We start from the raw sequence: 143,093 nt of genomic DNA on the forward strand, positions 1-143,093 counted from the left end.
GTAGATCCAACTAAAAATAGGATATGGTCCGAATAATAATTTAAGAAACCGGTAAAAACAAGTTCTGGTTCCGATTGCACTTTACATGGTATCCAAAACCTTAATTGGAATCTATACATGGACCTCTCTTTTTTATTATTTTATATGTTATAGTAAATTTTTATTTCATATTTAATAAATATAATAAAGTGAGAATTAAAAAAAAAATCCAAGTCAAATCCTATGTCTAAACCATGAGTCTCTAATCGTTGGCTTGGTTCTTCTTCCTCCTCTCTTGCTCTTCCCATTTGGCCTTCTCCACTCATCTAGACTAGTTTTATTGTAGATGTTTAGTTTTATTTTGTTTTTGTGGATAATGTGGATGAGATTTTTATTATTTTATGTTAGTTATTATATATATATATATATATCTATATTTTTATATATGTGTATGTATAAGTTCTTACATGGTATCCTAAGCCTGTGATAATATACATGTTTCGGATAGCGTCCGATTTCAGGTCTTAATAGTTCAGTTTCAAAATTTTGAAACCAGTTAACCATAAAGTAGAATCCGAGTACCATGAAAAATACATGGTATCCGGACCCATACATTCTTACCTTAATCCTAATTAAATTCTATTTTGGGTTCCGTTTCAAGGCCGTAAGAGGTTGTTTAAAGTATGTTAGGATGTGACATTAAAGAACTAGAAACATAAGGATGACAAGTGCACACATCAATGCATTAACATTAATGAGACAAAGCCTTTCTATTAAGCAGACCACGTAAGTACATCGTTTTTGTATATGTCGATGGAAGTACCAGACAATATACCCTCGAACATGAACGTATATGTTCTTTCTTGAAAACACGGAATACTCATTCTTGTAACTTCTTATTGTAGAATGTTCGCACACCCGATGTTATCGAAGTAGGGATATATATATATATATATAATCAATGTCATGGATGCCACTAAGGGAAGTCGATCTTATTCTTGAATATTGGATATCCTCAACGGGTACATAATTTGGATAAGGCCTAGCCGATTCAAAGGATGAACAAGTTTCGGCGTGTATAGCTAAGTGACTTGTACCGATGAGATGTAAGTAATCAAGATATTCAAGGTCTTTGGCGAAAATCCTCTGTACATTATAGGTATTGCGGTTGACGGAGTGTACGCAAGAAACTGCCTAATAACTACAAGTGGACTCAAACTAGCTACTCCAACGGCAGGAAAAACACGATATATAGTAACTTATAAAATTCCTCGTAACAGTATGCCGTACCATGGTCACCCCATGAGTCCATTTTATCTTGCAAAAATATTCGTCATTTACGAATCGATTGCTAGGAAGGGACAAAGTGCAGAAACACGAAAACATGGGATGCCCGGTTGATATTGATGCCTATCTCGACAACTCGACAAAATGATTCCTTTGTTGGGTGGTGAAAATGAGGCAAAAGATCTTCTTGAGTGGGTCTATTGCCAGCCAAAAAGTGCAGCATTATACGTATTGTAATACATTCCTCTCAAACTCTTCCACCTCAAATCGACCGCGTATATGCTCTTGTGATCCGATCGAGCGATCTTCCGTGTAAACTTACACGTTTAAGTCAAAGGTGGTGTGAACATCGGATAACATATTTATCAAAACAACATACTTTTCTACCATCCTTGTGTTTATCCAAAATCAGCAAGCGATCAAGTAGAACACGATTTATAATTTGGCCATGACTATGGCTTGGAATCAGTTAAGAATTGATCGATATAGTTCGGCTTGTAATGTCATTATGTATTTCTTTTCTCCCTTTTTTAGTGGTCAAATTGTGATCGTTTTTCTTCATATAACACAATGATTAGCACTTTTTTTTTCGTTTTTTGAGAATTCAAATATTATAGCACATTATTTGATACATAATCCATGGATTTTGCTTGAGTTTCCCGAAGACTTCTGACCTCCACTTTACGAGTGGATGCACATTGCGAAGTAAAATGAGAGCTGTAGGGACAAGTGCAAAGACTAGTTAATTGGACGGCTTGTCTTCGCTCTTTTTTCTTACTTTTTCGGTTATAGGTCGGGAGACCGATAAGTCTAATAAATAAAATAGAAACTCTTAAATAATCCATAAAAGGGGCACGAGTAGTCCCGTAAAGAGTGACAAATTTAGAATCTCTTGATTACCAAGTGAAGGCGTGCACGCAGCAATGTGTTACCTCTCCCTTTCTTTGATCTTTTTCTCTTTTTCCTATTATAAGAAAGATTTGTGCCTATACCGATGAAATAAAAAGCTAAATAAATCAACATGGATTAGTTTAAACAGTTCGACGCTTGTTTCTCTTAAGTAATGTCTCGAATTCGAGTCATGTGAATGGAGAAAATCCACGCTGTAAGAGCTTTATCCCTTCGACTAGACTGGATTAGTCAGGGTCCAATTGGGTTTTCGAATCATGGTTCACACTCAAAATAAATAAATAAATGGATATAGATAATCTCAATGATGAGATTCAAGTCCAAAACTTCTTGATTGATAAATAAAAACTTGTTCCACCATACTATAATCTCTTTCCTGATTGGTTCGTTTTCTCATTAACGTCATGTCTTACTATGTTTCAAGCCTAAGTTGACGACAAGAGAAGGTAACATGAGAGGCCATGCATTCCAAGGATATATCCAGTCAAATTTCAAAAAGAAAAAAGAAAGGGAAAAGGGAATAATAAAGACAAGGGCAGATCCGATGTCGTCTTTACATGATTTTACAATTGGGCGATAATGGTCGGGAAAGAATCAATCCATCGTGGGAAAGCACATGGAATCGCCCATCTACCGAACGTGGACGGGAAAATCAATTATTATATCAAAGATGATATAGCACACCGACACACATTTTTGTCTATCAAAATATCTATGTTTTAATACTCATTGTGAGACTACACGAACCCCTTTATTATTTATTACGATTTTTATTCAATTATATTAGATTCATGGACCTTTTTTAGAACTGAAAAATTAACGAATGAATTAATGGGATAAGATTTATTATGAGAGGGCAGCAGCACCATAATTTCCACCACACATGGGAGACCTCCCTCCAAAGTCCCTTTTATTTTTATCTTCTTCCTTTTGAAAACTTATTAATAAGTTTCTCATGATCTCCTGTCACTCCCAACAGGATGAAAAAGATCATTTATATGTGTTAGAATCAATAGATATAAAATCATATCTAGAACCATCACCACATGCGTATACGTACATTTCGTGTATAGCTTGATTTGTCGGATACCTTCTACATGCTACATGGTTGAACACCCAATTATTTTTGGTAAGTGATCCGACCATATCCATGAGAAGGACTTGTGCAAGTAGTGCTATAGTTTGCTAGTTTGTGCGTGTATATATATAACACAGGAATATATGCATGCCATCGCATAGAAACTTTTGGTGACGTTGTCTCCAAACGGAAACAAAATTCCAAAGAAAAATGATGCGCTTTCGGTTCAAGAGAGAGACAAGAATAAAATGTAATGCATTGCTGGGAAATTTATACTGTGTTTGATTTTAGAGTTAAGTTGAATTGAGTTTTGATTTTAATTTGATTGTAATGATTGTGTTGTTGAATTATGAGAAAAAGTGAGAAAAAAATAATAATAGTTGAAAAATAATAATAATTGTATTGTTGAATTGTAGAAAATGTAATGATAGTTAAGAAAATTTAATATTAAAAATTGAATTGAATGGTAAAAAAATTGAAGAAAAAGGGAATTGTAATAATTGTGTTATTAATTTTTGTTGTGCAGTGAGTAAAGTTAAAATTAGAGTTAAAATTTTAAAATTATAATTGCGAAACCAAACGGAGTAACTTTTTATTGCCCTAGTGAAAGATTCGCGAATCATATATGTACTATGACTCAGTCATCATTACAATAGAGTACTACGTAGTATGTACAATGAAATAGCTAGCGAAAATCTGTCGCAAGTTAGCGTCGTGGTAAACTTATTTAGCAATAATTGCGGACGAAATATCCTACGATTGGAAATACCTCTAACTGTCTAATGTGAGATACATCGTACAGCTATCATACATGTATAGTACAGTCTGTTATATGCTGACAAGCAGAGTGAATTATATAACTGTAAAATTTAAAATGAGTCCACAAGTGATTTGTCTTGTATTTAACCCAAAATCTCGAGGTAATTAATAAGTGCCGGCACTCTCTCCTTTTATATTCCCCTAATATTTTGTTTTTATTTTATGATGATGTAAGACATTGAATCGTTAATATTAATTAATTATATACAAGAAAAATATTTATTTAATACTTTATTTGATGAGAACCATAGTCGACATGACTACATTTACAAAGAAAAAATTATTCATGTTGCGTTAGGAAGGTCGTACATCATATAGTTTTTATTTTCTCGTCCTCATAGTGAGGAAGGATCATGTAAGGACTCCACTTGGTTAACCGGGAACGCCCGTTTTTAATTAGACAAGGTTATTGATGATTTTTACGCTTTTTCAAAGACCATGTCTCATATTTTTCTCTAGCGGGGTGTAGAAAGTAAACACGATTAACATACTAGATTCAATGTTTGTAATCTAGGTCTAGATTAAAAAAAATTGTGAATTCACAACTATAGTTAATACCCATACATGCCGTAGCATTTTATCAAACCTTTCAAAATTAAAAGTAGATAATCAATACCTATGATGCCAATAAATAAATAAAAAGAGTTTATGTCAATTAAGAATTAAATTCTCAAGCAGTCCAAGAGGCGACAATTATAAACTAAGGGTTTTAGAAAAATGACGCCTCACAAGAGGGTGAATTTGATCGAATGGAATGACCACCATCATTCACTGTCTAGAAGGGCCGAAGGTCGACATGCTGGAGAATTCCATCTCCGCACCAAATGGGGAGACTGCAGTGACTGAGTTGGTGAATCTGACATGGTGTGCGAAGAAACCACAAAGAGAGGAGAAGAAAGCGAGTCCGACAAGAGCAGAGAGCGTATGGGAATTATCGCCGAAGACTGTAAAGGGCATAACGAGGGGAATGACAAGGAAAGACATCGTTTTAAGTTTTCACTACCGAAAAAAAGATGGCATTTGGAAGCACGAAGGAATCGTTGCTCGGCGGAATGGTTTCTATTAGTGAATAGGGGCAATATTGGCATATTAAAATTAATGTGAGGGTATCTTTGGAATTGACATGTCGAGAAGCAAATCAATGAGTTTCACACTTCCAAATATATATATATATATATAGTTGAATACAAGACAATAAATCGGGGCATTATATCAAAAGACGGTGTAACGGAGTGGCGCACGCCCCCGTCTATTAACTTAGAGATTACAGGTTCGATACATAGTGAGACTATTCATGTCCATTTATTAATTATTTATGATTTGTCTTTCATTGTACTAGGCGTCAAGCTTTTCTTATAACCGAAAAAAAATAAATGGGGGCATTATTGTAATGGATATACAATTAATTCATGTCAACAATTTTTTTATAAAAAAACAAATAAGTTCATCAACATATACGTATATAGTTGTGAATAAGCTAACTAAGGTGAGATTAAATTCATTTAAATTAAGGTCAGGAATATTAGTGCAGAAGTTTGTAGCTCTGACTGCAAAATTTGCTCTTATTTTTTCATTATTTACTCGTCAAATTCAGTTTTCTATGCTAAATAAATAATAAGTCTTGTGCAGTTGAAAAATTATTTATTATTTATATGTGCTAAATGTAGTCCTAAAAACCATTATTCTTTTATAATTAAAGATTTTTACAATTAGAAGATAAAATTTACTATTTCTTAAATTAAAAAAGTTCAGTTATTTTTTTTGCTTCAGACTAAATAAAACTGAATAAATAGTATTAAAGATAATTTTTTAAATATATATATATATATTAAATTGAATAAATTTTGTCTCTTGGTAACAAGAGCGATTTGTTTTCTTTATTTGCTTCTCTATTTTTAATACTATATATTTAACTTTTCACTCTATTTTTGTCGATGCTTACAAATTACAGATTCTGGAGGTGAGGTTTATTTACTTTATTTATGTATGTATACATATATAATATCTAAGCATGTTTTAGTTTGATTTTTCTTTTGCTATTGGTGCACTTCTATTACTGAAAAATTTACTATCGATTTCTACTTGTCAATTTGGTTAAAAAGAACTCTATCTGTCAATATTCTCATAATTCTTTTTATAGCATGCACTTTTATAATTTCCTATTATAAGGATTACAAAAATATACTCTAAAGAGTTCACTTTCATTCGCGTAATATGTTAATATTAATTTATTCTCTTACTCTTAGTCCTTCCCAAACAAAACTACTAAAATCTGAGATTAAATTTTTGGTAAAATAATTTCTTAATTCAAAAAATATTGGAAGAAACCTCCTAACAACATTATCATTGTTTCATCTACAATTATGCTATAGATGGAGTGTCTTTATTGTTATTTGCTAATGATTTACATAATTTGAAATATATAGAATTTCAAATAGTTATCTATTTAATTAATTTTATCTAAAATATTTCAATCTAATTATTTATATAGAATAACATGTGCATCACACGTGGTCGAAAACTAGTTGATCTATGTTCTCTCTGTTTTTTATTTTTTTGATAAGCGTTGATACATGTTCTCGAGCATGACATCTCTGTTTTATTATTTTCCATTTAATTTCTTAGATGCAAGATGTGAAACAGACCTTTTCGGAGTGAAATGGAAAAGAAAATTTTAAATGATCCAACCTCATAATAATGTAGTAAGAAAAAATCAATAAGCTTATTTTAATTAAGAAAACTTAGTACAATAAATCGAATGATTGGCACTTATTATTTAATTTGTTACAATTTAATTGGTACTTCATCATGTTATGTGACAAGGTAGGATCACCGAATAATCTCTCGAAATAGAGTATAAGCATTTCGTGATTAAAGTCAAGTCAACGTGTGAGGGAGAATCGGTCTCAAGTTCTTGAAAACATACTTCCATATATTTTTTGGTAAATTGCACTGGTGGTCTAAAAAGTTTTACAAATGTTTCAATATGGTATAAAATGTTTTTTTTACTACTTGATGGTACAAAATGTTTCAAAGTAGTTTTAGTATAGTACAAACCGTCATCTCACTATTGACGCTGTCAAACCGACGTTGATGGTGCAAAATTAGTTTTTTGGGGACGTTACATGATTATGCAAAATGTTTTGAAGTTGTAACTTAATAGTACAAAATGTTTTACGCAAGTTATATGATGGTGCAAAATTTACACATCTTGTAAAGGACGGCATGATTGCATCAATAGCGAGATGACGGTTTGTACAATACTGAAACAATTTCGAAATATTTTGTACCATCAAGTAGCAAAAAAAACTTTTTGTACCATATTGAAATATTTGTAAAATTTTTTGAGCCACCAATACAATTTATCCTATATTTTCACTGAAATGTCAAAACACGAGGAAGAAAAATGTGACAATAAAATTTTTTGTACCACCAATACCATGGGAGAAAAACATGACAATAAAAACAAGAAAACACGAGGCCCCTCTTTCGAGGAAACCACCTCTGCCAGTACGAAATAAGAACTTTCGACGGGAAGATGGCCAACCGACCATTGGTGGTCACACATTGCACCGACCGTTCTTTTGCTAATTAATTTTCCTTATATATGTATATATAATAAAGAAATAAAAGTTGATAGCTGTATAATATTCTCCTTTAATTCCTTGTCTGCAATTGACGGAACTAAGATTTTGGTTCGAAGAAAAGACTTTCAAAAGGATCTCTTTTTTTCTATTCATCAAAAAAAAAAATCCCTATTGCCAAAGGGTGATGCTACGCGATTTGTTGGAAAAACAATCACTGTGGTCATTTTCTTTTTTAATAGTTAGATTAATTTGGTAAGAATTAGGCCATACATATGTCCTAATTTTATTTAATTAAAGATTCAACCCTCTATCTTTAAATTGCATATTTTCGATCATGCGTCTTCTCGATGACGCCCACTCATTTTCGTGAACGAGTCGAAACCGATTCAATATTAAACCGAATCAAAATCCACCGGTTCAATCAAATAAATATTAATTTAATTAATTAAAAAAAGAAAAGAAAAATAAAATAAAATATAAAAAACACTATTGTTGACACCAGAATGTTTATTCCCCTCTCCGGTTTACATCAAAACACAGTTGCCTTCAAAGACCTACTGAAAATAATCAATTTCTCAGTTCAAATTCAGAATTAATATCAATTCCAATTGCAAGCTATAAATTACAATCTAAATTGCCCGCCAACGGAGAGAACCCAACAAGATCATGGGAACCCAGAAAGACATTCAGTGCAAGTTGTAATTTTTAGGCGACAGCATCAGAGACAATAATAACAGGGCTTACTGAGTGGAACGGTCGAACCCAAGAAAATGGGCATCCCAAGATAGATTAACATTCGTCATTTTCAAGCTAAGGATTATATGACTCTTGGAGATTCCTGAGGATTTAACTGCTCCAGCGGTTTCATGCAAGGAAGGAAGGCCGATGGAAGAGCCGGCCAGGAAAAGGGAAGGAAGGGGTTGCTGGGCTGCTGATATTCTAGTGTGGTTGCAACAGCCGGGAGGGAAGGGTAATCCGCCTATTCTTTCCTTAGGTCCGTTTACTTTATGAAGAAAATATTGCAGCATGTTCTCTTTTTTTTCCGATGAGATCACAGGATATCTCGAATAAAATATAAATTAATTTCATTTTCAACCGTTTTCCTTTGTGCTTATTTCATTAATCGTGTCATGCTATTATTGCTCGGAACTACTTGTAATGCATAATTATCTAAAATATTGAGAAAGTCTTGTATGCAACAGAATTCACGTGACAACATCACAAGCCTCTAGGTAACCCCATTTCTATTGGTTTTTAAAAATATCATAAAAATAGAAATTTTTACATATTTTGTGATGTTGCCATGTGGATTCCGTTACATACAAGATATTCTCATAAAATCTCCACTTCCAATCGTAGCATAATTGTTGTGAGTTCAATATGTTAAGAGTATTTATTGCGTTCATTTATCATCGTTTACACCTATATTTGTATTAGTAGGAGAAAATGATGAATAAATAAATAAAAGATATAATTCTTTTTTTATTACAAGAGAGGCTCAAAGTCTAATACAATAAAATGAAATTCTTAATATCTAATAAATGGGTATGGATAGTCTTTTATATCTTTTTTGCCTAAGATAGATATATATATATATATATATTGTGGAATGGAATATCATATATGATTTACTTACGTGGAATATCAAGTGCGCAGTGATTTTATGGAAAAAAAAAACTTGATGCCTAAGATCTTTTCTTTGGGTAAGAAAATTTCGATTATATAGATTCCCTATCACTCATTAATGTAGGGTTGTTTTTCTTTTTTGGGTGAATAATGCAGGGTTTTTTTCTGGTAAACATTAATTAATGCAGCATTAATATTTACCAATTTAGTCTGTATCTAGTGATCACGCATTTACATATAACATTAATGCCTGGTTAAATACTTTAGTTCGTTATATTAATGTGAGTTGATTCAAATGATTAGCCACTTATTACTCTTAAATAAAATTTACCTTTTAGTGGGCCGACCGGACTCTACTAAATTAATCGGTACCCAATTGAGATTCTGGATACCAGAGTTCACATCGAAAATGAAATTTCAAATTCGAGTCTTGAATGTAGAAAATTCACATCTTTTCGATTTTCGGATATGCCAGGGAGCACATTGGGGAAAAGAAAAAAAAGTTTATCCGTTATAAGAATAGGCTTACACAGGGTTTGGTACAAAGAAAAAAGAACTTGATATAAGGAGAAGTCATCACGAGAATCAAATCTGAAATCTCTGAATAATCAGGCATATACCACTTTACTACACTCTTTTTTTTTTCAGTTACAAAGGAAGCTTAAGGTTTAGTACAATGAAAGGAAATCCTAAATAACTAATAAAGGGGCATGGGTAGTCCCACAAAATATCGAACCTACAATTTCTAAGTCAACATGCGAGAATATGCGCCACCGGCTACAATCTCTTTTGACGCAATCGATAGTAGGAAAATTTACCCCAACATGCGACTATATAAACCTGTTGCATCTCGACTGTGGTCTCCCATGTTCTGGTCCCTCTCCCTCTCTGTCATTCGCCTCAATGGCTGCTCCCAACATACCTCCGAGCTCTAGTTGTTTCCGAACACGACAGACTCATCTCTCGAGCATCACACGTTTTGTTTCTCATTCTTCTTCGGTCCTTCACTTCCCGAAACAGTCCGCAAAAGAGGAAGAAGGTGATTTGTGTTTCGTCCAAAGCCCGAAAACTCACCAACTGCCTCACTGGAACTTCCTCCAGAAGGCCGCATCCTCCGTCCTTGACAAGGTGGAGTCGGTCCTGCTGACCACGGAGCGGAAACACCCGCTCCCCAAGACCACCGATCCTCATGTCCAAATCTCCGGGAACTTTGCTCCGGTGTCGGAGCAGCCTGTGTGTCACAACCTCTCGGTCATCGGGGCAATCCCAGAGGGCATCCAAGGCGTCTATGTCCGGAATGGGGCCAACCCGCTGTTCGAGCCGGTGGGCGGGCACCATTTGTTTGACGGGGATGGGATGGTTCATGCGGTCACTATTAAAGGGGGTTCTGCCAGCTATGCCTGCCGGTTCACGGAGACGCAGCGCCTGGTCCAGGAGAGGGAACTGGGCCGCCCAATTTTCCCTAAGGCCATTGGTGAACTGCACGGACATGCAGGTGCGGGTAGTCGTTATGAATTAGAATATTTAGTGACTGCTTTATGATAATCTTCGATTTCATTAATTCATAATTGTCATTACCTTATGCAGGTATTGCTCGGCTGCTTCTTTTCTACACCAGAGGACTCTTCGGCCTTGTCGACCATAGCCATGGCACCGGAGTGGCCAACGCGGGCTTGGTATATTTTAACAATCGACTTCTCGCCATGTCAGAGGATGACCTCCCTTACCAAGTAAGAATCACGCCTTCTGGAGACTTAGAAACTGTCCGTCAATATGACTTTGACAATCAGCTCAAGTCCTCGATGATCGCTCACCCGAAGGTGGACCCCGTCACCAAGGAGCTCTTTGCCTTAAGCTACGATTTGGTTCGAAAGCCATATCTCAAGTACTTCCGGTTCTCTCCTGAAGGAAAAAAGTCGCAAGACATGGAAATTCCTTTGCGTGAACCGACCATGATGCATGACTTTGCAATCACTGAGAACTACATAGTAATCCCCGACCAACAAGTCGTATTCAAGCTCCAAGAAATGATCGGAGGTGGCTCTCCGGTGATCTACGACAGTAACAAGATGTCTCGGTTTGGGATTCTAAGAAAAAATGCTGATAGTGCCTCCGGTATCATATGGGTTGAATCACCAGGTATTATTTGCTTTTATACATATGTCAACACTGACAATCTCTCAAAATTTTACTACGAACAAAATGTTTACGCCGATGTTTTTATGCAGATACATTTTGCTTCCATCTATGGAATGCATGGGAGGAGCCTGAGACCGATGAACTCGTAGTGATTGGGTCATGCATGACACCTCCGGACTCAATCTTCAATGAAAAGGATGAGAGCTTAAAGAGCGTGTTATCTGAAATAAGACTGAACTTAAAGGACGGGAGATCCACATGCCGTCCGATAATAACAGCCCCCGATCACGTAAACTTGGAGGTTGGCATGGTAAACCGGAATCTTCTGGGGAGAAAGACGCGTTACGCTTACCTTGCAATTACTGAGCCATGGCCTAGGGTGTCGGGTTTCGCTAAAGTCGATCTCCGCTCTGGTGAAGTGAGGAAGTACATCTACGGCCATGGAAAATATGGAGGCGAGCCATTCTTCTTGCCTCAGGCGGACTCCGATTCTGAATCCAGAGAAGATGATGGTTATGTTCTTGGTTTTGTCCACAACGAGAAAACAAGGAAATCCGAGCTTCAGATCGTAAACGCTTCGAACTTGAAGATGGAAGCTTCTATCAAGTTGCCTTCTAGGGTTCCTTATGGCTTTCACGGCACGTTTATCGACTTGAAGGATTTGGCAAACCAAGATTAAATCGTTCTTTGGATCACATTACCATTTAGTTAGTTAATTAGTAGTTGCATCGAGACCATAACACAATATGGTTAGACAATATGTTGATGTCTTTGTGCTTATTCAGATAGGTTTGAGAAATAACTTGAAGGCCATCTTCCTTTCGAACACCAAGTATATATACACATATATGTAGATGTATATGTATATTATAGATATACTATACATTTTCTTTTTGTCAAGACTTTGGCATAGCATGTAGAGTTACAAGCTCAGCTGTTTTTTGTTTTTCCGTCCCAATATTTAGGGTTAATTACCTAAAAAAAAGTATAAACTTTTCACATTTTATCAATTTTAGCACGAAATTTTTTTCTTAACCTAAAAATATACAAACTATCCAATTAATGTCAATATTAACAACATCATCTTTTTTTATCGGTGAGGCCTCAATGGCGATCATCGCCCCTCAATCGAGGTAGCCTGTGATGACATATGTCCCCGTTGACCCAATTGTGGGGTGGTGTCTGTAGATGAAGCTCCCGCTAACGACCCCTCTTCCTTTCTTTCTCGATTTTTTTTTTAAATTCGGGCAGTAAGGGCCTCATCGGAGGCCACCACTGTCATTGTAAAGTACTACTAAGGTCACTGACTACCCCAATCAGGGATGGTGGCCAACAATTCATGTTTAAATTAATGAAAAAGTTGACATGTGCTAATATTGATATCAAATTGATTGTTTGTGTGTTATTAAGTCAAGAAAAAAAAGGTTATTGCTAGAATTAATAATATGTGAAAAGTTTGTATTTGTAAATAATTAACCCCAATATTTAAGTATAATTTATCAGATTTATAAGATTAGTATTATTATATAATGATTAATTGTCTGCCATATCTAGCTACATACATCTCTCTTCTGCTCTCTTTTTTTTTAAGTAATTAGCTCTTGCTGCTCATTCTGATTCTGTATATAATTAGTCCAATCTAATCATCGAAATAAGTTCAGATCCTCGACCAATTGGGATTGGTTCAAGTCAATATTTACTCTCTACCTATAAATAAGGTCTCCGTTTAACTATCTGGCCAACTTGAGTCGAATCCAAATTAATCAAAACTCATTAAATTTTCATATGCCATGTGGTATCTATCGAGAAAGATCTTTGAGTCTTTGATATACGTATGGGCGGGATAAAACTGAAAAGCGCTAGGCATATAAATAAAATAACGGAAAAAAATCAAGTGACTCTTCCACTCTTCCAATCAACTTTGGGTCAAATATTTGTCAAACATCATGTCTGCAACATTCCACATTTAATGAAGACATAACCGACTTACACTTTATGAATTGATTTCATCGATTTAACGCTTATTATCTTTAAATAAAATTTTAAATTCAAATCTTATAAATGAAGATAATTTATATTGTGAGAGCTTTATCTCTTAATAAATCGATTTAATTCAACTAAATTAGTTAGAATTCAATTAATTTTTAAATATTGGCGTTCACACTTGAAAAAAATATTTATTTTTCCTATGTGGAAAATATAAACTCGACAGAACATTTATGGCATGTCACATCCCATGATAATCGATATATAGTAAATATCATGCCTTGTCCTCATTGCAAACATTACGTAAGAATATTTATTGCGGGCTGCACGGCCACAATATTTATTTCTATAAAAATGTATATTTTTGGGTAACATATATAAATACGTCTTAATAATTACTGAATATATATGGGGCCCAATTTGACATCTAAATTTGTTCCCATATATATGGGGCCCAATTAATAATTACTTGAGATCACCTGTTTATAAATTGTAATAGGTGGAGGTATATATATATGTCATCATTCACCACGTGAAGAAATTCAAAAGCTGACACTGATGCTGCAACTGCCACCGGAAAAAGGGGAAATGGAATTTTGCATTGTTGCTCGTGCTACTAAAATTCCACCATTTTATATGTAGACCACAGAAATTCCAATTTTTATATAATTATTAAAGGCTCATTACCTTTCTGAATCACTGATTTGGCATGGCTACTTGTAGATTATTCCACTTTTAAAACAACAAAGCAACCATATAAATAAAATTTGGTACAATAGCACGCGTTTTTACGAAAAACAAAAACTTGAAATGGAGAGTTTTCAAGTTTGAACTCTCTTCAATGTATTGCTCATGCTTCCTCTCTCTCTCTCTCTCTCTTTTCCAGTTGAACCAGTGATATTCAACTAATGAAAAATGGAACCTTTTATTCCAAGTTTAAATTTGGATCTCTTTACTCCGAGAAATTATTAGGTAATCCTATCTTACCATGTGACGTGAAAAAACACCAATTAAATTGCATAAAACTAGGAACGTAGTGCTAATCACTCGGATAATTACAATAATTATTTTTCATTAAATAATTTTTATTGATTATTTCTCATCACGTCATTTGAGATAGGATCATCTAAATTTTTTTCCTTTACTCCACATAACCGGAATTGCATCCTCCACTGTGTTGGCCTTCAAAATCACAGGGGAAAAAAATCTAAAAATTGAATATCTTCCTGAAATGCTCAGGAAAAAAAATGTATTTTCGAGTTTTCAGAAGTGAAAAATCTTATCTTATTATATATGAACTGGCAACAACGGAAGATCCACATGCGTATTTGCCTACCCGGAAAGTCGGATGTGTGTTTTAATTCCCAGGGAAATTGTAGTCAACATTTTCTATAATACATGAAGAAAATTTCATTTTGAACTCTTTCAGATGAATTGTCCCATTTGATTGTCCGAAATAAATGTGGCCTTTCCTTTTAGTTTCCAGTCTATGTTGGAAAATTATAAGAACGGACTAGAAGTCGTACCATAATAATCATAATAATACTTTTAATAATAATAATCAGTTATGGTTCTCATCGAATTTGCCAATCAAATTCTTCGAATTTGTCTTCTACGTCTGATGCAATAGCCAGTCAAAACTAATTATCAATATTTGAATATCTTTTATTGTTGATTTGTAAGGGCAAAGAAAAGTCCAACCAATTAGTTGATAAATCGGTGGCATATGTTAATTTATTTTCTTCCCCAATAGAGGCCAGGATTGGTCTTCACTCTTAGGAAAAAGAAGGGCCAGACGACGTAGACTAATTAAAGGGCAAAAAGCAATCCTTTTCATTTTCAAAACTTTCCTGCTCATGTAATCAAAAAGAAAGGAATAATCGTCACCAATCTGTTAAACTATGCAGAACATTCAGAATTCTGGAATAAGTATATTTTACGTGAATTAATATTGGATTTTTAATCACATCACTACCGATTCTTTTTAAGCGACACAATGCTTTTACTAATAAATATGATCATATCAGAGCTCGTCAAGCATCCTTGGTACGAAGATATATTAGAGGAACAATTCGATTGCACGTTTTATCAGGGTCTTCTCAATTTAAGCTCTGTCATGCCCCTCTTCGGACAGGTCTAAGTGGATGATAGTGTGTGCAATAAAATTGCCAAAAAGAGGACCGCATGAGCCAACGTTTCGGTTGATATAGAAAATTTGATCTACGATATTCTTTCACATGGCGAAGAAGTAGTATCTTTATGAGTCTTGATTAAACCATTTCTTATATGCAACGGAGAATAATCTGAGTGATGCTTTGGTCTAAATATATTATGTATATAGATAGACTTATAAGGTAATAATATTTTTTTCGGTGAAATATGGGGTCGAAGTCCATGTTTCGATCGGAAAATATATTGAATGAGTGGGGTCCGAGAAGTAATTGTTCATGCAACATGGGCCTTACAGCTTATTACCAGCCGGGACCTAAAGAGGGGCCCTCAGATATTAAATGTTGTCTCTGTTACAGATGTTTGATCAAGTGCCTCATCGACCAACTGAAACGAGCATACATGTGTTCTCTTCGTGAAGTAGTTAATGGCCGCAATCCCTGTTGCATGCAAGCCAGTAGACACGACCTGGTGCCCTCCATCGCTTATCGGGGCCCGCCTGCACCCTCATGTCCATCGATTGCGTTAAGAAGTTAACGACATAGAAATGACATTCGAGTGATTATAACGCTGTGTTTTTATCAGTATTTACAAAAAATTTCTTAATCTATTCGCGTTATATCTTTTACTAATAAAAACGATGATTGTACATGACTCAAAATTTTTAAAAATTCCCATAGAGCGTTTCTTCTCTTTCTTTCCCTTCTTTTTCGTTTTTCTCGATCCAAACGGAAGGCTGAAGAGAGGACCTTATAGAATCGAAGTATGAATGGGCTTGCATATTCACGAGGGGCAGCTATAGTCACGACGGCGGACGAAAGGGCATCAAAAGGTCTGCAATGGACATGAAAGTGGGTTTCCCTTCTTATCTTAATTCGGGTTAACAAATGCAGGTCGGTTTCTTTCCTTTCGCGCAGAGCAGACGCATTTTTCGTCGTATGTAAACTTAATTTATTTTATTATCGCAATTGCATTCAATCCCCCGTAATAAGGACACATATTTCATGAGTATTTTAACTCTTTTGTCCGATGGGATAAACAGAAATAAGGGGCATGTCCCGTTCGTGATAATAGATTCCAAAGTTTATTGATTTCGGACTCTTTTTTCAGTTAATATAAAAGATATTCATACACTCAGTGTAATTAAAGAAATAGAAATCTAGATTAAGGGATACAGATAGTTCTATTAGTAAAGCTCGAAATCAAAATCTCTGCATTTCTAAGTACAGACGTATGCCGTTGCACTATATTCTCTTTCTTTGATTCTCTACTCTTTCTCTGATTCTATACTAACGGATGTTAGTGTTGTTACATCCCATTTCTTTTCTTCTGTTATTAGTTGATCGAGAACCGACTACTTATGCAAAAGTGAGTTTAAAATGAGCATAAGTTTTTCTCCACAAAGCAATTGTTCATTTTATTCATCAACCATAAGAGTTCCTAGCTCACAAGTACATCAATATCTAGATCTTCATCTCTACATGGCAAAATGTACGAAGAATGTGATGGTATATATCAAATCCGCCCATTAGAGCCTATTTCTTTCAGCAAATTAGCTATAGCCAGCACGAAAGATGACCATAATGACTTGTACAATTGATTCCTCTCTTTCAGGGATATTTTAGTCATCCGATCTAACCAATTACATTACAGTGAAAAAGAAAATAAGTGTTAAATATTAAACACTCAAATAATTACAATAATTATTCTTAATTACAGCAATCTAATTAGTTATTCCTCGTTATATTATTCTAAAATAAGATGATTTTTTCCTTGGAAAAGTCAATTCCTCGGAACCCACTCTGCATTGGATAATACCCACGATGTTTGGGATATTTGCAAAAATGCCACTAGTGAGAGTTAGAGGGCTTTTCCTTTCTTATGGTCCTTTCATGTCTGACACCATATGTATATTATATATATATATATATCTCATATATACTATATTTTTAGACAGGTTAAAGGGGGGCGACCACCATAACAACTCCCACTAGAAGTAACTATATGGGCACGAATCGTATCGTGAAATATTCGATTTGAATCTTAACTACATTAGGATCCGAGAGTTTAGACTAGTCACCGCGATCCTAATGAAGTATCATAAGGAATACCATCCATTTAAAAGTCTATTATCGAAATACTATTACCGCAAGCGAGTTCAACAATCCACCTCTTATTTGTTCCCGAATCTCCAAGAAGACTTGAACCCCCGAAAGAGTACTTGAAATACTAATGCGCTACCAATTGAGTTACACATCGTGGTAACGCTATCATATATATACCAATTAGTGCGTTCCTTGGTGCTTGAAATACTATCGCATATATTCGATATACTTTCTCTTTTTTTTTTAAGTAAGGTTTTCTTATTTCTTCAACGTGATGAAACTACTTAACTCTCCTGCGTGTTAACCCCTAAATTTCAGCAGCTAAATGTGATGAATTGATCAGAAACTTCACCCTCTCTAACTGTTTAGATTTAACATGATCAATAAAAGAGCAGCGGTTCACACGAATCGTCCTCGCAACTCGCAGCTCAATTCAACTGAGAGCCGCACTGAGTCGGACAAAGTCGAAAAACTATCGTACCATATATAAAAAATTATTAAATTTACTTTATTTCATTAAAAAGTATCAGTCAAAGTTGGTCAAAAAAGGAGAGAAATTGTTTGCAGAGTGGGGGAGAGGAGGGAGGATACGGTCGTGTATGACACCGACAACGGCGGTTATTGGTTCACGGTCGACATCTCTGTCGCTCTCTCTCTCTGTATTAAATTCTATGTTCCTTCTGACAAGAATATAAAAAGCCGTAATTATTTCCTGAAACTATAAGAAATCTTTATTTCTCCTTATTTTATTATTTTATTTTTATTAAAAAAACTCATAAATTTAACACATTAAAATAAAATACCAATATCTAATAAAAAGTTACGAATACTCTAAGGACGCGTATATCGAACCTCAAATCGTTTTTGTTATAAGCATATATCGTTGTATTATGTACACACTCTTTGATATTATACTTTCCTTAAATAAATAATTCAAATGTGTCCCTCGTGTTGTGTACGCAACAAATAGAGATAAAGGGTGAACTTCCTATTTATGGACCAATGTATTCCTATTCTAATCGATCAATATATATATATATAAACGAGAATCCACGTATCCACCCCAATAGTAATAAAATTTTGCTTATTTTCTTGTGGCTTTGATTAAGATCTTATTGAAGGCTACCAATAATTCTGGTGAATATCGGGTCCATATAGATGATTCGTTTGGACTAAATAAATTAGGCTAAACTTTTAGCTGTAAAAACTTTGATCGTTGCACCTAAAAATTATATATATACAAGATATAACTCAATTGACAATTGATATTTTAAGTGATTTTCGAATTTACAAAAGGTGCATAAACTTCTATAATACACTTATTATAGCTAGTATATAAGTGGAACAAAAGAATTAAGAATTGTTACGCCACTTTAACCTTAATATAAGAAAATCATTTGACTTATAAAAAAAAAATAAGAAAATCATTTGCAAATTCCAGCCAATAAAGATGCTCAAAGAATACTTATGGAAATCCAATCAAGGATGCTCAAAGAACCTACAACTTGAAGTTGAGAGAAGTTAAAAAAAACAAGAATAAAAAAGAAGCTTCACATCAGTGCCAAGCATATAAGAAGCACACGTTCGGTTTGGCCGATTCATCGTACATTAAAAACTGTCTCCGACTATATGTTAGATAACGCGACAGTTTTCCAAGACACGACGTTAGCATCAACTACCGTAAATACTAAAATCCCACTTGACACTTGACAAGTTAGGAGGCAACTAAGGCCCCATAGGTATCAACAAGAGTATCAAATCAAGGAAGTGCATGATTATAAGTCCAATCACATGCACAGCAACATGTTCCATAGGAACATGTCTGGGCATGTTCGGGGCAAGTGCCTTTTCATTTAGTATACTAGCTCTAAAAGGGGTCAAAACTCAAAAGATCTAATTATGCCATTTTCTTTATGTATTTTGAGCAGATCTTATCATACACTTGCCCTAAAAATCCAACCAGACCGATCTACCCCAACCCTTTGAAGCCTATTGTGTCTCTTTTTTTTTCTTTTTTTTTCCACTCATAATAAGATCACAAGGTACATTCAACTTACTTGCCGAAATTAATCTAGACTTGAGCATCAACTTTTCTATAGCTCAAAAAGTACCTAACATGCTCTATTAACTCTTAGTAATTCCTTGTTAAGGCAAGTAGGTGAAGAGCAAAGGTTCATGAGTTTCTTTTCCACATTTAAGTTATTTTTTTATTAAACTTTTTATCTTTTTGTTTTTATGAGATCACGATGTGTTCTCAGTCAATTAGTTGAAACTAATTCATATTCAGACATCCGCTTGGCGTGAGCCACCAAAATTTGACATTTATTTCCAGTCTTCCTTCCATGATTAAGCTCTCTTGATTACTTAACTTTTTATTTTCCCTTTCTAATCAACATTTTAAATTTCTAAACCAAGGAAGTGCCATTTAGATATGAGAAGAAGCCAAGCGGGGAAAAAAAACAGAGAGAGAGAGAGAATTAAAAAACAAAAAAGACATCCTATAATATATAAGGCCGATCTTTGGGCCTAGTTCACATAGAATAGCCCAGAGACGGCCCAGGAGGGTGTAGGATTGGGCTTTAGAAACCCGTCCGGGCTAACAAATCCCGGTCCATTTCATATATAACAATGTTATGGGCTTCTACTGGGCCCATGATACTCCCGGTTGACCCACGTTCAGAGCATTAGAAAGGCGCTCGGCTTTTGTGGCCCATATGTATCTTTTCTAAGGGTAAAACTGCAAAATTTTAATTTTTTTGTTTGGGTGAAATACACCGGTAAAAGTTTAATTTGCAACACTTAACCAACTAAAGTTTAGGCCAACTTGCAATATTACCCCTCTCAAATGGGCAGTTGGCCCCCTTACACAGCGTGACTTTGCGGTCATCACCTTGTGTCTTCGATTCATTTAGATTTTCATGATAGCGCAACAACCTCGATGGAAAATTATATGTGAATATTAGTGATTGTCTTCCATCTTTCTTGTATTTGTCAGTACATGTACCTACAGATATTGGTATTTTATTTAGATATAATGTAAATTTGTGTAAGAACTCATATTTCAATAGCTTTAGCATGTATCTAGCAAATTATGGTTCACAACAAGAAAATAACCTTTTCGCAAAGTCATTAAGGAATGAAAATCAAGATTCGAATGTTTATATATGTATATATTTTGTGTGTGAGAAAGAGAACTAGTGGCACTATACTCGATTAAAGTGGGCGTATGACACCGATATGAGTTTGTTGAATTGGTTCGATTATTTTTTTAATCAAAATTTTGGGTTATATTCTTGTAAACGAACGAGGTTTATAATTAGGAGAACTTTCACTTAGCGGGCCGGGCCGATCCTACTCCAACTACATATGCGAGACCTGTTAAGTTTCTGAAGATTAAAATATACCCAAAAAAAAAAAAGGTGGGCATTCATGTTGAGCATAAATAATGAAAATACTAAACACTTCAATTGAAATGCTAATCACCTGAATTGATGTATCAATATATCACCATAATTCGAAATCACGTTAGAATTCCCCTCCCGATTAAATAAACTGAGCTAGTTGCTATCATTAGTGCGTTGGGTCATTTCAAACTTTTTCTTTAATAACTATCTAATGTACCGATTCACCATTACCAACTTATGTTAAAACCGAATACAATATGAATAAAAACTTTTTTAAGTTCAAACCCCGACCAGTGGTGCGGATCATCTTGTGTGTTTGCATCACGGAATGATTGTCCACCAAAAATTCATAATGATCGCGGCGGGTTTGGTTACCTTTTCTTTTGAAGCGACACGATGAGTTGTGGCCCGAAAAAGACTTGTGTACTTACATAAATATTAAAAGAAGGCAAGCTTAAAAGGAAGGCCTTTCGGTGGTTGAATAAGTGAGTTCTCAACCAGGAAATAAGAAATGGGCACCACTTAGGAATAATGAATACAAAACATCAATGGAGCTTGAGGGTACTAAATAATATGCATGGGCCAAATGTTAAAATATTGAATAAGAAATGGAATGATTTATTTTATTTGGATGGAACTAGCGTTGCTCATCTTACATATAAAACCATCATTGAAAAGTACAGAAAGAACCCAAAATACAGAAATCCCAATAGCCTACCATTACAAAATAATTCCAAAGGAAACAAACTATCCCTAACTGACAGTTACTCCCCAGCTCTTTCTTCAGCTGCCCTTAAACCCATATACTGCTTATTTAAATCTCCTAAGAGCACCCCTTAAGATCTTCATTTTCTTATCAAGAACAAACATAGGCGTACCTTGCACCTCAGCTCCCCAGCATTCTTCTCACTTGCCTCCTCAAATTCTGGATGGGCTGCCAGTAGTTGAAGAACTTGAAATTCCCACAAACATATAATATATATTCCCACAAATTCTGTATTGCTTTGGCTCCAAATACGGCTTTTGGGGGGATTCCGCAATGATGGGAACATATTTCATTATCCAAATGCAGTGAACAGGATGAAGCAGATGCCCTCGGCAACCCAATCCAAAGATTATCAATGTGGTGTAATTTAACTGAAAATACATGTTAACATTCCAAGCATTAAGTCAGAGATTCAGGTTTTTTTTTTTGTTTTTGGGAGAATTGGGAACAAATAAGGGGAAAGTCCCCTCCTTTGTTGTCGAACCGCTTGTAGATAGGTCGTGTTTTTCTTGAAAATTCATTTGGTCGCGATGGCAAGTCCATGCCCCTGTCTTCTGGTGTAGCTATAATTCAAATCGGACATTCTACGACATGATTTGTGTCCATATATTTACGCTCCGTGGAAATTGTTCCGCCGAATCGCCCTTTTACCTCTTTTATTCATTTAATTTAAAAAAAAAAAAAGCAAATCAAAGATTTGGCCCGCTGGTTAAGTGCAAAAAGATCTAGAAAATCTATGAAACCCAATTCGTTAGGGCGCAAGTTGCTGGATGGATAGTCCAAGTTAGTTTAAACTGATTTGGGCTCTATCTGACAGTCTAACTAATGAAAGAACAAAAATGAGGCACAGTATTTTACCCCAAAAAAAAAATGAGGCCGTTCAAAATCATTGTTATGTAGTCTTCAAATAGGATATATCGAATTAGTAATGTTCATAAACCTTATCTTGCCCACATTTTTTGCATCAATAATAACAAAAGGACCGAGCAGAAACTGTGTGAATTCATATAAATATATTTATTTATTAATTCTCCAACACAAAAATAAAAAGAGAATTGTTTTTAATAATTTTTTTGCATTTATCTGCATTGGAAAGACCAGGAAAATTAATGATGTCCCTATTCCTCGACACTATTGCCCTTCATGCATTGCATCATTTATGTGCTGGACTCTGGCCAAGATTAAATTTTATGTTCCCTGCTTTAAATGTTTTTGAAAAAAGAAAAAAGGCCACAGAAAAGTTGACTTCCCTGTTCTTCATTGAAGGAACATAAGTCAAAGGGGCAATCCACTGCACAAATGTTCAGTTGGAACAAGGATATGGATATACCGACAGTTCTTCGAATCATGAAAAACATCCAAAAATTTCTACCAGCAATTATGGATTTCGGGTTCTTCAGCCACCGGATTAGAGAACATATAGTGATGGTGGTGCAAGGGATGAGATAAAAATTTTGCATACCATTATAATCGTAACATTTGAAGGCTTATGCACATAGCTAGGACACGACCAACTACCCATCGTTCCGAGCTGTTTCGATGCTACCAAATTTAGTAGACCACATTCAGTCCCGTTTTATCATCCACTCATTATCTACCCAGTATTTTTCGCACTTTCGTATTTAAGTTTTTGTTGGCATAGTGTCATCTATGGCTAAGAAATTTAAGTTGATTTGAGTTTCCACGCAAAGATGTAGAGATTTCCCGATTCGAGATCTATTCTCTTTTGTTCTATTTCTACTAGCACAGAACAGAAGCATCAGAGCTTTACTTCTCATGGAATAAACAAAAGCAAAGAGACTGCAGATTGTTCAGTGGAAGGCCAAAAAACAAAGTCAAAAACCTCTTCGACCTAAGCTAAGCAGCAGTGATACTTCTTCCAGTCCGACCCCCATATAATCCGAGTCCTCCTATGTTCCCTCTCGGCTCCGGTATGAGATCCTACTTCAGTCTGTTGGTTCGGTTAGAAAGCAAAGCCCGAAAAGAGAAAAGAACCATCCAAAATGAGTTATAAACCAAATGGTGAGCAGTTTCCTTTCCCTTCACTTTCCTTCAGCTTCACAGTCCCAACAAGATGTAGTAAACCAGCGTAATAGGCAGTGCTATCAGCATCCCGAATATTACCCTGAAGAGTAAATTTACCCGAATGTTATTACGTGCAAGGACATTATGTACAAACTTGACCTGTCATAGTTAGAGTAAGCAATAGGGGCTTATTCAGGGACGAACCCGGTGCTCAGAATATCGGGATGGACATTGTATTCCTTGGCAAAGACAAAGGGGACTATCCCTTGAGGAAGAGCAGCCTGCAGGAAGTGGAGAATCAAATATTCTGTTATTCTTTGGAACTGAAATATAGCAATAAGAAACAGTTCTCATTTGTTTCTGTAATTTGTCCTGTCTTTACCTGCACAATAGCGATATGGAGGAGAACTCCTCGGAGGCCGACAGCAATAGAGGAAGCAGCCATGACTAAAGGGCCAACGAAGAATCTCACGCCCATGGCAAAGGCAGCTATCGAGTTCCCACAGGCAATAATCCGTGGCTGTAGTGCCATGAAGAGACCTGCAATGACGTCATTTATCACCTAAAACATTAGCACAAAGGCCGAACCAAAACGAAAGGCATTCATGTACCCTTCTTTCATTTCCCTCATAGGTATTATTATCCGTAAATGAATCTGTCGGGCCACATACCAAGACTGAACATGGCCATCCCCAGACCAGCATCAGATAGAATAGCGATCGATTTGGCAATTATCGCAGGCATCTCCACATTCCACCTGCAGAGAAACAGTCGCAAGGAACTTCAATTCCTGAACCAGAAGGGACAAGATCAGAACTAGAACAAATATCAAAGTTGGACCATTACGTACTTGAATGAGACCAACGACCAGGTCAGGCCAATGAGGCTCGAGTATGTGTTGGGATTCCGAATGAGCTTGCGCCAGACCATTATGAGAATGAGCCGTGTCATAACGCTTGCAGGTGGCATAGCTGTGGGCTTTGATTCACCATCTACTGCAGTCTTGGGATTGAGCTCGGCTGTGGAGCTGGAGCCGAGTTTTGAGAGAACGGGCCCTTGCCTGTCAACTCCATTTGGGGCCTGCCGGTTAGCAAAGCTGAACTCATCCCGACCAAACTCATCATAATCTGCAGACCGAGGGAACAACGATGATCACTATATAGGACAACCAAAGGAGAAAACAAATAATAAAATTATCTCTCCGAAGGTAACATTCAGACAAAACCCAGATTAAGAGGCGAGCAACGAGGAAAACTGAAGGGAAATTAGGCAAAAACAGACGAGAACAGTTACCCTGATGAACAGAAAACTCCAAGAATAGCCAAATTTCAAATACCCAACAACAAATCATCACAGAAAAACATGCTAAACGGAAAGAAACAACAAATGTTCAATCACTAATGGGAACAGAGCATAGTGTTTAGCCTTTAAAGTTCAGACCTTTTTGGTGAGCAGCCCCACCACCCCCACCACCACCGCCGCCAAGCTCATTACCATAGTCAGCACCTCCACGGAACACGTGAATCCCGCCCTCCGACACCGGCGAGGCGCTGGAGCTCCACACGAACATGTGGAGGTCCTTGCCGTTCTCGGTCTTCCTCTTCGCAACGGGGGAGAATATGCCAGCGCTCGGGGGGGCAGGGTAGGCCCCGTTGGCTTTCATGTTCCCGTAGACCCCATTGGCCCCGCTTTCCTCGTCGAAGTTTAAGTTCCCGAAATTGGAGTGCCGCGGGCTCACATTGGTCATGTTCCTACCTGACAAGATCATGAGATCAAAGACGTCAAAAACCACAGATTCAATCTTGGATTCGTGGAAGAAAGTGTTGTGTCTGAGCTCGAGAGCACAGGCATTACCGTTGACCATGGAGTAGAAGTCGGTGTGGTTGAAGCTGGAGCCTCTTGGGGTCGGGTTCCTCGACGACTGGAGCGAGTAAATCTCGGCATTGGTGAGATTGGAGGGGCGAGGGGTGAGGGAAACGCCGGAGTGGGGTCCTTGGGATCGCCGAGAGAAAATCTCCGAGCGGGAGCTGGTGGACTTCCTGACAGTGACGTGGAGCTTCCCGTCCTCCCCGATCTCGGCCTCGGTCTGGAGCGGTTCCTTCCCGTCGAGGGAGACGATGTCGGAGTCAACCCTGAAGGAGATGATGGACCCGGCGGTGTCCGGGAACTGTTCGACGATGAGCAGCCTCGCGCCTCTGTACTCGAACAGGAACAGCATCAGGGTGTACCTGCGGAACAGGGGAGCAAGACACAATGTCACAGCCAGTTTTCCGACCATCGGGAAACGGGGGAAAAAAAACAGAGTAGAAGAAAAGAGTTGGGGGAACTCACCAGATAATGCACTGGAGGACGACGATCTGGACCATGAGGCTGCCGGAGTCGGCGCCGTACATCCCTTTCAGTAGGGGGATGCCCATGACGAGAGTGTTGGGGAGGGTGGAGAGGGAGAAGAAGGTGATGGACCACTCGAGGCAGCCGCGGGAGCTCACGCGAGACCACACGACGAGCACGGCGAGGACGATGAGCTTCTGGAGGGTGTCGGCTGCGATGAAGCGGTAGTTCATGGCGTAGGGGTTGTTGGTGGAGATGAAGTGGAAGGAGAGGAGAGGGACGGCGAAGAGGGCCACGAACCGGTTGATTCCTGAGCACTGGTCCGGGCTGAAGATCTTCCACCACTTCACGGACCCGTAGGCCAGTATCATGGCCACGTACAGCGGCACCACCGCCGTCAGCACGTGGTAGAGGTCCGTCCACGTTATCATCTTCTTCGCCGGAGAATCTGGTCTCTCTTGCTCTGTCTCTGGCGAAGGGGAATGTGGTACGGTAGTGGGCGTGCAGAGGAGTCGATGAATGAGGTCAGCCCATTTAATACTTGGCGGAGGGGGGAGTATGGGTGGCTGCACAGCCGCCGGGAAGGGGCCTGAGATGTGACTTGGCGGAGCCGGGAGAAGGAATGGAGTTAAGGTAGAACTGTTGCGGGCGGGTGGGGCTTTTCGTGGCAGACAGGGGGAATGAAAAGGTCGGCTTTAGAGGGGCTTTTGAGTGGAAGAGAGACAGTGAGTGAGGGAGAGGCTGAGAGCTCAAAATAGTTGACAAGGAGGAGGAGCCGGGCACCTTTATAGTGGGAAGGGGGAGGGAATGGGGAATATAATTAGAAATATAATTATAACAATTATTAGCTCAGGCAACATGAAATAAATTACCTACAAATATTTATTCAAATGATGCGATACTTATTCACTTAAAATCAGGTTCAGAGTTATCCAAAAATATATTGTAATGATGCACGTTCTCGTTTAGTAATTTAGAGATTACAGGATCGGTACACAGTAGAATTAATTGTGTCCCTTTATTAGCTACTAGACTATCATGATTTTTATTTCATTGTACGAATCTTATGAGCCTCCCTTGTAATCGAAAAAAATCAAATAAGATTCAGAGTTTGAGTTTTATGAATAAAAAAATTCATAATAAAGAGAGTTTTACCCATACCATGATACAAATCAAAGAACATGAAAATGAATTATAATAGAGGAAATGAATTTTGTGCAATGACACAAGTTATCGATATGGAACCATAAGGTCACAGATTTGACTCTCATTGAAGGGACTTTTGTGCCATTTTACCTAAATTTCGCTATACTTGCACAAACTAAGAGTACTCTTTAAACAAAAAAAAATTATAATAATTTAGTTGGTCGTAAATATCAAACACAACGTCTTTGAAAGTTTGTAGTCATTCTTTGATTATTTTCGTATCCTATAGACAAAAGACACAATATAAAAATGAGGTCTTTTATGGTCTCAGATAGGCTTCTCAGAACTAGTATTTTAAATTCGCTAGTTCTCTTCTTCGGGTATGATTTTCTACAATCTTGGACTGATCCTTCCATATATACCTTTTCAAGAGTATCCATTTTTTCTTGTTGTTCTAGTATATGCCAATGACCTCATACTTATAGGCAATGATGCTGCTCAGTGGTCCATTTCAAGAAGTATCTAAACCAATGTTTCCGTATTAAGAACCTACTCTCACATATTTTAGTGGGATAAGAGTCACTCAGCATGACCCTGGATTGTTCTTTTTGTCAACATAAGTACACTATGGAGCAATCTTCAGACCAGGGTCTTTTCTTTAAACCGTATTTTTTGTCATTTGAAGCATTGAGTGATTCGGATTGGGCAAGTTCTCCCACCACTCGCCGTTCCATCACTGATTATTTTCTCACACTTGGAGGCAGTCCCATTTCCTGGAAAACCAAGAAGCATACAACCATTTCACAGTCATCCGCTGAAGCTGAATATCATGCCATGGCTGCTACTATTAGCGAGTTGCTTTGGTTATGCTCTTTATTAACAACCTTGGGAGTTACTCATCGAGCACACATGAGATTATTTTGTAACAATCAGGTTGCTCTCCATATTGCTTTTAAACCCCTATTTCATGAATGCACCAAGCATATTGAAATATATTATCATTTCATCCGATCATCTTCAGTCTCGCGCCATCACTATTGCTCGCATTTTTAACGCGTCTTTAACTCGCAGATATCTACATCAAAGCTCTCAAAAGTGATCGATTCTTATTTCTTCTCGGCAAGTTAGGAATTCGTAACCTTCATTCTCACTTGAGAGGGAGTGTTATGAATATTTTTCATGTATTTTACGGAATATTTTCCATGTATATTGGAATTCCCTTTGTATATTAGTTTTACCACTTCTCCCGATTAGGTTAGTTCCTTTTCCTCCCATATTCAGATTATTTCTGCTTTGCCAAGCATATACAATGCGTATATATTCATCTTCATTTTTTTGCTGGGTAAATATCTAATCATATTATTCATATATTTGGGCATTGTTACAAGGGTAACCCTTAAACATACAAAGGGAGACAAAATTCAACCTAATGCCTGATTGACATAGGTTATAAGAATGAGGGTTAGATGACCAAGGAACCCCAGATACAATGCCAATCCGAGAACCAGAAAAGTAGCTGTTTAATGTCTATTACAAGGTTCTTAGTAACTGAGGAAACATTCCAAGGGTTAAAAATAACATTAACGAGAACTAAAGCATCACTTTCAATCCAAATCTTCGACCAACCGAAGTTGAGTGCAAGTGAGGCCACGATGAGTATAGCATGTGCTTCGGATTGTAAGGGGGATGCACGCAGTAACCGGTGCCTACCATGAAAGAATTATGTCTCTATGGTGGTGTTATGCCACACCTGTAGTAGCACCACTGTAACTATTAAATTTCCATGGGCTTATACAGGCTTGGGTCAATTTTCACTTAAAAGCTCAAGCTGATAAGTGGTAGTACGCAAACCATATATTAATCCATGGATTTTCCTTTTCTTTTATGATGTGGGATTTATCCCATTTTACTCCTCAACACTCGCCCTCACGTGCAATGTGTAGTCTATTTTTACCTACACGTTGTCACGTGCCCTTAAACACCCACCCTCAACAATTGATCTCGAGTCGGGCTCTTCTTCTGTGCTCGGGCGATGGGGGACTAACACGAGGCGCACACTTTGGCTGCACTCGACATACTAAGCCTGGCGTGGTGTGGGTGCGCACACGCACGTAGGCACGCATACGCATAATCTAGGTTCTGATACCATATTAAATTTCCATGGGCTTATACAGACTTAGGCCCATTTCCACTTAAATGCTCAAGCTGATAAGTGGTGGTACCCAAGCCATATATTAATCCATGGATTTTCCTTTTTTTTTTCCGATGTGAGATTTATCACATTTTACTTCTCCACAATAACCTCTCCAAGCAATGTCATAATTGATTTTCCACCATCCATCGTTCAAGTGTTATGCTATTGGGATTCGATATTTGGATGAGAAAAAAATCAGCTGGTTTTTCGGTCAAGCGTTGTGCAGTTGTGGATGTGCTTGGGGGAGGAACTTGTCGATGGGGCCTAGGGTCATCGACTGCTAAGTGATCTGGGAGGCAAACAGGATCGACAGGGCAGTGAGGATCTTTCCTTCCAGAATGCTCTGCGTAGGATTTACAGATTTTTCGTAGCGTAAGATCGATGTCAGCCTAGGTCCCTGCATAGACACATTTATTTTGTAAGTTCCATAATATGTAGGGAACAATGGCTCCATAGAGTTTAAAAAGGATATGATCATCTGTCATTTAGTACAAGAGCTTGGATAATGAATTTAACATCAGCAGGTGTATCACGAGGAAAGTTGTCAACAATCAATTGTTATAATGATTCCCTCCAAACAATACGATAAAAAATACATTCATCGTGTAGGTGAGCATAGTTATCACAACCGATTTTACGAAGGGACACCGTGTTTCGCTCTGTGAGAACTAGGGGAGACATTCACTAACGAATCTCCAGGCATTCACCATATATTCATCTTCATAATCAATGAGAAAGTCAGCTAATTCAGCTCAATTCGAGATTTGCTACTTTTCCATTTTAATCGAGATTATATGCCATCAGACAAGATCCCTTTCTTAAAGATCATCAATTCATATAAGGTACATTTGCACGGCATCTCGCTTCACATGACAAATTATACGAAAGGGGATTTACCATTTGTGAGACACTTAAAGACAATAGTTAATGTTGTTGCCTATTTTGAGTTGTGAGATGGGGATGGATGCTCCAATTCACATAAATTCCTCGCTAGACTTTGGGGAAAGTAAGAAGCATTAAATACCTTAATCATAAGGACGTAGTTCAACAGTAAACTAAGCTCTAAATTACTCTCCCGCTGAAAGCACCTCTGAGCAAAATTAGCCCCAAGTTAATAGGCTTAGTTACTCGTCGAAGAGCTTTGTAAACCTTGTTAAAGAGCATTTTTGCCCCCTTTTTTTTTGATGAGTATGCATTTTCCTCTATATGTGTTTAAGAAAGGGCAAGCAGCATTGCAAGTAAAAAAGAGGAAGAAGATGGAAAATCATAGAGGTAAATTACGCCATATATCCTATAATTCATCATTATTTCAAATCTATTATATGTTTTAAAAAATATTAAAAATATTTCATGATTTATATTTTTTTTTAAATCTATCCCGCCGTTATATCTTCCGTCAATATTTCATGGGAGATTTTTGATAATTTTAAAAAATGTATGATAAATTTGAAAAAAAATATAAAATCATGGAATATTAGTAAAAATTCAAACCATAAAAAGAGAGTAGAGCCTTCGAAAGATTCTACCTATCGCTGCCGTCTGTAAAATAAAAATTTCATTGTCCTTTCTGTTTCCTGGCACCGAAAAAAGGACCAAAAAAGATGTGTTCTTTTTTATTGGCCTTTTGTTATCAATGTCGGGAGATATCGGCACTCGTTCTTCCTAGGTCGATCACTTTTTTGCCCCCTTTTTTCAATTTTAATTTTTGTCTTGTATTTATCTCTTTGGGTCAGTAAAATTCAACCTTTTTAGATTTTGATTTTGATCGCACAATGTAATGTTTTGTTAGCATACCAGAAAGTATATTCTTATAGCTTTCTTATCATTCATTACAAAAAATAAAAATAAAAAAATATTTGAATCGGTTTGCTAAAGCATGGAATTGGAATTTCTTTTTGTTCTATTAAGGAGAAATAAAAAAAAATTATGGCTAACCATAAGATGATGATTATTATTATTATCATTATATGTTAATTAGTTTTGCTCGGGTTTATTAATAAGTTGTGTTAAATTTGAAGATACTAACGTGTCTTTTCACCAATCTCCTTAAACTTTATGCTTTTTTTATGAACTCTTTAAACTTGACACTGCCATTGAATTAGAAGATTTATACTGCGTTTGATTTCAAAGTAGAATTTTAAAATTAAATTTTGATTTTGAAAAAAAAGTGGTATAAATGGAGTCCACCCTCTGACTTTGTATGAGTTATTTTATTTTGTTGTGAAAAAAGTGATATAAATGGGGTTCACTCTTTGACTGTATGAGTTATTTTATTTTGTTATGGATAGAATTATGTTAAAATTTTGATTTTAAAATCACATTTGCAAACCAAATAACCATATCTCCTAGTCTAACATATCTCAATATTTATCATGGATAATGAATTCGATTCGACGGAGTAAATCCAGCCCGTGTTGAGCTTGTCCGACATCGTATGTTACAGCTGGAGCCTAGCTCGAGCCCTGAAAATAATTTCCAGTTGAATCAATTGCCGAGCTTGAAACATTAGCTCGGCTCATTCGCGTACGCCCTGAGCTTCGTGGACAAGGCGAATATGATATAATCTTGTCCGCCGATTTAGGCGCTGTTCTTGTATCTATAACAAATCTGTCTCTACAACTAGCTATAGCTATCTAATTAATTATTGAGACATATTTACTTTTTTCGAGCACAAATAAACGAAATATTGCGGGTCATAATGTGTGCCTATGGTTATTGTACTTGTGACTGGCCGCCTATATTTAACTTAGCTTTCTTATCAGCTTGGCTACAAAAGTTTCATATATATATATATATATATATATATTTATACATAAGATAAAAATAATATAATATAAAAATAGGACGTAATTTCTTTTTTTTCTCCGATCGTATAAAATGTCCGTGGATCTAACATAAAAATTGAATAAGTGAAACATGGAATAAAAATCCCATTAGAGAGTATCGAACGCAGAAATCCCTTGATTCCGAACCAACACTTTTAGTTCAATGTACCTTGCAGCTCGTACCGTCTGCCGACCAGAATTCATGAACCCAGTTACTAGCCAAGACCGGGGTCAAGGTAAATTAATGGATATACAAGTAATTACCCAAAGTAGGGTTATAGGGATGAAGAACTTTTTAAACTTTGAATTTGATATAAAAATGCTAACATTTTAATTTAGTCCACCATTGTACGACAAGAATTAATTTTTTTATTTTTCCGGTCACAACACAAGAATTCAATTTTGTTATACCCGATCAACTCTATAATAGTAATTAATTTTGAAATCAGATTATTACTATAAAGATTACTGGAAATGTACCAAAGGCCTTCTAACATAATTTTAGAGTTCTTTTCTACCCTATATGACTGAGTAATAATCTGTAAGATGGTGCGAAATGCTTCTCCTATATTTACGTATATTAGATATTCTTTGATACTGATAAAACTATATGCTTAATATTTCACTCTGATGAGTGGTTGGAGGGGTCATAAAAAAACTTTGCATATATTTAAGTTCAAAAATATTATTTTACTATTTTTTCAAAAATCAGAAAGTGAATTCACATACCACGTACAGCTACCAGACAGACGAAGCTTGGCTGTTGGTAATGATAATACGCTATAAAAAAAATTAAACAAAAAAGGGAAAGTGATGACTTCCCTTAAAAAAAAAAAGAGGCGTTTTTCTTCCTCATCTAAAGCATAAAAAAGCAAAGAAATTAAGATATAGTGTAGTGACTAATACCCTCACTTGGTAATCTAGAGGTTCGAATTCGATTCTCATCAGTAGGACTATCCGTGTCCCTTTATTTAATTTTTTTTTAAAAATTTTCTTATACTAAGTCATAAGTATCGTATTGTAATCGAAAAAACACATAAAAAAGCACCTTTTGACCTATTTTATCTATTATTATTATTGTTATTATTCAATTTACAAATTATGAATTCTTTTCGTTTACAAAACTCGCCTCAAAATTTTATTGAAGAAAAAAAGATGTTTAGTCACATGAATCAATTATTATTATTATTATTAATATTAATAAAAATTGGAGAGGAATTATGAGGACGAAAAATTCCTCAAATGCAGGGAATGATTGCAGCATCTCAGGGGAGAGAGAGAGTCACGCGTGACCAATACCAATAGCACGTGTCATGTACTGGACTCATCTTTCATCATCATGCTCCAAAATGAAATTAAAATTCCAATTTATGTTGCAGATTCTTTGTTTTTTGTTTTTTTTCCATCGATGGGCATATTCTTCATTTTTTGTCCTTTTAGAAATTCATTTTGGGTTTTTCAATTTCTTTTATTTTTAATAAGTATTTAGTTTCAGTTACATGACTTGGGATATACTGCCAACTCTCCACCAAGAAAAAAGTATACTTCCTCCGGTAGAAGCCATGAATGACGCTAACTCTGAAAATCGCACGTGTTTTGAGCTTCCATCCCGTTTAACCACCAAAACGAATAAAATCGCACGTGTTGGAAATGTTCGCAGAAAAGCTTCTATAAGACCTTGGGTTTTATTCTTTTCATCTAGTCGACATGCTTTTTAGTAGAATTTTTCTTTGCAGAATTGTCATATTGAGGTTGGAATGCGACATGAATGAGGAATATTTTCGCTTAGAAGATAAGCACACTTAATTACTTCAATCAACAGCCGGATTTATATACTTCGATAAATATCAACTGGGTTTTCTACATTTTTTTCCATTAGGGTTTTCTATTTGCAATACCTAACTTCTCTTATGATTTTTTTTTTGGGGATGAATCTTTACAGTACCTAACTTTCGTATTCCTTCTTGCCCATATAATAGCACTAATCGACATAAGTGAACTTCTAGAATAGCAAATGATCTTGTATACCAACCATAAAGAGTAAAAGTCGACAGCACTTGCACTGAGTGCATGCATTAGTATGCCACAAAAGCCACCAGAGTTGGATTCACCATGTATAAACATCGATGTCGCACGACCGATTAAAGTAACCATTCAGGTGTTTTTACAATGATTGGTGATCTAAAATCTTAATAAGCTCATTAAGGAAAAGTCATGCATGAACACTTTAAAAGGGAGGATGCATGAAGTGATTAATCTGACAAAGAATCCACATCATTGGCATTTTCTCCTCAATTGTCGTTATCTTCCCAAAGACAATGTCACAACAAATTAGGGAATTCTTGATGGGTTGACGGCAACGAGTGAGGACAAGCAAAATTCAAGAGAGATGGATGTAAAAAGTGGACTTGGAAAAGTTAGGGATAATTAATATATATGCAAGCTTTTGTTTGTGCATGGAGAGTTAACCTATGCAAGCAAGTCAAAGTGGACCAAAAACGGGTACCTGTCTCCACTAAACATCATGTCATATCATATAAATATCATTGGTTGCAAAGATTGCCTTCTCGATGAAATGCACTGGTCAAAATCAACAACCACATAAGATATGCCTTTTCGAGTTAGAGCTAGCTAGCTTGATTTTATCACTGCTTTTGGTGTGTGAATGAAGCCAACATGCATCTCGTATTCACATCATCCACATATCAACTCCCACGTTACTCTAAACTACACAATGTCCGATTTATTCCGTGCGCAGTAAAGTAATAATAGAGGTAAGGTACCCGCTCAACGTGCGCAAAAAACATATATATATATATATATATATATAAGTATGTATATATATAAGCCATTGAGGTACTTCAATATATATTTCTGAAATTGTTTTTAGTTAAACTATGGATGAATTACTTAAATGGAAGAAGAGAACAATTAAAGATGAAGAAATAAATTTGCTGTACAAATACACAATACAAAAGAACCAAAAATAAAAAATAGTAAGTATCCCTCTAAAATATAGAAGTGCACGTTAGAAATGTCGAAAGAACGAGAGTTGAGAGGAAAAAAGTGGGTAATGAGTGGAACAGTGAAGTTAGTAGGTAGTTATTAGTAAATTTACTATTATATCTTTGATTTAATGTTCCCAATTAACTAAGTATGACGTATGGACAATTTTGGAAACTAAGAGCGAGACGAAGTTACTTTTCCTTAGCATACATTAGTAACATTACATAAGTTTTTTGGTCATAAAAGAGTTTCATGAGCCTAATATAATAAAATAAAAATTTTAATAATTAATAAATGGATACTAGTAGTCTCACAATAAATATCGAATTCGAAATCTCTTGGTTACCAGACAAATAATAGCAATAATGCGTCACTTGACTGCATTCTCTTTGATGCATTATCTAAGTTAATCCATGCATCATTCAAAGTGGTCCAAATTCTGTTCACCTTCAATTGAGGAGTATATACCACAACAATTGATCGTAATTTGTCTATCATCTAGGCAGAGTCTAAACCATATACATCTTCCTTTTCTTTGTAGACTCGATCCAATCAAGTATGGAAATCCTCATATTCACATTGTTTAATCAAACTATTGTACACCTTAGGGGGTGTTTGGTTCAATGTAAAGTGGGGACTTTATATTGAGAAGTTCGAACTTTTTCAATGTGTGTCATGGTATCCCGAAACCAATGAGCCTGACTAATCCCTTGTAAAGTTCGAACTTTACATCATACTTTATAGTGTTTTGATTGTAAAACTAATCATTGTAATTATTTTGAATGAATGTCTTTTATTTACCAAAAAATCATTTTAATTACTTTCTCGAGTTAAAATTTACAATCGTGATTGGTAAAAATTTTGTATTTGAAATAGGTAGAATTGTTATATTACGGCGGCAAAACTCTCCTCTTTTCTTTGAAAAAATAAATAAGATATTATATTACCCCATTCCTTCAATTCAATATATTAACAAAACACAATAATTTCACATTTGGACTTATAATTCATAGAAGATGATTCCATAGTCAAATTTTCATTCCAATCTTCACTTTCCCCCTAGGGAAATTGCTTTTCATCCCATTCGGAGGGAGAGCCTTGGACTCTTTCTGATGCATTAAATGTGTACTTTTTCTCATGTAATCCCTTCTAGAGTGTTCGCATTTCCGAATTCGGATGATTTATAATGTGCTTGGTTTTAGAGTTGAATTTTAGTTTTAATTTATTTGTAATGATTGTATTATTGAATTATGAGAAAAAGTGTAAAAAAGTAATGAATAGTTGAGAGAAAATAATGATCGTGTTATGATTGTATTGTTGAATTGTGAAAAAAGTAATGAATAATTAAGAGAATTGAGTATTAAAAATTGAATTGAGTAGTTAAAAAATTGAAAAAAAAGAGTAATAATTGTGTTGTTAAATTAAAGATAAGTCGAGTTGAGTTAAAATTTTTTTTGAATCCAAATAAACTCACTAGTGTGTTTTGTTTTAGAGTTGAGTTGAATTGAGTTTTGATTTTAAGGTAGATTTGGATTTTAAAATTTTTTTAACTCAACTCAACTCATCTTCGAATCAACAACACAATTATTACTTAATCATTACTCTATCTCAACTATTCATTACTTTTTCACACCATTTCTCATAATTCAATAACACAATCATTATTTAAATATTACTTTATCTCAACTATTCATTACTTTTTTATACTTTTCTCATAATTCAACAATACAATCTTTACAAATCAATTAAAATCAAAACTCAACTGAACTCAATTCTAAATCCAAACATATTGGTTTGTAATGATTGTAATGTTGAATTATGAGAAAAAGTGTGAAAAAGTAATAAATAATTTTAAAAAAGTAATTATTATATTGTTGAATTGTATAAAAAATATAATAAATAGTTAAGAAAATTTATTATTAAAAATTGAATTGAATAGTTAAAAAAGTTGAAAAAAAATGAAAAAGTAATAATTATGTTGTTGACTTTTGTTGTGTAGTGAATTGGGTTAAAATTAGAGTTAAAATCTTAAAATCAGATTACGAAATCAAATGGACAGTTAATATTGTTGTTTCCTATAATCTAACAATACTCAAACCGAACCAAACACCCCATTCTAGATGATCGAGGCAGATGGAGGTGCATCATAGATTCGGGTCCCCCCAACCTCAAGAACATGGTACGGAGGCAGATGGTCGCGTCGCGTGATCAAAATTATCCATTGCGTGCAATTATGATTCTTCATCTGTCGTCCTTTCCCAATAACATCAGAACCCCGACCCAGGCCCCGAATTAAAAACGTCACATTGGTATAGGATGCGGCGACATCAGGTTGGTTGGGTGACAGCAAAACCAAAAATTTTAACCTTTGCCCGTCCAGTCGCGGGCGGCGCCGCTGTCCATAAGGCCTTAAATTGCCGGCAGGTGGGAGGGGTGCGAGCACGCGCGATTGTAGTCTCGATCTCTTCACGCGCGCGTTCTGGCTTGGGATTGGATAACGTGTGACAGACCAACGGCTGATAACGCGAGTGCCCCGCACGCGCTCGTGGTTTAGGCCTTTGGGGTCTACCTTCTGCCAGTGCTGTTTCTTTCTGCCATAGGGTGGGGCAGGCAGGGCATCAAAAGCACGCATCCTTTCTGGAAAAAATAAATAAAGGAATTAAAAAGAAAATTTAAAAATAGAAGAAAAAGGCTGCCTTTTTTTTTTTTAACCACAAAATAATCTCAATGTGTTTTTGCATCTTCCAATCGCTCTGGTAAGCGGTTTTATTTTGTATGGGTTCTTCTTTTGTCAATAATCTGATTTTCTAACTAATAAAAGTGTTGGTTGAGTGGTAAACAACTCACTTCCGTAACGCAATTTTGAATTTCGAGAAGCGCACTAAGGAGAATAACCTTTAATACTCGATATCATGACTAGATTAGTTAGATCCCATTATGCTTATAAATACTAGGGTATACGTCGAAAAAAATAATCGAATTTTCTAGGAAAAACATCGCACTATGCAACGAAAAGTTCGAAATTTTATGGGAAAATTTGAAGTTTACGTAGACATAAATGGTCCATTGATATAAAATACTCCCTATGACAACAGCTTTGAAACAATTATGAATCAAAATGAAATGGTTCATCGAAAGTTTTCAAATACTGAGCGTACCGAAGGATTGCTATACCTACATACATGTTTGTGGTCGAATCTACCTCATTACTGCGATATTATTAAGGTATGGTCGGCATGGTTTCTTCATACTGACCAGTGGCGTTCAACTGTGGAAATAACAAAGTGCAAATTGCTTTATTTTATGCTCCATTGTCATTTGAGAAATAGTTTTAAAGGGGAATCTAATTTTGAAATTTATGCAATAATTTAGCATATATGACGTCGCATTAGATTGTCACGAGCCAATTAAATGCAGCTTTTCCGGGATTTCCTCCCGTCCTTGGAGAATTATTAATTATCTGTTTTATGTCATTATTTATAAATTACTCATCTATCATATTTACTATATATAATTAGATATATATATATAAATATATAAATATGGACCGCATCACCCACAACTCAAGTAGTTTTTGATTTTGTGATTTTCTCTTGTGAATCTTGATATAAATCAATACTGAATATAATATTTTGAACAAATATTTGAAAATTTAGAAAATTTCATTTGAGTAGAGATTAATCACTAATTAAGAAAAAATGAAATCAAAAGAGAAAATAAAGACGATATTAGGTGAAAAAAATATTTATCCAAAAAATAAAGAGGGAGGCGGAATGCTGCTGTGAAAAGGAGAAGGAGAGAGGAGTGAAAATTTTTAGGAGAAATTTTGATAATGAAAAGAAAAAAAAAAAAGAGACGATCTCACGATTAACTTTCGCGTCTTTTTCCTAGTTTTTTTTTTTGTAGGGTACCAAAAAGTTATTTTTCTTTTCTTATATAGAATTGTTTTTATAGCATTCATAGCAGGTAATATAGTTTGATTAGATTGGAGATCCCTTGTAAATGTTCCTGGATTCCTTGTAAATATTCCCGCGTCCCCGGCCACGGCCCATACTCGGATCCAACGCGAGGGAATCGTGTGCTGCAGTGACGGGTAACTAGCACTCGCATTACTTAATATATGAAAATTCAATAATTTCCTATTAATTTATGTTCGATTCAGCCGGACTACTAAAAAGTAAAATTTATCTAATCGTGAATTCTTCGTTCATAAGTCGCCCATTCATATTATTTTAAATAGAAATAAGTGTCAACTTGGATCAATCTATTTAAATTGAAATTTAATAAAATAATTTGTGAGGGGGTTTTATTATTAATTTTTGAAGCTGAATATTATAATTAATAATTTATTATGGGAATTAAATGTGAAACGACAACCAATGGTCACATTCGAAGTGCACAGAAAAAGCTGAGGGAGGTTTTGCAGGAATTTTGCGGGCACGCCTTCCCATTTATATTTGTGTCCCCTATTTCCCCTTCATCTTCACTTTCTATTCCCCTATCCCCATCTCCGTTTTGTTTTTTATTTATTACGCTATAATAACAGTCAAAATCACAGGTGGCTGTTTTCCTTCCTTTTTCTTCTTTTTCATTCATCAGACATGGTGAAGGTTGCATTGTAGTTCGACATCAAGAACAATGTTCTTTCATCAATCCTTTTCCTGGATATTGCTGAAAAGTTTATCGGATCCTGCATTTGGATACAGATGTTATACATCCGGCTTCAGGCCCATCTGATATACATCGAAGTGGGAGGCAGTGCAGAGTTGGAGCGGGGAGCTCTCATGTGGTTCTTTTTGGTGTTTGTATCGCACGATGTATTAACAAAGAGCTGACAAGAATCAGACCGTCGAAGCAAAATTTGGCACATTACTCGGTTGACTGACACAAATTCACTTGATTTTTATGAATTTTTTCATTGATACTTTTTCACTCCACCGGAGGAAACAAGATCAATAGAAAATTTAAAGTCATATGGGAGGCTCGTGGATATAATACAAAAAAAATATAAATCTTAATAATTAATAAAGTGATAAGGTAGTCTCATTAAGTATCGAATCTAAAACCTATCAGTTACTATATGAAATCGTGCGCTACTTTGCTATACCATGTTTAATAATAGAGAATTTCATTAGATGGATAGTTTGACAAGATCGATTTTACATTTTAACTGTCAATAGTTATTAGCAGCAGTAGTTATTATTATTATTATTATTATTATTATTATTATTATTAAGTTAATTTTTTTAACTTATAAATCTTAATGGGTTTATTCGGTTCGACTGGATTAGTCGTGATTCAATTGGACTTTCGAATATTAGGATTCGCACCCTGGAAAAAAAAAACTATCAGTGAGATGCAAACTGTAATGCGATGAACTCCCCTCCAAACAGATCGCGACGCCCAGAAGCCCACAACACACATAGCAACGAAAATGTTTGCGGCCCAAATGCTACGCTGTGGCCTTCCATCTGCTAGGCCCAGTTGCTGCGGCCCTTATTATTCATGGGCTCACCAAATTGGCCCCATAGTCCATCACTATATATTATAGACAACCCCAATTTATTTCTTATTATTCCCAAAGTCCCGGCTTCCTATTTTTCTCTTGGTTTACCATCATTTTATTCTTTAATCCCTCCAGACTGGTCAATATTATTTTCCCTGCCAAACGATACCCTTTAACACTCATTTTGTCCATAATGTTCAACTTCTTTTTTCCCTAGAGAATGATTGTGTTTGATTAGTATTGATTTAAATAAGTGTTTAAAAATTAGTTATAAATTAGCTACATAGGAAAATGAATGAAAGAGAGAAAAATAAAAAATAATAGTTATATCTATTTAATCATTGAGTCAAAAATCATTTAGTGAGTAAGTAAAAAATATTGACTTAATAAAATAAGAGATTTTCATTTATTTATACTCTTTTCCCCTCACAAAACATTTTCTCATCCTTTTCATCTCTCTTTTCTTCCTATACATTTCTTTCATTAGCTAAGTGCTTAATTTTTTTCGGTGGAATAAGTGCCTAATTTTTAAGAACCTAATTTATTGAACACCACCTTATTTTCTTGGTTGTTATCATTGATAAAAAAAATAATAAAAAACCATTCCTTTTTGTTGAAAAGTATGCAAGCAATAAAATTATTGGCACTTACATAAAATGAACTCTATTGCAATTGAATTAAGTAAATCAATTTTCATACTCAAATTATGTTGTTCAATTCTTCAGTTTTTTTAATTTATATTTTTGGTTTAGAATTGATATGCATATATTATGTTCAGATTTTCATAAGAATTTTCATATATCCACAAGAAATATTTTGATGAGTAATTTTGCATCTGAAAAAGGTAAGACAAAAAAATTTTAATTTCATTAAATAAGTTTAAAGCATCATATCAAAATTTTAGCTTTAGGTCTCAAACTCACTTGAACTGCCATTGTTCCTTCTTTTAATTATAACTTCTATTATGTCACACCTATTGACATGTCGTATGGCAATTGTTCACACATTAGCCACAAATTTTCTTTTTCAAATTCCAAAACAGTACACTTCAATAAAATTAGATTGTGGTGTTTGATAAATCAAATGTTTAAAAATTAAGCAATTAAGTAGTTAAGGAAAGAAATGTATTGGAAGGGTATAAGTTTTTTAGTGATCTTACCTCGCCATGAGAAGTAAGGAAGCACTGATTAAATTGCATGAAATATGAAAATTAGTGCAAATTACTCGTATAATTGTCATAATTATTCTTCATTAAATAACTCTTATTGATTATTCCTCGTCACGTCATTTGAGATAAGATCATCTAATATTTTAAGGAAGAGTGGAGGAATAACAAGGATGAGAAGATGTTTTGTGGCGAGTAAAGAGCATTGATAAATGAAAAATGACTTATTTTATTAAGTCAATTTTTTTTACTTATTCATTAAATGGTTCTTAGTTTAACAATTAAGTAGTTTAGTCCCTTATCTCTCGTATTTTTCTCTTTCTCCCATTCATTTTTCCTTGTAATTAATTTTGTAACTAAAATTTAAGCACTTATTTGATTAATTTGAAACAAAAACATGTATTCAATAAAAATCTTACCACCATTGACTATGAATTATATATTTATTTAATTATTAATCAATTAAAAGATTTGTGGGGGATATTCAATGTATACTTACTTTTACAAATCTATTTCTTAAAAAATAATATTTTGTAACAACCTTATTTTCAAATGCTAAGTTAGATTTTTAAAAAACAAATTTGCTTCTCAGAAACCAATAAAAATTTCAAATTGCAATAACTAATTTCAAATAATTCAAACAATAATTTCTAGTAAAATTAGATTAGTTTTAAGTGGTTTAACAATTCCTTTATAACTAATGATCTGAATTAGTTTGAATAATACAATATACGTATTTAATCATTAATAAATTGTAACATCTACGATAATTTCTTTTTTATTTAAATAATTTAAGACAATTCCAATTTCAAAAATTCTTAAAATTGAACATGTACTCTTCTTTCGGTCTACAAAAGAAATCATGGACCTACAAGGGATAAGGAAAGGAGAATTTAGGGACCACAGAAAATTTCATTAGTAAAAATAGAACACAAAACCTTTTGATCTCATGTTCGTGATGCGAAAGCAGTGAAGCCGCTTTCTTATATTACACTATCTTTTGAAAATCATCTTTTGTGACATCTTATGTTCATGCCCTGCCTTCTGTCATTTCAAATGAAAGAGAAGATAGTTAACTAACTAATCGTCAAATATTGAATTAGCTTCTTCCTTTTCCTAGCAGAAACTTCTATGATGTTACATCCGTCATCCCGGATGCCCCGACAACCAACCTTCAATTATAAAAGAGAAAAACATTTTAGGAGACCTCGAAAGAAAGAAAATGTAGCCATCAAGGGGAATAATGCTATTTCCCTTGTTCTTGTCCTGATCATGGTTCGTGCTGAAAGGCTGTTCATCCTATCGCACAAGACCCGGGTCTAGGTATGGAACGATCCGCTAGGATTTGATCTTTCGGTCCACCATAGATCCCAGAATCATGATCTCGGCATCCAAGTACTCGCCTCTATATGAAAAAATTAATATGGCATCCAAGTATTCACTTCTAATAAGTAATTAAGAATAGGGTAACTTACAAAAAAAAAAAAATAATAATAAGAATAGGGTGTGGCAGCATATAGGATATATATGTTTTGCAAGTGACTTTAACTTCCCACAAGGTGAATGTTTTATAGGAGGCTATACAGGCTTTAAAAAATATTTTATGTTATTTTTTATTGTTGCATTGAGGGCCTATGCAACAATTGATGATATCTTTTTTGATTGCATACTTGTGTGATTACTGAAAGCAAATTTTCTTTTATGTGCGACCATGGATGTTTGTGGCTTAATGGCTGAGATTATTTCCGCTCATGAGTCAACATGGCTCTAATCACGAGATATTTCTAGTGAATTTTGAACTCTTACACTACATGTAAAATCTATTTACTATGAGATTATTTTGTCGTCGAACCACATTCTTGTAGTTAATGGTGGCAATCATTTTTTTTCTATTACTCACTTCGAATGTTTGGCTTAAATATGAGTTAATTAACTTACTTAGTTGCCTTTTGTCTATCATTTTTTTTGCAGGTTTGCAGGACACTGCGAGATTAAAATTGCTTTATGTATGTTATCATACCAAAGTAATTAGTTTTATCAATTGATACGATTGCTAAGGCAGGGACTCAACGACAAGTCTTGATCCACAAGAATTTGCGATCATATAAACAGAGAAGTTCTCGAGGAGGCACGCATACGAAACAATTGCAAGCACAATATATATATATATATATATATATATATATACGTACATACATACATACCTGGGTGCTGAGATTAAAAGGAGCAACAACCATTGAGAGGGCTCTGCGATAAATGCATAGCATCCTTAGCAACAATTACCAACGTTTCTCACCCGAAAACAAACAGTTTTCGTTCGTGTAGCTGTTTTTTTGCTGAGTAGTTTTAAACGTTATGAAAGGAAACCTAAAAACTAATTCAGTAACTCTATTTCTTAGATAAAAAAAAAACTCATTTTTTTAGTTACAATGAATGCTCACGAGCTTATTGCAATGAATCTAATATCTTAAATAACTGATAAAGATGTACAAATAATTTCATAATAAGAATTGAATTCAAAATCTCTTGATTACCAATATAAATACGATAATATTCCAGTTGTTCGATATGGGATTAAGGCTATTTCGGCCTCTCAACAATATAAATACGAATGCAACGTTTGTTTCGCGGTAATGGAATTAGTGATCGATCGAATATGAGGAAGTAAGAAATAGAATGAAAGTTACATACGAATTGATTTGTTCGGACGCGTGTCATAAGGAAAATGGAAATTACAATTGTCAAATTTGGTTTATGATAAAAGTACAAAATTATCCCTCCCATACGGAGAACCAAATGGTCCTATCCAACAAATATTATAATTTCAGCAAAAAAAATAGAATTTATTTATTTTAAAAATATTATTAAAAATAATATTTTTTTGGTAAAAAATTACTAAAAAGGAGGGAGCCTGGTTCACCGGAGCTCCAGTGAACCAGTGATGCGGAGCCACGTGGGCCCTCGCCGACCCAACCCTAGGTTCCAGGAGCCTCGATAGGGCGAACCCAGGGCACAGGACTCGGGCTTGTAGAGAGAGACGTCCTGGTGATCAGCTAGGCCCCAGGTGGCTCGAAAATCCTTACTTCGTGGCTCGCCAGCTCGGGTTCGTCTCAAATTCCTGGCCGAGATCTCCCCTTGGATGCTAGATTTGTCCATTCCAAAGTTAGATTTGTCTTCACAGCTTTGAGACCGGCCGGAAATGGTGTTCTCCACCGCTGGAGCAAAAGTTTCGCCGACGGTGACATCAGGGTAGAGGTGGCGGACCAGCGGAGGAGCCATAGAGGCGGCGGCAGGAGAGTGACAAACATTGAAAATTAAATGAACTCTTGAGGGTATATTTGTAAATTGAATTTCTACCATGTATGGGAATTCCGATTACGAAGGGGGTGTAAAGCATGGGTATTCAAACTCTGTTACGAATATTAATGCTGCTGTTGATTTGTAATTAACTTTTTAAAATTACATTTTGATTTTGAAAAAAAATTGTATAAATGGTTATATATGAGATCCACCCTTTGACTTTGTATGAGTTATTTTGTTTTGTTGTGAAGAAAAGTTGTATAAATGGAACTCACTATTTGACTTTATATGAGTTATTTTATTTCATTGTTGGTAAAATTAAATTAAAGTGTGATTTTAAAATCACACTAACAAACCAAACAAAGCATAAGCTGTCTCGTAATCGTGATTACCATTATTGAGATAAATAAAGTAATTGGAATTACTTATGTAATAAATACCTAATGTAATTTTTATTACATACGAATCTTACGCTTTCTCGTAATCGCAATTATCATTACTGAAATAAAATAAAATAATTGGAATTACGTACGTAATAAATACGTAATGTAATTCCTATTACGTCCAACCAAATGCACCATCAATGATATATCTCTTGGCTTTTCTTCTCTCTCTGTTTTTTTTTTTTTGGTTGAGCGGCTGTCTATTATATTTTAAATAGCCGTGTTAGTAGTTGCATCCAAGAAACCATATCTCATTTAAAAATTTGTTCCATATGTACAACTTTCGTCTTAATTACAATGAGGCATGTATGCCAAGTGTTAATAAGGAAAAAAAAATGTAAAAAAGTCCATTGGTCTATAACCGAAATGAGACCTTTTCATCTCAATCTCAATTTCAAATTCAGAAAAATTTCGATAAGTTAATTAATTTTTCAAGCACACTAAAAGGGGATTCAGAATTAATTCACGCAATTGATTTGGAAATTTATGTATTTGATTTTAGAGTTAAGTATAGTTGAATTTTGATTTTAATTGAGTTGTAATTATTATGTTGTTAAATTATGAGAAAAAATATGAAAAATAATGAATAGTTGAGAAAAAGTAATAATTTTGTTATTGAATTTTGAAAAAAGTAACGAGTAATTGAGAGAAAATGATGATTAGTTAAAAGAAAATAATGATTGTGTTGTTGAATTGGAGATAAGTACAGTAGAGTTAAAATTAAAGTTGAAATTTGTTTGTGAAATCAAACAAACCATGATTTTAAAGTTGAGTTTTGATTTTAATTGATTTGTAATAATTGTGTTGTTAAATTATGAATATAAAAATATAAAAAAGTAATGAATAGTTGAGAGGAAGTAATAATTATGTTGTTGAATTGTGTAAATAGTAATGAATCGTTGAGAGAATTTAGTGTTAAAAATTGAATTGAATGGTTAAAAAAATTAAAAAAAAAGAAAAAAATAATAATTATGTTATTGAATTGAAGATAAGTGAAAGAAGAATTAAAAATTAATTATAAAATCAATCATAGAAGGGTTCCAAAGTCACTTTCTTTGAACTTTGAAGGAAAAAAGAGGGTTTCAAAATCGCTCGCTTTTGACCATTTCTCGTGGCCGCCCCTAAAGAGAACCGTTGACTAAACGAAGATAACTTAGAAAAGCGAATAGAAGGATAAGAAATTCTGCGAATAAGAATCTAACTCAAAATTTCTGTTTTTTTTTTGTGAATATTTATTTTTTTCAATGCGTTGATGTGTAACCTAATACTCGAAAAATATGATACGATTAATTTAATTTGAACTGACCCAGTTCTATAAACAGTATTATAGTGTGTTTAGTTTTAGAATTAAGTAGAGTTAAGTTTTGATTTTAATTGAGTTGTAATAATTGTGGTGTTAAATTATAAAAAAGAAGTGTGAAAAAATAATCAATAGTTGAGAGAATTTAGTTTTAAAAATTAAATTGAATGGTTAAAAAATTTGAAGAAAATGAAAAAATAATAATAATTATATTGTTGACTTTTATTGTATAGTGAGTAGAATTAAAGTTAGACTTAAAATTTTAAAAATTAATTTCATGTGTGAATACTTATTAGAGTTTTTTTTTTTACAATTAAAAGAAAAACTCTTATTAGAGTTGCATGTTCAATCTTCCTGCCCAGTGGGGGGGAGTATGTGTCTGCTTCATATTCAGTCAACGCGACTTCTGAGGAGTCGACTTCAAAGTCTCCCGCGTCGCTTCCCCCACTCCACCCAACCAACCCATTCCTTGTTCTTGTCTTCGTTATTTTTATTGTTTGCTGGGACGAAAATGGTTTGGAAGTTCACACTTTCCCACTAAAAATCTGCTTAAATCTATTTCTGATCCGTACTTTCTTAGTAATTCCTCATTCCGACATTATTCGAAGTTGTAAAGCCCAATAAAAACAATCATTGCCTCTATTACAGAATATATCTTGCCAAGATTAGCGGAGATTTATTATGCCCTTGCATATTAACTAGCCTTAATAGTTACACACATAGTAGGCAATAGATATTTTAGAATTCTTTCCTCTTTTCATGCAATCGATAGTATATGTACGTGATTAAGTATGAATGAAATCAAGCTTTTCAGCTCAGCAATTTTCATGGTATCAGAGCATAAGGATTCTGGGAGAGTGTTATCTTCTCTGGTTTAGGGCTTCTTGACTGGTTGTGAGTGAGGGCAGAGATGGAGAAGGGGGTAGAAACTTCAGGAAAGGCTTCGGGGGGCGTAGAGACTGATTTATTGTCCGTCTTCACTGTTAATCCATCAGATTACATCGGTGTTAGCCTGATCAATTGCAAATTGAATGGGTCGAATTACCTCACGTGGTCGAGAGCCATGTTGAATGCACTGAGAGCGAAGAACAAAGTCGGGATGATTGATGGGTCGGTGCCAAGACCACCGGAAGGGGACTCAAATCGGGCGAAGTGGGACATGTGCAATGCTCTAGTGATTTCCTGGATTTTCAACACACTGGATTCGGAACTCCAATCCAGTGTGGCTTGCGCGACCGTGGCTCAGACCTTGTGGGAAGATCTCCGAGAGAGGTATTCGCAATGTAACGAGACGAGAATTTATCAATTAAAGGCTGAAATCGGCAATTTGAAGCAAGAAGGCATGACAATCCCGAAGTATTATTCTCGGCTGAAGACACTTTGGGATGAGCTAGATAATTACCTCGAAATTCCGGCGTGTACTTGCTTGGCGGCTAGAACATATGCGGCTCAGAGAGAACGGGACAAGATTCATCAATTTTTGATGGGATTAGGGTCTGAGTATAGTAAAGTGCGATCGAACATACTCAGTCACGAACCCGCCCATTCGCTCAACAAGGTGCATGCCCTGATTCTACACGAAGAGCGGCAGAACATGGTGGTCTTATCTCACGAAAGTAATGCACCGGATGGGGCAGTATTTCTGAGCAGAGCGACAGGAGGGAAGCTGGAGATGCAGGGCAGTGGCGGTAATTCGAATTACGGAGGACAAGGAGGAGGTATAGGAGGAACGACCAAGACGTGTTACCACTGTGGTCGTCCCGGCCACATCAAGAGTGCTTGCTGGTTGCTTCATGGCTTCCCGACCAACTGGGATTCAAGGCAAGTGAAGGAGAAATCGAAGGGAGGATCTGCAGGGAAGAAGATGGGGGAGACGATGATAGGAGGGTAGCAACGAATGGGCCTAGGCACGGGTCATTTCGGTGGGCTTCAGGTCCATCAGGCCCAAGTTGGGCATTTCAACTCAGGCGCGGGCCAAGTCAGTGGGCTGCAAGCCCATCATACACAAATTGGGCAATCCAGCTCAGGGCTGAATCAAATAGGCAGACTGCAGGCCCATCAGGCGCAATTGGGGCAGGCCAGCAGTGGGCAGAACAAATTATCTCGTCTTTCAGACATGGCTTTTCAGAAGCTACTCGATTTTTTGGGACCAGATGATGATAACATGCATCCAGTCTCTGGTAAAAATTTTATTATGGTAAATTTTGAGCATGATTGGATAATTGATAGTGGAGCTTCTAGGCACATGACGGGACGTGTAGATTTATTTGTTGAGTCGCGACTACTTACCAAGAGGCCAAAAATTCACATACCGAATGGGGGAGTTTCTGATGCTTGCAAAATTGGACGAATTCATATAGGCCCTCTCGTCATCTCAGATGTTTTATTGGTTCCGGAATTTAATTGCAATCTCATTTCCGCATCCCAGTTATCAAAGGATCTAGATTGTTTTGTGATATTTTACACCGATTTTTGCTTGATACAGGACCGCACCACTAGGAAGACGATTGGAGTGGGTGAGCTCCAAGGGGGTGTGTATTATCTTCGGAGTGTGGCTATCCGAGAGCAGGCTAATCGGGTCATCAGTGAAGAGACGGGTGATTTGTGGCATATGCGACTTGGACATCCATCACGGCGAGTCAAGTTTAACGGTATTAATTTAGAGTTGAATACAGCTATGACTAAGGAATGTGATGTTTGCCTTCGTGCAAAATAAACTCGGTCAATTTTTGACCTAAGTATGAATAAAGCTATTTTTCTATTTCAACTGATCCACTGTGATTTGTGGGGGCCCTATAGAGTGGCATCTATTTCTGGTGCTCGCTATTTTTTGATAATTGTGGATGATTATAGTCGTGCCATATGGTTATATTTATTAAGGGAGAAATCGGAGACGCAGCGGCACCTTATTAATTTTTGCATGTTGGTGAAAAATCAGTTTAATTGCACTGTGAAAATAGTGCGAAGTGACAATGGAAAAGAGTTTGTTTCGCGAGATTTACAGAATTACTTCTCTACCAAAGGGATCATTCACCAAACATCTTGTACAGACACGCCTCAACAAAATGGACGTGTCGAGCGGAAGCATAGGCATATTTTGAATGTTGCACGATCGCTACTTTTTCAGGCTGGACTTCCGACTGAATTCTGGGGAGAATGTGTTACCACGGCGGCACACTTAATTAATGTGACTCCCACATCACTTCTGGGAGGTAAGAGTCCATATGAAGTCCTGTTTGAAAGATCCCCTAATTACTCTAATTTGAGGGTATTTTGATGCTTATGTTATGCACATGATAGACCGAGGGACAAGGATAAGTTCAAACCTCGTTCTCGTCAGTGTGTGTTCGTTGGTTATCCGTATGGCAAAAAGGGTTGGCGAGTTTATGATCTTGAAAATAATGAGATATTTGTGACTCGAGATATTCGGTTTTGTGAGAGGGAGTTCCCATTTTTACAGATGAATGATATCGGAAAGAAAGATGGTGCTCGGGTTCATTTCTTTACTGATAATGAGAAGCATGTCGATCAAGTAAGAAGTTAGGGGGAGTCGAGATTTGAAAACTCGGATGAAAGAGAAGAAGATGGGCATCCGCATTCTTTAAGCTCGATGGGTAATCAAAGAGAAGTTTTTGACGAGCTATTGACAGAAGAAATGGACGGACAAGAATTTCCTGATAGATCACATACCGAAGTGGAGACTACAGAACATTTGTTGCGGTGTTCAGATCGAATTAGGTCTACGCCCACATATTTGAAGGATTTTGAAGTTTGTATTCACACCGTCTTACACACCCCCCTAGTTCACCTACTTCATCGAAATCCTCAAGTATGGTCCATTCGATTTAGCAATATTTTATCATATTCTGGTACATCTAATCGATATCTTGCATATGTAAGTGCCTTGGATTCGGATGTGGAACCTGCATCTTATCAAGATGCAGCAATTAATCCACGGTGGAGGGAAGCTATGGCGGAAGAAATCAAAGCACTTGAGGCCAATGACACATGGACTATCGAGTGTTTGCCACTGGGGAAGCGTCCAATTGATTGCAGGTGGGTATATAAGATCAAGCGTCGAGCTAACGAGAGTATAGAGAGATATAAGGCTCGACTTGTTGCAAAGGGATTCACTCAGATAGAAGGTGTGGACTTCCATGAGACTTTCGCACCCGTGGCAAAATTAGTCACTATACGATGTCTACTGGCTGTGGCAGTAGTGAAGGGATGGGAAATACATCATATGGACGTGAATAATGCATTTCTGCATGGAGATCTCGATGAAGAAGTTTATATGCGTCTACCACCTGGATACTCTTCCAGAGGGCAAGGAATAGTTTGTCGACTTCAAAAATCACTTTATGGGTTGAGGCAGGCTTCGCGAAACTGGTATGCCAAACTTGCAGAAATCTATGAGGCACTATGGATTTCGACAATTTGGAGCGGATCATTCACCGTTTGTTTTTAATCGTGACGATATTTTTTTGGCAGCGTTGGTATATGTCGACGATATTATAGTTGTTGGGAGCAACCATGAGCAATGCACCTACTTCAAGAGATATCTTGACCGTTGTTTTCGCATCAAGGATTTAGGACCGGTACGGTATTTTCTCGGGATTGATGTAAGCAAAATGGAATCCGGCCTTTTTCTTAACCAGAGGAAGTATGTGCTCGATATTCTCACGGAGTGTGGGATGCTTGGTGCTCGACCATCCCCTTTTCCAATGGAGCAACATCATGGGCTGTTAATAGGATCGGGAGTCCCCTTTGATGATCCTAGTCGATATAGGCGACTAGTTGGTCGTCTGATTTATTTAACAATTACGCGGCCGGAGCTTAGTTATCCTGTACATATTTTGTCTCAATTTATGCAAGATCCTCGCCAGGAACATTGGGATGCTGCGATGCGGGTGCTTCGTTACTTAAAGCAGTCCCCAGGACAGGGAATTTTTCTTCGACCAAGATCGTTGGAGCTTGAAGTTTATTGTGACTCAGATTGGGCTAGTTGTCCCATGACACGTCGCTCAATTACAGGGTATTTTGTTACATTGGGAGGTTGTCCTATCTCCTGGAAGACGAAGAAACAGTCAACGGTGGCTCGTTCTTCAGCAGAAGCGGAGTATCGAGTCATGGCGGGAGCGGTCAGTGAGATCTTATGGCTTCGAAGTTTGCTCAATTCTCTTGGGATCAAATATAGGGAGCCTACTCGATTATTTTGTGACAACCAGACTGCTTTACATATTGCAGCAAATTCAGTATTTCATGAACGAACGAAGCATATAGAGATAGATTGTCACTTTGTTCGCGAATACATTCGGTCTCGCCTCATTAAGACTTCACATGTTCCCACGAAGTTGCAATTTACTGATATTTTTACGAAGGCTTTAGAACGAGATTGATTCCGTTTTCTCTTGGGCAAGTTGGGCATTCAAGACCCTCATGTTCCAATTTGAGAGGGAGTATTACAGAATATATCAAGCCAAGATTAGCGGAGATTTATTATGTCCTTGTATATTAACTAGCGTTAATAGTTACACACATATTAGGCAATAAATATCTTAGAATTCTTTCCTTTTTCATGTAATCGACAGTATATGTACGTGATTAAGTATGAATGAAATCAAGCTTTTCAGCTCAGCAATTTTCAGCCTCCTTCCCCCAAGAATACATCCGCCGCCTCCTGCTCTTTCCACCCACATCCCCGCCATGGAAGGCCCAGCCAAGAGCCAGCTCGAGCCGTGGCGCCAGCTCCCCGACAAGGTCGTGATGGTCACCGGCGCCTCCTCCGGCCTGGGCCATGACTTCTGCCTCGACCTTGCCCGGGCCGGCTGCCGGGTCTTGGCCGCCGCTCGCCGGGTCGACCGGCTCAGGTCCCTCTGCGATGAGATCAACGCCCTCCCTTCCTCCGACTCTGGGACTGAGCCGGGTGGCCATCGGGCGGTGGCGTTGGAGCTGGACATCTCGGCCGACGGTCCCACCATCGAGAGGTCCGTGCAGAGGGCCTGGGACGCTTTCGGCCGCATCGATGCTCTCGTCAACAACGCCGGCATCCGAGGTAAAATCCCACATCATAGTGTTCCAGTGAACTTTCTGCTGACTATGTCGTGTTTTTGGAAATGGGTAGTTGTTAAATTTGTGAATTTAGCCCATTGACATCACTTTGGAATTCGTTGATTTCCGTCGATTGAGCTCATGATCGGATCCGCCATGCATTCTGTTTCTTATCATGAACTTCGCGTAATCGGTGAAGAAAGTTATGATCTTGACTCCCATGAACGCCAAGTAGGAGAATCGGGAGATGATTTCCGAACTACGGTATGGCGAACTTGATTAAGGGAGCAGAGTTAATAAAAACAGTGAGAGCAACTGGAATGAAAATAGCATCTGCTTGAAGTGTGTTGGGATTTTCTAGCTTGTACGAATGGGTGGATCGACGGTTCTGACTTGTTCGGTATATTCGCCTCAGGAAATGTGAAGTCCCCGCTGGATCTGTCTGAGGAGGAATGGGATCAGACTGTCAACACGAATGCAAAAGGATCGTGGTTGGTCACTAAGTATGTCTGCATACGCATGCGAGGCTCCGGTCGAGGAGGTTCGGTGATATTCATCTCTTCCATTGCCGGCCTTAATCGAGGCCAACTTCCAGGAGCTCTCGCATATACTTGCTCCAAAGCAGCGGTCAACGCAATGACAAGGGTATTAATAAATGATTTTTCCATATCAAGCATTTGTCAAACTTTTTTTCGAAAATAATCAATGCCAAAGCTATTTTGCTGCTGTTTTATTTTTGCAGACTTGATATTTCTTTTCGGGACAGATAAAAATGATACTGATCGATTCATATGGGGAAAGTAATAACCTTAATAAACTTGTCTTGCCTTTGCTAGTATAATGGGGAAGTTGTGAGGGGAATCGAACTTTGTCTTTCCTTTTGGCCTCGAGGAGCTGAGATCCAAATGGGCATATATTTAAACAGATCACCTGTCGGGGCATATACTCATCTATGCACGAGGCAATGGTTCATCCCGTTTTCTAAGTCTTCTTTCTTCTCTGTGTTTCCCTTTAGAGGATGATTTTGTATTGCTGCAGCTGGGCATTTGGTGGTTTGGTTTAGTTTGATTCAGTTCAATCTTTTTCACGTGGCTTAATTTCCACAAGCAGAGGCCTACTGATCATGCTCTGATCTTTGTTTTATTAGAACACGACTACAATTGGTTGTTTTTGACATGGATCGTTTCGACTAAATTCGCTTGTTAGGCTAAAGATGCAGTTAAGTTTGCAGCCATGTGCTGAACTGCCAGTGTGGCAGTCTTTGTTTTCGATGAAAGAAAGTCTGATTTTTTCTTGCCCCAATTTCTGATCATAACTAGTTCAATTGCATGGCTTTCATCAATAGGTTATGGCCGTGGAACTGGGGCCCTACAAGATCAGAGTGAACTCAATCTCACCGGGGCTTTTCAAGTCCGAGATCACGGAAGGTCTGATGCAGAAAGACTGGCTCAATAATGTGGCATTGAAGACTGTTCCTCTGCAGGACCATGGCACCGTCGACCCAGCACTGACATCCCTTGTTCGATACTTGATCCATGATTCCTCGGAGTATGTCTCAGGCAACATATTCATTGTAGATGCCGGGGCCACCCTGCCGGGGGTCCCAATCTTCTCCTCTCTCTGAACTGGTCTATTGATTTCTCTCCGTCCACATGAATGAATAAATATTCTATGCTGCAATCTCAAATGTGGCCTGCCTTTCGTCATGGCTAAAATAGTCTTGAATGAAATTGTAACTTGGGTATCATAAGATAATCGAAGGTTAAAACTATCAACGTCTCCCAGCGCTCATCGCTTCAGGACACGTTGCTAGTTTTAACCTCATGAAGTTTTCCATCAGGAGTATCTGTTAGGGTTAGGGATGTACTCAACCAAACAATAACGCAGCAATTAATCTTCCTCCCCTACTGGTGTAATCGAGATAGGAACTAATCAAATCAACCAACAAGCAGTAAAGTAAAACAACACCAAGAATTTTACGTGGAAAACCCCAATGTGGGGAAAAATCACGGGACCAACTCCGAATCAACGATCCACTATGAAGATTATACAATGTCTTTCGTCAAGGGTAAACCCTTGGATCACCAAACTCAAGAGAAACACTCTCTTGGATCACCCAAATACTAAATTCGTCACCCACACCGGGTGGTTCACAAAATCAGCTGAAACAGCACCTACAGAGCTCGAATAGAAATTCTGACCGTTCAGAAGTTATCCCCACGTGTTGTGAAGCTGCTGTCAAAATTTCGTCCCAATCGGAGTTCGTTTGATATCCCGATCGAGGTTTGATCTCCAGCTGCGCGCTGCCCCTGTTGAGCAGAATTCGGCTCTGCTCTTCCTTTGTTCTTTGTGCTGTTTTGCTGCTTGCAGCTCCTCTGCCGCTGCTGTCTACCCTCTGCTGCTACTGCAGTCTGCTGCTGCTTTTATACCTCAGCTGATTTGCTGAAGAATAAACCCTAACAAAAATGGGTTCTTGGGCCTATTAAAGCCCGATAAAAACCCAATACAATTTGAGCCCAACTTCCTCCAAATTGGAGGGATACCCAACAAACTCCCCCTCCAGACTATTTGGAGGCTTCAAGCATACCGGCTATACTTCGGCAAACATGAAGTTTCTCCCTAGCGAGAGGTTTTGTCATCATATCAGCTCCATTCTCATCGGTGTGCACTTTGTCTAGCTTCACCAGCTTGGACTCCAACACATCTCTAATCCAATGAAGCTTGATATCGATATGCTTCGACCTCGAATGGAAAGTGGGATTCTTGCAAAGATGAATTGCGCTTTGACTATCACAGTGTAGAACATACCTTTCTTGCTTCAAGCTCAACTCCTGCAAAAACTTTTGCAACCACAACATCTCCTTGCAACCTTCGGTCACCGCAATGTATTCGGCTTCCGTTGTAGACAAAGCGATGCACTTTTGAAGCCTTGATTGCCATGAGATAGCTCCCCCTGCAAAAGTCATCAAGTATCCCGAAGTGGATTTCCGGGAATCGATATCTCCTGCCATATCTGCATCCGTGTAGCCCACTAACTCCGGCTTACCAGTGCCAAAGTGTAAACACACCTTGGATGTTCCTCTGAGATACCTCAGAATCCACTTAACTGCATTCCAATGCTCTTTCCCCGGATTGGAGAGAAAACGACTAACCACACCAACAGAATGAGCGATATCTGGTCTTGTACAGACCATGGCATACATCAAACTTCCTACAGCTGATGAGTAAGGAACTTTCTTCATCTCTTCTTTCTCCTTCTCACTTGTAGGACATTGCTTCGAGCTAAGTTTGAAATGAGAAGCAAGTGGTGATGAAACTGGTTTAGCATTACCCATGTTGAACCGATCCAAAATCTTCTCGATGTACTTCTCTTGAGAAAGCCAAAGTTTTCCACTTGATCTGTCACGAGAAATATGCATCCCAAGGATCTGCTTTGCCGGTCCCAAATCCTTCATGGCAAAGGACTTGTTGAGCTCCTTCTTCAACTCTGTAATCTTGCTCATATCATGACCAACAAGTAGCATATCATCCACATATAACAGTAAAATGATAAAATCACCATTCGAGAATTGTTTCACGAACACACAATGATCTGAAGTTGTCCGTGTGTAGCCATGGCTCAACATGAAAGAGTCAAACTTTTTATACCACTGCCGAGGTGCTTGCTTAAGCCCATACAAGCTCTTTCTCAGTCTGCACACCAAATGCTCCTTACCTTTAACTCGGAATCCTTCAGGCTGCTCCATATATATTTCTTCCTCCAAGTCACCATGTAGGAAAGCTGTTTTTACATCGAGCTGCTCGATCTCCAAATTTAGACTAGCTGCCAGTGCGAGAACAACTCGGATCGATGACATCTTGACAACAGGCGAGAAGATCTCCTCGAAGTCAACTCCTTTCTTCTGGTTGAAACCTTTCACTACCAGTCGAGCTTTGTATCGAGGTCGCGAGTTCTCTGTCTTCAACCTGTAGACCCATTTGTTCTTCAATGCTCTCTTACCTTGCGGTAGCTTCACTAGGTCATACGTGTGATTTTCAGACAAGGAGTTCATCTCCTCATTCATCGCCTTCAACCAGTGCTCCTTGTACTCATGTGCCACAGCTTCATCATAGCACTCAGGTTCTCCCCCGTCAGTCAGTAGCACATACTCATGAGGCGGATATCTTGTAGATGGTTGTCTTATTCTATCAGATTGTCTAGGTAGATCTGCAGGCTCTAACTGTAACCGCGAGCCTGTATCATCCGTAGTCACATCATCATCTACCTGAGGAATCTCACCCCCAATCGTGGTTTCTTCATACTCACCAGGTACCTCTTCCATTGGATGCTCTACATCAACCGGTACAGGAATAGAGATCTCGTGAGGATTGCCTACACTGGCCTTCTCTAACTTTTGCAAATCCTCGATTGTCTGGTCCTCAAAGAAGACAACATCCCTGCTCCTGATGATCTTCTTGCTATCAGGGTCCCAAAGCCTGTACCCGAACTCTTCATGTGCATAACCCAAGAAGATGCACTGTTTTGCCTTGGCATCAAGTTTTGATCTTTCATCTCGAGGAATGTGAACAGATGCCCTGCACCCGAATACTCTGAGATGCTTGTATGATACTTTCTTGCCGGTCCACACCTGCTGGGGTACATCTCCATCAAGTGCAACTGACGGTGTAAGATTAATAAGATCAACCGCTGACCTCATTGCCTCGCCCCAGAAAGGCTTAGACAGTTTCGCTTGAGAAAGCATACAACGAACTCTCTCAACAATTGTGCGGTTCATCCTCTCTGCAAGCCCGTTCTGCTGTGGTGTCTTCGGTACCGTCTTCTCAAGTTTGATACCGTGAGTCCTGCAATAGTTCTCGAAAGGACCCCTATACTCACCACCATTATCAGCTCTGACACATTTCAGTTTCATGCCTGTTTCTCTTTCCACTGCTACATGGAAGTTCTTGAAAATCTCAGTCACCTGATCTTTAGTTCTCATAGGGTAAGCCCAAACTTTCCTGGTGTGATCATCTATAAATGTCACAAAATAGAGAGCACCACCAAGAGATCTATCCGACATAAAACAAACATCTGTATGCACAAGATCAAGTATATGATGGCATCTAGAGGGACGACTTCTGACAAAAGAAACTCTCCTCTGCTTACCAGCTAAACAGTGATCACAAGTGCTCAAGTGCATACCTTTAACGGGCAAAGACTGCTTTCTAGCAAGAATTTGAATACCTTTCTCGCTGATATGTCCGAGTCTCCTGTGCCATAGCTCGATAGGATAATCCTCAGCAACATTAATTTGACCGGAATTGTGTCTGGCACGCAGCCTGTAGAGAGTGTCGGTCTTCTGACCCCGTGCCACAATCAACGAACCCTTGGAGAGCTTCCATCTCCCATTACTAAATTCGTTACTGTAGCCTTCATCATCAAGCTGACCCGTCGAGATTAGGTTAAGGCGAATTTCTGGAACATGCCTCACCTTCTTCAGAAGCAACTTGCAGCCAAGCTCGGTCTCTAGACAGACATCACCAGTACCGACAATCTTGCATGACTGTCCATTTCCCATTCTCACATAACCATAGTCCCCGGTAGTGTAAGATGAGAAGAAATCCCGATGAGGAGTGACATGAAACGAGGCACCTGTATCTGCAACCCAGGTAGAGTCCTGACATGTGAAATTCACATAAGCTTCATCACAAATGATGTAGGTCTCTCCATCACATGCCACTGCTGTAGTGCCTTCTTCCTTCTTGCTCTCACCGTTGCCATTCTGATTTTTCTTCAGAGCTCTACACTCCCTTTTGTAGTGTCCCTCTTTTCCACAGTGATAGCAAGTGACCACTTTCCTCGTCTTCGACTTTGATCTGCCCCTCGATTTGCCACGTGAGTTACTATGCTTGGAAGAGAAATTTCTGCTTTGACTTCTCCCCGTTGTTCAGTAACCAAAGCTTCAGACTGAATGGAAATTCCCGTGCCTTTCCTTCTAGTCTCCTCATTAAATAAACTGTCTGTCACCGTAGCCAACGATAGCTTTCCGTTTGGCGCAGAATTGCTTAATGCAACCACGAGTGTGTCCCAATTATCCGGTAGAGTCCCTAAAAGTAGACAAGCCTGCAACTCATCGGGTAATATTATCTCCAGGTTCGTCAACTGGTTAATAATATCCTGGAAATTACTCATGTGCGCAGCCATATCACCTCCATCCTGAAAACGAAGATGAACAAGCTTCTTCACGAGGAATGCCTTATTTTGCGGTGTCTTCCTCGCATAGAGATTTGTCAATTTATCCCACAAAGCTTTTGCATTTGTCTCCTGAGCAACATGATGATAAATACTATTGTCTATCCACTGCCGAATCAAACCAATAGTCTTCCGATTTGTGCGTTCCCAAGCCTTGTCATCCTTATCTTTGGGTTTCGCGGAATCCCCTTCAATAGGATCGTACAAATCCCTGCAAAATAGAAGATCCTCCATCCGAGACTTCCATATAGAGTAGTTGGTTGCATTCAACTTGAACATGGATCCTGTAGATTCCTCCATCTCGAAAACACCGAAAAAAAACTCAAACTTCTCTAACCCGAAGCTCTGATACCACTTGTTGGGGTTAGGGATGTACTCAACCAAACAATAACGCAGCAATTAATCTTCCTCCCCTACTGGTGTAATCGAGATAGGAACTAATCAAATCAACCAACAAGCAGTAAAGTAAAACAACACCAAGAATTTTACGTGGAAAACCCCAAAGTGGGGAAAAACCACGGGACCAACTCCGAATCAACGATCCACTATGAAGATTATACAATGTCTTTCGTCAAGGGTAAACCCTTGGATCACCAAACTCAAGAGAAACACTCTCTTGGATCACCCAAATACTAAATTCGTCACCCACACCGGGTGGTTCACAAAATCAGCTGAAACAGCACCTACAGAGCTCGAATAGAAATTCTGACCGTTCAGAAGTTAGCCCCACGTGTTGTGAAGCTGCTGTCAAAATTTCGTCCCAATCGGAGTTCGTTTGATGTCCCGATCGAGGTTTGATCTCCAGCTGCGCGCTGCCCCTGTTGAGCAGAATTCGGCTCTGCTCTTCCTTTGTTCTTTGTGCTGTTTTGCTGCTTGCAGCTCCTCTGCCGCTGCTGTCTACCCTCTGCTGCTACTGCAGTCTGCTGCTGCTTTTATACCTCAGCTGATTTGCTGAAGAATAAACCCTAACAAAAATGGGTTCTTGGGCCTATTAAAGCCCGATAAAAGCCCAATACAATTTGAGCCCAACTTCCTCCAAATTGGAGGGATACCCAACAGTATCATACCGACCCTTTGGGGAACTTCGATATATCAAGTAAACATGCAACTTCGGTGGCTCAGAAGAAGCATGAAGAGGCAAAAATTTTGAAAAAGAAAACTCGGATCATTTCTCGACTTTCACTTGACATCCTTGCACAGGGGCCATGCTAAACTTCTCTATATATCGATCCAATTTTATCAGTATCTCCAAGGACACGACTCGCTCGAGCTACTCAATCTTATTTATAAAGAAGACTGTTATATGCTCTCTTCACGGTGGGGGAAAAGACAACGAGCTCCAGCCTAAGCCCAAGACCAAGTCGAAGCCCAACGCCAATGGGCTTTCCTTTGTTGTGGAAAACTACCTATCTTAGAATAAAGAGATGCAAAATAAATATATTTTCATAGGATGTCCTTGATATATATATATATATATATATAGTATTAACAGTTGCCCATGATAATTAAGTATCATAATTGCGTTAATATAAAAATAATCGAAAAATGCATACAATGGCTATTATAAATGATCCGATGAATTTATTTCTATTATAAATTATACAATTAGAAGGCTCAGATCGATCACAGCTCTCCATCTCTTTCGATTTGAATCTTTGATTCACGACCACCATGAAAGGCCAACCCAAGTCCCAGCACAAGCCGTGGCACGAGCTCCCCAACAAGGTAGTGCTGGTCTCCGGTGCCTCCTCAGGGCTGGGGCATGAATTCTGCCTGCACTTGGCCAAGGCGGGTTGCCAGATCGTGGCCGCCACCCGCTGCACCGACCGGCTTAAGTCCCTCTGCGATAAGATCGACGGCCCGGTCTCTTCCTCCTCCTCCTCCTCCTCTAAATTGGGAAACAAGGCAAGTAACCCCCAAGCGCTGGCAGTGGAGCTCGATGTCACGGCCCATGGGCCCACAATCGAGAAGTCCGTGAAGAGGGCCTGGGATGCTTTTGGCCACATTGATGCTTTGGTCAATACCGCCGGCATCCGAGGTAAATTCCACATTCTAGTATCTCGATGATTTTTCCCTGATTATGTGGTGTTGCTGGAGCTGGGTAGTTGTTAAATTTGTGAACCTTTAATCACTTCCATATCGATTGATTTCCGGCGATTGTGATCGCTAACCGTCTTGACTTGCTATGTGCAACTTAAGAAATGTAAAATCTCAATTGGAGAAACTTCTGCAAAACCCATCATCATCTAACTTGCTAGCTGAGATCAAGTTTAAACAGATATCAAGAACATGCTTCACACCTTTGAGAATCAGTTTGGACCCACTCTAACCCTCTAAGCCAATATCTCCAATTCTGATGACCTTCGCTACGCTGGCATTACCCGTCTTCATAATCCCGAAATCACCTGCTGTATACGATGCAAACAAGTCCTTTTGAGGTGTCATATGAGTGGAAGCACTTGTGTCGATCACCCTGCTCGTCTCCTGGGATACTAGGTTTACTATCTCACTATCGTAAACAAGGAGAAAATCTTCAACAGCAGTGGCAACCTGTTCATCGCCGCTACTTTCATCAATACCGTCATCATTCTCATTTCCTTTGCCTCTGTTCCTATGGTTCTCCCTCTTTCACTATCTGCAAAACTTCTTGATATGCCCTTTCTCGTCGCAATGGAAGCACTCAATGCTTGCAAACTTGTTCCCAAACACGCCTTTGATGTTGCCGCTATTCTTGGACCCGTAGCTCTCACTTCTCCCCCTACTCTCTACTACTAAAAGAGTTGGCTGTGAGGAGGAACCCAATGATTTTCTTCTCAGCTGTTCATTCAGCACACTACTTATAGTCATATCTAGCTTGACCTTAACTGCACCTCTAGGGGCAGTAGAAACTGACATTCCAAATGTTTTTCACTGGTCAGGCAAACTCCCAAGTAGCCATAAACCCAACATATCATCGTCAAATTTTACAGGCATGGCTACTAAGTTATTTATGAGGCCCTAATAAGCATTGATATGATCTGCCATCAGAGTATCATCATTGCAATTCGGAGCCTTGTTTCCAGTCTTGCAGGCATATAACTCCTCAAGCTTGCTCCACATCTCCGGGCATGTCTCCCCCCCAAAATATGGTTAAACACTTTTTCTTCCACAAATTGCCCGATGAATCCACACACACTGACCGATGCATCACGGTCCACCGCTCGTCGCTTTTATTATCAGGTCTCTTTGTGGAAAAAAACAGGCAGATAATAATCTTTCACATAAAGTAAATCCTCCATCCTTGCTTTCCAAAGAGCATAATTTGACCCATTCAACATAATCGTTCTACTTGTATTAACCAGCTCCATCATTCAACACAAAACAATCACCCAAGCAACCAAACCAGGCTCTGATACCATTTTATTGAGCGGATGGCTATGAATTCTCTTGTGCGAACTTAATAGGAAATCGATCAAGTAGAGAAACCCTAACAAATTCAGTAAAATAACCAAAAATGCATTGAGAATCTAACGTGGAAACCTCTTCTACGTGAGGAGTAAAACCACGATTCGAGGGCACCCACAAATCTCCATTATCAACCAATAATGGGAAATACACATGGAGTTCTTCTCTAGCTATCATCGACTAGAGGCATACAACTACTCAATCAATTCAACACTCATCAAGAAATAACTTCTTGGCAACCACAACTAAACCGCAAGATTAGAACTCGCATTGAAAGGATCTCACCAAAAACATAGGGCAAAATGTCAAGGCTCAAAATGCAGGCTGCAGGTCTCCTTTCTTGATCTCCACATTTCAAATTTTGAGCACGATCCGAAGGTGAACAAACTCACTCCAGCAATTCTTCCGGAGCTGGTCAGAGCAGAACTGAAGAGACGGACTTTTTGTATCCTCCTTTGTTTGCTGCTGAGCTGCTGTGCTTTCTTCATGCTGCAGCTCACGAAATTCTCTGCTCCATTGTTGCCCTAACCCCTTGACTTTACGTGGGTGCTCTCTAAAAAAGTTCATAGGCTTAAGCCCGATACTCGTCCGTGTGAATCTTTAAACTCACACCGGCTTTAGCCTCTCTCCACAAAGGAGAGACCGACCCAACAATTTGTCATTCGAAAATGCATACAAATAATTTCTATAAAAATCTCACTATAAGCATGTGAGCAGAAACCCGTGCAATACGCATCATAGAAATATCAACCATTGTAGATCTCATTATACTACATATGGGGAATTTTAACATTACTTGGAGTCGCGATGACGCATTGGCGGAAACACCGCCTCCAGTGACAGTAGCAGCACAGTATGCTCTGTGCAGAATCTTGCACATCAGAAAGAATTATGTCGCTCAGATAATCGATCCGAGGTAATTCTAGGGAATCAATAGTATTAAGTTATTAACGGTGTTCTGTTCGAGAGGATGAGGCGGATCTCACGGCTTGAGCGACGGCCGCAAGGAAAGGCTGAAATGCTCGCCAATGAGGGGCATGGTCTCATCTTCTTTGAGCTTAGCTTCGTTAATATTATTGTATTTCCCTAGCCTCACCTATAATTGGAATCAACACACTTGGCCCGTCAGTTTAATTGTTTAATATTTCAGTTCAAGTGATTAGTATTTTTATCTATTTATAATGAATTACACAAAATACTAGACATTTAAACTAAAATAAAAAACACTTGAAGTGAAAGTAAAAGAATAAACACTTGAATACAATCACGAGTATTACAAAATACTAGACACTTTTCACAAAAATAAATATTAGATACTTGAACTGAAACACTAAACACTTGAATTGAAAATACTAATACGCGTTATGGTGCCTGCGAGTCATGTTCGAAAGATCCCATTACTATCAGAGAATAATAGGCCAAAAAAAATAAAAAAAGTAAAAACAAAAAACAAAAAACGAAAAACAAAAAGAAAAGAAAAACCAAATATAGACTCTTCAGTCCTCACTGAGGTAAAGTACTATTATACATTTTAAGGAAGGCTCTGACACTGACGGTCTGATCAGAACTCCTCTCCGTCTCCTTCGACCTATCTACAGCCGCCATGGAAGGCCAAGCCAACCACCAGCTCGAGCCGTGGCATAAGCTTCCCGACAAGGTAGTGATGGTCACCGGCGCCTCCTCCGGCTTGGGCCGCGAATTCTGCCTCGACCTTGCCCGGGCCGGCTGCCGTATCGTGGCCGCTGCCCGCCGCACCGACCGGCTTAAGTCTCTCTGCCTCGAGATCAACGGCCCGGCCGCTTCCTCCTCCGACCCGGCGGCCGAGCCCAGTAGCTCCCGGGCGGTGGCGGTGGAGCTTGACGTCTCAGCCGACGGGCCCACCATCGAGGGGTCCGTGCTGAGGGCCTGGGACGCTTTCGGCCACATCGATGCACTGGTCAACAACGCCGGCATTCGAGGTAAAGTAGAAATTCCGGTTAAATTTGTGAATTTCCGGCATTAGGATCGATTCTAAGTCGAATGGTTTCCGGCGATTGAGCTCGAATGATCGACGATTGTCCCGACTTGCTATGTGCGACTTAGGGAATGTGAAGTCTCCGCTGGACTTGTCCGAGGAGGAATGGGACCATACTTACAATACAAACACGAAAGGAGCGTGGTTGGTCTCGAAATATGTGTGCATTCGAATGCGAGACTCGAACCGAGGAGGTTCCGTGATCAACATCTCTTCCACCGCCGGCCTTAACCGAGGCCACCTCCCCGGAAGCATTGCATATGCTTCCTCCAAAGCGGCGGTAAACACGATCACGAAGGTATTGCCTGTCTTCACATTTTAAATCGTCTTCTCCGATGCTAAACCGCTATCGCGCCTGTCGTCGTTTTTGAAGCCAGTATGATTCTTTCATGCCATGGTTTGGGATCATAACTAGTTAGATGAGAATGTTTGTCATTGACAGATCATGGCTGCGGAACTGGGGGTCTACAAGATCAGGGTGAACTCAGTCTCTCCCGGGATTTTCAAGTCCGAGATCACGCAAGATCTGATGCAGAAAAACTGGCTCAATAATGTGGCACGCAAGACCATCCCACTGCAGTCCTTCGGCACCTCGGACCCGGCTCTCACATCCCTGCTTCGTTACTTAATCCACGATTCCTCGGAGTATGTATCAGGCAACATCTTCATAGTAGATGCAGGGGCCACCCTGCCCGGCGTCCCCATTTTCTCCTCTCTTTGATCGTGTCACCATGTGCATCGTTATATTGTCCGTCTGTCGCAGACAACTATGAATCTATGTTGCAGTTGTGAATAGAATTTGCCTTTTTCCTGAGATTGTGGGTTTTCCATTCTGTCATATACAATAATGGAAGTGAATTTTCAGTCTCTAAAGTCGCACTGCTTCGCGATTTTCGCTTCACCTAACCCAGTTCCGTTGATTATCACTCTTCTTCATCCTCGTGAAGCTTCCCATCGAAGACATTATACCGAACCTATATGGAAATAGAACTAAATTCTAAATGACAGCTTCAGTAGCAGAAAACAAAACTCAGTATGTGAAGTGAACAAAGCTTGGTGGGGTGCTTGTTCCTTTTAAATCAGGTCTCGTGGTCGAATATTGAGAATGAAAAAAATTTACGTTGACAGAACCTTACCTCTTAGTCGGCCGAACTGGCTCAATTGGATTAGTCGGGGTATAATTAAGCTTTCAAATACTAGAGTACACACTGAAAAAACGAAAGCTTGCTGGGGCAAAAAAAAATGGATTTGGACCGTCTCTAATGATACATGGTCATCCTTGCGCTGAGGCTATGTTAATCTTCTCTGTAGGGTTCCAATTTTATCGGAGGGGCTATGCTAATCTTCTCTGTATGGTTCCAATTTTATCGGATGTCTCCGAAGAGACGTCCTAACCATTCGATTCAGTACAATATAAACACGGTATGCTATAACGCTTTCATCCTCTGTGGGAATGTGCATATCAGGAGCTCCAAACGTTCAGCAAGGCCCAAGCCCAAGCCCAACGCAAATGGGCTTTTCTCTGTTTTTACAAACTGTTCTTGTTCTTCCTACTTGGGCCCATTTTCTACATTTCCTTCTTTTTCTTTTAGAAATGGTATTGGCATAGAATCTCTTTTTCGGTGAATAGGATTGTGTTTGGTTTCACAGTAGAATTTTAAAATCTGATTTTGATTTTGATTTTGAGTGGTATAAATGGGGCACACCCTTTGATTTTGTATGAGTTATGTTGTTTTGTTGTGGAAAAAAGTGGTATAAATGGGGTTCACTCTTTGAATTTGTATGAGTTATTTTGTTTTGTAGTTGGTAGAATTAAATTAGAATTGTGATTCTAAAATTGCATCTTGAAACCAAACAGGCCCTAGAATTCCTTGAATTTGATGGGTTGATATTGCATATATATATATATATATAGATATTATATTATCTAAAAGAAAGTTTTTTTCCCCTATCAAATACATATTTTATGCATCATAGGTTATATTGTAATTATTCACGCGTCTCAAGGCAAGTTTTTAGTTATGTATTGATGATATATTGATAGAGATAATGAGACTTATCTCATGTATTATGTATATTAATTTCTCCGAAATAGTGCAATATAACATGCAATATGTCGTTTGTTTTGTGCTAAGGATGAAAATATAAGTTAAGATTATTAAAAAATAACGAATTGAAGACATATGAGTGAATAATTGAAAGGATTACTAATTAATATTTACGAAAATCAACTATAAATTTCGTTTTATGGAGAATAATGATTTCCATCCCTCCAAACGGAACTAGAATTTCATAAATAAATAACAATAACAAACAAATGATGCAAATTTATTTGGAAATTCAGGGGCTGAAATGATCCAGACTGCAAAGTTTGATGGTGCAAAATGAAAATACTCTCCTCAATCTCACGGCTGCCCCGCTTACTGTTTGTTCATCGGAGTTTTTGTTTGTAATTCTTCTTCTTCCATTCCATTCCATGTCAGGCTGAGCTGTTCATGTCTATCTCCTTCTGCGGCAATACAAATCAGCACGACATACACTCATACGGGTTAGTGGGTCTTACAAGTTTCTTGTCTATTTCGTATGCTCCGAGGTATCAGTCTCTCTTTGCTGGAATCTCTGTCGGAATCGGAACTATCTTGCAGTCGGTGTCCCCGGCGTGGTCGATCATCCTGAATTGTTTTCTCTGTCGGAATTTCACTCTATGATTGTGGTTCATATTCAGAATGTCTGATTATTGTTGTTTCCATGCTCAAAATCAAATCTTTGTCAGCATAAATGTTGATGCTTCAATTTCTTTTTGTTACAGTTAATTAGTGTAGTACTGGGAAGCAGTAGCTGAAGTTCGTTTGTGGGATCATATGCTTAAGCTGAAGGCTCTGCAAAGATTTTCCCGGCCCTTCACATCATTTAACCATGCCTGTCTCCTGGTGAAGCCGAATATGGAGGAAGCATTTGGCTTTCGCAGTCTCCCGAGCAGTGGAGCTGGTGGCTTCGGCAGGTTTTCTTCGAGTGCTTGTGTTGCCACAGAAGATGAGATGAGCGGTGGAGATTTTTGCCGGAGGACTCTTTGTTATCCTCGAACAGATAACGTGTAAGACTTAATTCGTATAAGGCTGATTGAGTAGATAAAATATGTGAAATAGTGATGGTGAAGCTAATAATGGGTAAAAGGATTGAGAGCTTACTTCTCAATAGATTATCGATAAACACATGCATGCATTATATTGCAGTGTTTGATATGAGGCAACTGAAGGACATCTCACATATAAAATGTTTGGTCATAGTTTTTATGGCAAATCTGTTTGAAGAGCTTCCTATTGCTTCGTGATGGATTTGGTCTTGTGAATGCTTATTCATCCGCAGACAAGAATATACTGAAGAGGCATCCCTGTGGAGAAGAGAGAAGAGGAACATGAAACAGGGAGGAGGAAGTTTGTCTCCTCGAGGACTTGAAAGGCTGAGTTGGAAGGAGAATGTTGCCTATAATTTTTGTGATGGTCGGTCGTTCTCAACTCGTCATTTTAGCACAACTTGCAGTACTAAGAGACCAGGTGATTCTAATAAGGTGGATCAGGTTGCTCTCTCTTGAGCTGCTCAAGTTACAGCTTATAAAAGACCTTGACTAAACTCTAGTTTAAGGATTTATTATCTATAGCACGGATGTGCGGTTCTTGATGTCAATTCCTTATGTTGCCTAATTTGACTGTGTAATTTATTTCTGGATTTTCCAGTTTTTGACAATTCTTCCAGAATATGTGAAGATTGTAGAAGTTGGTCCAAGGGATGGACTGCAAAATGAGAAGGACATCGTTCCTACTTCTGTTAAGATTGAGTTGATAAGAATGCTAGTCTCTTCCGGTCTGCCAGTAGTTGAGGCCACAAGTTTTGTCTCTCCAAAATGGGTACCACAGGTAAGAGACCTTTATGGTTTACAATTGGTCTCTAGGCCTCTGGGAGGAAGTCTCTATTTAAATCAGTCATCCAAACATGTTGCCTCATCACTCTTCACATCGCATACTTATTGCAAAATACATTGGCCATGTGATTGGTATTAATTTGGATTAGTAGCCTCACCTAGCACTGGTGCACATGGTTTGAACTCGGTTGTTAGTGCTTTTGGTCATATTATGATCATGTTGTGCTATGAAAACCAATTCTGACTGATATGTTTTTGGGTCTAATTACGTATGGAAAAAAGGATAACAATTTTATTTTTTCACTTTTACTAGTCTAGTGATATGTTGGAGAACTGTAGCATGTTGTATTGGTATTCCTGTGAAATGTTCCAGAAATAAAGGAAATAATGAAGTGAATGGGGCTAAATAACAGCTTGGAGATGCCAAAGATGTAATGGAAGCCATTCGAAACATTGAAGGGACAAGGTTTCCTGTCTTGACTCCTAATCTCAAAGTAAGTTGCCCCAAGTCGAGCATAGCTCTAAAACGATTGACTCTTTTAACTTGTGGAATCATTGGGGTGCAATTGTCTTTCTCTACCTGCATAGGGTTTTGAAGCAGCTGTTGCAGCAGGGGCCAAGGAAGTTGCAGTCTTTGCTGCTGCTTCTGAGTCTTTTTCAAAATCAAATATCAATTGCACCATCGAAGATAGTCTCAAGCGGTATTATGAAGTTGCTCTGGCAGCTCAGAAACTATCGATTCCAGTTCGTGGGTACATATCTCCCTTTTTTCTTCTCTCAAGAGCACTCATTTCTTCTTACTTTCTTTGTCATGTTACTCATCATATACTTGGCTTTGCAGATATATATCCTGTGTTGTTGGGTGTCCGGTGGAAGGAATGGTACCGCCGTCAAAAGTAGCATATGTGGCAAAAGAGCTTGATGCGATGGGCTGCTCCGAGATTTCCCTTGGTGATACAATTGGTGTTGGTACTCCTGGTAATATTTAATTTTCATGAATTTCTGTTTTGGTAGTCTGGTTTATGTTTTTTAATTCTAAGTCAGTCCTAAAACCATCCTGGTACAGATGAACAGAGACATCTTCGATTGAGATTTAGATATCAGGCGGAAAATTTTTGCATGTGACCAGTGCAATAACATGGAACGATGGATTGTTGTGAAACTCCTTTAGGTTCAGATGAATAAAAATTCAGTTCTACTTCTTACTTGTAATATGTCTGGAATCAGAATTAATTTCCAGAATCATAACCATCAATGCTGAATAACTCCTCTAATGAGCAGAAATTTTTGAAATTTTATCATTTCGTTAATGCTCGACCAAAACAGATTGCTGTTACATGCTGTTAGTACTATTAGTTAGTCCTGTTGACCAGAAACTCGAGTTTAACCTCACGCCTCTCCTACGTTTCAGGTACAGTAGTTCCTATGCTAGAAGCAGTCATGGAAATTGTGCCTGTCAATAAGCTCGCTGTCCATTTTCATGACACTTATGGACAAGCCCTTTCCAATATTTTAGTCTCTCTTCAGGTAAGAACTAAGGAACCCTTCCCAGCCATTGTCTCTACATCTCGAGTTCTACAATATCCAATTTCATTTTTGATTCTTGTTTGAGAAGATTTATTCGAGACATCTCTACCAGTTGTTCATTAAACTATTTGTCTTTTGAGCTAATGCACAGATGGGGATTTCCACTGTGGATTCATCTGTCGCGGGTCTTGGGGGCTGTCCTTATGCTAAGGGCGCTTCAGGGAATGTAGCTACCGAGGACGTTGTATACATGTTGAATGGGCTCGGAATAAAGACCAACGTGGGCCTCAAGCAGCTCATGCAGGCTGGGGACTTCATATGCCAGCACCTGGGCCGCCGCTCAGGGTCGAAAACTGCAGTTGCCCTGAGTAGAAGTACTGCTCATTCGTCCAAGCTTTAATAAGTTCGGTGAGTTGAGTGATCATTCTTGCTCAACCTTGTCAAGCTGGCTTCACCCAATGCCCCTACATAAGTTGGATTTCCCCGGTTCGAATGAGCTCCCAAAAAAGTAATAACTCTTGTACGTATAATTTCTCTTTGGTGGGGAGGAAAGAGTCCATTGTATAAACTAGAGAGCCTTGATGGCTGATGATATTCACTAAATTGATGACAATCCGAACAGAAAAGAATTTATGTTGGACTAGTCTGTATATCTAGGCTATTCATCGATTGTCTTATCATTCTGTCGAATTGCATAAGATCACGAGCCGAGTGTTGAAGTCACGGATCCTAATTTTAAGGGCTTTGTCTATTTCTCGAACTTTCTGCCAAGCTTCTGTTTCTTTCAAGTACTTTTTCCTATCAGTGTCCTTTCCCTCGTGGTATTTGTTATTCGAAAGAGGTCTCTGGTTAAAATCAATTTTCTTCAAGTGCGGCATATTGGAATTTATCTCTGGTTGCTTGATGCTGCCACGGGCTCTCTGACTTGGCAAGAATCAACTTCGCAAAAATATGTCAATCCAAAGAGATGAAAGATGAGAAGAAAACGCGAGTAACACAGTTCATAAGCATCACTTTATTTCGAAATTTGAATGAATGGTACATTCTCTTCTCATTCCTGTGAAGCTGAATCAACTGGGGCAGGGGAGTTTCTTGGATCTGTTGTTTATGGAGTTTGGTCATCAGAGGTGGAGGAGGAGAGGGCTGCAGGCAAGGGCTTCCCTCGGACGAAGGATGCAAAGAGCACGAGCGATCTCTCTGGCTGTGAAAATGGAGCTTCATGCGATGCCCCTCTTATGCGTAATCTTGTGTCCATCCACCAACCTGTGCATAAAAGAATAGACACTCTCAGGGCCCGTTTTCAAGGAATTATGTTTGTGATCCGGATCAAGTAATCTTCAGTTGAACGATAATCTCGATAAAGAACGACCAACCTGTTCACCTAATGTTGCTGATGAACTTCTCATTCTATCAAAAGCAACTGAAGCAAACATCAGGAGCATAAAGAACATCCTTGACAAATTTTGCTCTTGGTCGGGTCAAGAAGTTAATTGCGCGAAGTTAGGACTCTTCTTCTCCAAGAACGCAAATGCAAATACAAAGAGAAATGCCAAGGCCATCCCGAGTATGAGAAAACTAAATGACTCCAAATACCTTGGTAACTTACTGTTCATCAAAAGGAGAAAGAAAGAATCCTTCCAATTCATCATTGACAGAATCAAGAGCAAACTTGCATCATGGAAGGCAATAATACTCTCATGGGCGGGTAGAGCCACTCTAATCAACTCAGTGATCAACAGTACACCAATCTACTCAATGTCACTGTTCTGGTTTCCAAAATCCACATTGAACTCTATCGACAAACTGACAAGAAGATTCTGGTGGGGTACAAACAAGGAAGAGGGTAGTTATTATGCACCAACGAGTTGGAACACCATCTGTCAACCGAGATCTAAAGGAGGCCTAGGCTTTCGAAGAACAGAAGACTCAAACAAAGCGATGCTATCCAAAACAGCATGGGCTCTAACCAAAACAAACGATAGCCTCGCATGCAGGGCTCTAAAGACCTAGTACGGTAACTTCCTAAACTTCTCCAATCGCTCCTCTCCCTCACCAATATGGAAAGGCCTGCAATGGTGTAAGGACACCATCAAGGTAATACTTGTTTCTCTGTAGGTGATGGCTCAACAATTTTAGCTTGGATAGACCCATGGATCCTAGGTAAGAAAGACTACAAAGCCTCCCCCAAGACAAATGTAACACCAAACTTGGAACTGAAAGTACGCGATCTGATGCTCTTCCACCCAAAGAGATGGAACGCTCCACTTCTTACGAGCCTCTTTGGACAAGAAACAGTGAAAAGCATACTCAATATGCACCTGGCCCAAGAAGACTACAATGACTCAGCACTGTGGACTCCAAATACATCAGGGAGGCATTCTGTCAAATCTATCTATCTCATAGACCAGCAACATAGATTCCAAAATCATGTGGAGTAGTGTGGAAAGCCAATTGGAATTTAAAAATCCATGAATGTTTTAAACTCTATCTTTGGAGAATAGCTAGTGAAAGCCTCCCCTGGTTTAGCGAGGAAAACACTCCCTGTTCTCTTTGCCAAACCAGTTTTGATATATTAAATCATCTCTATGGTGATTGTATCTTTTATCGTGTTGCGTGGAGGAAATCACCATGGAATATTCATTCAAGTGTCATTCCATTTTCCAGTTCTAACGATCTGATATATTTTGTTGTTTGTCCTCCATATAGTTTTTCATCAGATATCCTCGATAAGACTATGTTTTCTCTCTATGTAGCCATCATACTATACCAACTGTGGAACTCACGTAACGATATTTTGCATGTAGGAAAAATAGCGGATTTCTATGAAACGATCAAAAGAATTAAAAGGTCCTTCAGAAAGCACAATAGGAGCGGACACAACAAGGTGCAACAAGAGAAAACCTCACACATGCGGTCACTGCAACTCGAAGCATCACAGGAGCCCACGGGATCTGATTAGACCATCATCAGCACAGATGCAGCTTGGAGCAGTAGCAGATCATGCCTCTCGGGAGTTATGCACCACCCAAACAGCCCACCAGCACTATCATGGTTCCAAGTATTGCATGAAGACAAACCACTTCAGGCAGAAGTTAGAGCAACCCTCTTTGCCCTAAACATAGCCGCAGAACGAGGAATGAAGAAGATCTGGCTATGTAGCGACGCCTTGCTACTAATAGACGCCATTTTGCACCTACAAAACTCACCGTGGGAGATTAGGAGTATTGTATCGGATATTGTTTTATCGCTTGAACTCTTTTCGGATAGGTTAGTTTCATGGATCCCTAGAATAGATAACTCCCTCAGCCATGACTTGGGTCAATATGGCTCATTGTCAAATTTTCACTTGCTATGTACTTTTCAAGGATATCCAGACTTAGGTCTAAGAATCAATGTAAATGCAACCACTTATTAATAAAATTGCATTATTCATCCCCAAAAAAAATAAAAAACCTGTCTTCCTTCGTACGAAGCTCTATATGGTCCAGACATGTACAGTCCCAGTTGTTTTGCCAGAACATTCACAATTGTTCATGTTCCGGTGAGTGCAAGCACAGAGTCTTGATCTCCACTGCAGAAATTAAAATTGTAATAGTATTAAACCGGGTGGCACAAACTCGCCAGTTCGGAATTCTTCAAAGAGCAAAGATGACAGATAATGTAGAAGGATTACCTGTAGACCAGAACCCATATCCCAGACTTTACGAGCTTGGACAACACCGGAATCATGGGCACTTCGAGATTTTGGTAGTCAAAGTTGAGCACCTGTTTAAAGGAGATTTTTAGAAAGATAATACTCAGATGTCGAAGATATCTCACTATTCAACATCATTTTTGGACTAAGAAACCGCTGTAGAAAATCAATAGTTACTCGCTGCTAATGGACCATCTTGCGACACCGACCACCCGAGCATGAAAAGCTGCCTGCACATCTTTCCTGTTCAAGTACTTAAATGTCTCATACTCTACGCAGACATCTATCTCCTTGGTTTCTTGCCGAAATATGAGTTCCACTATTACGAATAACAAGTTTCATTAGACGGGAAAAAATAGTCGGAAAGCCTTACCAGTTGATTCAGCTTAATAGACTGAGAAGTGGCGGACGACAAGCAGACATCGAGGAAGATTACATGTGTGTCGATGAAGTTGCCGATTTCTCTTCCAACAAGGTTAATCACATTCTGGCAAACCGGAGTCAGAGTGCCTCTCGCTGCTTGCCTTAGGATGGTCGAGAAGTTGCACACGAAGGTGACTTCTCATAGGTCGAATCTGAGATCAGCCCATGGGACCACAAGTACTTGGCCTGGGAATTGAAGTCGAACTCCGGAAGAGGATTCCCAATCTGCACGCAAGATATATATTACTTATTTTCGAACCCGTTTTCCATCAATACCGGAGAAAATTCTGCATCGCACTTACGGCTATTCCCTTATATATTGCTGAAAATTCTGCATCGCACTTATATATTGCTGAAAATTCTGATTTCTTCTTCCTTTCTTTGTCATGTTACTCATCATATACTCGCCTTTGCAGATATATATCCTGTCTTGTTGGGTGTCCAGTGGAAGGAATGGTACCTCCATTCCCTTAGTGATACAATTGGTGTCGGTACTCCTAGTAATCTATGAATTGCATGAAATTTGTTTTTGATTGTCTGGTTTATGTTTTTTTATATTCGGTGCCAGTCCTAAAATCGTCCTAGTACAGATGAATAGAAACAACTAGGAGTGAGCATCGATTCCATTTCATTCTATTCCCTTTCAGTACCTTCTTACCGAGCACTGGAAGTAGCAAGAATATTGGAATTGGAATGACATGGAGCTGGAAATGGAACGATGGATTGCGAAACCCCTATACATTTGGTTCAGCATGAAATGAAAATTCGGTTCTACTTCTTCTTACTCATATCATGTCCGGAATCAGAATTAACTTCCACAATTATAATCATCAGTGCTGAATTACTCATCTAATAGGCGGGAGTTTCTCTAAGTTTTATCGTTTCGTTAATGCTTGACCAAAACAGAATGCTGTTAAGATTCAGTTAGTACTTCTATTTAGTTCCTTTTGACCACAGATTCGAGTTTAACTTATGGCTCACCTACAGTTCGGGTACAGTAGTTCACATGCTAGAAGCAGTCATGGACATTGTGCCCGTCGATAAGCTTGCATTCCATTTTCATGACACTTATGGACAAGCCCTTGCCAATATTTTTGTCTCTCTTCAGGTAAGAATTAAGAAACCCTTCTCAACTATCAAGTTTACATCTCGAGTTGTACAATATCCAGTCAGATTTTGATTCTTGTCTGATAAGATTTGTTTGAGACATCTCAACAATTGTTCATTAAACTATTTGTCTTTTGAGCTTATGCACAGATGGGATTTCTACTGTGGACTCATCGATCACGGGTCCGAGTGTTGTCCATATGCCAATGGCACTTCAGGGAATGTAGCTACCGAGGACGTTGTGTACATGTTGAACGGGCTTGGAGTAAAGACCAACGTGGACCTCAAGCAGCTCATGCAGGTTGGGGACTTCATATGCCAGCACCTTGGCCATCGCTCAGGGTCGAAAACTGCAATTGCCCTGAGTAGAAGTACTGCTCATTCGTCCAAGCTTTAATAGATTTGGTGAGTTGAGTGACCATGCTTCCTCGACCTTGTAAAGCTTACTTCACCCAATGCCCCTACATAACTTGGATTTCCCCGATTCGAATGAGCTCCCAAAAAAGTAATAACTCTTGTATGTATAACCTGTCTTTGGTGGGAGGAAAGTGTCCATTGTATAAACTAGAAAGCCTTGATGGCTGATGATAACTAAATTGAAGGATGAATTCCAACTGAAAGAGGATCGATTTCAACTGCAGAAGATTGTGTTCTTATACCGAACTAAATTTGGGCTACATTACAATCGGAATAGATCATTTTGTCCATCATTTAGTCTGTATATCTAGGCTATTCATCGACTGTCTATCATTTTGTCAAATGGCATAAGATCACGAGGCAAGAGTTGAACGCACAGATCCTAATTTTCAGAGCTTTGTCTATTTCTCGAATTCTCTGCCAAGCTGCAGTTTCTGTCAAGTACTTTTTCCTATCGGTGTCCTTTCACTCGTGGTACTTGTTATGAGAAAGAGTTCGCTGGTTAAAACCGATTTTCTTCAAGTGCGGCATAATGGAATTTATCTCTGGCTGCTTGATGCTGCCTCTAACTCGGCATGTATTGATTTTGTGAAAAATGTTAGTCCAAATAGATGAAAGATGAGAAGAAAACGCGAGTGACACAGTTCATAAGCATCACTTTTTTTCGAAATTTGAATAAATAGTACATTCTCTTCTCATTCCTGTGAAGCTGAATCAACTGGGGCAGGGGAGTTCATTGGATCTATTGTTTATGGAGTTTGGTCATCAGAGGTGGAGGAGGAGAGGGCTGCTGGCAAGGGCTTCCCTCGGACGAAGGATGCGAAGAGCATGAGCGATCTCTCTGGCTGTGAAAATGGAGCTTCATGCGATGCCCCTCTTATCGTTGCGAACGACAAATACCTCCCATAATCTTGTGTCCATCCACCAACCTTAGCATAAAAGAATAGAATCTCAGGACTTGTTTTCAAGGAATTACGTTTGTAATCGGAATCCAGTAATCATCAGTTGAGTGATAATCTCTATAAAGAGCGACTAACCTGTCTTCCCTCGTACCAAGCTCTATACGGTCCAGACATGTTCAGTCCCAGTTGTTTTGCCAGGACATTCACGATTGTTCGTGTTCCGGTGAGTGGAAGTACAGAGTCTTGATCTCCACTGTAGAAATGAAAGTTGTAACAGTATTAATTCACCACCAAAAAAAAATTGTAATAGTATTAAACTGGGTGGCACAAACTCGCCAGTTAGGAATTCTTCTAAGAGCAAAGATGACATATCATGTGAGAGGGATCACCTGTAGACTAGAACTCGTATCCCAGACTTTACGAGCTTGGACAACACCGGAATCATGGGCACTTCGAGATTTTGGTAGTCATAGTGGAGCACCCTGTTTAAAGGAGATTTTTAGAAATATAATGCTCAGATATAGAAGATATCTCACTATTCAACATCATTTTTGTACTAAGAAACCCATGTAGAAGATCGATAGTTACTCGCTGCAAATGGACCATCTCGTGACACCGACCAGCCGAGCATGAAAAGCTGCCTGCACATCTTTCCTGTTCAAGTACTTGAATGTCTCATCCTCTACGCAGACATCTATCTCCTCGGTATCTTGCTGAAATATGAGTTCCATTATTACGAATAACAAGACAAGACAAGTTTCATTACAGGAAAAAATAGTCAAAAAGCCTCACGAGTTGATTCAGCTTAATAGACTGAGAAGCAGCAGAGGACAAGCAGACGTCGAGGGTGATGTCATATGTGTCGATAAAGTTGCCAATTTCTCTTCCAACAAGGCTAATCACACTCTGGCAAACCGGAGTGAGAGTGCCACTCTGTGCTTGCCTTCGGATGGTTGAGAAGTTGCAAATGAAGGTGAACTTCTCATAGGTCCAGTCTGAGATCAGCCCATGGGACCACAAGTACACGGCCCGGGAATTGAAGTCGATGTTGAACTCCAGAAGAGGATTCCCAATCTGCACGCAAGATATATATTACTTATCTTCGAACCTGTTTTCCGAGAATACCAGAGAAAATTCTGCATAGCACTTACGGCTATTCCCTTCAAGTTGAGCTTCTTGGACTGAACCACTAGCTGTGCAAGTTGTGGGACATAATGTCCTGCATAAATCGAAATGGTTCCGAGCAATATTCAGTCACTCGATTCAATTGTTCATCTTACCTTATAATTTAGCAGAATCCAGTTTTAACCCAATGTACCTGCGTAGCTCTCCCCTGCAATGTACAGATCTCGGCTCTTGTACTGGGGGAACTTCTTTAACCAGTTCTCAAGGAACACGAGATTATCCCACGCTACAAATTAACAAAAAACCACTAATATAAATTTCTCAACAAGCTAAATCGATGACAAATACATAATTCAGAATCTAAAACGAACCTGTAATCTCATCATTGATGAGTTTGTAGAAAGTTGTGTTCGCCGAGTATGAGAAGCCGACTCCGGCAGGGGATTCCAGATACAGCATGTTTGCTTCTGTAACGATTGGAACAAGCTCCATTACTCAAATTGAATATCAATTAGAAACCGATCGAAAAATATAACTTTCGTGAGCTGAATTGCTGACAACCTTTGTTCCAGCTATACTCATTCTTAAGAAGAATGTCTCCTCTGGGCTTGAAGGGCCCATGCTCGCAGAATGCTCCAGCCCCGACAGACGAACATCCCGGTCCTGCCATATTGAAAATGGCAATCTCTCAACCGAAACAGTTACGCGGACCGCCTACTGCCGCAGCTCATACGAGATTCGGAGTAACGACAGCTCCGAATCACGAGTACACTAACAGAACATAAAAGTGCGAGTTAGTTACTACGAACGAACCTCCATTGAGCCAGAGGACGAGAGGCTTTGAAGCGGGGCTTGTTTCTGCCTCAGCAAAGTAGTAGAAGAGAGCTCTGTGCTGCTTCTCATCAATGGTGATGTAACCCGAGTGCTGCTGGAAACTCACCGGGGGCTGTCCCGGTAAGCTCGTGATCTTCTCGGATGATGTCGGGTAGATTTGGAAGAGAATGCTGCAGATTATTGCAGCTATAGTCCATTGCTTTAGCTTCATTTTCCAGAAAGGAAAGAGAGGGAGTTTTGCAGGAGAAAGTTTCAAAAGCAAAAATGACTTTTCCATAGTGAGGATATCACTGTTTTTTATATACATGGACTGGCATCCATATCAAACTTAATTATTAGGTGATTTTGGAAGAACATACTGACTCTGGTGGGAAAGAGTGGTCGCTGGATAGAACTCTACATTCTACCTCATCTTTTGGTGAGATTTGACATTGTCCCGGATATTTTTTGGCATGTAAGTAGTCTAATCTTGGTCACTGGATACGAGTCTAGATCGTACCTCATCTTTTGGGGGGATTCGGCACAGACCCATATATTTTTCGGCACATAAGTGGTTTGTTCTTTTGGAACTAAGCAGTATAGCATAATTGGGCGAATTCGGCTGTATAATGTTTGAGAGCTCAATACATAGGCACCAATCTAGACACGTGCAGTGGAAATAAAGTAAGGAAAAAAATTAACTATGCTATACTTTACTTTACTTTTTCTTAAAAAGCTTTTAAACGGAGGGATTATTTTTTAGGTATCCTTTCGGATGAATCGGAGCTTATGTATGTATAGTAGAGAGACAAACTGAAGAAACTGCCAAAGTGAATGAAACAGAAAAAAGGATAATTTTTTCTTTCTATCCACTTAAGAGATAGCCCCCGACTGCCTAATACTAACAAAGGAGAAGAGAAAATACGTAGTAGGTCGGGAAGTTTTATTCATAACAATCAAAGTCGAAATTTTTTATTTTTTTAATAAGAATTTAGGTCAGTGCACTGTAGTTACTTCTTAGAAAAGAATAATATTTCCTTGTGAGGATTTTCTAAAAAAAATCATTTACCATACTTGGGAAAGCAAGTATGGGTCAAATATTTGGGCTGGGGGTTCGGATACAGAACAAACTGACATGGTTTTTGTGCTGGAAACGGATTGAAACAGCTCATGACTCTTCTGCCAGGACCATCACCTAGCTCACTGCATAAAAAAAATTAAAAGAAAAAAAATGGATTAAACAAAACATATTATAAATGAATCAAGAGGTTTCAGATTGGGTACTCGTAAGATTATTTATGCCCATTTATTAGTTATTAAGATTTGTATTTAATTGTATTAGGTAAAAAACCTTCTTTGTAATTGAAAAAAATATAGGGTAAATTACAAAAAAAAATCCAAATTTTGTAAAATGTCTCAATTTTGTCCTAAATTTTATTTTGTAACAGAAAAAACCATAAATTTTCTAAAATGTCTAAAAAATGACCTCCGTTATAACTTCCGTCAATTTTTGCCTACGTGTGACCTACGTGGACTGTTAAAGGGACCCACCATCAACAGCAAAAATTGACGGAAGTTATAAATGAGGTCATTTTTGAGACATTTTAGAAAACTTATGGTTTTTTTTGTTACAAAACAAAATTTAGGACAAAACTGAGAATTTTTACAAAATTTGGATTTTTTTTTGTAATTTGCCCAAAAATATATTTGTAAATAGATAATTTTGATATATATTCAGTTAGTGGAAATAATGTTTTGAATGACTTGTGATTCTATCGAATTGATTCTCAATCGGAATATCGGGTCAATCTTAAGTCCAATTATGTTATGATTTAAGCTTTAGTAATTATAAAGAAAATTTGTTTAAATATCAATTTTAATACTTTTTCTTTGTAGTATTTTATGTTTAATAAAATGAAATTTCTTGCTTCTCAGTTCTCTCTACCCCTCACTGATCTCATCCTCTTTACTTATGTCCTATTGTTGCTTCATATCTTGCCTACGGTAGCTTTAGTTTTAAATTTCGTAGAAAGTACATCGGCTACAGTTGGATCAAGCGAACCAAGAAAACCTGCCTTCGTAATCTTCTCCGTATGATTCGTTTAATATTCGCAAACTTTACATACTAGATGTTAAAGATACTTACAAGTTAGAGCCATATATACATACGTGGTTTGGTAAATTTATTTTTCCTGTAATTCCCATTTTTCAAATTCTCTTTTGCGATGTCTTTTTTTTTTTCACGACAAAAGGGAAATAATAAAAGGTCAAAGGTCAAAGAAAATATGCAAGCAATGAGGAGTGAGACACAATGTCGCTTAGTAATATAAATAATATAAGTTTGATTATCATACTGAAATTATTCCTATTAATCTATTATATATATTTTTTATTTTTCTATTCTAGACTATACCTTCTTTGTAATCGAAAAAGAAAGTATCACGTGCAAAAGTAATCATCCAATCATATATATATATATATAATATCTAATATATGTAATGTGAATGAATGTATATAATGTGAATGTAAGCAATCAATTTCGTCCATGACTTATGCAAGTTACATCAATTGGGTCCCTGAAAAATATATTACATTAATTCGGTTCCACGTCATATCAATTTCGTCCTTAGTCACATCAATTTTATCTTTGGTCACATCAATTTAGTCATTGGGTATATCAATTTCGTCCTTAATCACATCAATTTGGTCCCTGGGTATATCAATTTGGTATTTGATCACATCAATTTAGTCCTTCCGCTTGATCACATCAATTTAGCCATTGCTTGGTCATATCATTTTGGTCATTGTCAACATCAATTCTTTACATTAAAACGGTCCATCTGGTCTATCCTTCCTTTTTACTACTCTTATCTTCGAGCCGAATCGGGAGCATTCGTTCATTGCTCGAACCTCCGATTCTTGCGTTCTTGGTGACTATAAAAAGCTTATACATAGTACTACTACTTAGGATCAAGTTTTGAGCAAAAAAGCAAAGAAGCAAGTTAGAAAAATATAGTTGAAATTCAGTTTTCACTCATAATGTAGAAATTTCGGATAGCGATATCTCTCAAACCGTGCAACGAAATTACGAGCCGCTAAGTGCCGTAGCTTCCTTACAATATGAGTAATCAATCTATATAAATTTTTGGACCAATATTGACTCTATAAGAATTTGTTCCCGTATTGTAGAGAGAGAAAGCTTTATGGATCATTAACAGCAAATTCTTATATAGTTAATATTGGTTCAAAAATTTATATAGACAGATTCTGCTAGTTCCACGGGGCGCAGCGGAAGCGAAAAAGGAACAGAAATTCAAAATTTCCTACCCGTGAAACTAATTCCAAGACCTACTAGAAGAATAAGAGTAAATAAAAACGTACCTGGAATATTTAAAGTTGTCGACCGAGCGTCCCACGCGTGACGCCTCTACTGGAATCCACACCGACTTTGTCGACGAGTCTTCGAGATCGGCGGTGCTAGCGACCAACACTCGAAAGAAAACACTAATGCGACACCCGAAATTTTTCAGACTAATGGACCTAATTTGGATTGAACAATTCAACCCAAATTATTATATACATACACATATGCACGCACTATATATATCTGAGCACTTATATGAGTGCGGTTTTATATATATATATATATAAGCACTTATATGAGTGCGTTTTATATATATCTATATATATACTTATGCATACATATATATCACATATATATGCATACCCTGTTACCCATACTTACTGCCATATATATACACATATATATAGGCTTGAGAATGGGGCAATTTGCTTGTCCCACCGATGTGGGATAAGAGAAATTAAGAATTTCAAGAGCCAAGTGCATGGCTAAGTGTCATTATACAATTGGCCCATGTGTTACCATATAATAGACTCCAAGTGGTTCAATAAAAAATAGCCACTTAGCACACCATTAAATCAAATAAATCGGGTCTAATTAATCGGTAAATTTAATCTCATTAAATATCCGATTAATTGGTCGCACCTAAATCATCTAATCTCTATTAGACGATTTTATTTGTTTCAAAATATCTCGTCAATTTAGTCGTAGTGTGTGACCCTGTAGGTTCCCAATTACGTTGATAGTAATATCGAAATCTCTATTTTTAATATTACAAACAGCGAGCGGCATCTAGCAATGCATCACTATTACTCAAGTAATCGGAAAGTTAATTTCTCAACGAACCTTGTGACCTATATTACCGTGTAATATAATCCATTTGTCCTCTATATCTCTATTGAGCCCAAGGCATGGTCGATGACATCCTTGTATGGCTCAATATCTCTCTTTCTTGGTTTACCGGGTAAGTCTATCAGAACAAATGAATTCGATATCGCTATATCGACTCATTTGGGTATGCATACACTTTTAGACTTAACCACCAAGTGGCCGTGAGATATCAATCCCGTTATGTAGGAGGGACAAATTCTATCTTGATCACTCACATTCCTCTCCATGCTCTGTGGTATACCCAATAACTGTCTTTATAACCATCCTGTTACAGTAGCGTTTGACAGTATCAAAGTATATGACATTACATGTAGGAATTCATGGTGACCTCAAGTCAAAGGATCATTACACTATAGTCACTTTGAGATACGCTAATGACAGTCACGTAACAACCCATATAGCAATCTCATGGCGGGTCAGTCCAATATACATTACTCTTAATGTATACATGTGGTGTGATTTGATATCTCCATATCCATGACCTATGAGATTTAGTCATCAATCAACACCCGCACTAGTCTAACCGTATTATCGTTGTCCTAATTAACGATAATACTTTGACTAGGGACATTTAAGAATAATGTTCAGTAATTATAGGATCTCACAATCAAGTCACACTTGATGCCTATTGAACCTATTATTCCAAGGACATTATTGTGTAAAATCATATTTAGCGCAATCTACACAATAACAGAAATGCCTCGTTTTATAATGAAATAAATATCATATTACAAAACTGATTATAGATTGCCTCTAGGGCATACATCAATTCCCAACAGATTCCTGATATAGTAAGGAAGCTATAGCACTTGACGGCTCGTATTTTCATTGCACGGTTTGAGAGATATCACTCTCCAAAATTTCTACCTCATAAGTGAAAATCGAATTTTAAATGCATTCTTCTAACTTGTTTCTTTACTTTTTGGCTCGAAACTTGATCTTAAGTAGTATTGTTATGTATAAGCTTTCTATAGCCACTAAGAACACGAGAATTGGAGGTCCGAGCAATGAGAACGAATGCTCCAAAATTGGCTCGAAAAAAATAGTAGTAAAAAGGAGGGAGAGACCGGATGGGCTTTTTTGATGTAAAGAATTAATGTTGACAAGGACCAAAATGATGTGACCAAGTAATGACTGAATTGATGTGATCAAGCGGACGGACTGACTTGATGTGACCATGAACCAAATTGATATGACCAATGACCAAATTAATGTGATCAATGATGAAATTGATGTGCCCAAAGACTAAATTGATGTGACCATAGACGAAATTGAAATGACCATAGACGAAATTGATGTGACTTGTGATCAAATTGATGTAACATTTTTCTCAGGGATCTAATTGATACAATTTACATAAGTCAGAGACGATATTTCCAGTTTACTAATCTTGGGGCAAGACAAAGGACTTCTCATCTCCATATGATAGGACCACTTGCGTGCAAGCGAGGCTATAACAAGCATGACTTTTTTTTTTCTTTTGGTTGAAAAAATAAAGAGAAAAGTATACTGTCTTGTTTGGGATTAAAGTTGAGTTAATCTTAACTCTATTCTAACATTATATATATATATATATATATATTTACTTGAGTTATAATGATTGTGTTATCGAACTATGAGAAAAAATGTGAAAAATTAATGAATAGTTGAGAAAAAATAATGATTGTGTTGTTGAATTGTGGAAAAAGTAATGAATAGTTGAGAGAATTTAGTATTAAAATTTGAATTGAATGGTTAAAACAATTGAAGAAAAAATGAAAAAGTAATAATTATGTTGTTGAATTGAAGATGAGTGAAATTAAGTAGAGTAAAGTTAAAAATAACTCTAAAATCAAACAAAACCTCATGGAAAGGCAACTATCTATGTTCATATCCTAACGACAAAATTTCCCAAGATTAAAGCCTCTCTTGATTAATTATATTCATCGTATATGTATGTGCATGATTGAGTATACTTTCCCTCTCTATCCCTATTTCTTTCTTTTTCCAAATATTTTTTTACCTTTTCCATTTTAAGATTGTTCCTTCAATCAGTTTATGCCCCTCTTGAGTTTAATAGAGCTTATCCAAATGAACTAAAAAAAAAGAAAGAATAACTCGTAGTTAGATAGTTGATTCCTATCGAAAGGACAACAGAAAGAATAAGAACAAAAAAGCGGGTGTGAATGTAATGCGTTAAAATGTGAATGATAGTATGAATATATTGGATACTTTGAAACCATCCGATCACATAAGATCACGTTCTCTTTTTTTTTTTCCAGTAAAATCGTAAAGTGTCCTATAATCATATCATAAAAACCCTTTATTATACGATTTGTCCAATAACTAAGACCTACCGTTCTGTCATTTAGTCAATATGAAAAGATGAAGACATGCGAAGTAAACTAAATTTTCAGAAGTCCAATGAATCCCGATCAGTTCAGATTCGAGTCAAGTTGCTATGGAATAAAACTCTTACACTTGTAGATTATCTCTATTAGTAAGACTCGAAACTGAAACCTTACTTAAAAAGGAACATGAGTCTAAATCATCGGAACCCAGCTAGATTGGTTAAATTTAAATTAAAGTGTATTGCTATTGAGAGGGTTGGCTTAATTAGTCCATTCCCACGTGTGAATTGGAAAGTTTTTCCAAAGCTTGTTCAAATTAAAGCGAAGGTGCAATAACCAAATGGGCCCCCCACAGGCATAACATTACAATCGAAACAGGGGAGGTAGCATATGGTGAAGTGGGCATGGCCCAATTAACCTCAATCTTCATATTTGCCAAGTCTTTGTTGATGTCGACAGAGGTCCTCAGAAACGGAGTTCGGTCTCATATATTTCTTGTGTAATATGGTTATCCGGGAATATGATTACGGAAGTATTATGATCAACAAATGATCAATTCTTTTGTATTTAACTTCATGAATGATGAACGATTATATATTTCTTATTTAATTTTTCAGCGCTTGTACAAACTGCTCAATCATATTCATATAACAATATGGTTATATGGACTCGTTCGTGTCATTGGATATCATTTTTACGAGATGCAATAATGCAGGATCTCCATATGTAATTAACCTTATGACTCCCGCGATCTCTTCCATCTGCTGATTGGGCCTAGGCACTGGACCCCAGCGCTTGCGTTCGTGGATTATCGTATTTCCAATTCATTTGTGCCGTTTCGAAGATCGTATTGTGTTCAGTGCATGAATGACTAAAATCCATCTGTAATGAGGATGGGAAATTACCAGAAATGAAATGCCATGTTGATTCCCTCACATGACACTATAAAATACGCATTCACCGTAGAGGTAAGAAAAATTATCGGAACCGATTTTACAAAGTGGGCATACATTTCTACTTTGGGAGAATTAGGAGAGCATCCCCTCGCAAATCTCCAAAGATGAATTTTTAGTCGTTCATTCAAAAGCAGAGGTTCAATACTCATTCGTCTATTGATTAGAAGTGCCTGTGGAGCTTGAAAGTGCATGAACGACCGGGAATCCATTTATGGGGATTTGCGAGTGAATGTCTCATATGTTCTCCAAAAGTGAAAATGTATGCCCACTTTGTAAAACCGATTCCGATAATTTTGCCAACCTCTATGGTGAATGCATATTTTATCATGTCACGTTGAGGTAACCTTATGACTCCCGGAACATAGGATCTCCTTATGTAATTAAGTAACCTTACCATCAACATCGTATTATGTTCCTTCCTATCTTTTCCATTCCGGGCCGTGTATTTCCGTCCAGAAGATCTGACATGTGCAGCCGTCTGGTGATGAAAACAATTCCACGTCGGACCAAATGGAGAAAACAAAATCATGCATAACCCAATAATAATAATAATAATAATAATAATAAGAGTAACTAAAAAGTGAATGGGGATTGTCGGCTGTGCTGAACTGTAGTCTAATGTCACAAACTTTGTAACACCTCGCGTCTAAATCAATTCTTTATAAAATGTTATTTCAATCCTGTCGATGTAAAATATCTAGCATTAACGGAATTAGGTAGGGAAATATATATATATATATATATATATATGCACCTCCTCCAACATGAACGAGGCTCCGTGCGGCTTTTGTGACTCGCACAAAGTAGAGAATAATCACAAACCAAGCAATGCGACGTGATCTTTCACAATGAAAGAAAGAAATATATATTGCCAGGAATTAGCTCGTAAAGAAGTAACCCTTACCCCGGCACTTGGAGTTCTCTCTGGATAATAATCCTTGCAATCATAGGTTATTGAGAATCAAGCTGCAAGATTATGTTTAAGTTTGGTCAGCATCAGTTGATTCTTTTTTCTTTTTTTTTTTTTGCTCTTTTATCAATTGATTCAATGTATCATCAGATAATATAAATGTATATATAAGCCTATGCATATATACTTTGAAGGTTCTAGGATTGTTCTTTCATCAAAATAAAACCAAATGTCTAACTTTTTAGATCTTTAAAATATCTACTTTTTAGATCTTTAAAATATCTTTTTTTGGAAATTAAATTTGTTTTGAATCAATAAATTTGGATATATATCGCATGAACATTATCTGAAGAACTCCCAAATAATATACCATAAAATTTTACCATATTAAAATTTATAGAGTTAAAAACAAATTTGAAATATGCATTTGTTATGTATTAAATTCAAATTATTATTTATCTTATAATTGCTATTATTTAAGCGAAAGTACGATTTTATTACTATCACCTTATTTATATAATTAGCACAGTCCCTTCTCGACACAGCTTTATGAATCACATGATATGATATGATTCTTTTTCCCCTCTCATGACTTGTGATGTGGCTCGTTAGTCGTCCCAAATTTCCAATTGCTTCCCGTTCCTCCGTGTGACTTGATGTTTTGAAATAAAAGTCAACTCCATATAGTGGTTACTGCGACGACTTATGCAAGAAAAAGTAACATGTTACAGTGATATACGCTTTCGCTTAGGAATTAAGAGATTTTCGGTTCAATTCTTACTATTAGGGTTACCCGCAATCCATACATATTCTCTCGATTTACTATAAGATGAATTTCTATAAGAGGACGATTTTGCAAAGCCTTTTCCAGCTTTCACGTGGCAGATCTCTTATGATTTAGGTGCTGGACATGCCAGGCGCAGACCCAAGGATCGACACCGAACAACTCCAGAAGGTCAGTCGAAAAATAAAGATAAGATGAATGTGATTAATTGATTTGCTGCAAAAGGGTACTATGTAATTTTTCATAGTATTAATTAACAAAAAATAGTTAATATGTAATTTTTCATACTATATTTTCTTCATTTGATATAGTTATCAATATCGTAACAAAAATTCTAATGAAAATTAAAGTTGTTGGCCAAAACTCCTCAGAAATATATATATAAAAATTGGATCATCTCTTGTATAAATTGTTCTTATGTAGGTAATAAATTTAGATATATATCGCATGAACATTATTTAAAGAACACCCAGATAATATATCATAAAATTTACCATATTAAAATTTATAGAGTAAAAAACAAATTGGAAATATGCATTTGCTGTGTATTAAATTCAAATTATTATTTATCTTATAATTACTATTATTTAAGAAAAAGTCCGATTTTATAACTATCACCTTATTTATAGAATGTAATTAAAAAGTTGAAAGCATAATTATTTTTAGTTTAAACTAGACGAAAGGCCCATGCAAATTTGTTGAGCATATTAACAAATTGGTGATCACAAGTAATATAAAAAATTTTCCATGACTAAAATTTGTCCATAAGGATTAATTTTTAATTTATCATTTGCAACTACATATTTGATTGAATTCTATTTCTTATTAATCATATTTTTGTTCAAGTTTCCTTAATTTTCTCATGAAACTGATGTTTACGAACACGAGTTTCTCGTAGTTCATGGAGTAGTACTTTTTCCCTCTTTGCTTATAATGAGGCAATATAGTCGTAAAAGATGAGTTTTCTAATAATATATACATACATATATATATATATATATATATATATGACTTTTCGATTTCTATAACTAAAAAACTTTTATAATTATTGAGTGATGTGGCTTGATAATTGCATGCCACATGTCGTATTATGATTTGTGAGAACCCTAAAAGTCATTCAACCACAAACTACATGCATCTTATGTGGCATCGTCGGATGAATTGATTCGGCTTTCATAATTTATATAGATAGATATAGATATTATACAGAGACGAGTTGAAAAATAATATTGTCCGCTCAATATTATTCTCCTCTATCTTCCCTTTCACATGTCAGCATTTCTCTTTTTTGCTCTCTCCTCTCAATCTCCTAAAAATATAAATTCAATTTTCTATTGTAATTTTCTTTTTAAAATATAAATCCATATAATGCACATGCCTAAAGATACCCAGTCAATATAATGAAGATTTACATTCTAAGAATATCTCATATAGAAACAAAAGGAGACTAATTTGATTTTCGAATACCAAGTTTTACACCGAAAAAATTGCATGAAAAATATATCAGATTGGGATTGGAAAATTGACTGTGACAGCAAATGTTGGATAACTCTCCTCCTTCCTCCTCGGCCCGTAGTCAGTGCACTGGCTAGTCACCAGTTGCGATGATTGATTACTATAACTTGTCGTGCTTTGTGTTTTGTGTTCAAATCGTGTTATCGTCTCCGTACGAGCGTGGAAGTTGTGTGAGTAGACTACAAGTGAGTGGTGGGATCCATTGGAGCCTCTTGGCCGTATAATACGACAAATTAGCACAGTCCCTTCTAGACACACCTTTATGAATCTATGATATGATTTGATTCTTTTTCCCCTCTCATGTCCTGTGATGTGGCTCGTTAGTCATCCCAAATTTCCAATTGCTTCCCGTTCCACCACGTGACTTGATGTTTTGAAATAAAAGTCAACTCTATATAGTGTTTACTAGGACAACTTATGCAGGAGAAAAGTAGCATGATACAGTCATATATGCTTTTGTCTAGGAATTAAGAGATTTTGGGTTCGATTCTTACCGGTGGGGTTACCCACAATGCATACATATTCTCTCGATTTAGAAAATCGGATTTACTATCAGATGAATGTCTATAAGAGGATTGAATTTCTATATGATGTTGCATTAATTTTGCAAAACCCTTTTCCAGCTTTCACGGGGCAGATCTCTTACAATTTAGGTGCCGGACATGCCAGGCGCAAACCCAAGGATCGACACTGAACAACTCCAGAAGGTCAGTCGAAAAATAAAGATAAGATACCGAGATTCGCCAATATATCATCATATGGGTAACCAACTAACTTAAAGGAAAATCCTAGTATTACGGATAATATCCACTTATTCACAATCCTAGCAAACCAAATCTATATATATAACTAGAAGAAAACCCGCGCAACTCTAATTTTCTCAATTAAAATGGTTATTTTATAATATTATATTGATAGTAATCATATTATATTATCATAATTTAATTTTTGTTGAAGAGTATTGCTTTTATTCCGCCAAAGTGACAACAAATAAGTTTAACCATCATGAGTTGAAAGGCTGAGTTAGACGGAGAATGTTGCCTATAATTTTTGTGATGGTCGGTCTCTCCAGAGCTGCTCAAGTTACAGCTTATGAAAGACCCTGACTAAACTCCAGTTTAAGGATTTATTATCCAATAGCACGGATGTGCGGTTCTTGATGTCAATTCCTTATGTTGCCTAATTTGACGGTGTAATTTATTTCTGGATTTTCCAGCTTTTGACAAGTCTTCCGGAAGATGTGAAGATTGTAGAAGTCGGTCCAAGGGATGGACTGCAAAATGAGAAGGACATCGTTCCTACTTCTGTTAAGATTGAGTTGATAAGAATGCTAGTCACTTCCGGTCTGCCAGTAGTTGAGGCCACGACTTTTGTCTGCCCAAAATGGGTACCGCAGGTAAGAGACCTTTATGGTATACAATTGGTCGCTAGGCCTCTGGGAGGAAATCTCTATTTAAATCAGTCATGCAAACATGTTCAAAAAGTCTCATCACTGTTCACATCACAAACTTATTGCAAAATACATTGGCCATGTGGTTCGTGTTAATTTGGATTAGTAGCCTCACCTAGCACTGGTGTATATGGTTTGAACTCCATACTATGAATCATGTTGTGCTATGAAAACCAATTCTGGCTGATATGTTTTCAGGTTTAATTACGTATGGAAAAAAGGATAACAATGATATTTTTTCACTTTTACTAGTCTAGTGATATGTTGGAGAACTGTAGCATGTTGTAGTGGTATTCCAGTGAAATGTTCCAGAAATAAAGGAAATAATGAAGTGAATGGGGCTAAATAACAGCTTGGAGATGCCAAAGATGTGATGGAAGCCATTCAAAGCATTGAAGGGATAAGGTTTCCTGTCTTAACTCCTAATCTCAATGTAAGTTGCCCCAACTCGAGCATAGCTCTAAAATGATGGACTCTTTCAGCTTGTGGAATCATTGGGGTGCAATTGTCTTTCTTTATCTGCATAGGGTTTTGGAGCAGCTGTTGCAGCAGGGGCCAAGGAAGTTGCAGTCTTTGCTGCTGCTTCCGAGTCTTTATCAAAATCAAATATCAATTGCACCATCGAAGATAGTCTCAAGCGGTATTATGAAGTTGCTCTGGCTGCTCAGAAGCTATCGATTCCAGTTCACGGGTACATTTTTCTCTTTTTTCTCCTCTTAAGAGCACTCATTTCTTCTTACTTTCTTTGTCATGTTACTCATCATATACTTGGCTTTGCAGATATATATCCTGTGTTGTTGGGTATCCAGTGGAAGGAATGGTACCGCCATCAAAAGTAGCATATGTGGCAAAAGAGCTTGATGCGATCGGCTGCTCTGAGATTTCCCTTGGTGATACAATCGGTGTTGGTACTCCTGGTAATCTTTAATTTTCTTGAATTTCTTTTTTGGTAGTCTGGTTTATGTTTTTTAATTCTAAGTCAGTCCTAAAATCATCCTGGTACAGATGAACAGAGAAACCTTGGATTGAGATTTAGATATCAGGCGGAGAAATTTTGCATGTGACCAGTGCAATAACATGGAACGATGGATTGTTGTGAAACCTTTAGGTTCAGATGAAATGAAAATTCAGTTCTACTTCTTACTTGTAATATGTCTCGAATCATAATTAATTTCCGGAATCATAACCATCAATGCTGAATAACTCCTCTAATGAGCAGAATTTTTTAAAATTTTATCATTTCGTTAATGCTCGACCAAAACAGATTGCTGTAAGATGCTGTTAGTACTATTAGTTAGTCCTGTTGACCAGAGACTCGAGTTTAACCTCATGCCTCTCCTACGTTTAAGGTACAGTAGTTCCTATGCTAGAAGCAGTCATGGACATTGTGCCTGTCAATAAGCTCGCTGTCCATTTTCATGACACTTATGGACAAGACCTTTCCAATATTTTAGTCTCTCTTCAGGTAAGAAATAAGGAACCCTTCCCAACCATTGTCTCTACATCTCGAGTTCTACAATATCCAATTTCATTTTTGATTCTTGTTTGAGAAGATTTGTTCGAGACATCTCTACCAGTTGTTCATTGAACTATTTGACTTTTGAGCTAACGCACAGACGGGGATTTCTACTGTGGATTCATCGGTCGCGGGTCTCGGGGGATGTCCTTATGCTAAGGGCGCTTCAGGGAATGTAGCTACCGAGGACGTCGTATATATGTTGAATGGGCTCGGAGTAAAGACCAACGTGGACCTCAAGCAGCTCATGCAGGCTGGGGACTTCATATGCCAGCACCTGGGCCGCCGCTCAAGGTCGAAAACTGCAGTTGCCCTGAGTAGAAGTACTGCTCATTCGTCCAAGCTTTAATAAGTTCAGTGAGTTGAGTGATCATTCTTGCTCGACCTTGTCAAGCTTGCTTCACCCAATGCCCCTACATAACTTGGATTTCCCCGATTCGAATGAGCTCCCAAAATAGTAATAACTCTTGTATGTATAATTTCTCTTTGGTGGGGAGGAAAGACTCCATTTTATAAACTGGAGAGCCTTGATGGCTGATGATATTCACTAAATTGATGACAATCTGAACAGAAAAGAATTTATGTTGGACTAGTCTGTATATCTAGGCTATTCATCGAATGTCTTATCATTATCGTGACACTGACCACCCGAGCATGAAAAGCTTCCTGTTCACGTACTTGATCCTCTACGCAGACATCTATCTCCTTGGTTTCTTGCTGAAATATGAGTTCCATTATTACGAATAACAAGACAACACAAGTTTCATTAGACGGGCAAAAAAAGTCGGAAAGCCTTACGAGTTGATTCAGCTTAATAGACTGAGAAGTGGCGGACGACAAGCAGACATTGAGGAAGTTGTCATACGTGTCGATAAAGTTGCCGATTTCTCTTCCAACAAGGCAAATCACACTCTGGCGAACCGGAGTCAGAGTGCTTCTCGCTGCTTGCCTTAGGTTGGTCGAGAAGCTGCACACGAAGGTGTACTTCTCATTGGTCGAGTCTGCGATCAGCCCATGGGACCACAAGTACTCGGCCCGGAATTGAAGTCGGTGTTGAACTCCAGAACAGGATTCCCAATCTGCGTGCAAGATATATATTACTTATTTTCAAACCCGTTTTCCGTGAATTCCGGAGAAAATTCTGCATCGCACTTGCGGCTATTCCCTTCAAGTTGAACTTCTTGGACAGAACCACAAGCTGTGCAAGTTGTGGAACATAATGTCCAGCATAAATCGAAAGTGTTCTGAGTTATATTCAGTCACTCGATTCAATTGTTCATCTTAGCGTAGAATTTAGCAGAATCCAGTTCTAATCCGATGTACTAGCGTAGCTCTCCTCTGTAATGTACAGATCTCAGTTCTTGTACTGCAGGAACTTCTTGAACCAGTTCTCGAGGAACACGAGATTATCCCGTGCTACAAATTAACGGAAAACCACCAATGCAAAAGATGGATGGCAATACATAGTTCAGAATCTAAAACAAACCTGTAATCTTGTCATTGACGAGTTCGTAGAAAGTCGTGTTCGCCGAGTATGAGAACCCGACTCTGGCAGGGGATTCCAAATTCAGCATGTTTGCTTCTGTAACAATTTGAACACACTTCATTATTCGAATCAAATATTAATTAAAACCCGGTCCAAAAATATAACTTTCTTGAGGTGAATTGCTGACAACCTTTGTTCCAGCTATAGTCGTTCTTAAGAAGAATGTCTCCTCCGGGCTTGAAGGGCCCATGCTCGCAGAACGCTCCAGCCCCTACAGACGAACACCCCAGTCCTGCCATTATGAAACACAGCAGTCTCAACCAAAACAGTTATGTGGACCCCTTTCTGCTGCAGCTCATATGTGTTGGAGTAACGACAGCTCTGAATCACGAGTACTCTAACAGAACATAAAATCTTAGAAGTGCGAGTTAGTTACTACAAACAAACCTCCATTGAGCCAGAGGACGACAGGTGGGGCTTATTTCTGCCTCAGCAAAGTAGTAGAAGAGAGCTTTGTGCTGCTTCTCATCGATGGTGATGTAGCCCAAGTACTGCTGGAAACTCACCGGTCCCGGTAACCTCGTGATCTTCTCCGATGATGTCGGGTAGATTTGGATGAGAATGCTGCAGATTGTTGCAGCTATAGTCCATTGCTTTAGTTTCATTTCCACAAAAGAAAGAGAGAGTTTTGCGGGAGAAAGTTTCAAAAGCATAAATGGCTTTTCCATAGTGAGGGTATTGCTGTTTTTTATATACATGGACTGGCAACCGTATAAAGATTAATTATTAGATGATCTCGGAACATACTAGTGGAAAGAGTGATCAGTGTATACGATTCTACATTTTATCTCATCTTTTGGATTGAAAAGAAATCTCAAAAATCACGTAGTCATTATGTAGGAGATTGAGAGGTATTTAGTGATGATGGGTATTTTGATATTTTGTGTAATTTGAACTTCGTAAAAATTTGATTAGTATAAACCAATGGATTTCTTCTTGATTTTTCCAATGTGGGATAATGATTCTCAACATCATCATCACATTCTGGAATGGATCCTGGTTTTAGATCTCCATCGAATGATCCTTCTTTAAGAATGGATCAGTAGAACAGCTTGGAGATGCCAAAGATGTAATGGAAGCCATTCGATACATTGAAGGGACAAGGTTTCCTGTCTTGACTCCGGATGTCAAAGTAAGTTGCCCCAACTTGAGCATAGCTTTAAAACGGTTCGACTCTTTTAGCTTGTGGAATCGTCCGGGTGTGATTATCTTTCTTCCCCTGCATAGGGTTTTGAAGCAGCTGTTGCAGCAGGAGCCAAAGAAGTTGCAGTCTTTGCTGCTGCTTCCGAGTTTTTTCCAAAATCAAATGTCAATTGTACCATCAAAGATTGTCTCAAGCGGTATCATGAAGTTGCTCTAGCAGCTCAAAAGTTATCGATTCCAGTTCGCGGGTACATATTTCTCTTTTTTCTCCTCTTAAGAGCTCTCATTTCTTCTTCCTTTCTTTGTCATGTTACTCATCATATACTCGCCTTTGCAGATATATATCCTGTCTTGTTGGGTGTCCAGTGGAAGGAATGGTACCTCCATTCCCTTGGTGATACAATTGGTGTCGGTACTCCTAGTAATCTATAAATTGCATGAAATTTGTTTTTGATTGTCTGGTTTATGTTTTTTTGTATTCGGAGCCAGTCCTAAAATCATCCTAGTATAGATGAATAGAAACAACTAGGAGTGAGTATTAATTATAAAGTAGGAATATTTTGCATCGACTCCATTTCATTCTATTCCCTTTCAGTACCTTCTTACCGAGCACTGGAAGTAGAAAGAATATTGGCACTGGAATGACATGGAGCTGGAAATGGAACGATGGATTGTGAAACCCCTATCCGTTTGGTTCAGCATGCAATGGAAATTCGGTTCTACTTCAAACTTCTCATGTACTGACACTAAAATTTTTCTGGACCAACCTTTCATCACTTTTGTTGGATCCCAGAATCCTTACTTTGTTTGCAATTTGCACCCGTTTCTCCACATATTTCTGTTGGAAAACCGAGCATGTGCGCAGCGAAAAGTTTAATTACGGTAAAAATCAAATTTTTATCGCATGCTCATTTAATCAAAAATTTCAAGATCACATCTTGACATAAGAATCGCCTTCTAAACGAATAGATAACATCACACAATGAATCCATAATAAAAGTTACGAACTTTTCACTAAACTTATTGATTCGAGTCGATCAAATTAGCCGTCCAAGTGTCCGGCCTCTAGCTCGTCCACACGAGCACGTCTCCACCGAGATTAGACTCCTCTTGACCCATACACTCCGATCTAGGTCACCGATATCAAACGGAATCGTCACGGAATGAAATGATCTCTTCAAGGACGCCAAGGACAACACCGAAACGCCGAATTGGATCCGAGAAGAACTCCGATCAGCCTTGGGAATTCACGACAACAACTGTTCAGCCGTCTCTCCTCTTCCTCTCTTTCTAATATTAGGGTTTTCGATTAATTAACCTCTAGGGTTAACCGTAAGAACATATCTATATATATTCTTACCCTAGGGACTAAAATGCAATTATTAATTAATCCGAATTAATTAATAAATCACAAATGAGTCCTCACAATTTAAGTCATCCAATGACTTACCCTTATAGTTAGAAAGAAAGATTAAATAAGTCCTTGACACGAGTTTCCATAAATAGACAATCTATTTACAGAAACTCTCCAAATAAGAAAACTATTGTATTTCCTTAATTAGATTTATCCTTGATATTGAACTCGGCTTCAGGATGTGTTAGCACTGTCGCAACCACATTGCAAACCTCGTTCGATAATTAATTTCTAATTAACTTCCTTAATTAGAATTAATACTTTTCTCGATTTAGACACGCTCAATGTGTGTGACTAACTAGGTTCATCATCAGATGGCAATGGGATTATAGTATCAACTCATTTGATACTACTAAAAACTCTTTCTGTAACCGAAAGCATAATTCCCAAAATGACCTTGGTTCCCAAAGTTCACGAGTGACACCTAGCAGCATATCGTGACAATCCAAAAGATGACGAATGTATAATTGGAACATTCATGATGAACCTCTGATCGTATAAACCATGCACTGAATCCTTTCGCTACAAGATCCCGATCTAGCTAGAGCTACGGTAAATGCCAAACTCTATAGCCGATCGTATGGACTCTCTAATTTCATTCTTAGATCCGTAGCACTTAAATAGAAACTCCTTTCTATTCAAGTCAATCTACCCCGGCCGAGGATTTCTCGATCCAGAATAAAACTCATATCCATAGGACATTTTCCCTGTTTACTCAGGTTAGTGAATCCCGTCTTGATCAAACACCTAACTCCAAGTATAACTAATTAGGACCACTATCTGCCGAATACTCACGCTAAGCACAAATACATTAGCAGTAGCAAATCCTAATTACCTATACTTGAGATAGCGTTCCATCTCAGGTCTAAGGACTATATGCACTAATACGATCCAGATAACATTCATTGACATTAGTAAATTACCGTATGAATATTATCTGCAAGTCACGTTCGACTATTTATCATATAAGTATCCACATATCTGTCATGATAACAGTTATCAAATAGCATGAGACTCACTACTTCATCTTCATTAGTATCTGTATACTAATCATGGAAACAGATAGAAGTGACGATCTATCTGGAGAAATAATGTCCAGTTAAGTCTCCTACGATCGTGAACAGTTTAAATATATTCTTACCGAATTACTTCGTCACTCATATTCTTAACTCTTAAGAATGAAGCATTCAAAATATCTTAAGGACTTTATTCTAATAAACATAGACAATATACGAATAATAGAATAAACTTTATTGCCATAAAAGGAATTAACCAAATACATAAATCAAGCTCTAGGGCATATCACTAACAATTCCTTCACATCCTGTCCTTCATGCATCTGTAACTTCTCAAACTCCCTCAACTGATTCAATGCTTTCATGCCCCTTATTCTCTCGTCTCCTTCATATTCTTCTTTTAAATAGTGCCATATAGCTTTTGCAAATTCAAGCCTCATAATTCTTGTAAAAATAGTGGGTGAAACAGTAGAGTAAAGACATGACTTAGCTTTGGCCTTTCTATTAACTCTCTCCTTCTGGATCTTGATCTGGTTGAGGGTCGGATTTGCGGGTAATGGAGCAATTTCACAATCTTCAAACACTGCATCCCAGAGGCCTGCAACCTCCATGAAAGCCTTCATCTTCACTTCCCATGTTAGGTAGTTTTCTCCATCAAAAACTGGGGGAGTAATGCTTGAGAAACTAGGCATTGCCGTTGTTGCATCCATCATCACTCTCACTCTCACTCTCACTGTTAACTCTCTTATCTCTTGTGTATAAGTTTACTTGAACACTCAAATGCACACATAAATCTTTATACCAGAATCCTGCAGTTTTGTCTTTGTGCAGTAACTCTAAACTAGTGTACAGAAGGGGAGTGAGAGAATGGAAGAAATGATGAACGCTTAACTATCATTCATCGACAGGAACTTCTTATTGTCTGAAACATCCCATACATATAAAGACATGATAACTGCAAGTAACTCCCCTACGGCCAGTTACAATTTAAATTCAAATAAAACATACACTTAACTGTCTAAGAGAAAACAACTGACTTCGACTAACATACTTGCATACAACACAAGTGATTGATCCACTCTTCCAACAGGAACATTCTCTTCTCATTCCTGTGAGGCAGAATCAACCGGGGCAGGGGAGTTTATTGGATCTATTGTTTATGGAGTTTGGTCATCAGAGGTGGAGGAGGAGAGGGCTGCAGGCAAGGGCTTCCCTCGGACGAAGGATGCGAAGAGCACGAGCGATCTCTCTGGCTGTGAAAATGGAGCTTGATGCGATGCCCCTCTTATGGTCGCGAACGACAAATGTCTCCCGTAATCTTGTATCCATCCACCAACCTTAGCATAATAGAATAGATTCTCAGGGCTCTTTTTCAAGGAATTACGCTTGTAACCGGAATCCAGTAATCTTCAGTTGAGCGATAATCTCGATAAAGAGCGACTAACCTGTCTTCCCTCGTACCAAGCTCTATACTGTCCAGACATGTTCAGTCCCAGTTTCTTTGCCAGGACATTCACGATTGTTCGTGTTCCGGTGAGTGGAACCACGGAGTCTTGATCTCCACTGCAGAAATTAAATTGTAATAGTATTAATTCACCCAAAAAAAATTGTATTAGTATTAAACTGGGTGGCACAAACTCGCCAGTTAGGAATTCTTCTAAGAGCAAAGACGAGATATCATGTAAGAGGGATCACCTGTAGACTAGGACCCGTATCCCAGACTTTACGAGCTTGGACAACACCGGAATCATGGGCACTTCGAGATTTTGGTAGTCATAGTGGAGCACCCTGTTTAAAGGAGATTTTTATAAACATAATGCTTAGATGTAGAAGATATTCACTATTCAACATCATTTTTGTACTAAGAAACCCATGTAGAAGATCGATAGTTACTTGCTGCAAATGGACCATCTTGTGACACCGACCAGCCGAGCATGAAAAGCTGCCTGCACATCTTTCCTGTTCAAGTACTTGAATGTCTCATCCTCTACGCAGACATCTATCTCCTCGGTATCTTGCTGAAATATGAGTTCCATTATTACGAACAACAAGACAAGTTTCAGTAGACAGGAAAAAACAGTCGAAAAGCCTCACGAGTTGATTCAGCTTAATAGACTGAGAAGCAGCGGAGGACAAGCAGACGTCGAGGGTGATGTCATATGCGTTGATCAAGTTGCCGACTTCTCTTCCAGCAATGTTATTCACACTCTGGCAAACCGGAGTGAGGGTGCCACTCCCCGCTTGCCTTTGGATGGTTGAGAAGTTGCACACGAAGGTGAACTTCTCATAGGTCGAGTCTGAGATCAGCCCATGGGACCACAAGTACATGGCCCGGGAATTGAGGTCGATGTTGAACTCCAGAAGAGGATTCCCAATCTGCACGCAAGATATATATTACTTATCTTCGAACCTGTTTTCCGAGAATACCGGAGAAAATTCTGCATCGCACTTACGGCTATTCCCTTCACGTTGAACTTCTTGGACTGAACCACGAGCTGTGCAAGTTGTGGAACATAATGTCCTTATAAATCAAAATGGTTCCGAGCTATATTCAGTCACTCATTCAATTGTTCATCTTACCGTATAATTTAGCAGAATCCAGTTTTAATCCAGTGTACCTGCGTAGCTCTCCCCTGCAATGTACAGATCTTGGCTCTTGTACTGCGGGAACTTCTTTAACCAGTTCTCGAGGAACACAAGATTATCCCACGCTACAAATTAACAAAAAACCACTAATATAAATTTCTTGACGAGCTAAATTGATGACAATACATAATTCAGAATCTAAAACGAACCTGTAATCTTGTCATTGATGAGTTTGTAGAAAGTTGTGTTCGCTGAGTACGAGAAGCCGACTCCGGCAGGGGATTCCAAATACAGCATGTTTGCTTCTGTAACGATTGAAACAAGCTCCATTACTCAAGTTGAATATTAATTAGAAACCGATCGAAAAATATAACTTTCGTGTGCTGAATTGCTGACAACCTTTGTTCCAGCTATACTCATTCTTAAGAAGATTGTCTCCTTTGGGCTTGAAGGGCCCGTGCTCGGAGAATGCTCCAGCCCCGACAGATGAACATCCTGGTCCTGCCATATTGAAAACAGCAGTCTCTCAACCAAAACAGTTATGCGGACAGCCTACTGCTGCAGCTCATACGAGATTCAGAGTAACGACAGCTCCGAATCACGAGTACACTAACAGAATATAAAATCTCAGGAGTGCGAGTTAGTTACTACGAACAAACCTCCATTCAGCCAGAGGACGAGAGGCTTCGAAGTGGGGCTTGTTTCTGCCTCAGCAAAGTAGTAGAAGAGAGCTCTGTGCTGCTTCTCATCGACGGTGATGTAACCCGAGTACTGCTGGAAACTCACCGGGGGCTGTCCCGGTAAGCTCGTGATCTTCTCGGATAATGTTGGGTAGATTTGGAGGAGAATGCTGCAGATTGTTGCAGCTATAGTCCATTGCTTTAGCTTCATTTTCCAGAGAGGAAAGTGAGGGAGTTTTGCAGGAGAAAGTTTCAAAAGCAAAAATGACTGTTCCAGAGCGAGGATATCACTACTTTTTATAGACATGGACGGGCATCCATATCAAACTTAATTATTATGTGATCTTAGAACTCTGGCGGGAAAGAGTGGTTGCTGGATAGAACTCTACATTCTACCTCTTTTTTTGGTGGGATTCGACATTGTCCCAGATATTTTCTGGCATGTAAGTAGTTTAATCTTGGTCACTGGATACGAGTCTAGATCAGACCTCGTCTTTTGGTTGGATTCAGCACAGTCCTATATATTTTTCAGCACGTAAGGGTTTCCTCTTTTGGAACTAAGCAGTATTGCATACTTGGATGAATTCGGCTGTATAATGTTTGAGAGCTCAATACACAGACACCAATCTGGACATGTGCAGTGGAAATACTTTTACTTACATGATCGGCTATACTTTTACTTTTTCTTAAAAAGAGTTTATCCAAATGAACTAAAAAAAAATAGTATAACTCGTAGTTAGATATTTGATTCCTATCGAAAGGACAATAGAAAGAATAAGAACAAAAAAGCGGGTGCGAATATAACGCGTTAAAATGTGTATGACGGTATGAATATATTGGATACTTTGAAGCCATCGGATCACATAAAATTATGTATTTTTTTTTTCAGTAAAATCATAAGGTGTCCGATAATTTTATTATAAAAACCCTTTATTATAGGATTTGTCGAATAACTAAGACCTACCGTTCTGTCATTTAGTCAATATGAAAAGATGGAGACACGCGAAGTAAAATAAATTCTTTTTGTTGTACACCACTTAATATGCATAAGTCCAATGGATCCTGATTAGCTTAGATTCGAGTCAAGTTGCTATAGAATAAAACTCTTACACTCGTAGATTGTCTCTATTGACAAGACTTGAAACTGAAACCTTACTTAAAGGGGAACATGAGTCTAAATCATCCGAACCCGGCCAGATTGGTTAAATTTAAATTAAAGAGTATTGCCATTGAGAGGGTTGGCTTAATTAGCTCATTCCCTCGTTTGAATTGGAAAGTTTTTCCAAAGTTTGGTCAAATTAAAGCAAAGGTGCAATCATCAAATGCCACCCCCACCCCCGATAATTCTATTATAGAAACCCTTTATTATAGGATTTGTCGAATAATTAAGACCCACCGTTCTGTCATTTAGTAAATATGAAAAGACGGAGACAGGCGAAGCAAAATAAATTCTTTTCGTTGTACACCACTTAATATGCATAAGTCCAATGGATCTCAATTAGCTTAGATTCGAGTCAAGTTGCTATGGGATAAAACTCTCACACTCGTAGATTGTTTCTATTGACAAGACTTGAAATTGAAACCTTACTTAAAAGGGAACATGAGTCTAAATCATCCGAACTCGGCCAGATTGGTTAAATTTAAATTAAAGAGTATTGCCATTGAGAGGGCTGGCTTAATTAGTTCATTCCCTCGCTTGAATTGGAAAGTTTTTCCAAAGTTTGGTCAAATTAAAGCAAAGGTGCAATCATCAAATGCCACCCCCACCACAGGCATAACGTTACAATCGAAACCGGGGAGGTAGCATATGGTGAAGAGGGCATGGCCCAATTGACCTCAACGTCCACAACAACGGGCCCATTGCTTAGCAAATTTGCAGTTCTCCAATTCGATCGACTATAAGTTGTCAAATAAAATCTTCATATCTGATAAATCTTTGTCGACAGAGGTCCTCGGAAACGGAGTTCGGTCTCATTTATTTCTTATGTAATATGGTTATCCGGGAATATGATTACGGAAGTATTATGATCGACAAATTATCAATTCTTTTGTATTTAACTTCATGAATGATGAACGATTATATATTTCTTATTTAATTTTTCAGCGCTCGTACAAACTGCTCAATCGTATTCATATAACAATATGGTTATGCGGACTCGTTCGTGTACTTGGATATCATTTTTACGAGATGCAATAATGCAGGATCTCCATATGTAATTAACCTTATGACTCCCGCGATCTCTTCCATCTGCTGATTGGGTCCAGACACTGGACCCCAGCACTTCGTGGATTATCGTATTTCCAATTCATTTGTGCCGTTTTGAAGATGGTATTGTGTTCAGTGCATGAATGACTGAAAATCCATATGTAATGAGGATGGAAAATTACCGGAAATGAAATGCCATGTTGATTCCCTAACGTGACTCGATAAAATACGCATTCACCGTAGATGTAAGCAAAATTATTGGAACCGGTTTTACAAAGTGGGCATACATTTCTACTTTAGGAGAATCAGTAGAGTATTCACTCGCAAATCTCCATGGATGGATTTTCAGTCGTTCATTCAAAAGCATAGGTTCAATACTCATTCATCTATTGATTAGAAGCGTCTGTGGAGCTTGAAAGTACATGAACGATTGAAAATCCATTTATGGAACTTGGAGTCCTCTCTGGATAGTCGAGGCCAGGATTGAATGATAATCCTTGCAATCATAGGTTATTGTGAATCCTTATGTTTAAGTTTGGTCAGCATCAGTTGATTCTTTTTTTTTTTTTGCATTTTTATCAATGATTCAATGTATCATTAGATACTATAAATGTATACATAAGTCTATGCATATATACTTTGAAGGTTCTAGGATTGTTCTTATCAAAATAAAACCGGGCAAATTATAAAAAAAAACCCAAATTTTGTAAAATATCTCAGTTTTGTCCTAAATTTTGTTTTGTAACAAAAAAAACCATAAATTTTCTAAAATGTCTCAAAAATGACCTCCGTTATAACTTCCGTCAATTTTTCCCTACGTGTGACCTATGTGAACTGTTAAAGGGACCCACTAGCCTACGTGTGACCTACGTTGACTGTTAAAGGGACCCACCATCAGCAGCAAAAATTGACGGAAGTTATAACGGAGGTTATTTTTGAGACATTTTAGAAAACTTATGGTTTTTTTGTTACAAAACAAAATTTAGGACAAAATTGAGACATTTTACAAAACTTGGGTTTTTTTTTGTAATTTACCCAAATAAAACCAAATGTCTAACTTTTTAGATCTTTATAATATGTTTTTTTGGAAATTAAATTTGGTATTGAATCAATAAATTTGGATATATATCGCATGAACATTATCTAAGGAACTCCCAAATAATATACCATAAAATTTTACCATATTAAAATTTATAGAGTAAAAAATAAATTTGAAATATGCATTTGTAGTGTATTAAATTCAAATTATTATTATATAGCATCTGTACTGGTGTATTCAATAACCACCACACTTTCTTGATATACTCCCTCACACTGAGGTACTTGATATCGATATGCTTGTTTTTGCTACCACTTTTGTTATTCTTAGAGAAGAACACTGCAGCTGTGTTGTCACAATAGATCTGGATTGGTCTTTGTATGGTATCGACAACTTGAAGACCACTTATGAAATTCTTCAACCATAGTGCCTGTGTCGTGGCTTCATAGCACGCAATAAACTTGCCTCCATGGTAGATGTAGCCACCATAGATTGCTTGATACTTCTCCAGGAAATGACTCCTCTAGCAAGAAGAAACGCATATCCTAAAGTAGATTTTCTGGAATCTACACATCAGGCAAAGTCAGCATCTGAATAACCAACCACCCTCAAATGGTCGGTATGCATGTATGTCAATCGGTAGTCCTTGGTTCCCTAAAGATACCTCATCACTTTCTTTGCAGCAACCCAATGTTGGATCCTAGGATTACTTTGGTAACGTCCCAGCAATCCAACTGCTAGACATATGTCAGGTCTCGTGCAGACCTGAGCATACATTAAACTCCCAACTGCGGATGCATATGGGATGTTCTTCATCTGCTCAAGTTCTAACTCATCCTTAGGTGACTGGTCATTATTGAATTTATCCCCTTTGATTACAGGGGCTAGAGAGGGTCGACCGTCTTTCATACCGAATCTCTGTAATATCTTTTCAATGTAGGCTTTATGAGACAGTCCTAAAGTTTTTTGTTTCCTGTCTCTGTGAATCTCTATGCCAATGACATAAGAGACTTCACTCATATCCTTTATTTCAAAATTAGCAGAGAGAAACTGCTTAGTCTCTTCCAGTAGACCCAAGTCACTGCTTGCAAGGAGTATGTCACCTATGAAAATAAACTTACTCCGACTGACCTTAAGGTATATATATTGATCAACAAGGTTCTTAGAAAATCCAAATGAAGTGATAACCTTGTGAAACTTTAGATATCATTGGCGGGATGCTTGTTTTAGTCCATATATAGATTTCTTTAACCCGCACACTTTATGACTATCATCATTAAACCCTTCAGGTTGCTTCATGTACACCTCCTCATCAAGATCCCCATTAAGAAAAGTTGTTTTCACATCCATCTGGTGTAACTCTAAGTCCATATGAGCCACCAATGCCATAATTATCCTGAGCGAGTCCTTCTTAGAAACCGGAGAAAAGGTCTCGTGGTAATCTATACCTTCCTTTTGAGTAAAACCCTTGGCGACAAGTCTAGCCTTATATCGTTCGACATTACCAGAAGCATCTCTTTTGGTTTTATACACCCATTTGCAGCCAATTGCTACCAGCCCTCTGGTAATTTGATGAGATCCCAGACTCCATTCTTAGTCATAGAATCTAACTCATCCTTCATGGCATCTAACCAAAATGAGGAGTTATCCTCACTCATGGCCTGTGAAAACGTTGTGGGGTCTTCCTTAGGTCCAACATCAAAGTTGGACTCCATAAGGTATACAAGATAGTCATCAGAAATAGTAGGTCTCCTAGTTCTTGAGGATCTCCTTAAATCAACTTGTTCAGTGCCCTGAATAGAACTAGTTGGCTCTTCTAGTTGAACCATAACTTCAGCATGAGCAATTTGTTCCTAATTTGGTTGCTCTCTATGATCAACCGATCGATTATGCCTTAATGCAACCGAAGGTATTATAGGTACCGAAACACCTTCTCGAACTTCTTCAAACTCAATAGTTCAAGTATCATTACTCCCACTAGGTTCAACATCCTCAAGAAACCTTGCATTATTTGATTCGAAAATTTGGGGACTGTGTGAAGGGCAATATAACCTAAAACCCTTCGAATTTACGGAGTAGCCAATGAAAAAACCGCTAATGGTTCTTGTGTCTAATTTCTTTATGGAAGGATTATAGACCCTTACTTCAGCAAGACAACCCCATACGGGTAAATGATTAAGACTAGGATTCCAACCGCACCAAATCTCAAACAGTGTTTTAGGCACTGCCTTGGTAAGAATCCTATTCAATATATACACATCGGTCTTTAAAGTTTCACTTCATAATGATAGTGGCAACTCATAATGGGCAATCACGCTTCTTACCATATCCATAAGCGTTCTATTCCTCCTTTCAGCAACACCATTTTGTTGTGGTGTGCCAGGCATTGTGTATTGAGAAACTATAACTTTACTTTCGAGGAATTTCGCAAATGGACCACTCATTTGTTCATTCTCTGTGTACCGTTCGTAGTACTCCCCACCCATGTCAGATCTAACGATCTTGATTTTCTTGTCTTTCTGTTTCTCTGCTTCTTCCTTAAATGATTTGAAAGCATCAAGAACTTCTGCTTTTTCATTTAGAAGATAGAGATACATATATCTGGAATGATCATCAATGAAGGAGATAAAATATCTTTGACCATTAAAACATGGAGTAGGAAATGGACCACAGTTATCAATATGTATGATTTCGAGAAGCTCTGAACTCCTTCGAGAACCCTTGGATGTATTGTTAGTCTGCTTTCCCTTTATGCAGTCCACACAAGTCTTAAAATCGGTGTCGTCCAGAGTCTTTAGGACTCCTTCCTTTACCAATCTCTCAATCCTCTCTAAAGAGATATGTCTCAACCTCTTATGCCAACGTAGAGAGGAATTTTCATCCATATGATTTCTCTTAATACCAGCAGTCGCATACAAACATAAATAATTCTGCTCAAAGTCGGGATGTAAATCAACTTCAAAGAGATTATGAATCATGGTACCATAGTTGTCAGAATCGTGATTCGAATCGTAGAATCGTTCAGGGGGGGTCTACAATTTCGATTCCACCGGAAGAATCGGGATGGTGCAATCGGGCTGGAATCGCGCTCTGAACAGCTGAATTGCAGAATCGGCCCGATTCTGTGATTCTGGATTCAGGCCAAATTCGGCCCAAGCCCGGGCCCAGAAGCGGGCCGAAGCCTAGGCCCAGATTGAAGCCCTATTTTCTTTCTTTTTTTTCCCCTTTCCCCCTGCCCCTTCTTTCTTTTTGATCGCTTTCTTCAGTTAACTGTAAGTTTATAACCCTAATTTCTTCCATCCTTGATCCTTATTCCTTCCAGTTCGAGCTTGTCGTTCGACCATTGCCCCAAAATCTTCGAGTCTTCGACGATTTCTGCCCTAAATCTTCCATCCACCTGCTTCTCCGAGCTTCCATCATAACAGGCAATATGATTATTCATTGTGTCGGTACCCTGTGAGTTGCGAGTCCACCAACTTGGACTTTGGTTCGGTCCGAAGGGTCTACAGTGCCGAGGATCTGTAGGTGATTGTTGTTTCATCCACGATTTAATGGAAAATGCTGACAGTGTCTACTATGCATTAACTACCATTTGTTTGGGCGGTCCAGTAACACTACTAGTACATTTTTTGTGGTTGGATGCCACAGGTTGAAGATAAAGCAATTAAATTGCTAAAGAAACACAACTGAGCCCCACCCTCAAACTCAAACCGTACAAAAAATTACGCAATTCCATTTAATAAGCCGAGCTTTGCCATATTTATATTTAATTATGTCTCAGCTACGTGAAGTTTTGCTGCATACTGTATAGTGCTGTCTCTCTCTGTTTTTTTGGCTTGGAGATTGGAATCAGGGATGTTAATTTGTTAACATCTCAGATGAGTTTGATGCTTTGTATGATGATGTTGTTTGTGACGATGAAGATTTAGATGAGATATGATCTGTTTATTCATTTTATGTTATGACTTATATTAACTTTTTATTTCATGAGTTTGAATTATGATTTAGACCTTTAATTTTGATAATTTATAACGATATTTTGTGTTTTTATGACTTATTGTTGATTTGTTGGTTTATGGTCTTTATTTGAAGGAACAAGTATTGATTTTATTTGCTAAGGAAAGTATGCTACATAAATATATATGTTTTTTTTAATTATAGGTAGAATCTTACGATTCGCGATTCGAATCGCTATTCACGATTCTACGACCCTCGACCGATTCTAGATAGAATCGCGATTCTGACAACCTTGCATGGTACCACTACCAATTTCAGAATCATTTCTAAAAATTGTCAATTTATTTTCAAATAAAAACTTGTAGTCAAATACAACCAGTCTAGAAATAGAAATCAAATTTCTAGAAAAGTTTGGAATGTAAAAGACATTATTCAAATCTAAAGCATATCCTGAAAGCATAATTATCATAAATGTCCCAACTCCAACGACTTGAGAGCATCTCTTGTTCCCTGAGTAGACGAACCTTTCACTTTCCGTCGAATCCCTTAGGTTGAGAAAGCCCTGCATGGTATTCACAATATGGATTGATGAACTGGAGTCAATCCACCATGTATTCATAGGAGCTTCAACGAAAAATGATTCATGCAATACTAAAAAAGGCGAGATACCTCTCTTTTCAAGCCACTTCATATATTTGGGGCAATCTTTCTTTACATGCCCATCCTTCCTGCAGAAGAAGCACTTCACCTTATTGCCATCCGTCTTGGGTGGCACCTTATATTGCCTCTTTCCATGATCATTCTTGCCCTTACCCTTTGGACGGGTAGCCAGATGGGCAACTTCAGGCTTGTCATGCTTCATCCTCTCCTCCTCTTGAACACACATGGCACCTTATGTGTGTTGTAGAGATCTTGAAAGGTCCATACTCATTTTAGCACAGCTTGCAGTACCAAGAGACCAGGTGATTCTAATAAGGTGGATCAGGTTGCTCTCTCCAGAGCTGCTCAAGTTACAGCTTATGAAAGACCCTGACTAAAATTTTCTCCTAGTTTAAGGATTTATTATCCTATAGCACAGATGTGTGGTTCTTGATGTCAATTCCTTATGTTGCCTAATTTGACGGTGTAATTTAATTCTGGATTTTCCAGCTTTTGACAAGTCTTCCGGAACATGTGAAGATTGTAGTAAGTCGGTCCAAGGGGTGGACTGCAAAATGAGAAGGACATCGTTCCTACTTCTGTTAAGATTGAGTTGATAAGAATGCTAGCCTCTTCCGGTCTGCCAGTAGTTGAGGCCACGAGTTTTGTCTGCCCAAAATGGGTACCGCAGGTAAGAGACCTTTGTGGTATACAATTGGTCGCTAGGCCTCTGGGAGGAAATCTCTATTTAAATCAGTCATGCAAACATGTTCACGCTGCCTCATCACTGTTCACATCACAAACTTATTGCAAAATACATTGGCCATGTGGTTCGTGTTAATTTGGATTAGTAGCCTCACCTAGCACTGGTGTACATGGTTTGAACTCGGTTGTTAGTGCTTTTGGTCATACTATGAATCATGTTGTGCTACGAAAACCAATTCTGGCTTATATGTTTTCAGGTCTAATTACATATGGAAAAAAAAGGATAACAATGATATTTTTGCACTTTTACTAGTCTAGTGATATGTTGGAGAACTGTAGCATGTTGTATTGGTATTCCAGTGAAATGTTCCAGAAATAAAGGAAATAATGAAGTGAATGGGGCTAAATAACAGCTTGGAGATGCCAAAGATGTGATGGAAGCCATTCAAAGCATTGAAGGGATAAGGTTTCCTGTCTTAACTCCTAATCTCAATGTAAGTTGCCCCAACTTGAGCATAGCTCTAAAATGATGGACTCTTTCAGCTTGTGGAATCATTGGGGTGCAATTGTCTTTCTTTATCTGCATAGGGTTTTGGAGCAGCTGTTGCAGCAGGGGCCAAGAAAGTTGCAGTCTTTGCTGCTGCTTCCGAGTCTTTATCAAAATCAAATATCAATTGCACCATCGAAGATAGTCTCAAGCAGTATTATGAAGTTGCTCTGGCTGCTCAGAAGCTATCGATTCCAGTTCGCGGGTACATATTTCTCTTTTTTCTCCTCTTAAGAGCACTCATTTCTTCTTACTTTCTTTGTCATGTTGCTCATCATATACTTGGCTTTGCAGATATATATCCTGTGTTGTTGGGTGTCCAGTGGAAGGAATGGTACCGCCATCAAAAGTAGCATATGTGGCAAAAGAGCTTGATGCGATGGGCTGCTCCGAGATTTCCCTTGGTGATACAATCGGTGTTGGTACTCCTGGTAATCTTTAATTTTCTTGAATTTCTTTTTTGGTAGTCTGGTTTATGTTTTTTAATTCTAAGTCAGTCCTAAAATCATCCTGGTACAGATGAACAGAGACACCTTGGATTGAGATTTAGATATCAGGCGGAAAAATTTTGCATGGAACGATGGATTGTTGTGAAACCCCTTTAGGTTCAGATGAATAAAAATTCAGTTCACTTCTTACTTGTAATATGTCTGGAATTTGAGTGATCATGCTTGTTCGACCTTGTAAAGCTTACTTCACCCAATGCCCCTACGTAATTTGAGTTATCTTCAAGTGCGGCATAATGGAATTTATCTCTGGTTGCTTGATGCTGCCACGGGGCGCTCTAACTCGGCATGTATTGATTTTGTGAAAAATGTTAATCCAAATAGATGAAAGATGAGAAGAAAACGCGAGTAACACAGTACATAAGCATCACTTTATTTCGAAATTTGAATACATGGTACATTCTCTTCTCATTCCTGTGAAGCTAAATCAACTGGGGCAGCGGAGTTCATTGGATCTATTGTTTATGGAGTTTGATCATCAGAGGTGGAGGAGGAGAGGGCTGCTGGCAAGGGCTTCCCTCGGACGAAGGATGCGAAGAGCATGAGCGATCTCTCTGGCTGTGAAAATGGAGCTTCATGCGATGCCCCTCTTATGGTTGCGAACGACAAATACCTCCCATAATCTTGTGTCCATCCACCAACCTTAGCATAAAAGAATAGAATCTCAGGACTTGTTTTCAAGGAATTACGTTTGTAATCGGAATCCAGTAATCATCAGTTGAGTGATAATCTCGACAAAGAGCGACTAACCTGTCTTCCCTCGTACCAAGCTCTATACAGTCCAGACATGTTCAGTCCCAGTTGCTTTGCCAGGACATTCACGATTGTTCGTGTTCCGGTGAGTGGAAGTACAGAGTCTTGATCTCCACTGTAGAAATTAAAGTTGTAACAGTATTAATTCACCACCAAAAAAAAATTGTAATAGTATTAAACTGGGTGGCACAAACTCGCCAGTCAGGAATTCTTCTAAGAGCAAAGATGACATATCATGTGAGAGGGATCACCTGTAGACTAGAACTCGTATCCCAGACTTTACGAGCTTGGACAACACCGGAATCATGGGCACTTCGAGATTTTGGTAGTCATAGTGGAGCACCCTGTTTAAAGGAGATTTTTAGAAATATAATGCTCAGATATAGAAGATATCTCACTATTCAACATCATTTTTGTACTAAGAAACCCATGTAGAAGATCGATAGTTACTCGCTGCAAATGGACCATCTCGTGACACCGACCAGCCGAGCATGAAAAGCTGCCTGCACATCTTTCCTGTTCAAGTACTTGAATGTCTCATCCTCTACGCAGACATCTATCTCCTCGGTATCTTGCTGAAATATGAGTTCCATTATTACGAATAACAAGACAAGACAAGTTTCATTACAGGAAAAAATAGTCAAAAAGCCTCACGAGTTGATTCAGCTTAATAGACTGAGAAGCAGCAGAGGACAAGCAGACGTCGAGGGTGATGTCATATGTGTCGATAAAGTTGCCAATTTCTCTTCCAACAAGGCTAATCACACTCTGGCAAACCGGAGTGAGAGTGCCACTCTGTGCTTGCCTTCGGATGGTTGAGAAGTTGCACATGAAGGTGAACTTCTCATAGGTCCAGTCTGAGATCAGCCCATGGGACCACAAGTACACGGCCCGGGAATTGAAGTCGATGTTGAACTCCAGAAGAGGATTCCCAATCTGCACGCAAGATATATATTACTTATCTTCGAACCTGTTTTCCGAGAATACCAGAGAAAATTCTGCATAGCACTTACGGCTATTCCCTTCAAGTTGAGCTTCTTGGACTGAACCACTAGCTGTGCAAGTTGTGGGACATAATGTCCTGCATAAATCGAAATGGTTCCGAGCAATATTCAGTCACTCGATTCAATTGTTCATCTTACCTTATAATTTAGCAGAATCCAGTTTTAACCCAATGTACCTGCGTAGCTCTCCCCTGCAATGTACAGATCTCGGCTCTTGTACTGGGGGAACTTCTTTAACCAGTTCTCAAGGAACACGAGATTATCCCACGCTACAAATTAACAAAAAACCACTAATATAAATTTCTCAACAAGCTAAATCGATGACAAATACATAATTCAGAATCTAAAACGAACCTGTAATCTCATCATTGATGAGTTTGTAGAAAGTTGTGTTCGCCGAGTATGAGAAGCCGACTCCGGCAGGGGATTCCAGATACAGCATGTTTGCTTCTGTAACGATTGGAACAAGCTCCATTACTCAAATTGAATATCAATTAGAAACCGATCGAAAAATATAACTTTCGTGAGCTGAATTGCTGACAACCTTTGTTCCAGCTATACTCATTCTTAAGAAGAATGTCTCCTCTGGGCTTGAAGGGCCCATGCTCGCAGAATGCTCCAGCCCCGACAGACGAACATCCCGGTCCTGCCATATTGAAAATGGCAATCTCTCAACCGAAACAGTTACGCGGACCGCCTACTGCCGCAGCTCATACGAGATTCGGAGTAACGACAGCTCCGAATCACGAGTACACTAACAGAACATAAAAGTGCGAGTAAGTTACTACGAACGAACCTCCATTGAGCCAGAGGACGAGAGGCTTCGAAGTGGGGCTTGTTTCTGCCTCAGCGAAGTAGTAGAAGAGAGCTCTGTGCTGCTTCTCATCGATGGTGATGTAACCCGAGTGCTGCTGGAAACTCACCGGGGGCTGTCCCGGTAAGCTCGTGATCTTCTCGGATGATGTCGGGTAGATTTGGAGGAGAATGCTGCAGATTGTTGCAGCTATAGTCCATTGCTTTAGCTTCATTTTCCAGAAAGGAAAGAGAGGGAGTTTTGCAGGAGAAAGTTTCAAAAGCAAAAATGACTTTTCCAAAGTGAGGATATGACTGTTTTTTTATATACATTGACCGACATCCATATCAAACTTTAACTATTAGGTGATTCCGGAACATACCGACTCTGGTGGGGAAGAGTGGTCGCTGGATGGAACTTTACATTCTACCTCAACTTTTGGTGGGATTCGACATCGTCCTGGATATTTTCTGGCATGTAAGTAGTCTAATCTTGGTCACTGGATACGAGTCTAGATCGTACCTCATCTTTTGGTGGGATTCGGCACAGTCCCATATATTTTTCGGCACTTAAGTGGTTTCCTCTTTTGGAACTAAGCAGTATAGCATGCTTGGGCGAATTCGGCTGTATAATGCTTGAGAGCTCAATACACAGACACCAATCTAGACATATGCAGTGGAAATAAAATAAGGGAAAAAAGAAAAAGTAACTATGCTATACTTTATTTTACTTTTTCTTAAAAAGCTTTTAAACGGAGGGATTGAAGTTATTTATTAATATTTTTAACGGTTATACGGCAACTATTGTATTATTTTTGAATTGGAGCTTATGTATGTATAGTGGAGAGACAAACTGAAGAAACTGCCAAAGTGAATGAAACAGAAACAAGGATAATTTTTTTTCTTTCTATCCACTTAAGAGATACTGCCTAATACTAACAAAGGAGAAGAGAAAAAATCAAACTCGGAATCTTTTATTTTTTTAATAAGAATTTAAAAAGAATAATATTTCCTTGCGAGGATTTTCTAAAAAGAATGATTTACCATACTTGGGAAAGCAAGGATGGGTCAAATATTTGGAAAACAAGCCGGCATGGTTTTTGTGCTGAAAACGGACTGAAACAGCTCATGAATCTTCTGCCAGTACCATCGCCAAGCTCACCGCACAAAAAAAAAAGAGATTAAATAAAACATATCACAAAGGAATTATTAAAAAGTTTCAAATTGGATGCTTGTTGGATTATTTATGTTTTTTTATTAGTTATTAGGATTTTTATTTAATTATATTAAGTTCAGAGCCTCATTTATAATCGAAAAAAAATTAGTAAGTAGATAATTTTGATATATATTCAGTTAGTGGAAATAATGTTTTGAATGACTTGTGATTCTATCGAATTGATTCTCAATCGGAATATCGGGCCAATCTTAAGTCCAATTATGTTATGGTTTAAGCTTTAGTAATTATAAAGAAAATTTGCTTAAATCTCAATCTTTTAGAACAATTAATTTAATAAATTTTCTTTGTAGTATTTTAGTATTTCTCATCTAACTTTCTCTGCCTTAATTTTAGGTCTCGGTCCCCGTTTTCAATTGCTGGATGCCATTTATATATATCCCTATTCTTGTTTCGTATCTTGCATAAGATAGCTTTTGTTTTAAATTTCGTAGAAAGTATATCGGCTACAGTTGGATCAAGCGAGCCAAGAAAACCTGCCTTCATAATCTTCTTTGTATGATTCGTTTAGTTTTCGCAAACTTTACATACTAGATGTTAAAGGTACTTACAAGTTAGAGCCATATACACATACATGGTTTGGTAAATTTATTTTTCCTGTAATTCCCATTTTTCAAATTCTCTTTTGCGAGGTCTTTTTTTTCACGAGAAAAGGGGAATAATAAAAGGTCAAAAGGCAAAGAAAATATGCAAGCAATGAGGTATCACATGTAAAAAGAAAAATGGAATGATACACATTTTCGCTTAGTAATATAAAGATTACGAGTTCGATTCTCGTGAAATTATTTCTATTCATCTATTATATTTTTTTATTTTTCTATACTAGACTATGTTTTCTTTGTAATTGAAAAAGAAAGCATCACCTGCAAAAGTAATCCTCCAATCAGATATATATATATATATAATATCTAATATATGTAATGTGTATGTCTATATATTGCCATCCTTAGTTTGAAATTGGTCTTGGGGCAAGACAAAGGACTGCTCCCCTCCATATTATAGGACCACTTGCGTGCAGGCGAGATTATAATAAACATTACCTTTTTCTTTTTCTTTTGTCTTTTGGCTGAAAAAACAAAGAGAAAAGTTCAGTCTCTGGAAAGGCATCGATCTATGTTCATATCTTAAAGACAAAATTTCCCAAGATTAAAGCCTCTCTTGATTAATTATATTCATCATATATGTATGTGCATGATTGAGTATACTTTTCCTCTCTATCCCTATTTCTTTCTTTTTCCAAATATTTTTTGACCTTTTCCATTTTAAGATTGTTCTTTCAATCAGTTTTTGCACCATTTGAATTTAATAGAGCTTATCCAAATGAACTAAAAAAAAAAGCATAATTCGGAGTTAGATATTTGATTCCTGTCGAAAGGACAACAGAAAGAATAAGAACAAAAAAGCGGGTGTGAATGAAATGCGTTAAAATGTGTATGACAGCATGAATATATTGGATACTTTGAAGCCATCCGATCACATAAAATTACTTTTTTTTTTCAGTAAAATCATAATGTGTCATCCTATCCTAAAAACCCTTTATTATAGGATTTGTCGAATATAAAACCTACCATTCTGTCATTTAGTCAATACGAAAAGGTGAAGACATGCAAAGTAAAATAAATTCTTTTCGTTGTACACCATTTAACATTTAGAAATCCAATGAGTGCCGATCAGTTCAGATTCGAGTCAAGTTGCTACAGAATAAAACTCTCCCACTCGTAAATTGTCTTTATTGATAAGATTCGAAACTGAAACCTTAGCTAAAAGGGAACATGAGTCTAAATCATCTTAATCTAGCCAGATTGGTTAAATTTTAATTAAAGTGTACGGCTATTGAGAGGGTTGGCTTAATCAGTCCATTACCTCGTGTGAATTGGAAAGTTTTTCCAAAGCTTGTTCAAATTAAAGCGACGGTGCAATCACCAAATGGGCCCCCCACATGCCACGAGGATACGTTTAAAAAACGAAGCTTCATCAGACGATTCCCCATAGGGATAACATTACAATCGAAAAAGAGGAGGCAGCATATGGTCAAGAGGGCATGGCCCAATTAACCTCAACGTCCACAGCAATGGGGCCATTGCTTAATTAGCAAATTTGCAATTCTCAATTCGATCGACTATACGTTGTCAAATAAAATCTTCATATCTGCTAAATCTTTGTCGACAGAGGTCCTCGGAAACGGAGTTCGGTCTCATTTATTTCTCGTGTAATATGGTTATCTGTGAAAACGGTTACGGAAGTATGATGATCGACAAATGATCAATTCTTTTGTATTTAATTTCATGAATGATGAACGATTATATATTTCTTATTTGATTTTTTAGCGCTCGTACAAACTGCTCAATCATATTCATGTAACAATATGGTTATACGGACTTCTTCTTGTACTTGGGTATCATTTTTACGAGATACAATAATGCAGGATCTCCATATGTAATTAACCTTATGACTCCCGTGATCTCTTCCATCTGCTGATTGGGTCCAGTCACTGGACCCCAGCACTATTTTGTGTTCGTGGAGTATCGTATTTCCAATTCATTTGTGCCGTTCTGAAGATCGCATTATGTTTAGTGCATGAATGACTGAAAATCCATCTGTAATGAGGACGAAAAATTACCAGAAATGAAATGCCATGTTGATTCTTTCCCTCACATGACACGATAAAGTATGCACTCACTTCAGGTGTGTAAAATTATCAGAACTGGTTTTACAAAGTAGGCATACATTTCTATTTTGAGAGAGCTAGGAGATCATCCACTTGCAAATCTCCATACATATTTCAGTCGTTCATTCAAAAGCATGGGTTCAATATGCATTCTTCTATTGATTGGAAGAGTCTGTAGAGCTTGAAAGTGCATGAACGACTGAGAATCCATCTATGGAGATTTGCGAGTGAATGTCTCTCGCGTTCTCCAAAAGTGGAAATGCATGTCCACTTTGTAAAACCGGTTCCAATAAGTTTGCCCACCTCTATGGTAAATGCATATTTTATCCTGTCAAGTTGAGGTAACCTTATGACTCCAAGAATGTAGGATCTCCATATGTAATTAAGTATCCTTATCATCAACATCGTATTATGTTCCTATTTATTTCAATCCGGTCGATGTAAAATATCTAGCATTAACGGAATTAGGTAGGGAAAAAAATTATATATATATCCTCCAAGATCCGTGCGGCCTTTGTGACTCGCACAAAGTAGAGAATCACAAACCAAGCAAGGCGACGTGATCTTTCACAATGAAAGAAAGAAATATATATTGCCAGGAATTAGCTCGTAAAGAAGTAACCCATAGACTGAATATATATATATATATATATATATATATATATGCTAACCGTGGTTGTATTGTCTCCCCACCAACTTTCGTACTGAATTGTCTTAGAAATACAAACACGGTTAGAAAGAAATATATATTGCCAGGAATTAGCTCGTAAAGAAGTAATCCTCTCTGGATAGTCAAGGCCAGGATTGGATGATACTCCTTGCTTGATCCTTGCAATCATAGGTTATTGAGAATCAAGCTGCAAGATTATGTTTAAGTTTGGTCAGCATCAGTTGATTTTTTTTTTTTTTTTTTGCTCTTGTATCAATTGATTCAATGTATCATCAGATAATATAAATGTCTATATAAGTCTATGCATATATACTTTGAAGGTTCTAGGATTGTTCTTTCATCAAAATAAAACCAAATGTGTAACTTTTAGATATTTAAAATATCTACTTTTTTATATCTTTAAAATATCTTTTCTTGGAAATTAAATTTGGTATTGAATTAATAAATTTGGATATATATCGCATGAACATTATCTAAAAAACTCCCAAATAATATATCATAAAATTTTACCATATTAAAATTTATAGTGTAAAAAACAAATTTGAAATATGCATTTGTTGTGTATTAAATTCAAGCGAAAGTCCGATTTTATAATTACCACCTTATTTATAGAATGTAATTAAAAAGCTGAAAGCATCATTAATTTTAGTTTAGACTAGACGAAAGGCCCGTATAGATTTGTTGAGCATATTAATAAATCGGTGATCACAAGTAATATAAAATTCTTTCCATGACTAAAATTTGTTCATTAGGATTAATTTTAAATTTGTCATTTGCAACCACATATTTGATTGAATTCTATTTCTTATTAATCATATTTTTGTTCAAGTTTCCTTAATTTTCTCAGGAAACTGATGCGGTTTACGAACACGAGTTTCTCGTAGTTCATAGAGTAGTACTTTTTTTTCTTTTTTGCTTATAATGGGGCAATATAGCTGCAAAAAATGAGTTTTTCTAATAATACATACATACATATATATATATGACTTTTCGACTTTTATAACTGAAAAACTTTTAGAATTTTTTAGTGATGTGGCTTGATAGTTGCATGCCACTTGTTGTATTATGATTTGTGGGAACCCTAAAGGTCATTCAACCAAAGACTATCAGCATTTTATGTGGTATTGTCGAATGAGTTAATTCGATTTTTATAATTTATATAGATAGATATGGATATTATAGAGCGAGGAGTTGAAAAATGATATTGTCCAATCAATATTATTCTCTTCTCTCTTTCCTCTCACATGTTAGCATCTCCTTATTTTACTCTCTCCTCTCAACCTCCAAAAAATATAAATTCAATTTTCTATTGTAATTTTATTTTTTTAATATAAATCCATATAATGCACATGCCTAAAGATACCCAGTCAATGTAATAAAGATTTACATTCCAAGAATATCTTATATGTAAAACAATTGAAGGATATCAATGGCTTCCGGATACAGATTGGGATTGAAAAATTGACTGTGACGACAAATCTTGGATAACTCGCCTCCTTCCTCCTGGGCCCGTAGTCAGTGCACTGACTAGTCACCAGTTGCGATGAATCGAACGTGCCCGTCCCTACCACTTCTCTTCGCCTTAGTGGTGATGGAATCATCTGATGTACGGCGACGAATATTCATAACAGTCCACGACTCCATTTTAAATTAACGACGAGTAGATTAATTCTTCATGACAGATGTTTGGTCATCATCTTTTTTTTTTAATAACTCAATCGAGGGTTTTAATTAATAAAAATATTGTAGAGTACGACAAAGAGATGAGAGGCCCCGGAGGTTAGACAACACGATAAAACAATAGGAAAGCAAACGGAATGAAAAGATAAAGAGTAGCGCCATATCCAAGCATATGAAATCCGAGACTCTATTGGCCCCTGGTTTAGCTAAACAATCCGCAAAGGTGTTCGATGCTCTGGGAAAGTGATGGTATCGAACCTAAGCAAATTGAAGGGGGAAGAGATGGATGTCTCTGATTAATCAAATGAAGCTGAGGTGATTGCTATAAGAAGAGCTTTGCAGATCACAGCTTCCTCGCCTAGCATTGATAGGTTGCGTTTGATTGTTGTGACTGACTCTTTCAACTCTTTCGCTTGGGTTACAAAGGCCAACGGGCTTCCTTGGCAGTTATATGCTGACATTAATATGATTTCGACTTTTTTCGGTGTGTATCCTGGTATCTAGAAGTCCAATGAATCTGACTAATCAAATCGGGAGATTGAGTATTAAAGGTTATTCTCTCTCAGTCCCTCCCAACATATGATTTCGACTTTGAAAGATTACTTTGCTGAAGTAAAATTTGCTCATACGCTGAGAGAGGCAATAACATGGCAGATTTTTTCGCGTAACATGGTACAAACGGGGAAGTGGAGTTCACTGCATGGACTAGCTCAACTATTTAAAACTGGTTCCTCTCTCCTTTGACAGCCTTGGGAACCTTTGAGGTCGGGTTATCTTTGTGTTGGTACATGTTATTATCTCGTTTCTTATAGTTATCTTCCCCGTTAGCTTGGTGTCCACTGCTTGTGTCCTCTAATCTTGAGTCTTTGTAATCCATCCTGTTTAAGGGAGGTGGCCGTTGTCTTTGTTTATCCTCCCACTCTTGCAATTCTGAACTTATTAATAAAATTTGCCCATTCTTATTTAAAAATAAAAAATAAAAAGTTTTGATATTTCCATGGGAAACCAGCTGACTTGTTAATCTAAGAGATGACGTTCTTGGAGTCTCACTTGATGATAAGAGAAGAGCCCAACAGTGAACAGTTTGAGGAAGAAATTTGAAGAGCTTTCCTTACAGCTAGTAACTCCACTTGATTCGAATCACTTATGCCCAAACAGGAAGAGAACATACACATGATGCAGCCATCAGACCGCCTAAGAACCCCCCAAATGCCTGATGGCCATCATCTTATTTGAAAAGTCGATTTCACACATCGATATCATCAACATATCGTTACAGAGGTTATGTGATGCGACAGACGAGCTAGAAAATTGGTACCTGAAGAAAAATAGGCTTTGACGACCTTATCTCATTGGAAACGGCCTCCGGAGCAAAACTCACAGCTTATGGCTGTGAAATTTCGATATTTTAGGCTAATTCCATCGTTTAGGGTCTCAAACAAGCAATTTATGTTAATTATGGTGTTTTTGCAATTTTAGGAAAGTTTAGTTCTTTTTATGTAATTTAGGTTTTTTTAAACCCTATTTAAGTTTTGTGTAAGCCCTAGGGCTGAAAGAGTCGTCTTTTGGATTATCAATAAAATTCAGAGCTTTCGTGCTTTGTCCAATCTCGGATCGCTTCGAGTTTGATGCCTATTTCCTGGTATTCGTAGAATTAACAGGTATAGAAGGTCGTAGTTCCGGTATTCGTGCGCGAATCAACGGGTCTGTGACGGTTACTCGCGTTGTACGTTGTGTCAGTTGGTATCAGAGCCACATTCGTTCTTGGATCAATGATGCCACCCCGAAGAACGGCTAATCAACGTCGTGTTGCGGAGGAGGACGAACTGGATTGGAGGATCGAAGACATATCATATAATGAAGCCAATCCAGTTTTCGATATATATCCAAATGAAGATCAAGAATAAGTTACAGAATTTGTATTTGATGATCAAGGAAAACCAACGTTCGTTGTCAACAAATCTGTATTAAAGAATATTGGAGGTAATAAACTTTTTCATTATTGTGCTCAGATTGAGGATATTGTAGATAAAGAAATTTCCAATGCAAAGAAAGATGCATGGAAGCTTACGGTGCCGATTTTAGAGGTTATTCAGTTGCCAAAGTTAGTCGAAGTGCACGTGTCTCGATCAAGAAAGCAAAGATTCAATGAAAGTGTTTATTGGCTAATAGGTGTACGGAATTTTATATACAAAGAATTAAGAGAAAGAGTTCACAAAGAGAAGAAAGCATTCAAGTGGCAAATGAGAAAGCAATAGAAGCATATCAATATCTCTATTCGTGAAGATCAAGGTGATAGCTCGGACGATGACAATTCGATGGCGAATTCTCTCCATCCATGGGAGAATAATGTGGCAGACGAGCTAGAAAATTAGTACCTGAAGAAAAATAGGTTCTGACGACCTTATCTCATTGGAAATGGCCTCCGGAGCAAAACTCATAGCCTATGGCTATGAAATTTCGGTATTTTAGAAAAATTCTATCGTTTAGGGTCTCAAACAGACAATTTATGTTAATTATGGTGTTTTTGCAATTTTAGAAAAGTTTAGTTCTTTTTATGTAATTTATGTTTTCTTAAACCCTATTTAAGTTTTGTATAAGCCCTAGAGCTGAAAGAGTCGTCTTTTGGATTATCAATAAAATTCAGAGCTTTCGTGCTTTATCCAATCTCGGATCGCTTTGACTTTGATACCTATTTCCTGGTATTCGTAAAATCAACAGGTATAGAAAGTCGTAGTTCCGGTATTTGTGCTCGAATCAACGGGGTCTGTGACGGTTACTCGCGTTGTACGCTATTTCATTATGTATGTATTGCATCAATGTTAATTGATTGTTTACTATAACTTGTCGTGCTTCGTGTTTTGTGTTCAAATCGTGTTATCGGATCATATACACAAGACCGAAATTTTGTGAACTAATACGTGTGGGCGACATGGTCCACATCTCCGTACGAGCGTGGAACTTGTGTGCGTAGACTACAAGTGAGTGGTGGGATCCACTGGAGCGTCGTGGCTGTATAATACGACTAATTAGGACAGTCTCTTCTCGACACAGCTTTATGAATCATATGATATGATATGGTTCTTTTTCCCCTCTCATATCCTGTGATGTGGCTCGTTAGTCGTCCCAAATTGCCAATTGCTTCCCGTTCCTCCATGTGACTTGATGTTTTGAAATAAAAGTTAACTCCATACGGTGTTTACTGCGACAACTTATGCCAGAGAAAAGCAGCATAATCCAGTGATACACGTTGTTGCTTATATATTAAGAATGCGTTTGGATTGAAAGTTGAGTTGAGTTGAGTTTTAATTTTAATTGGTTTGTAATGATTGTATTGTTGAATTATGAGAAAAAGTGTGAAAAAGTAATAAATAATTGAGAGAAAATAATGATTAAGTAATGATTGTGTTGTTGAATTGTGAAAAAGTAATAAATAGTTGAGAGAATTTAATATTAAAAATTGAATTGAATTGTTAAAAATATTTATAAAAAAAAAGATAATAATTGTTATGTTAAATTGAAGATAAGTGAAGTTGAGTTGAGTTGAATTTACAAAACAAACACATCGGATTTCGGATTTGATTCTTACTAGTAAGGTCCCCCCACAATCTATACATATTCTCCCCATTTACAAACAGATGAATTTCTATAAGAGGACGATTTTGCATTAATTTCACAAAACCCTTTTCCAGCTTTCACGTGGCAAATCTCTTACGATTTAGATGCCGGACATGCCAGGCGTCGACCCAGGGATCCACGCCGGACAACTCCAGAAGGTCAGTCGAAAAATAAAGATAAGATGAATGTGTGATTAATTGATTTGCCGCAAAAGGGTTACAAATGATGCTCAATTCGGTATTTATGGGCCTTGATCTAGAATTGGACCCAAGATACCGAGATAGGCAAATATATCATAATATGGGTAACCAACTAACTTAAAGGAAAATGCTAATATCATGGATAATATCCACTTATTCACAATCCTAGCAAACCAAATCTATATCTACAAATAATATACTCAATGAAAATCCACGCGTTACGCGGGTATTGATTATGTTATAATATTATATCGATAGTAATCATATTATATTATTATAATTTAATTTTTGTTGGGGAGTATTGCTTTTATTTCGTCAAAGTGACAACAAATAAGTTTAGTATAGGTTTATTACCCCCTCAACAACCTTGTGTGGTTCATGTTGGAATCACATAATCTAAAACATTATTTTAGAAAAGCAAAATAATTGGAAAGTATATATATTTGAATTGGAAAAAAGAAGAAATAGAATTTAAGAAATTACTTTAGGAAAATAAGATCTATTCATAGTATTTTATAACTTGAACTTGGATATATATATATATATATATTATAGATTATAAAAAATAAAATCGTAAGAAATAATATCTGTTTGTATTCAATATTTAATGGATAATGTATATTCGGAATCGTGTATATTTTTAACTTTATACATGTCAAATCTCGATTTCTTGGAGATGATGTTTAGCGCAAAATAAAATTTTCCAAAATTGTATAGTATCCAACAATATAAAAAAATCATCAAATCAAAATATCAAACATCAATATTTCAATATATTTATGCGGCATCTCATTATTTGCAAAACAAGTAAATATTAAAATAAGGAATTTTTGGGTTCCTTAATAAATAAAAATGCAATAAGTGGAACACATTAACTGTCTGCTCTTAGGTTGAGTAGTAAGGGTCGGAGAAGGGCAATCCCTCATTCTTAAGACCAAAGAGTCGGGCGAAAAAAGGAGGAAAGCTCTCTATTCCTTATTCTCATACAGTTGAATCCTCTAGAATCATAAGAATCCTTAGTTAGAATGGGATTCGAACTCAGCATCCGTTGAGATTTTGAGAAGAGTTGCTCTTTGGAGAGCATAGTATGATGAACGTTGTAAGCTGTGTTCGGGGGGTTATTGTCGATCATTGGCTTCTATGGTAGAATTAGCCGAGGCGTAGAGAGGCGGTGGTTTACCCTGTGACGGATGTCAACAGTTTGAGTCCACTTATCTCCAACTAGTGAACTTAGCCGATACAAAACTATGTGATAGCACCCAATTTTTTCGATTCAGTAGTTCGATATATGATTTATCATTCATGGACATTGATAAGATCCTTCCATTTAGCAGCACCTTATGATGCCATAGCCTTAAAGTTAAGGGCGAGGTTCAAACGAGGAAAGGCTTACGGTGGATACCTAGGCACCTAGAGACGAGGAAGGGCATAGTAAGCGATGAAACGCTTTGGTGAGTTGAAAATAAACGTCGATCCGGAAATTCCCGAATAGGTCAACCTTTAGAACTGCTACTGAATCCATTGGCAAGCAAGAGACAACCTAATAAACTGAAACATCTTGTAGCCAATGGTGGTCAATTGACACTCCAAGGGTACCTCATAATAGAATTTAGAAACAATTGAAGAATTTATATTGCATGAAAAAGATATCAGATTGGGATTTGAGGCCATCAATATTTACATGCATAGCTAATTTAATTGCTTAACTTGTAATTTGGCTTCAGCCTATAGTTCACCGAAAAATCAGTGGTGAACTAGTCACTAGATGCAATAATATGCCGAAATTTGGCATTAAAACATCCCATGCGTCCAACCTTCGGACCGGTCCCCACCATTTCTTCAACCTTAGTGGCGTTGGAAGCATTACATTGACGGCAACGAATAATCATACAACAGCCCACGTTAAAATGATTTCGAGAGTAGATTAAGATTCTTAGTGACAGATGTTTGGCCATCTTATTTGAAAAGTCGTGATTTAACATATCGACATCATCAACATACATTGTTACAGAGGTCACGTGTTTTGTGTTCAACAAATCGTGCTACCGAGTCGTGTACGTAAGACTGAAGATTTGTGACCTAATGCACGCATGCAACATGGTCCATGTCTCCATATGAAGCGTGGAAGCTAGGCGTGTGAGTAGACTACAAGTTAGTGGCGGGATCCATTGGAGTTGCATGACTCGACTAATTAGCCTGGCCCCTTCTACTCTCGACACTGCTTTATGAATCATATGACATGATATGATATGATTCTTGTTCCCCTCTCGTATATTATCCTGTGATGTGGCTCGTTAGTCGTCCCCAGTTGCTTCTGTACTGAAATAAAAGTCTACCCAAGATAGTGTTTACCATGACAACTTCTGATGATGGATGATTAATTCGTGTTCCCTCGATACTGTCAGATGAATTTCTATAACGGGAGGAACGATAGCATTGAAAAATCGTTCGCATAAAATAATATGTGTTAACCAGAAATGGTTTCGAATATTCCAACGTCTCATTTTCATCAGGCCGATTGTATAATCATGAGGAACTTCTTCTTTCAGGGCCCCTACGTAAAATAGAAATAAACGTTACAATTTAAACGCTAGCTCGATAATTACCTAAAACATGTTCAGGCGCATAATACATTGTGATTTTCACTTGTTTCTTCATCCTATTATATGTTTCATGTATATTCTGTGGTAAAGGAATTGAAAATCGAACGAGAAAAAAAACAATAAAGGGACATGAGAAATTCCATGAGCAATAATCGAATCCAAAAACCCCTTATTTCTAATTTAAGAACGATTATATTACCACTATACTGAACCTCTTTCCCGATCAAGTAGTTGGTTAGTAGTGTTTATGTTGTAAGGAAAGTTATGCTAATATTTTCTCCAATCTAATTTTTGGTTAAACAATAATTAAAAAATTTGTTGGTTAATGCAATAAATTAAAGGAGTTTGATGCTAAGGTGTTAACTTCGGCTTGAAATCAAGAGGTTTTGGATTTGACATCAATGGGATCAATAGTGTTGATGTTGTTAGCAAAGATCTGCTACGTTTTTCTCCAAACTAATTTAAATGATAACCAAAAAAAAATTGTTGGTTAAGTGCGATAACTAATGGAGTTTAATGCAGTGGTGTTAACCTCAGCTTGAAATCAAGATGTTTTGGTTTATGGTCCTTACGTCGTATCCCTTTATCTTTAATATCTTGTACTAGGTCCACCGACCTCCTTGATGTAATACTCTTCCATGTGGAAAATCGAACTACAGCGGCCCGACTACGTGGGCTCAATTCCTCTTGCTTCCCCAAGGCAACTAATGGGCTTGGGCCTATCCCCTTATAGTTATTTGCTAAAGTTATCATTGGGCCTTTAGACGCTCCTGCATGGGCTGATTTGCAACTAATGGGCCTAGTCAATATTTGATAGACGATTCTCGTCTGGAGGTTTTCTGTCAATTCCCGTCAATCGTAATTTTCTCGATTATTATCCGTTTCCCTATCCAGTATCATCCGATCATTTTATTCACTGACCAAAAGCATACATATGCTCATAATAAATTGTTATCCATAATTTATACCATCATTTTATAGACAAAATATAGTGGTCTAGTGCTTCCAAACTTACTTCCAAGTGGTTTGGTAACTCCAAGTTCCCAAGTTCAAATCTCGTTTATACATTAGTGTCAAAACATTTGTTAGAAGTGATATTTACTTGGGCTTGAGGACAACGATTTCTGTGAACTATACTAGGCATTTGGTGGTGTTAGGCCAACGGGGACCAATGCTTGTACCGATTATTTAGTTCGTCTAATATATATTCACGGTTGAATACGAGAGTTTAAATATTACATAGTGGGAAATGGTGAGGCCGTCACTGTTATTATCCACCATTTTATTCAACCAAGAAAGTTATTACACCAAACCATCCTACCGGACAATCAAATATATGAGATTTTATCAAATGACATCATGTGGCAACTTTTGATTAGAAATTACGTGTCCCATATCTTTCTTGACAATCCGAGATTGTTTATTTGGAAGCAAATGAGCCTCGAAGGGTGAGAAAAGAGGAAATAAAGAGGCATATAAAATTTTACAGATGAAAATGCAAGTTAGAATCTTTTGATTCCATTTAAAATAAAGCTCAAAATCTCAGGAATATTTACCCCACTGAAAGAGGAAATTGGACCCCTAATTGGCTATGAAACCATTTGAACTCCCTAGGATGACCCATCTTCATTCCAATTAGTCTTTTGACTAAAGCGTTGTTCGGGTACTTATATTTTTGGGAGACACGTAAGCAAGATTGTAAATTTTGTTGGATAAATTTTTTGAGAAATTTAAAATTCATTAATAATGTTACTCAAAAGTGTTTTCTCGAGAAAGGAAGAAATTAGCGTAAAAATTAAAAAAGTCAATGCGAGAAACTTGAAGTGATGATTAATCCTTAATTTCTTATTTATCGATAATATTTACGTGAAATCTCCTCAATAAATAAATCGAATGCTCTCGTTAAAAGTATTTTAAATTTATATATATATATATATATTGATAGATAGTAGATAGATAATAGAGAGAGAGAGAGAGAGAGAGAGAGAGAGAGAGAGAGAGAGATTGGGCCTTCCAATCGAATTCGGCCTCTTACCACAATCTACTAAGACCTCATCCTCGATCTCCCCTAAGGCAATGATATTCTTTTCTATTTTTTTATTTTTGGCCAATAAGGCAATGATTTAGTGATCCCACCATTTGGTTCGGTAGGTCCAATATTCTTGTTTTCCTAGTTCTAACTAAGAAGTATCATCAGGTGAATAGGGTTCAATGACGGTTCTATAAAATTCCTACAAATGATTAGACTCATATCCAATCTAAAAGATCTAATAAATAACTGACGGTATAGAAAATTAATATATACCAAATTATGCATCTTCTATCAGTGTGAAAGTATTCAATTTTAGCATTTGATTTAGATTCGAGAATTTCATTATATAATAATAATTACAAGTCTATTTAAGGACTAAAATTATCATTTTGTCCCAAAAAAAAAAAGAAATCATTCTTATTTTTACTCTAAAAAACGTTCTTCCCTGACCAGTGGCTTTTAGTTAAAGAAATTTAATTACTATGGAGGGCAGGTCAAGCTCGAGATGGTCTTGGAGCTCAGGGCAGCCATTAAAGTTTGACCACAGCTTATTATTATTTGACCACCGCCGACCTCAGCTACGTAAATACATACAGAAGGTTGACGTTTGACCCAATAGAATACGCGTTGGTTTGACTTTTCTAATCTTAGCCTGACTAAAGTTTGACTTTCTTCTTCAATCTCTCCCAACATAAATTATGAACAGAAACGTGTTATATGCAAGCCACAAGAGAACAATTTCTCGTCCTCCGTCGATACAAAGGTTAAATCATTTGACTTGTCGAACTATGTTAGTAAGGCAAATCAGAATTACAACTAGTTGTCATCCATCAGAAATTCGGATGATAGATGACGTCTTTGTGATTGAAACTCGTGTGTAACTTAGTTGCTGACACGATGAGCTCGAGTTAACCCGCCTTTGGTAGGTTAGTTACTACTAATGAATTTATAATGCAATCCCGCGGGTAACTAAAATAATTGAAATGCCATTTCCATTATCGATATCATACTTGAGAAAGAACAGAGGAACTTCGCACTCATATTGAATGGCTAGTAGATCGAGATTCATGCATTAGCATATATGTTCGTTTTATCTTTTAATTTAAGGTGGTAAATGTTACGGTTATAAATGGGTGCTGTTTTGTAACATAAATCAAGAGAATTCTCCAATAGCTCAAGACAATAAGTACTGAACATATTTTTAATGTAATGCTAGACTGCATAGACCCATCTTCAAAAGTGATAAATTAAAACATCGAATTGAAATAATCGATTTTTTTTGGTAGGTTGAAATATCGATTTGAATAAATAAATAAATACGTACATAAACGAAATTCTACCAATAACAAAATTTTAGGAGGAAAAGCGAAAGAGGAGAAAGCAAAAGGACAAATAGGTCAAGTGAATTGGTAGTTATTTGAACTATCAAAAGAATTGATAGTTATTTGTTATATTTTATAGTTTTGATCTTTCGCTCATGATTTGTATTTCTTTTTTAATTGGTAGTTATTTATTATATTTATAATTTTGATCATGATTTCTAATTTTCTTTTTGGCCACTTATGATTTCTATTAATTAAAGCTATTTTGGTATAGCATTCTTTCTTCTTCTTTTTTTGGAGTTAGACAAAGCATTCTAGAAAAATATAAATAAGGCTTTATTTGGATTTAGGGAAACGAAGAAAAAAAAAAGGGAGATGGGCATTGGGGAGTTTTTATAAAATTTTCATAATTTCTATGCAGACTTCCATTCCCCTTACTTTTCTTTCCTATGTTTTCCTAGATCCAAACAGAAGGTAAGGAGATATTTTTCTTCTTTTTCAGAAATAATTCGATGATACTACTTTATCATGTGATGTGAAGGAACATAAATTAGACTACAGTAGACGAGAAAATTAATATCACTCACTTGATTAATTATAATAACCGTTTTCAATGGTAACAATTTTATTAGTTCTGTTTGGCCACATTACTGTTAATTAGGATTATATTTAAGATTTTTTCTTATAATAGTAAAAGTAGATTATAAAATCAACTTTCAAGACCACATGTCAGTTGATTTTTTTAATTACTGAGGCGGGGCGGACTTCGCGCATGTGCTAAAACCACCGCCTACCTAGTACGTACCTACTTCTATGTCTCACTCTCTGCTCAATGGAAGTCCTTCTCTCACTCTTCTAATATTAACTTATTCTAATCATGACAAAATTATTTTTTTTTTCTAGATCTAACTGTAAAATTGTCTCTCAGACCAAAAATCGCTCCTCCGCCAATGCAAGCTGATCATCTAACACTACAAGAAATCATCCTTTGTAGGGAAAGCATCGAGACAAAAAAACTTCACCTTTATACGGTATAGAGACGAAAAAGTTTGTCTCCATGTGTCTATTCTAAAAAGTTTCGTCCCAAAATAATAAGATGAAAATTTCTATATCAGTTAAGGATGAGACGAAAATTTGAGATAGAAAAATTCATCTAAATTCCATTATCGAAAAAAGTCATCTCAATTTTTGTTTCATTAATTAAGACTGAAATGGAGATGCAATTTGTCATTTTTACCTTAGAGACAAAAGGAGAGGGAGGAGCTTTCCATCTCTCCATTAAAGAGGAAAAATTACATCTTTCTCTCCGTCTCAATTCTTGAAATCCAAACCCGTCAAAAAATGTAAAAAGTAAGGAAAAAAATTATTAGTTCGGCCAAGCCTAAAGGGAGCACGAGCTTCTGTGCGACCACTACCTATACAAAAGGGTGCAATGCACCTCCGTCTCTTTAATTGTGTAGGCTTTACACTTCCAGAGACTCGAACCAAAGTCTTCACCTTAGCCCATATACGCATTACCACCTAAACTATTCTCATTTATGGTAACATTTTAATATTTCATTACATTTATTATTATACATCTATAAATTTTCATTTTACAACTAATATTTACTTTTATATTACTTATTGGTTAAATACTTACACTCTTATTGTAATTTGTACATTTTTTCCTAATACTATTAATCTTTTATATCTAATTTATTTGTTATTCTATCTACAAAAAATTAAATGTACAATAAATATTCATTATTTTAATAATTTTTAAAATTTTTATATTAACTTTCTTTATAATTTATATTCATATACCGATGTATTTGTGATCTTATTTGCATTCAACATCAAAATTAATGTGAGCAATTAATAACTTATTTGATGCATTTAATATGCGAGTGATCAAATTATTTAATTTTCGAAGTGTGAAATCCTAGAGAACTTTTGGAAAAAGAGAAAAAGGAAGAAATAAATATTCGAGAAGTATCTAGATCTATATAGACGGAAATTTGAGATATAAATTTTTATCTTATGTAGATAAAGATAGGAATTTGAGATAAATATTTTCGTCTCATTATTAAGAGACAAAATTTTCCGTCTCTTGATCCATTTAAAAAAAGATGAAGTTTTGCGTCTTATTTTCTGTCCCTTTAATGATAAACAGAATTTTTAGTCTCAATTTAGAATTTTTGTCTCAAAATTGAGACAAACTGGTTTCATCTCAAAATTATTAGTAGAGATGGATTCCAAGAAGGAAAGTATCGTCTCCTTATTAAGATATGGTATTTTTCGTCTTATAATCTATCTCAAATGATGAGTCGGAGATTTTCATTATTTTTACCATTTATCGGGTGATAGACATAATTTTGCGTCTCAATTTCAAAATTTTTGTCTCAACGAATATAATAATTTTACCAAAATTTAAATAATCATATATAAATTTCTTTAAAGCTTGAAATTTTAGGTGACCGATTGCCACGTGTAGTCCTCCTCGATCCATCCCGGTGAAAGGGATTTTGCTCGGGGCATAATTAACGGTTGTGGCTGCACAAAAGTAAAAGGAAGAACTTTTTTTTCGGTGGTAGAAATTTTTTTTTTAAATGTCTATCTACGGTCAAAATTTCTACTCAGAATCTTTATGGAAAATAATAAATAGAAAATTAAAGGGCAAAGAAAAGAAATTCAGATTAATAAAAAAGAAAAAAGAAAAGAAAATCTCTGTCTTGACTCTTGATGAGGTGCGCCAGAATTATTCTTATTCACTGGCGTGTCAACTCGTGGTGGCTCCCGCGCATCGGGACAAGACAGTGGCAACCCCATTAACTTTGACAGCGGACGGCAACCATGTTTCCACGGAGAACACGTGTCGCCCAGACAGGGCCGTCGTGTCGCGCGTGTCACTTGTCAAAGCATGCACCCCCCCGCTTACTGTCGCGATCGGACACACCGAATCAATCTCTCCACGTCCTCCGTCCTTCCCTTCATTTACGTATACGAAACAGTAAAAAGAACACGTGATTTTCGAGATGCAAAAATTCAGCGCGCCGTCATATGATATTAATTGTACTTTTAGTTTTAGAATTAAAATAATATTAATTTTAATTATAAAAAATGACAAATATTGTATAGTGTGTTGAGTTAAAATTAAAGTTTAAATTTTTAACTTGAAAAATCTGTATTTTTATTGTGTAATGAGTTGAGTTAAAGTTAAAGTTAAAATTTTTATGATTTTAACCCTGAAAACAATCGGCACATAACTAATCGGCTGGAATCAATATTTCAGAATGACTTTTTCTTTCACTATAACAATAACAAACAATTAAAAAAACTGTCTGGATTTAAGAAGGTTATTATTTTATTTATAATAATTCATAAAAATTTGATCGGATCAATTAAGTGCAAGCTCATAAGTTTGATATCTCGTACACACGCATGCTTCCCATTTAATTGATTCCGTGTGAAGGACGGACAGTGACGAGGGTAAGAGTGAGAGTGAAACTATTCCAACTCACGCTTAAGATGAAATGTAAGATAATTAACTAACTAAGCCACTAATCTTTTAAATTAAACAGTTGTAATGTTTCAAAAATTTCACAAGGTGAATCGATTTTGGTTAGTAGCACCGGTACCCCGTTTCACACACTTCGCTCAGTAGAAGCGGACAAAGTCCAGATTGTATAGATTGTAACGGGCATACATTATTGCATATCGGAGATTAAATCCTCGTCTACTCAGAAACATTTTTTTTTTTTCGGTGCGAACCCTAATATTCAGAAGTTCAGTTGGATCCCGAATAACTTATTCGAGCCGAGTCGGCTCATTGAGAGGTAAAGCTCTCACAGCTTAGATTTTCTGCATTCATAATGATTCGAACCGATACTTTACTTAAACGTAACAAATATCGAATCGTTTGAACCAATCCACGTTGATACTCTGTAAAAGGATCTGATAGTTAAAAACTTGGTGGAATTGTTGTGTGTCTCGTTTTCAACGATTTCCTATTTCTTATAAGAGTGCTCTACAAATGATAGCCCATAATTATTCGTAAAATGTATTCATAATTGTACTCACCGTATCGAATTTTCATTTTCCTTTTTATAGTTCGGAAGTAATGTGATTGTTGTCATTTCTGAAAGTTCGAGATGGTCAACAAAAGTCGAAACATTGTAGAGAGAAGACATTGGAGGGATCCTCCAAGGTAAAAACACAACATGAAAAATGAAGATCACCGAAACAATATGCACAAAGTAGGTAACCGGCCAATGCCTCGATCAAACCTCCTGTCGATTGCTAGGATCCCCGGTGAAAACCGGGAAGGGATATCTAATCATTACATCCAAGCAATTTCAGCTTCTGAAAAGGGCATCAAAATTGATAATCAATCTTATACACAAAGAGGAAGGAGGAAGGCAGGAGCGCCGTCAGCATAGCTATCTTCGCGGTTGGAATGTTGAGGATACCGTCGCGCAACAAAATGAAGAAAGCGGAGAGAAAGAGGAGGAGGAAGTGTGGGGCCAACCTACTGAGAAGAGAGGGAAGGACGCCGGATGTGCCCGGCCGGAGCGGGACGGGCCGATGAGGAAGGCTTCTGTGCTAGGGTTTTGTGGGCGAGAGGGGAGCGAAGGGAGGGGGAATAGATTGCGTGCTAGCTAACTATATCGAATTTTCAGTTAAAACTAGGAACGTAAGTCTTGACAGCACTTTTTTTGTATAGTAAACTGTCGTTTTGGTCGTGGAATTTTGGACCGGACACCAGCTTGGTCTTGATCCATGAAATATTTTTGCCATAAAAAAGCCTTCCAATTTTCACTCTTTCTATCAAAATGATCTGACTTCAAACTGTCATAAAGAAAAAGCTAGCGTGCCGTTAACATCGTTATCTCATTCTTATATGAAAATAACCAATAGAAGAGTGCCACATGTTACTAGTAAGAAAACATTGCAAAACATAAAATATGGATTAGGGTGCAGAACCGTTGGGGTTCCTAGCTGGCCACCTCCCCCTCCCGTGAGGTCGCAGAGAGGATGGGGGCCTCCAATGACCTCGCGATAGGGGGAGTTGGCCAGCCAAGATCCCCTAACCGTTCTGCCCCTCTCTATTTTACTTTATTTTTCATTTTTTGAAGTTTTTTCTTTTTACTAAGGACACATAGCAACGTGGTCATTTTCGGATAAGATAATGGTATTATCACCACATCAAATTTGTCGTTATGGTAATTTGACGTCGGATTGTTTTGACAGATGAAATGAAGATCGAGGGACCATTTTGATGACAAATTTTTTTGCGGGGACTGAGTTGATGGCCAGTTCAAAATTCGAGGATTAAATATAATTATTTACTCTAGTTTATATAGTTTAGAAGAGAAATATTTTGATCAAGAATGTTTTGGGACAGCACTCTTAAAGAAAATTTGGCAAAACGTGAGAAAAGAAATGATCGAGTTATTATACGTATGATGATGATATGTCCGACTTGTATATTCTCGGCAAGACTTTTTAAAAGTATTAAATTAAATTCATTTTTTCAATTTAAAAAATCATAAGAAACTGATTAAAAAATAAAATTCGTATTAAAATTGAGAGATTTGATCGAAATTAATAAGACTCGCGCAATACTTAATTCAGTTGAAGGCGATATTCTCGATGTTAAAATTTCAGATCCTTTGCCATATAAATAGAATTGTTCAGTTCATTTCGTTTTATTTCATATGTCATAATTCACAAACGAATTTAAATCGAGTTCAAATGAATTGAATTGAAGTCATTTCTTGAAAAAAAAAACATCCAAATTTGGTAATACATTGTGTCATTGTATTATATGGTGCAGGAACCTTGTATAGATTTACGCATAAAATTTTGCGTACAATGCAAACATATTGAAAATTCCCCAATGTTGGCATTTAGGTCAAATATCATTGTACTTTATACGATAATAACGCGGTCCCGAAGAATCCGATCCCATCGCTACATGTTTGACCTCACTGCGGCTTGACCTTCCCCACCTCTTTCTTTTTCTTTTTTGTTTTTCCTTCTCTTTTTTCTTTTTTTCTTTTTTCCTTTCTAGTTTATTATATTGATTTTCCTTCTTTCTGTTTTAACATTCTGACTAGTTAGTTGAAAACAGCTTTACCAACCCAACTTGAATTTGCTACCAACAACAATTATGATACTTCTTTAATTTGATTTCCTCTCCATCACATGATCTAAAACAAATAATTAACTGTATGAATGTTCTCCGGAAAAACGTCAATGTGTAAATCGCCGTAAACACAGGTTCTGACGCGATATCGTAATTCCTGTATTCGCAATACATATTTTATGACTTAGATGCTCACATCAATTTTACATGTTTTGGAAACTTTGATATGCTTTCTGACGGTACTTATTTTTTTCTTTCCAGTATGGAGACATATAGTTACTAAAGCAACTTCCTTTTAAAGGAAGAAGTGCCTTAATTGTTCAATTATTTTATGGAAGTTTATGTGTATAAAAAATTTTAAGTGATTTTATTTCACAATGATATAGTGAAAATAAAGTAATTAATTATTAAGAACAATTTGAAAATTATTTTAGCGAATAATATATCTAGTTACTCATTCGTTGTAATCTGATTAATGCTTTATTACGTTACGTAAAGGCAAAACCACCTAGGGATATCTTCTATGTATATGTATGGTTCCTTGTTTTGCCAAGTTATCGACGGACATTGTCCTTAAAATCTTTACATTATTTTAGGACTTGGGAATCTTGACAAAATTAAGTGTTTTCAGACCCACATCTTAGGCATACTCTCTCTCTCTCTCTCTCTCTCTCTATATATATATATATATGGTCCTTGATATATGAATTGTTATTCCTTTTTTTTTTTTGAAAATTGGCAATTAATGAATGCAAATGGTAAACTAGTCATTCTGATGTTGTATATATGGTCCTTGATATATGAATTGTTATTCCTTTTTTAAAAAAATTGGCACCTAATGAATGCAAATGCTGAATTAGCCATTCTCATGTTGACCAATTCTGTGGTGCAACACACCATGTATGTATATAATTGATATATTTATTTAGAAGATCAATTATATATGAGTTGTTTCGCAGCAAAAGCCAATTCAATGAAACCAACTCTGATGTTTATTTTCCAAACCACACAAATTGAAGATCTTCCTATGTTCATGCAAGATATATGATCACTACACTACACAGAACTTACCTGACAAATTAGAATATGCCTACATTTATGTGTTTCACACTCCCATTATGTCGATTCTTTATTAGCACAAGCTATATTGCAATTTAATTCACTTATTATTTGCAGCGAAAATTTGTTCTTTTCACAGTCACAATATAGCGTAATATTTCGCCCTGATATTAATCTTTTATTCCACATTTCGTTTGCACTAGTCAAATTTCATCGATAATTAAAATAGGTTACAAACCATCGTCCAATATATTTCTGCTGACTTAACTAAAAGTTAAAGAAATCACAATTTTTTTTTAAATCTCCATGTCAATTTTCTAATAAATTCATATCTTTTTTTTTTTTGCCAGAATAATAAGTTAATCTCAATATCTCATAAAATGTAAAAAATCACCTCGAGAAGTAGATAAATCTTAAAGAACTAGGTAACGTATGCTTGTAATGGAATAAATATACTGGCAGTCATCCATATCTTAATTTTCTCCAAGTTCTAAGCATGGAAAGTTAACTAATTTTGCGAGAACATATCGCTGCAAATTCCCCTAAGAACTTGACTGAAATCTGCTGATTCACATTACTCATTGGGTAGGTCATATTAAATTTCATATCTAAGGTAATCCTAAATAATAGAAAAATACATAGACTTTTATATATTTTATTTAAATTATCCTATTTTATAAAATAGTATCAAAAAAATAAAAAAAAAGTTCGAGGCACGTGGATACATAAATTTTTATCCAATGTAGTCTTGCGAAATCAAGTCAAATCTCCCAATAATTGTACTTATCATTTAGGCCAACTGGTAGTCACAATGGTAATCCCACTCGAATTATATCAAGGCATAGTTAGAAGGAGATTATCAAGTCATAAATAAATAAATAAGATAAAATTAGTGGATTTTATTGTCCTTCCACGTAATCTAGATTCTGTAGTAAATGATAAAATCCCAGTTTTAACTTTACAGGGAAAAAAAAATTCTTTTTAAATTTTTTAAAATTTACATTTACTTTTTTTTCCCCTTATCCGAAATGCGGCGACGGAGCTCTAGTCAAGACAGGCTTGGGAAGACCGTAATGAAAAACACACAACCCTACCAAACAAAATAAAAATGACCAATATATATAGATAATAAAAAAAAAATATTGCATTTTCCGCATACCATATTAGAATAACCAATTTTATTAATTTATTTGTGTGTGTGTTTTTTTTTTGGGTAGGGGTGGATTTGGGGAACTGAATTTCTCTGGCCTTCTTACCCTCGGCACCTGGTATCTTGTTGGAAACCATTACCAAACACAAAGAACAGGTGGACTGGAAATCCCTTTGATTTTCCGAAATCTTCCCCCACCGGTTTGTCCGAAAAAATAAGCAAATTTTAATTTCCCTCGTCATAAAGATTTGATTTTTCTCTTTCTGCGTGAATTTTCCGGGAAATTCTTGAATTGCCCATGATATATCAAAATCCAAGACACCAAGAGCAACGTTTGGTTTCTTTTGTCAGGTCTTGGTGGGGTTTTTGATCGTCTTCCCGTCTCCTCCCATTCATTCCCCGTATCTCCCCCTGTTCCTTGCATCCTCACAAAATCTTGATCTTCATCATCTGATAAGAATCTAAAGATAGAAAAGCTTAATCGAATCGAAACCGACTGAATCTTGTCGATGCAAAGCAACCCCTTAATGGAAAATCCCATTTTTGCTTCTGGGTATTGATCGGGATTCCTTCCGGGTGCCGATTTACTGAGTGTTTGGGTTGGTAGATTCCGGTCCTTGGCCTGATTTTGTAGCCATGGCCGGTAAATCTAAGCCGCTGGACCACTGGAGGAGCTACTTCCGGGCGGCGAACTGCGACATCTTCGACATAATAGACCGGGCGATCGCCGTCGCGGCGGCTGACTGCCCGCAGGAGTTCCGGCTGAGGAGGGATCGAATCGCCGAGCGGCTTTTCGCTTGTAGATTGGCCCGGTGCTCGGGCTGCGACCGGGTCGAGCTGGCCATCCCTGTCGGGGAGGACGAGGAGGAGGAAGGCCGGGATGGCTGCGGGGCGAAGCCGAGCGGGTCCGTGTCCGCCGGGAAGAGCGGAAGCAAGGAGAGCAAAGTAACCAGCAGCAGGAGGGATGATGATCGGGAGCAGCAGGGAGAGCTGTTCGTTAGCAATTTCAGCTACGGCGAGGCCGAGGCATTGACCGATGAGATCGAGGAGGAGTCCAAGGTTGTCGAGGAAGTGCTGAGGATTAAGGAGCTTCTCGTCAACAGCCAAGAACAAGTCTGTTCTTGTTCCTGTTCCTGTTTGTTCAATAATAAATTGTGCTGATTGGTGCTTTCCATTTTGGGTCTTATGTCTGTTGTGTCACGTTTGATTCCTTCTGCTTGATTTCGTAACAGTCGGAATCACTGCTCTATGAATCACTGAGGAGGCTCCAGTTGATGGCTCTGACTGTCGGAACACTGAAAGTATGTTCAGTTTGCAGACTTCTTTTCTTACCCGTTATTTGATCTTCCCTGCGCTTTGCCGTCCTTTATCTGCAGTTTGATTCTGACTGACAACGGTCGGGTCTTGTATGTGGCAGGAAACTGGGATCGGAAAAGCTGTTAACCGTCTCCGGAAACACGGGTCCAAGGATATCAGTAGCCTCGTGCAAACTCTTATCTCGTAATGTTCTATTTTGTTGAACTTTTGCGCATTGTTCATGCATTTTCCAGTTTGCTCATGGCTTAGAGTATGAGCTATAGCTCATGCTATCTTGTTCTAAAACTTTTTTGAGCAACTTGTGCAATTTGCATAGAATCATTATCTCATTATATCATTCTTAGTTCGGGAACATCGACTCTTCTTCTCACTATAAGCACGTAATCAATGTCTTTATTGTATAGCTTGCGCACAATTCCATTGGTCTTTGAAGTCGTATCATCTGATCATCATCCTTGTACGTTGTCTTTCTTAAATTATGTGTGGATGCTAATACCATTTGTTCACTGCAGAGGATGGAAGGCTATGGTGGATGACTATTATAACACTGCCCCAACTGTTGCTGGTACTAATTGCCTGCTCAGTTCTTGATTCATTGAGTCCTTTCTTTCGTTTCCTTCTGAATCTTTAGTACTCAAACCTGATCATCTACTTCCCCACAGAGCCTGAGAGCACTCCCGACTCTGTGAAAAACCCATCAACTATCGATGATGATGAAGAAGAAGAAGAAGAAGAAGGATTGCCCTCTCCTCCTATGGATGAAGGGGCCTTCTTTGCTACTCAAACCGGTCCGATTGAGCTCTCTCAGGTATACATTGCTTCACGATTAGAAAATTTTTCCTTGCTTCTTTATTTAGTACGTGTACAGTGACTGATTTCTCTGCTTTGTTGGGTTTCCTCGGCTTTGCTCCTACGTGAAGTTCTTCGATGGAATGGACGATGATGGAAGTGAGTTCAAATCCACAAACACCATCTATTCCTTCCCTGTTTTATGCGATAGATTTGGTGCTTGGGTTCTGTATTTGGATTCCCCCACTTAATTGTGGACTAATGTGGTAAGCGGACATTGGTTTTCCAGATCCACGAACCAGTGGGGAATTCATCAAGAACCGAGAAAATGGACGGAGACAATCCATGTCCATGGAAAAGCAGAAGCCCCGACAAACCATTTCACCTGTGAATAAGGAGAGGGGCCCACAAATCAAGAAGCGGGAAAATGTCATGATGCCCAACAGGCCTGCCAATGACAACCCGAGGCCGATGAGACGAAGCGAACCTAGTCCAGAGCAAAAGTTCAAGAAGGAAACAAAGCCTCAGCAGAAAAGATCGGATGCTGCTGTTGTCCAAAAGAGGCAACTTGGGAATCCGCAAGGCGTGAGTTGACGATGCATCGTAATGGTTTCAGTTTACGAGATGTTTAGCCAAGCAAATTAAATGACAATTTTTTTTTTCCGATGCTCTAACAGGAAATGATGCCTTCGGATGAAGTTTCAAAGCAGATGAAGCTCGAAGCTACCAAGAGAAGGCTCCAAGAAAGTTACCAACAAGTGGAGAAAGGTTCGTGATTCATTTTTATCGCTCTCATAGCATTACATTCATCACTTCCTTTCCTAAATTTAATAATCGGGTTCATTTCAACAGCCAAGAAGCAGCGGACGATACAAGTAATGGATTTGCACGACCTCCCAAAACAGAAAGCTGCGCCCAAGAATTTCTATCCAAGACCCGGGATGCAGAACAGGAACTGGGCGAACGGGAGGAGGTAGTTCCCGGGTGTTCCTTAAATCTTTTCCGTGAAAGAGCATTTTCCCGCCCTCAAAGCCCAGCTAGAAGAGGAAATACCAGAGACCAACTTACGAACTCAGAACTCCTTTTTTTCTCTTGTGAGACGCATTGAGGTGTATAGAGATTTTAATCTCTCTGCCTTCTCGACCAAAAGACCAGATCGGGAGGTAATCATCGGCCCTACTAGGCACCGTTTGATGAGCTGGCAGAGGCGAATATCGGTAGATATATGATCACCTAATTTACACCATTCGCAGAGACATTCTTTTCCCCTTCTGAGGAAGGATTTTAGAGTTGAGTTTGCCCACTTACTGGCTTACTGTGATTACCCCATAAGAATGTGCACAGAAGCAATAAGTGCATTTTCCCTACATTTTAACTTCTTCATGAGGGGCATACTAATTACTCTGTATAAACAATCTCCTTCATGTGATGGCAGTCATGTAAATTCATGAACATTTTACCCCATTGCTAAAATTTAATTGGAGGAAATATGGATGTGATCTTGCCCTTTTATTTTAGGTTCTTTTTTTCTTTATTATTATTATTATTATTATTATTATTATTATTTCCTTTTGAGGTTTCTTGCTCTGGATGAGATAAATTGATGGGCCTAATTTAATTATTAATATTTTTAAAGCGAGAAAAGGGGAAAATCGGTCTTTCTTGTCGGCTGAATATTAATTTTTTATTTGCATAAAATATATTTATTCCCATTTCTTACTATTTAGGGTCATATTTTGGTTTATAAAAACAAATAGTAATTGAACAAAAATTATCCACTTTTGACTCTTCCCCCGATTTCCAAGGGAAAGATTACCAATGAATATGCATATATAAATACTTATAAATATATATTAAAGTTGAAAATGGAGGGAAGCAACATCTAAATGTTGGAGAATGGAGACAGAAATTTATATAAATATATTAAATGTTGGCATTATGTGGCAAGCAAGCAACCTCTCTTTGGGTTCATTGTATTCAAAGAGTGGTGACCTTTAAGGGTCCAATTTCTATATGTAGAAAATTTTGTTAGTGCTTAGGTTTCAATGGACTATACGTGTGTTCCCACATGGGCTTCCTTCCCTCCCCGTATATGGACTTACCAAAAAGAAAACCTTTTACCGAAGAAAAGAGAAAAAAAAGGGTGTTCGCGGTGAAAGTCACCTTAGTCCCCAAGTTTTCATGTACGTGACGATAATTTTTGTTTGCAACTGGACTCATATGCAATCTATGGTTTAACGGGCGCGGTTGGTTCGCCGTAAGAGATACATTAAGTGTACAGGCAAAGTCAGGACGGTTGCCTTCTCTCGACTCAAAACCCAAAAGTCATGGTTCAGTCGCCTTGACGCTTGCATTGAGCGATGTAAACCGATAAGCATGACTTGTAGAATGAATAAGGCATCCACATCGAGGATAAAGGCAAAGACCATAATTACTTGAGCCGATTGTAAGGAAAATTGAATAACATTCCTTAGTCAAGGCTTGTCCCGCAATTCGATGGTTATCGATCAGTATCAGAATGATTATTCGAAACGAGAGAGTTTTTTCATTTATAAAATACAATTGATTAGACCATGACTAATTCAATTTGATTGAGCAGATTATAAAGGAGTCTTTATTGAGGCCCTCCAACTAAACCCAACCTCCGCAAAAAGGAAAAAGTCATCCTCTCTACGCAGCCCTACTCTTCTTGTTGTTTTTTGTTTTTTTTGGGTGAAGTTTGGAAATACATAGGCAATTAATTTAATTGGGGCAAGCAAAATGCAACTAATTGAAGCTGACATAAGCAATGGCGTCTTTGGGACGCAACGCTTTGACCTTTGACATTCTCACATTGCCCATTTGTCTTCCATATCTCAACTTGTGGGGGCTCAAACCATCGTGTTAATTTGGGAGATTTTAGGTTCCATGTCTTTGAAAAAAGTACGTATAATTGAAACTCTACTCCCATTTATCTTTGAGCTAATGATGCAGGTTCGATTCCCACTACCCACTATATTAGAATCTATTTAATAGAAATATTCTATTATATATTATAAATCATTAAATTGAGTACGTAATTCCTACCCATCTAATTTATAAAAATAGAAACTCAAAAATACGTAAAGAATCGGAATGAAAAAGTGTTCATAGTCTAATGGATATGACAAAGGTCTTTTAAACCTGTAGTATATGTTCAAATCCTATCGGATGCAATTTTTTACATCTATTTTTTGAGATAGAAATCTTAATGATGAAATTGATATTTTGAATGATTTAAATAAAAAAGAGACATTTAAAATTATAATATGACACTTAGCTTTTAACTTAACAAATTAGGTTCTATTTTTATTTCTATTAATTTAATATTAAAAATTAAATTTAATTAAAGAACATTATAAGATTATCCAATCGTTTTGAGGGACCGGCTTTAGCCTCTTTTTAACCATAAATTCACTCTTTTCTTATAGAATTTACAATGTTTTGAATTTGATCTAATGATTACATGAACTTGAAATTGTATCAATTCCTTGACGAAGAATTTCTCCAATTTAACAGTTGATTGATCTTTCTGAATTGTTAGATCAATGTGAGAGTAAATATAAAAGTTTACCTGACGGACCACTGAGTTCA

General features: G+C 37.5%; 11 protein-coding genes, 1 non-coding gene and 4 pseudogenes across 18 annotated transcripts; 8 read left to right on the forward strand and 8 right to left on the reverse strand.

Annotated features, from left to right (window-relative positions):
- The first annotated feature begins 10,139 nt into the window (after positions 1–10,139).
- Positions 10,140–12,252, forward strand: LOC116202812 (9-cis-epoxycarotenoid dioxygenase NCED2, chloroplastic-like). Its single transcript, XM_031534432.1, has 3 exons — positions 10,140–10,780; positions 10,873–11,424; positions 11,514–12,252. Exons 1-3 carry the CDS (start codon positions 10,189–10,191, stop codon positions 12,101–12,103), a joined length of 1,734 nt encoding a protein of 577 aa, XP_031390292.1. The 5' UTR covers positions 10,140–10,188; the 3' UTR covers positions 12,104–12,252.
- Positions 12,253–23,548: 11,296 nt separating this feature from the next.
- LOC116202418 (probable auxin efflux carrier component 1b) lies at positions 23,549–26,974 on the reverse strand. The gene is made up of 8 exons (XM_031533963.1): positions 26,211–26,974; positions 25,734–26,107; positions 25,320–25,634; positions 24,730–25,006; positions 24,551–24,636; positions 24,262–24,419; positions 24,084–24,160; positions 23,549–23,979 (listed from the first exon to the last, which is right to left on the reverse strand). Exons 1-8 carry the CDS (start codon positions 26,639–26,641, stop codon positions 23,913–23,915), a joined length of 1,785 nt encoding a protein of 594 aa, XP_031389823.1. The 5' UTR covers positions 26,642–26,974; the 3' UTR covers positions 23,549–23,912.
- Positions 26,975–52,686: 25,712 nt separating this feature from the next.
- Positions 52,687–54,852, forward strand: LOC116206255 (3-oxoacyl-[acyl-carrier-protein] reductase FabG-like). The gene is made up of 3 exons (XM_031539075.1): positions 52,687–53,150; positions 53,562–53,791; positions 54,492–54,852. The coding sequence occupies exons 1-3, from the start codon at positions 52,706–52,708 to the stop codon at positions 54,768–54,770; spliced, it is 954 nt and encodes a 317-aa protein (XP_031394935.1). The 5' UTR covers positions 52,687–52,705; the 3' UTR covers positions 54,771–54,852.
- A 5,680-nt stretch (positions 54,853–60,532) lies between these two features.
- Positions 60,533–60,636, reverse strand: LOC116206475. Its single transcript, XR_004156705.1, has one exon. It is a non-coding gene; the product is annotated as a U6 spliceosomal RNA (small nuclear RNA).
- A 413-nt stretch (positions 60,637–61,049) lies between these two features.
- On the forward strand, positions 61,050–62,153 carry LOC116204337. Its single transcript, XM_031536425.1, has 2 exons — positions 61,050–61,394; positions 61,875–62,153. Exons 1-2 carry the CDS (start codon positions 61,050–61,052, stop codon positions 62,151–62,153), a joined length of 624 nt encoding a protein of 207 aa, XP_031392285.1.
- A 2,177-nt stretch (positions 62,154–64,330) lies between these two features.
- On the forward strand, positions 64,331–65,709 carry LOC116202326 (3-oxoacyl-[acyl-carrier-protein] reductase FabG-like). Its single transcript, XM_031533850.1, has 3 exons — positions 64,331–64,780; positions 64,905–65,134; positions 65,279–65,709. Exons 1-3 carry the CDS (start codon positions 64,426–64,428, stop codon positions 65,555–65,557), a joined length of 864 nt encoding a protein of 287 aa, XP_031389710.1. The 5' UTR covers positions 64,331–64,425; the 3' UTR covers positions 65,558–65,709.
- A 369-nt stretch (positions 65,710–66,078) lies between these two features.
- LOC116206474 lies at positions 66,079–66,223 on the reverse strand (annotated as a pseudogene).
- Positions 66,224–67,233: 1,010 nt separating this feature from the next.
- Positions 67,234–71,042, forward strand: LOC116206047 (hydroxymethylglutaryl-CoA lyase, mitochondrial-like). Of its 5 annotated transcripts, none has more exons than XM_031538780.1 (9): positions 67,234–67,384; positions 67,646–67,930; positions 68,203–68,413; positions 68,571–68,750; positions 69,169–69,249; positions 69,344–69,507; positions 69,597–69,733; positions 70,167–70,282; positions 70,434–71,042. In XM_031538780.1, the coding sequence occupies exons 2-9, from the start codon at positions 67,698–67,700 to the stop codon at positions 70,680–70,682; spliced, it is 1,371 nt and encodes a 456-aa protein (XP_031394640.1). In that variant the 5' UTR covers positions 67,234–67,384; positions 67,646–67,697; the 3' UTR covers positions 70,683–71,042. The 5 variants fall into 5 exon arrangements, with proteins under 5 accessions (XP_031394640.1, XP_031394641.1, XP_031394642.1 ...); XM_031538781.1 differs by having other exon boundaries at positions 68,203–68,404; positions 70,434–70,895; XM_031538782.1 differs by having other exon boundaries at positions 68,203–68,390; positions 70,434–70,895.
- Positions 71,043–71,128: 86 nt separating this feature from the next.
- LOC116204338 lies at positions 71,129–74,865 on the reverse strand (annotated as a pseudogene).
- A 1,701-nt stretch (positions 74,866–76,566) lies between these two features.
- Positions 76,567–79,166, reverse strand: LOC116202616 (serine carboxypeptidase-like 45). The gene is made up of 10 exons (XM_031534215.1): positions 78,764–79,166; positions 78,512–78,613; positions 78,322–78,417; positions 78,144–78,236; positions 77,977–78,044; positions 77,618–77,899; positions 77,414–77,538; positions 77,215–77,307; positions 76,961–77,078; positions 76,567–76,852 (listed from the first exon to the last, which is right to left on the reverse strand). The coding sequence occupies exons 1-10, from the start codon at positions 79,089–79,091 to the stop codon at positions 76,673–76,675; spliced, it is 1,485 nt and encodes a 494-aa protein (XP_031390075.1). The 5' UTR covers positions 79,092–79,166; the 3' UTR covers positions 76,567–76,672.
- An 11,465-nt stretch (positions 79,167–90,631) lies between these two features.
- Positions 90,632–93,075, forward strand: LOC116203310 (hydroxymethylglutaryl-CoA lyase, mitochondrial-like). 3 transcript variants are annotated; one of them, XM_031534998.1, is made up of 6 exons: positions 90,632–90,906; positions 91,313–91,393; positions 91,488–91,651; positions 91,741–91,877; positions 92,319–92,425; positions 92,577–93,075. In XM_031534998.1, the coding sequence occupies exons 1-6, from the start codon at positions 90,838–90,840 to the stop codon at positions 92,823–92,825; spliced, it is 807 nt and encodes a 268-aa protein (XP_031390858.1). In that variant the 5' UTR covers positions 90,632–90,837; the 3' UTR covers positions 92,826–93,075. The 3 variants fall into 3 exon arrangements, with proteins under 3 accessions (XP_031390858.1, XP_031390856.1, XP_031390857.1); XM_031534996.1 differs by having other exon boundaries at positions 90,633–90,906; positions 92,310–92,425; XM_031534997.1 differs by having other exon boundaries at positions 90,634–90,906; positions 92,316–92,425.
- On the reverse strand, positions 93,056–94,627 carry LOC116204339 (annotated as a pseudogene).
- Positions 94,628–98,475: 3,848 nt separating this feature from the next.
- Positions 98,476–101,130, reverse strand: LOC116202878 (serine carboxypeptidase-like 45). Its single transcript, XM_031534512.1, has 10 exons — positions 100,841–101,130; positions 100,581–100,682; positions 100,391–100,486; positions 100,214–100,306; positions 100,049–100,116; positions 99,690–99,971; positions 99,489–99,613; positions 99,291–99,383; positions 99,041–99,158; positions 98,476–98,932 (listed from the first exon to the last, which is right to left on the reverse strand). The coding sequence occupies exons 1-10, from the start codon at positions 101,070–101,072 to the stop codon at positions 98,753–98,755; spliced, it is 1,389 nt and encodes a 462-aa protein (XP_031390372.1). The 5' UTR covers positions 101,073–101,130; the 3' UTR covers positions 98,476–98,752.
- A 7,817-nt stretch (positions 101,131–108,947) lies between these two features.
- Positions 108,948–110,809, forward strand: LOC116204340 (annotated as a pseudogene).
- On the reverse strand, positions 110,810–113,338 carry LOC116202481 (serine carboxypeptidase-like 45). The gene is made up of 10 exons (XM_031534051.1): positions 113,014–113,338; positions 112,762–112,863; positions 112,572–112,667; positions 112,394–112,486; positions 112,227–112,294; positions 111,868–112,149; positions 111,664–111,788; positions 111,465–111,557; positions 111,211–111,328; positions 110,810–111,102 (listed from the first exon to the last, which is right to left on the reverse strand). Exons 1-10 carry the CDS (start codon positions 113,243–113,245, stop codon positions 110,923–110,925), a joined length of 1,389 nt encoding a protein of 462 aa, XP_031389911.1. The 5' UTR covers positions 113,246–113,338; the 3' UTR covers positions 110,810–110,922.
- Positions 113,339–137,420: 24,082 nt separating this feature from the next.
- Positions 137,421–140,993, forward strand: LOC116205291 (probable mediator of RNA polymerase II transcription subunit 26b). Its single transcript, XM_031537848.1, has 9 exons — positions 137,421–138,488; positions 138,608–138,676; positions 138,793–138,875; positions 139,205–139,257; positions 139,355–139,500; positions 139,613–139,640; positions 139,771–140,066; positions 140,159–140,249; positions 140,334–140,993. The coding sequence occupies exons 1-9, from the start codon at positions 138,012–138,014 to the stop codon at positions 140,456–140,458; spliced, it is 1,368 nt and encodes a 455-aa protein (XP_031393708.1). The 5' UTR covers positions 137,421–138,011; the 3' UTR covers positions 140,459–140,993.
- The last annotated feature ends 2,100 nt before the right edge of the window (positions 140,994–143,093 follow it).

Source organism: Punica granatum, chromosome 4, assembly GCF_007655135.1.
Source record: "Punica granatum isolate Tunisia-2019 chromosome 4, ASM765513v2, whole genome shotgun sequence".
Taxonomy (NCBI): Eukaryota; Viridiplantae; Streptophyta; class Magnoliopsida; order Myrtales; family Lythraceae; genus Punica; species Punica granatum.

Bases quoted from the DNA above. Each gene is read 5' to 3' on its own strand.
- LOC116202812 (XM_031534432.1), top strand. From the start codon at position 10,189: ATGGCTGCTCCCAACATACCTCCGAGCTCTAGTTGTTTCCGAACACGA. The intron at 10,781-10,872 runs GTGCGGGTAGTC...TACCTTATGCAG, and splicing joins TGAACTGCACGGACATGCAG to GTATTGCTCGGCTGCTTCTT. The intron at 11,425-11,513 runs GTATTATTTGCT...GTTTTTATGCAG, and splicing joins CATATGGGTTGAATCACCAG to ATACATTTTGCTTCCATCTA.
- LOC116202418 (XM_031533963.1), bottom strand. From the start codon at position 26,641: ATGATAACGTGGACGGACCTCTACCACGTGCTGACGGCGGTGGTGCCG. The intron at 25,007-25,319 runs GTCTGAACTTTA...CTCGGTCTGCAG, and splicing joins TGGGGCTGCTCACCAAAAAG to ATTATGATGAGTTTGGTCGG. The intron at 24,637-24,729 runs GTACGTAATGGT...GTTTCTCTGCAG, and splicing joins TGGTCGTTGGTCTCATTCAA to GTGGAATGTGGAGATGCCTG.
- LOC116206255 (XM_031539075.1), top strand. From the start codon at position 52,706: ATGAATGAAATCAAGCTTTTCAGCTCAGCAATTTTCAGCCTCCTTCCC. The intron at 53,151-53,561 runs GTAAAATCCCAC...TATTCGCCTCAG, and splicing joins CAACAACGCCGGCATCCGAG to GAAATGTGAAGTCCCCGCTG. The intron at 53,792-54,491 runs GTATTAATAAAT...TTTCATCAATAG, and splicing joins CGGTCAACGCAATGACAAGG to GTTATGGCCGTGGAACTGGG.
- LOC116204337 (XM_031536425.1), top strand. From the start codon at position 61,050: ATGAAAGGCCAACCCAAGTCCCAGCACAAGCCGTGGCACGAGCTCCCC. The intron at 61,395-61,874 runs GTCAATACCGCC...CTGGGATACTAG, and splicing joins TTGGCCACATTGATGCTTTG to GTTTACTATCTCACTATCGT.
- LOC116202326 (XM_031533850.1), top strand. From the start codon at position 64,426: ATGGAAGGCCAAGCCAACCACCAGCTCGAGCCGTGGCATAAGCTTCCC. The intron at 64,781-64,904 runs GTAAAGTAGAAA...TGTGCGACTTAG, and splicing joins CAACAACGCCGGCATTCGAG to GGAATGTGAAGTCTCCGCTG. The intron at 65,135-65,278 runs GTATTGCCTGTC...TGTCATTGACAG, and splicing joins CGGTAAACACGATCACGAAG to ATCATGGCTGCGGAACTGGG.
- LOC116206047 (XM_031538780.1), top strand. From the start codon at position 67,698: ATGCTTAAGCTGAAGGCTCTGCAAAGATTTTCCCGGCCCTTCACATCA. The intron at 67,931-68,202 runs GTAAGACTTAAT...ATTCATCCGCAG, and splicing joins TATCCTCGAACAGATAACGT to ACAAGAATATACTGAAGAGG. The intron at 68,414-68,570 runs GTTGCTCTCTCT...TGGATTTTCCAG, and splicing joins ATTCTAATAAGGTGGATCAG to TTTTTGACAATTCTTCCAGA.
- LOC116202616 (XM_031534215.1), bottom strand. From the start codon at position 79,091: ATGTATATAAAAAACAGTGATATCCTCACTATGGAAAAGTCATTTTTG. The intron at 78,237-78,321 runs GTTCGTTTTAGA...GTTAATTTGTAG, and splicing joins CATCAATGATGAGATTACAG to CGTGGGATAATCTCGTGTTC. The intron at 77,308-77,413 runs GTAACTATCGAT...TCCTTTAAACAG, and splicing joins AGATGGTCCATTTGCAGCGA to GGTGCTCCACTATGACTACC.
- LOC116203310 (XM_031534996.1), top strand. From the start codon at position 90,838: ATGCTAGTCACTTCCGGTCTGCCAGTAGTTGAGGCCACGACTTTTGTC. The intron at 91,394-91,487 runs GTAAGTTGCCCC...TTATCTGCATAG, and splicing joins TCTTAACTCCTAATCTCAAT to GGTTTTGGAGCAGCTGTTGC. The intron at 91,878-92,309 runs GTAATCTTTAAT...CCTACGTTTAAG, and splicing joins AATCGGTGTTGGTACTCCTG to GTACAGTAGTTCCTATGCTA.
- LOC116202878 (XM_031534512.1), bottom strand. From the start codon at position 101,072: ATGAAGCTAAAGCAATGGACTATAGCTGCAACAATCTGCAGCATTCTC. The intron at 100,307-100,390 runs GTTCGTTTTAGA...GTTAATTTGTAG, and splicing joins CATCAATGACAAGATTACAG to CGTGGGATAATCTTGTGTTC. The intron at 99,614-99,689 runs GTGAGGCTTTTC...CTCATATTTCAG, and splicing joins CTATTAAGCTGAATCAACTC to CAAGATACCGAGGAGATAGA.
- LOC116202481 (XM_031534051.1), bottom strand. From the start codon at position 113,245: ATGAAGCTAAAGCAATGGACTATAGCTGCAACAATCTGCAGCATTCTC. The intron at 112,668-112,761 runs GTTGTCAGCAAT...CAATCGTTACAG, and splicing joins TGAGTATAGCTGGAACAAAG to AAGCAAACATGCTGTATCTG. The intron at 111,103-111,210 runs GTTAGTCGCTCT...TTTTATGCTAAG, and splicing joins CTTGGTACGAGGGAAGACAG to GTTGGTGGATGGACACAAGA.
- LOC116205291 (XM_031537848.1), top strand. From the start codon at position 138,012: ATGGCCGGTAAATCTAAGCCGCTGGACCACTGGAGGAGCTACTTCCGG. The intron at 138,876-139,204 runs GTAATGTTCTAT...TGTTCACTGCAG, and splicing joins CTCGTGCAAACTCTTATCTC to AGGATGGAAGGCTATGGTGG. The intron at 139,641-139,770 runs GTGAGTTCAAAT...TTGGTTTTCCAG, and splicing joins TGGAATGGACGATGATGGAA to ATCCACGAACCAGTGGGGAA.